The sequence below is a fragment of the Eriocheir sinensis genome, chromosome 14 (assembly GCF_024679095.1).
Source record: "Eriocheir sinensis breed Jianghai 21 chromosome 14, ASM2467909v1, whole genome shotgun sequence".
NCBI lineage: Eukaryota > Metazoa > Arthropoda > Malacostraca > Decapoda > Varunidae > Eriocheir > Eriocheir sinensis.
In genome coordinates, this window is record NC_066522.1 from 9,406,955 (window position 1) to 9,551,133 (window position 144,179).

Consider the following 144,179-nt stretch of genomic DNA (forward strand, 5'->3'; position numbering starts at 1 on the left):
GGTCATCCTCTCTAAACTACCTCCTACGGTTTCTATCCTGTTCTATTTCTAAATCTATTAACAGTGGTGTCCCACAAGTTTCTGTATCTCCCACTCTTTTCTGTTGTTCATTGATGATCTTCTTTCCAAAACGAACTGTCCTATCCATTCCTACGCCGATGATTCCACTCTGCATTATTCAACTTAACGACTCAAGGCTGGAGGCTGCAGAACGCTTAGCCTCAGACCTTACTATTATTTCCGATTGGGGCAAGAAGAACCTGGTGTCCTTCAACGCCTCAAAACACAGTTTCTCCACCTATCCACTCGACACAATCTTCCAAACAACTATCCCCTATTCTTTGACAACACCCAGCAATCACCTTCCTCAACACTAAACATCCTCGGTCTATCCTTAACTCAAAATCTCAACTGGAAACTTCATATCTCATCTCGTACTCAATCAGCTTCCTCGAGGCTGGAGTTCTTCTCCCCTGCACAGTTGCTGTCCATACCTTGTCCGCCCTCGTATGGAGTATGCATCCACACAGCTCTTCTGGACAGAGTGGGTCTCATCAGCACCTCTTAAATTCCGCCGCAATGTTGCCTCTCTTTCTATCTTCTATCGATATTTCCACTGACTGCTCTTCTGAACTTGCTAACTGCATGCCTCCCCTGCCTCCGCGGCCCCGCTGCACTCGACTTTCTACTCATGCTCATCCAGCATCTTCACTCTTTCATCCCTGACGCAGGTAGACTATCGAACAATCTTCCTCCATCTGTAATTCCTCCTGCCTACGACTTGAACTCTTTCAAGAGAGGGTATCAGGACACCTCTCCTCACCTCTTTGGATTCTTTTAGGTTAGGAGCAGGCTTTTTTTTATTAATGTTCTTCCATTAACTCGTGTAATAAATCTTTCACTAAAGACAGGTACTTTTCCAGATCACTTAAAAAAGGCTAAAATAATTAATATATTTAAATCCGGTGCTAGAAATAATATAAATAATTATCGTCCAATATCTATCTTGTCAGCATTTAGTAAAATCAATGAAAAAGTTATTGTAACCCGTTTAGTACATTATCTTGAGAACAATAATCTCTTAACCACATTTCAGCATGGCTTTCATTCTAACCGTTCAACAGAAACTGCTATATTACACTTTATAAATAATGTTTACAAATTTCTTGAGGAGAAACTTCTTGTTGTGGGGATTTTTATTGACCTCTCTAAAGCTTTTGATACGCTCAATCATAATATGTTGTTTGATAAACTAACCCACATTGGTATTAGAGATGTGCCGTTTCAATTATTTCGTAGCTACCTTAGTAACAGATCCCAATCCGTATTCTGCAATAATCAATCATCTGATTTTATGAAAATATCTAAAGGTGTACCACAGGGATCTGTATTAGGACCAATTTTATTTCTTATATACATTAATGACATTATAAATGCTTGCAAAAATTTTCATTTCAATATTTATGCTGATGACACAAACCTCCTGTTAGCTGATAAAGATATGAATTCTCTACACTCCACTTTAACAACTGAATTAAACCACATTAATCTATGGGTTAAATCTAATAAACTTTAAATCAATGCCTCAAAAACAAATTATATGTTCTTTCAGAATCGTTCCCAGAACTATCACTTGCCTCCTGTCATATTAGCAGATACACCATTAAATCAAGTCGAACACACTAAGTTTCTTGGAATTCACATAGATAAAAAATCTTAATTGGAAATACCACATTGATGACGTATGCTTAAAAATTTCAAAAAATTGTGGGGTCTTGTATAAAATTAGACACAACCTTACTTCTGACGCCTTAACTAGCATATACTACACCCTATGTTACCCTCACCTCACCTACTGTGTATCTGTATGGGGAGGTACATGGCCATCTTTTTTAAACAAGGTAATATCAACTCAAAAGAAAGTTTTCAGATGTATTCTCTATTTGAATAAATATGAATCCGTCACTCCCATCTTTTCTTCAACGAGTTTTTTTAAACTTTGAATCAATCAATAATCTTTTTTCATTATTATTAATATATAAAATGGTAAATTATAAAGGAAATTAAATTTTTAAATATGTCAATAATCCCTGCAGAACTCTAAGTAATAATATAAGTAATAATGTTGATTTGGTATGCCCATCTTTTAGAACAACTCTATTAAAAAACAATGTGTTATGTTTCGCTCCTAGACTATTTAACAGTCTTCCAATTAATTATAAAGTGCTCATTAAATCTACCAATATTAACTCATTCAAGAAGGGAATAAAGAATCATCTCTCTCTTCAGCGTTCTGAAGTACAGCATAATAATGGACACCACTAACAATGATAGCCTTGTTACTTACTGTTACTACTGTTGACATGATCATTATTATTAGAATTAGTATTGTTACAATTATTTTTGATATTATTACTATCATTACCTCCGCCAACGTAGTTGGAAGGAGGTTGTATTTTTGGTCAGGTCAGTATGTTTATCTATTTATTCCTTTATTCCTTTATTTTTACTTCTTACTATTATTATTATTATTATTATTATTATTATTATTATTATTATTATTATTATTATTATTATTATTATTATTATTATTATTATTATTATTATAATTATCATTAAGATTATCTTTCATGCTGTTATTGTCATTATTGTTATGTTGAATTCATTGTTATTGTTGTTGTTTCTAATTGTTAGTATTGAGTAGCTCATTTTGTATCTTTTTTTGTCTCCTTTACGTAAACAATTATAACATTTCATTATTCTTTGTTCATATAAACTTTGCCAAACTAAAAATATTGTACTTGCAAACAATTATGAATCTGAAAAACATGCACGCTGATTGCACTCCTGTATATCGATATCTGTCTGTCAGGGAGCCTCGGCTTGACAGACAATTGCTGCACTACTGACTAGCTTGTATTTTGTAAATGTGTATATATTAATAGCAATAAATATATATTTACTTACTTACTTACTTACTTACTTACACACACACACACACACACACACACCGTGCTAAAGAAATTCAAAAGGCAAAAAAAAGAGAGATTTACATAGATTTACACAGAAAATCAGACCACACAGACCCCATGGTCCAGACTTGGTGGTCTATCCTTAAACCTAAGTGATTTTACATTAATCAGAAGACTCCAAAACGTTGCATTTCTACTCTAGTTGATATTAAGTTGAAGGAAGTGACGGTCGAGCTTATTTTTGAAGGAGTCAATCGTGTTACACTGGACCACTGACGGTGGAAGCTTATTCCATTCTCGCACTACAACGTTGGTGAAGAAAATTTGGTGCAGCCTGAATTTACTTGTCTACATCTGAGTTTTACGCCATTGTTCCTCGTGCGCAAAGTGTCATCGATCATAAACAATGTTGATCTGTCTACATTCGTGAAACCATTAAGTATTTTAAAACATTCGATCAGTTTTCCTCGGAGAGAGAGAGAGAGAGAGAGAGGGGAAGCAGGGTTCGGCAAGTAACTTGAACTTTTGTATTGAGCTAACTTTTTTTCTTTATGTTGTTTACGTCTTTTGTTTTTACCTCAACTCAACACTCTCAAATCAGCTTACAAAGAAAAACAGCCGACCACAATCCGATATAGGGGCGAAGCAAGTTAATCTTATCCACCTAGTGCAATGGATTCATGCAAGACCACCACCACAGTTCATGCCATTACAACCAAACAAGCAGCCTAAGTAACATCGTGTCATCGGACGATTTGACAAAAAGGTGACGTTCATGCTAGTCATCCCACTTCTAATCCACCTCTAATCACGCCACTATTTCCCTCTTCCCTCGCTCTCCCTCCCTCCCAGAGGCTAGCATCACCTCTTAATTACATTTCTCTTTCCCCTCGCACACCTATGCCTGAGGATTCAAACGCCAAGGTCACGGACGCCAGACAGAAAAATCCAATGCACGAGCACGCGAGGGGACTCACCTCTTCACTTGATTCCGAATTGCTCTTGTTAGCATGGCCGTCTTTTGCCTTGACAGGGAGACGATGAAAGACTCCCAAACCCAAGTGGTGACACTGAAAACGAGATGATGTATAATGGGAAGATGGAATAGGAAGGAAAACATGTCGAGGTGAAGGAACTGTGTGAGACAGACCTTATGTAAGTCTTCCTTTTGGATCTGTAGGACTTTGAAGGGAGACTCATGGCGTAGTCCCGGGCGGCTAACATGAGGAGGATGCCTGGCAGAGCTTGGAGGAGCAGGAAGGGGAAGGAAGACGTATTGGACAGCTCTAGATATGGACGAGAACTCTTGGAAGTGTATGCAAGGGGTTGGGAACTCGGCTGGTGTTGGGCGTGGATCTGCAAGGCGAATTAAGGGCTAAGGCTGAGGGAAGGGCTGAAAGATAGTTTAATTTACCATTTTCAATTACTTTCACTCTCCATAATCTCCCAGCGGCAATCAGCGAAGCGGCATTATGAAGTGTGCCCTCGATTTTACCTCCCTTTATTTTTCTTCCTTACCTCAGCAATTGAGAGTGCATTAATTATTTACGCCACCATTCCTCTCCTCGACTCTCTCCACTGCCTTTCCCGCCCACAGCAAGTCGAAAGAAAGTATGTATATTTTATCCGAGTTTCAAATCCTTAATTCCCTCTCTCATTTCTTATTCCACCTTTTATAAACAGAGTACACATATAATCATTTACTTTATTTACCTTTGTTTCATCTTCTCAACTGCGTCTTTCCCTCTGAATTTGGGTAAAAACATGCATAATATATTTGCTTTACTGTTTCTCAACCTATATACTTTCATCCTTAATGTGTGTGAAATTATGTATATTTGATTTGCTTTACGGTGCCTAAATCTTTGTTCATCCCCCTCCCTTCCTTTAAGGCTTATGAGTATCTCCTCTCATCCGTCTCAACCATCCCTCTCCTCTCCCAGGCGTTGGAGTCAAGCGGATGGGTGTGGCAACTCTTTAAACTCGCTGCTATAACAGAGGGCGTCACGAGGGACCTACACGCCGTCCAGACTTTTGACAACGAGGACACCGTGCAGCAACATGTAAGGGGAAAGGGGAAGGGAAAGGGGGGGAGAGAGAGAGAGAGAGAGAGAGAGAGAGAGAGAGAGCAATATCCATGGCTTTCAATTGTTTAGATGGTGAAAGTTAAAGAACAAGGCACTCCCCTGACTGACTGACTAACTAACTGACTGACTGACTGACTGACCGGGTAAAATAGGAAGAACGAAAGTTAGGCTTTTATGTCGCATCCGGGTGACTGACTGGAGGGGAAGGACAACTGAAAGCGTGACAGGAGGTGAAGAGGCTGACGGACGACTGACGGAACAGACAACAAGACGTGTGTGACAAAGGAAATGAAAACGTTTACTAATGCCTAACAAGTGACTTAAGCAGCAAAGGAAATGGAAGGGTCAGGACAAATAATGGGTGACTGATAGTGACGCATAAGAAAGGATGACGAATGGATTTGCACACGGCTGGACTGAGGGTGAATGTCAGGACCCAAAAAGGTTACAAATGGGGAAGAAAAACTGGAGATGATTGAGGGTACGGGCGGAAAGGTGGAAAAGGCGGAAAGTGGGTGCCAGAGTGATACGCGTTTTCCACCATCACAAACACTTCTTTTTTTCTTGGTTTCAATGCGGAAGTCCGGAAGTGTATAGTGGCACACACACACACACACACACACACACACACACACACACACAAGCGCAGTCTCCTTTGTCGTATATTTTTATCCCTTTTCTTGTTTTCTTATAGGTGAGAGTTTTCCGAAAATAATTTCTAACTTATGTTGCGTGAAGCTACCATCTGACTAACTTAGCATTGCTCGTCCGCAGATAACTTTGATAATCCCTACACCACAGACGCGCATATATCATAGTATTTCCCCTTATCACAAGTTTCTTCCTCCATTCCGCAAGTTATACACTTTTCTCCCCCCCCCCCCACACACACACACACACATAATAGCGTATACGCCAGTCCTCCTTACGTTACACCCTCATCTCAATGCGCCACTCCCTCCTATCGCTCCCCAGGGTCGCGGGGGATGACGACCCGTGGCACCTCTACTTAACTTGGATATCGGTGCGGATGCGGGACCTGAACTACAACCAGCCGCTCTTCCACCACTCCCACGCCCACGTGGCGGTGCGGGAAGACTCTCCGCCGGGCGCCCTCCGCGCCGCCCTGCCCGCCAGAGCCCAAGACATGGTGAGTGGAGGGACAGGAAAGGGTGCGGAGGGAGGGAAGGCTTTGCAGGGGAAGAGAATACATGGAAGGAAGGTGTGGAAGAAAAAAAGATTGCAGAATAAGAGTATAAAAAGAAGTTTAAAGTCAGGGAAGGTGTCGGGGAAGCCAGAGAATGCAATTTAATTAAAAGGAAGCCAAAAATAAAACGATGGCATGGCGGAAGTGAACACTGTACCGAGAAAGAGTAAGCAAAGAGTACAGGAAAAGAAAGGCAAGGAGGGAGAGAATGCCTAGGGATGAATCAACACTAAATAAATACCGAGAATAAAACCGACACAGGGAGCCCACCTTATAAACAAATGATAAAGTGTTGAGGAAATGAAAAAAAAGAATTAATAGAGGATTCAAAAGACGAGGTATGTAAGAATAAACTAAAAATATGAAGGTACATGTTAAGAAAATGCATCGTAGACAAAGAATACATGTACTACACATAAAAGTGTTGAAGGAGTGCATAAAAACAAGACAGGGAAGGTGCATGAAAAAAATAAGTATGTAAGAATAAAATGTACATATGAGGAGGATTTGAAAGACATGCAGCGTAGAACAGATATAACTAAGAAAAGGTTGGAAGGAAATGGTAGTGTATAGTTAATAGGGAAATCAAATGAACAAAAGTAAAGAAGCGGAAACAAGGACAGTGATGATTCAAAAGAGGTAAAAAATATACGAATGGAAAAAAGGAAGAAAGAGTAGGTAGGAAAGATAATAACACAATAGCAAAGATGAACGGTCAGGCACAGGATTACAAAAAGGAAGATAATGTAGAATGAAAGGAAACTACACAAGAAAAGAGTGCAAAAAAAGCATGTTTAGCAATTCTACCTGCTGAGAGAGAGAGAGAGAGAGAGAGAGAGAGAGAGAGAGTAATAATGGAGGTAGAACGAAAGGGAGGGAAAGAACAGAGAGAGAGAGAGAGATAGAGATAGCGCACGAGGATAATAGACGCGACAAGGGAAGCACACAAAGGGTGGCGACGACAAACAGATGATAATCAAGCAGAGGATTAGCGTGGGGGAGCGAGAGACAGCACGATGGAAGGACCAAAGAGAGGATGCTACCAAGGAAAGCAGGCGGGTACGAGGCGCCTTTGGGACGAGTGTTTGTGGAGGCGTCGGACCTTTGAAGGCTTGTAAAAAAATGTTGCTTGTGTGTTTGTGTGTGTGTGTGTGTGTGTTATTTCTTACGTCAAGTTTTGGAGGGAGAAAAATCACCGTTTGTGGACTCGCTTGCTTGTTGGTGAACACAGCCTTGTCTGAGCATTGCTTCAGTTAATTGTTTATTTTTGTTCTGGTTGACCTTTATGCTTTATTAAAGACTGTATACCGACAATGATTGCTTTCCTGATAATATCACACATGAAGCTTGTTTTTATTCCGTAACGTTAATGTTTGACTGGGCTGAGAGTTTGGAGTGGATTTGTTTTCCTTCGAGAGTTTGACTTCTCGCGTCTCGACCGATGGTTCCTTCATCGCCTGGCCGCCGTCTGGGACCATTACTTTTATTCTACTTTAATATCATTCTGGGTCTCCTTTCCACTGTATTGTAACATTAAATTATTTCCTCCTTGTCAAGTTATGTATAGAACAACAATTATTGTTATCATAAATTTTTCTGTCTCGGAATATTCAGTGAAAAAACAAAGAATGACAAAAAATCTTTTCAAGATACATTATCCTTTCCCTCATACTTTCCTCTCGTGTCGTCTCCTCGTTCTCTCCTCCAAGAGAAAAAGACACCTTCACTCACCTTATATCCTCCCTTTTCGAGGCTCCCGTCATATCTTCTTTCTTTTCTTCCGTTCTGGACTCACTCTCTTTCTAGGTCATAAGCTGCGTTCTTACTGACTCCCCCCAACCCGCTCTTGGCCAGTAGGTAACCATCTGTTTTTCCTTTTTGAACTTTTTTTCATAGGCTATGCTAGGCTGACCGGACCAGGCCAGAAAATGCAAAGCAATGCTTGACTAGGCTATCCTTTACTTGTTCAGCCGTCATAGGTAACCGTTTCACTTCCATTTTGTCCCGTTGGCGGCAATAACAGACTACGACTTCCTTGTCTGAGCCAGATTCTCTTCCCGGAAACCCCAAAGGCCTTTCTTTTCCGTAATTGTTTCCGCTTCTGTATTCTCTTCTTAGTTGAGGAGCCTCGTGCGAGGAGGCCGTCGGCACGCACACAACAGCCGGGTGTCGTAGTAAGTTGCTGAAATATGGGGTCAGTTAAGGGAATGGAGAGGCTCTTCAGGGACACACAGCTTCCGGCGGCTCTTGTCTGACCCAACGTACGTTTCGCGTGGTGGTGATGGTCGCGGTTGCCGGTGATGAGGGGAGGAAACGAAGTTATAGAAGGCAGCCTGTTGTTGACGGAGAATGTAAAAGCTATCAGCAGGGAAGGAGGGAAGCGTAGTGGGAAATTATATGTTTTTCCGCCAAAAAATAACAACGAAGGAAAAAGATTTTCAAGGGTATTCTGTCTCGGCAGAGGGTACAAAGGATGAATGATGGGAATGAAAAAAAAAGAAAGGAGGTAGGGAAAATAAGATGAAAACAGAGGTGGGTTAGGGGACCTTCTGTTGTACCTAAGTGTTGTATAGAAATGGTAAGATATGGATAAGGAAAGAAAAGAAAATAGAAAAGTGTAGATGGAGAGTATGCAACTTTGTAGGAAGGGTGTTAAGGGGTCGAGATGCGTCCTAGTGAGGAGGAAATGGGAAGAGAACAATTATTAATGGTAAACGAAACTATGTAAAAAGAGGAATACAGTTGCGAAGAGAGAAGGAAAGGAGTCATTCCTTAGTTAGGCAGAATGGGGTGTGTAGAAAAAGGCAGGTGAATCAGTGTACATAGAGGGAAAGAGGGAAAATAAAAGAGTTTGTGTTTGTTTGTAGGTGAACCAGAAAGGGGAAGGGGTCAAAGGCAGGAGAGTAATGAAAAGGGGACACTGGAAAGGGAGGCAAGAGAGAGGGGTGGGGATGGAGGGAGCAGCAGAGGTTATGGGGAATATTAAAGGGAAAAAGGGGAAAGCACTTGTATGCGTGTGAGGGTTGGTGGGCAGCCCTTGTTGGTTTGTGGAGGAGAGGGTGGAGTGGAGTGTCGGGGGCGGGAGAGCGAGCTGGGAAGAGAACGAGAGGACGGGGAGAAAGAAAAATTTGAAAATAGGTAGGAACGGGAGGGAAAGAGTGCGTTGGGGGGGGGGGGGAGAGAGAGAGAGAGAGAGAGAGAGAGAGAGAGAGAGAGAGAGAGAGAGAGAGAGAGAGAGAGAGAGAGAGAGAGAGAGAGAAAATGGGGACGGGGGTCGGTGCGTGGAAACAGGAAACACCCTCCTATATTCAGCACAATAATCCGTTTCCGATGAAGCTGAACCACAAACTGTTCTTAATAATTACGCGGAGCAATCATTTACTATTAGCGCCGATGACCTCCACTCGCCGCCGCCGCCACCGCCGCTTAATTAACTCGCGTGGATACATTCCAGTGCGGTCTTACCCAAACCACAGATGAGAGGATAAGTGGGTTATTTAGAGTTAACTTTATCCTCCATGGTGCAGCGGTTAGCGTGCCTAACTACGAATTCCCGGGTCAGGGTTTGAATCCCGACCTGGGCAGTCGGCGTGAAGTTCACCCAGCTGTTCATTCTCTCTTTCGGGCTGGTTAATAAATGGGTAATTGAGGAAACCTGGGAAGGTAAACTGTGGTAACCCAGATATCACACTAACCCTCTTTTTCGGGGGAATGGGATCGTACCCACCACGAGCTCCAGGGGCAATGAGCACCGCGGCCACGCGCAGCTATAGCGTATGCCCCCACCTTTACCTTTACCTTTAGGTTAAGTGGCTTCATTGAGGCTACACACAATGCAGCTTTGTCTTAATCCATGGCACCAAAACACACTTAAAATCGCCACTGCCTTTCAAAGCTGCTGCCTGCCACAGGAGTGAGGGTAAAGGTAAAGGTAAAGTTGGGTGCATACGCTATAGCTGCACGTGGCCGCGGTGCTCATCTCTTCGAGTTTACCTTGAGCCTGTGGGGGAAGAATCCATTATTCCGGGACACAGGGCCAGTGTAACATCCGGGTTACCACACTTTATCGTCCCCAGGTTTCCCCAGGTACCTATTTATCGAGCAGGCCAAAAATGAGGATGTACAGAAGGGTGAGTTAAACGCCGACTGCTCGGGTTAGGATTCGAATCCAGGCCCACGGATTCGTAGTTAGAAATGCTAACCAGGGGACCGTGGAGGCGTATAGATGTGATATTTAAATAATAGCTTAATCCTGCCGAGATAGCAAGTCTCTGGAGATTGAAATTGACTTTGCAGAGTGAAAGTCTTTTTCTGAAAAAGAACCCCTATCTCAATATGCCGCAAATTATATTTTATGATTCAATCTGGCAGTTAGATAAACTGAATTACAGAATGAATAGGTAAATTGAAAATTTTTAAAATGAATGGGCCGCAAAGGGGTACATGTTGTGCAAATGGAAGAATCGTAAGGGATGGAGTTGCAATTGCAGCAACGCTGAAACTCATGACAAAGGTAGTTTTCTCCTGTGGGGTTCTTAGAGGCGCCGCGCTTTGTCATGTATATATCCATATTTTTTTTCAAATTTTAATTCGTGAGATAGAAGCGGTGACCAACCTCACGGTGCCAACGAAGGCGCTGGTGGAGGTGGAAGGCAGATGCAGAGGAAGAGATGAGCATTGAAAAGGTAACAAACAGACATCATATCATCAAGACCAGGAGGCCATTCCGTGCCGCTACCCACCAGCCACCCACGCTTTTTTTTTTTTCGTGTGTGTGTGTGTGTGTGTGTGTGTGCTGCCTGTAGAGCCGGTAGGCTTTCTTGATGGGCATTATGAACGGCCCCAGCCCGCTAGTGGCGCAGGCTAATTTTATTTATAGTGGTTGTTGTGATGTATGATTCTTGCTTGACCCATGCTGCCCACCGGTGCTTTTCTTAACCGAAGTCGATGAAGTTAGGGTTGATTGAAGATCCGGACAGTATGTGGGTAATCTTCCGCCACTCGGCGATGACAAGAAAAATCAGCGTGTTTCGGTGGGGACTCGCTTTTAGTCCATGCTAGGTCACTGGGCTCACCCCGCCCGCACGCTAACCACTCGGCCACCGCCTCCCCAAACGCCTCCACCTCGGTGCTACTCCACGTAATTCTCAGCCACCGCCATTCATTGCCTCAGAGCCACGTACAACAAAACAACGTCCGAGTTTAAGTTTTTATTTTTGTTTTGTTTTGTTTGTTTCCAGTAGTATTCTTTTTTTTCTTGTCGCGATGTCCAGGTAATATTTTTCCTTTTATATTTAAGTTACTGTACTTCGCGTGTCTGCCTCTGTCATGAAAAAAAAATCGATAGGGGTCCTTTGGTCAGTGTTTCCCTTCCGATGACGAGGCAGCGTCACGTAAATACAACGAGCCCCTCGTCGTGGTCCTCGTCTCCCGGGAAGTGGTGAACTCCAATGTCACGTCCCTCGCCACGCCACACCACGCCTTACCCGCCGCGCCTTCGAGTACCACGCCCGCGAGCCGCAGATCTACACGCCTTCTTCCTGATTCAACACACATACGAAAAAACAAAACATTAAAGCCTGTCACTGACACTCGCAAAACAATTCTTTAAAAAAAGGGTCGACAAAAAAGAGAGAGAGAGAGAGAGAGAGAGAGAGAGAGAGAGAGAGAGAGAGAGAGAGAGAGAGAGAGAGAGAGAGCGAGAGATAGAGAGAGAGAGAGAGAGAGAGAGAGGGGGGGCATATACATGTTAACTGATTTTTCTCACTGCCGATATAAAAAAATATATACGTAAACCTGTCATCTCTCTCTCTCTCTCTCTCTCTCTCTCTCTCTCTCCTGACTCCGTATAAACGTTCTTATAATGTAATGCTCCATAAATTACCAAAGGTTTTATAATCAGGTACTCTCCTCCTCCTCCTCCTCCTCCTCCTCCTCCTCCTCCTCCTTCTTTTCGTCCTCCTATTTAACCCCTCGTCGCCCACCCCTTCCACATTTTTATCATTTTTTTCTCGCTCCTCGTTGAAAGTGATCCTTCCCTTCTAATTAACCTTTGTAAGTACACCTGTAAAAAAACTCCACCCCCTTTACCTTTTCCTCTCCTCTTTCCCATTTTGTTGACTCACTAATCCTTTACTTTCCTCTTCTTTCCTCTTCTCACCAATCATCTCTTCGTGGCTCCTTTATTTTCTTTTTCACTCTTCCCTTTTCTTATTTTTCTGATATTTGTTATTTCCTTCTATCTCCCTTCCACTTCTTCAAACTTCTACATTTTCCTTCATTTTCCTATATTTTTGTTTCCCTTCCTTTCCTTCTTCCTGTTGTGTTAAATCCCTCCCCTCTCCTCTCCTCTTCTCTTCTCTTCTCTTCTCTTCTCTTTTCTTCTCTTTTCTGCTCTATTTTGCTCTCCACTTCTTGTCTTTTTTTATTTTTTATTTTTTTTATTTTATTATCTCTTTTCCCTCCCTTCGCTCCATTCCTTACCCTAAAACTTCCTCCTACCTCCAGGCATCGTAGAACGGCGAAAGGGGGGAGGAGGAGGAGGAGGAGGAGGAGGAGATTAGAGATGAAAGAGGTCAAGGAGGTGAGAGGGAAAAATAAATCGGGTAGGAGGAGGTGAAAAATGAATATTGGCAGATGAGGATGCTGAGAGGAGGAGGAGGAGGAGGAGGAGGAGAGGCCAGGGATGTGATTGTAAGGACATGAATAGGACGGAAGGGAGAGGGAAGGGAAGAAAGGCTGTAGAAGAGTATGAAAGAAGAGGAATAGAGAAGGGAAGGAAGGGTGTATTGAACGATAGTGGAAAGGAAATATGAGAGGAAGCGTTTATAAGATAGACCTAGGTGACAGTGGAAAACATCAGTAAAAAAAGAAAGACTGGGATGCGAAAAAAAGTATGAAGAAATAGGAAAATAGGGCGGTTATGCTGGGAAAGGTAGGAAAGGAAAAGTAGAGAAAGTCAAAGGAATAGTATAAGTGAGGAAGAGAGGAGAAGCAGTCGAATAAGAAAACGTAATAGAGGAAGGAGACAAATGAGATATAACGCTTGAATTGTGACAAGTGAGGAAATAATATGAAGGAACTACCGCTACAAACAAACTGCAGGAAGGGACGTTACAGGACTATAAAAAAAATCTCCATGTCTGAGGTATTTTGCCTTACACTCAAAGGACATATTTATCGGCTTTATGAAGAGCTTCCGCGAGACGAGACGTTGAGGAGATGAAGGAGTATGTTGAAGGAGACCGTTGTAGAAGAGAAGGTTGTGGGAAGAGGAGAGAGGAAACTAGCAAGATTACGATGATAAGATGAGGAGGGGGATGAATCTGTAACATGTGAAGGCAAACATGAAAAGACGAAAGAAGAAATAAGTAGGAAGGAATTAATCAAAAAACATGAAAGATGGAGACACGAAAAATGAGAGGAACTGAATAACAAAGAGAATGATGTTTTAGGGAAATAAGAGAAACAGAGAATACAGAAATAGGATTAATGAGGAGGTAGGAATAGGAGAAAAAATAATACAGAGGCTAAGGGAGAAAGGTGAAGGAAAAAAAATGAACTGAGGAATGACGAAGGGTTTGCTTGTGAAGTAGAAGGGCAAACGGGACAGTGAAGGAGGGACTGAATGATGAAGACTGAGGAACGAAATTATGTAAGGAAATAGGAAGCACCGGAGGAAGAGGAGAAGAAAACCTGGAAGAGCAGGCAACAGAAAGTTTCTTAGTTTGTACATATTTCCATTGCCTTCCCATTGTCATTTCTTGATCTCGTTCACCTTTATCATGTCATCCACTTTTGCTTGTTCTCTTATCGACTCAGTTTTCTAAATACTTACTCCAATTCTTTTGTTTCCTTATTCCTTTTTCTCTATTCCTTTTCTTTATTCCTTTTTCCACTATTCCTTTGACGGTATTCATTTACTCAGTGCCTTTCGTATCTCTAATCTTTTTTGGACACCTCATTGTTTCCTCTACTCCGTTTTCCTCTATTCCTTTTTTTGTATTAGTTTTTCTCTATCTTTTTCTCTATTCCTTTTTGGACACCTCAAATTTCTTTCTGGAGCCTGGAACTGCGTCCATGCCTCAGATAAGTATAACATGATGGGAAGAGTGCACTGATTCAAGATCTTTCGTTCAAAGCATATCAGGAGAGAGCTTCCAAATATTTTTACAGCAAGGGAGGCAGCTCAAGGGCAAAAAACAAAAACAGCCACAAAAAAAGCCATCTAGATGCTGCTCCGACAAAAGAAAAAGAACGAGAGGCCAGAAGAGAGGTCAATTTCGGGTTGTGAGGTGTCTTGATACTCTTCTCATGTTTTCAGAAAATAAACCTGTTCAGCATTACACGTCTTTTATTTTTAGATCGAGTGAGTGACTGGTTTGTATCAGTTATCTAAAGTATCCATTCTCATCAGGGTTGTTTATTTTTTTTATTAATGAAAATAATTAAATGAATGTAAAGTTCTATATTCTCTACATTAGTTTCAAACACTTTTGGGAGTATTTTTGTATCATACTCCGTCATCATAAGTAACCAAGAAGATAAAAATTTAAATCAATGGTATTAAAAAAATCAAATAATATAAATCTTGATTTAAATCAATTATTTTTTTTTAAATCATTTGATTTAGATTTTCATTTAATCAGTGATTTAAATCAACTTGATTTAAATCAAACAACCCTGATTCTCATTGAGTGTTTCCATGCAGAGCTTCCTCCTGAATGAAAATATATTCTATGGGAAGGTAAATGATGACAAATATTCACTCATAGTCTTATTCGACTTCAGCCCTTCGTGTAGACTTCTTATTGAACGATCTTATTCCTCTGGTTATGGATTTTTAAATTTCCTTTAAGGCCGCCGTAACTCCATTTTTCCTCTGAGCATCAGCAATTTCATTATGAAGCTATGAAGTCTGACGGTTGTTTTTCTGTATATGTTTTCAAGAATTGAACAACAGATTTTCTATTCTCCAATGTCTCAAACGACTTCTTGTACACGGTGAATAATAAACAGTAAGGATTTATGAACTTTATAATTACTCTATTATCTAATTTCCTGTTGGAATGTGATTTATGGTTAAGAATACACTAAAAAATATTTATTCTTAAAATGGATATAAAACAGACAGTAGACAAAAAAAATGCACTTAAAATCAAGAAATGGTAATGGTCAGGAAACATGTAGGAAAGCTGACAACAGATAGATATCAAGCGCGATATTCTGGAAAGTAACACATAAAAAGACCTACGAAAAGGCCATTCAGCAGATGGTGTGATGAAATTCAGAAATATACATAACGTTAACATCGTGGCTGGAAACACGAGGCAAAAGACTGAAACTAATGGGCAGGCACGTGGCGTGCAGTGTGTAATTCACCTCTTGGTCTGCTGCGAGTCTCTCTCGAGACAGCCAGCCGTTCCCCTACGGAAGAGCACAGAGCTCAAAGTACCGATCTTTGGGTAGGACTGAGACCACTCACACACAACACACCGCGACAACGAGGTCACAACTCCTTGCCTGACGTCGCGTACCTACTCACTGCTAGGTGAACAGGGGCTACACGTGAAAGAAGATAAACCAACTTATCTTCACCCGGCCGGGGAATCGAACCCCGGTCCTTCTGGTTGTGAGCCAGACGCTCTACCCCTGAGCTACCGGGCCAGTGTGTGTGTGTGTGTGTGTGTGTGTGTGTGTGTGTGTGTGTGTGTGTGTGTGTGTGTATGTGTGTGTGTGTGTGTGTGTGTGTGTGTGTGTGTGTGTGTGTGTGTGTGTGTGAGAGAGAGAGAGAGAGAGAGAGAGAGAGAGAATAAAAAAAAAAAACAGGTGTCACCCAAAGAAGAGAGGGATTATATTTTTGACAGACAAGTAATATTATTTCATTTTTCAGGTTTTGCGACTTGTTCATTTTCAAGTATTACATCATTGGGCAGCGCAGGCCCGGCTTTGATTTTTACATTACTACCATTCAACATTTAGTCTGCCGGGAATCAAGTTGATGAATAAAACATGAAAGTGTTCCCTCGAGCAACGTGTTCTCACTAACATATTCTACACACACACACACACACACACACACACACACACACACACAAACACACATATATATATATATATATATATATATATATATATATATATATATATATATATATATATATATATATATATATATATATATATATATATATATATATATATATATATATATATATATATATATATATATATATATATATATATATATATATATATATATATATATATATATATATATATATATATATATATATATATATATATATATATATATATATATATATATATATATATATATTATAGTATGATGATGCAGTATATATTATACTAGAAGTACTGTATTGGCTTGACACGCGACATCGATTGATGATGTGTTTCTGAATCGGATTTTCAGTCACCGCCGAGTGTTTTACTACACCATGCCATGCTGTCCACACCTGTATCAATCACGACTCAGAGGGAAGCCGTCCAATGAATCAAGAACGAGTTCGGGGGGGGCATGAGCCAATGCAAGATGGCGCCACTATAAACACTGCCTGCGCCAGAACGGCCATCAGGCCCCACCTGGAAGAAGGGCCGACCATCAGAAGATGCCTAGCATATATATATATATATATATATATATATATATATATATATATATATATATATATATATGGGGGGGGGGGGTATTCACCGCCACCATGGCCTGATCACGTGTTGGACTCGTAATCGCCAGCAGGTACCCTCTCGACATGAGCAAGTGTTCTTTATCGTCGATCTCTGAGTGCTGCCAGGACCTCACACACCACACACCCCACCCCCCTTATTCAAGGGGGGATAGTAACCACTCCTAGTCAACGGAAAGAATCCGGCCTAAGTGGGCTCGAACAGCCGCCTTGAGTGCGCGCGCGCGCGCGTGTGTGTGTGTGTGTGTGTGTGTGTGTGTGTGTGTGTATACACATCATGTGACGCACGCGGGGCCTCATTCATCTATTATAATGATTCTCTTTTGTAGCCCGAGCCACGGGAATCATGAGTACATGGTTCTATGCAACAGTCATTAAATACTCATTCATCGTAGACGAATATATTGAAATCTATCATTTGCAAATTATTTCCTCGTGTTAGGCATGAAAGAGGAAAATTTATAATATATTATTATCAAGATTTCTTTAGTTCAATTTAAGACTCCAAGTTACAATATATCCTAAAACTTGAGAGTAAATATAAAACACGATTCTGTGTCAATCCATTACTACAAAATTTAAAATAATTTTAGCGAAAAGCAAAGAAGAGATCGCTGTGTTCAGTCATTTTTAATCGATGTAGCACCACTTGCATAGAATGTCCCATGTAAGGGATTATATTTCTACATGTTTTTTTTCTTTTATCTTTTTTTGTGTGTGTTTTACTTCAAGGGCGAACAGGAATGTGGGTCAAGGTCTGCACATCCTTGCCCATGCTCCTGCCTCTCTCCCTGCGATCCCTTTCCTTTGCCGACGTGTTGAGTGATAATGAAGTGTTGTATTGGTGTTATATGGTACGTGATGTGTTTGTTGAACGGCAATCTCTTTGATGACGGAATGGGTTTTGTGTTGCACTGCAGTTTGTTTCATTGCGTCGTGCTGTAGTGTTGGTGTTGTGATGTCGTGCGGTGGGGTGGTGTGCTGAAATGTGTTTCAAATTTGTGTATTGTGGTGCACTGCAATGTTGTTGTTGTATGTTGAGGTGTTGTTGAATTTCAAGCTCTGGTGGGTGTTGCAATGCTGTGTTTCATAATGCACTGTAATGTTGTTGAATGTTGGGGTGTGGTAAGGTGCTATGGTTCAGGTCACTATAGTGTGGTGTATTGTACTGCATGGAAGTGTTTTCTGACATGGAAGAGCGTGTCCTGCTGTGCTGCATGGAACTAGTGTGTGATGTGTCGCCAAGGATTTCAAGAGACATTTAAACTAACTAGAGAAATTTCATTTCAACTTTGTTCCTTAATGGAGGAGAATTTTCAAAGAGCACTTTTCATATCCTCTTTGCCCATGGTTGCGCTTTCATTACTTTCCACGCTGCCTCTTTCTCTCCTTAACATTCGCGAGAAAGGAAAGAATTCATTCATTTGACTTTGGAATGAAGAGGCCATTGCGATGTTCTGAAGGGTCTTACTGAAGCTAAACATTGCTTAAAGTCTAACACAACATTTTATTTGAAAAGGAAAAAAAAGTAAAGACTCGTTGAGCGAGAAGAATTAGAAATACGAGGCAAAAAAAAAACATGACAATGAACACTAATTGGTGGGCGAGAGGTGGAGGCCGAGTGATCAGTGTACGGACGTGATGATCCCGAGGACATCCATTCGAGACCCTCCTCAAAATGCTGACACGAAAAGGAATGTGGAAATCAATATGCTTAGGTAAGGGAGAGAAAAGGAAGGAAGGGATGAAGGAAAATGAAAGGAGTATGAAAAACAATATATCTAGATAAAGAACAGAAAGGGAAGGAAAGAATAGGAGGGAAATAAAAGAGAAGGGAATTCAAAGGACTATGAAAAAACAGTATGCCTAGGAAAGAGAAATACAAGGAAAAGATGAAAAGAAAACACGAGGGAAGGGAAAGGTAAAGAATATGAACAGCAATACGAACAAGTAAGGTGGGAAAGGAAAGCTTAGGGATGGGAAGGAAATAGAAGAGAAGAAAAAGGAATATGAACTGCATGAAGCCTAAATCTCTTATAATATATGAAAATGTGGAGAGGCTAAAAAAATAAAACGAAAATATCAAATGATGTAGAAAGAAAGGTTAATATTTAAAAGAAATATTTGGAAGACAGAAAGCGAGGAAGCAGGAAGAGACAAGAGACGAGGGAAGGTTGGGAACGGACTGATTGCAAAGGAGGGAGAGGAGGGCAGCGACAGAAGGGAGAGTAGAAGAGAAAATATGCGAATGACAGGATGGAAGGCGGAAATATTGGAGATAGAATATAGGAAAAAAATAAGGACGATAATGAAGGAAGGGAGCGTGAGGCTGAAAAGAAGAGAAGGGGATGGAGATGAGAAGAGGCCGGGAAAATTACTATAAGAAAATGAGAGGGTAAGATTAGAGCGAGGGTTACAAATGGATTAAAAAGATGAAATAAACCGCTTCCCTTTTTCTTAACTCTAAAAGAAATATATATGTGAAAATAACGTTACGGAACACCAACCCGAATTTCTGACTTTCAACTGTACTGAAAGAAGAGGAAAAGCAATAGATGTGTGTGTGTGTGTGTGTGTGTGTGTGTGTGTGTGTGTGTGTGTGTGTGTGTGTGTGTGTGTGTGTGTGTGTGTGTGTGTGTGTGCGTGTGCGTGTGTGTGATTTGCGTTTTAAATTATATATGTAAACAATACTGACTAACGATACAATAATTAAAAGCGATAGTTGAGAGTGACCAAGATGGAGGTGGGAGAAAAGTAGACGAAAGGAACCAGAAGGAAGAAGAGGGAGGGAAGGGAAACAAAGAAGAGGTGGAAATGAGAAAGAGGAGGAGGCAGGAGAGAAGAAAAAAGAAGTGGAGAAGGTGGAAGCCGAAGAGGATAGGAAGAGAAAAAGAGGAGGTGGAGGAGGAGAAAGTCAAGTAGGAGGGTGAGGAAAAGAGGGAAAAGAAAGGAGAGGTGCAGGAGGAGTAGGAAGGCGAGGAAGAGGTGGGAGACGGGAAGAATAAAGAAGAGCTGGAGGAGGTGGAAGACAAGGAGAAGGAGGAGGAGGCGGAGGTGGGGAGGGGGGTAAGGCTGGTGGTAGTTATGGACGGTAAACACGAGATTGCTGGGCGAGAGGGCGATGATGGCAAGGAAGGACGTGAGGAATGTGGCTTATGAGGAAATGAGGAGGAGGAGGAGGAGGAGGAGGAGGAGGTTGGGGAGGAGGAGGTAGATTAAGGCAAAGGCGAAAGAGAAGGAAGCTGAAGAGGTAATGAAACAAGTGATATTAAAGAAAAGTTGAGATGACAGCATAAAAAAAGAGAAACAAAAGTAATGAAGAATGCATAAAAGAAAATGAGATGTCGAAGAAGAGACGATGAAGGAGGAGAAGAAAAGGAAGAGGAGGAGGAGGAGGAAGAGAGAGGAGGAGGAGGAGAGGGGAGGAGGAGGAGAGAGGATGAAGGAGGTGGAGGAGGGAGGAGGAGCAGGAGGAGGAGAAGGAAGAAAAAGAGCAGATAAGAAGAAGTAGGAAGATGATTATTCGATATTACTGAATCAAAGGATCAGTTTTGCCTTTATGAAGAGAATACTTCCATAAATACTCCTGTTTTTATTTTTCTTGCAGCACAGAGAGTAACTCAAGAAAAGAAACAAAATGAAGATGTAAAAAAAAAAAAAGCCCCCTAACTGTGGCTCTTATATAGTTTAATATTCATATATATTTAATACGACTTATACACAAAAAAAAATACTTTCAAGTCAAACACAAACCACGTGCACCAGGAACAACAGAGTAACGTGTAGAATACCTGTGGCCAGACATTTGAAAATTCCACGATGATGAAACAATAATTGTCAAAATAACCTCCACCGGAGCACAAAGAAACGCGAGTTATTTAACAATGGCGTGTACAGAACGTCATTAAAATGGAAGGGAACGCGTGAGACTGTTCACAACAACAATCATAAAATAAGATGCTGAAGTGCAAAGATTCTCTCTCTCTCTCTCTCTCTCTCTCTCTCTCTCTCTCTCTCTCTCTCTCTCTCTCTCTCTCTCTCTCTCTCTCTCTCTCTCTCTCTCTCTCTCTCTCTCTCTCTCCCGTAATAGTCTGTCAACAACGCCCCGGGGCAAGCATTTATCAGTAACAGGTCACTCCTGTCCACTAAAATCGCAATGCTAAATGACGCCAACACACCCGAGTCGGGAATAACTCACCCTCACGCAACACCGCCGCGGCCACGCCATGCAACACCGGCCGATAAAACCACCACGCGTCACGTACCTGAGGAGAGGAAATATATTTTTACTGAATTGCCAACACCACAATCTAGTGGACAAGGTAATGGATTAAAACGAAAACTGTAATAACTTTTTTTGATGCGTTAAAACTCGCGTCCGCCTAAGAGTAAAGTGTTCTAGAGAAAATTATAGAGAGCGCCGCAATCAAGTGGACATGGCTCAGAGAGTTTCGCTTACACTGTTTGACTTTACTCTCGGAGACTTGGACTCTCCCACTTTGCTGAAACTCTCGACAGCAAATCTCAGGTGCACGATCCAGCTTCAAAGTCTGAAAACTAATTACAGGGGTTACAGCATGTATCTGGATGCGGAACACAACACTACAGTAACTGTTGATAGACATCTATAAATGAATCACATTGTTCGGGGTTACTGTAGAAAGCTTCTTACCTAGACTTTGTTCTTATTTTCTTACCATACTATAATTAAATTATCTCATCTTCCTCCCCCGGAACGTTTTTTTTTTCACTTCAACCCTTTCATTTTCTTCCTCTATCTTTGTCATTTTCAGAAAATTTTCGACAAGCATTTTTTTATAAACCGTATACATTTAATCTCAATCACTTTAAATATATGAAAGACATAATATAGCTATCCTAGACTGAAAATATACATTTTATCAAATCATACACCAGTTATCTTCATCATCCTATACGCTACAGCTTATATAATATGTCATAATTGATTTCCCTACTTGTATTATAGTTTCATTATTATTTTTCATACAGGGATTTAAACAAAGCTACTTTTATGGTAATTCAGTTTCCACCAGAATATAAAAATAAAATTAGAAAGAGTATTTCCTTCACTCATTTCTCACAGCCACTAGACACCAAACAAACCACCCAGCAAATAGTGACGGCAAGAGACTGCCCGGCGCAACGAGAAGACAGCCAGCCGCCATAGTAACGATGGGAAGACAACACCTAGGGCAAAGGGAAGACACGCCCAGCTATTAATAGACACATATCTGTCCACCGTAAGGGAGGGAACACGGTCGACGTTACAAAAGCCAGTTGATATCCCTGATTTACGAGGAGCCTTGTCACGCGCTGGTTAATGGCTGGCTGGGCGGCAGTAACCCAATAACATCAATTTGTGTCATGCGGTTGTCCAGGCCAGCCAGCAGCGGCCTAAAACAACAGACGCAGGGCCCGGCCGCCATCCATCAGGAGGCTGTGGTGCGGCGAGGCGGCGAGGCTGTCAAGGCGCGAAGCTAGGCATGGATTTGTGCACTATGAATACAAACTATAATATTGTATTTAATACTATTATTGTTATTGTTATTAATATTATTACCATAAATATTTTATTATCATTATTATTATTATTATTATTATTATTATTATTATTATTATTATTATTATTATTATTATTATTATTATTATTATTATTATTATTATTATTACCAGTACGATTATTATTGTTACTTTTACTATCATGTTGTTGGTAGTGGTATTTTCTTTGTTGTGACCACAAGCTTGGTGGTATGATGTGAATTCTTCATCTTCGATAATTCTCGAAGTATAAACGAAAATGTATGAGACACTTTTCTTATACAGAAAGTGAGGCAGCTCAAGGGGAAAAACGAGCGAACAAAAAGTCAGATTTCTAACAAATATTAAACCGTAAAAAGAGCTTGTAGTATCCTATGGATGCTGACAAGACGCGAAGCCAACCATGGATTTGTGAACTATGAATACTAACTCTAATATTGTATTTACTACTATTAGTTTTTAATATTACTATTATTATTATATTATTATTAAATGCAAATGCAAATCATTCGAGCCAGCCAAGGTCTTGCCATGGCTGGAGGAGTGAGAGGCAGGTGCGAGGCGGCAGGTGCCCTGGGCCTGACGCGGCTAGAATACACAGAAAATAAAGGAAGGTTTGCGACGCCTACCGGAACCAGATCACAGCCTTGGCACGAATACCAAGCAGCATCCCTTTTCTAGAGTAAACCTTACTATAACAATCAGTGCTTCTTCCTTGTAGTACTACTATTTTAATTATCAATAATACTAAGCACTGCTTCTACTAATAATACTAATATTAATACTACTAATACTAATACTACCAACATATTCTATTTTTGCAACTTCTACTACTACAACTACTAAAACTACTACTCATACTACTTCTACTACTATCAATATTGTAAATACCAAACTTGGTAATAATAATAATAATAATAATAATAATAATAATAATAATAATAATAATAATAATAATAATAATAATAATAATAATAATAATAATAATAATAATAATAATTATAATGAATATTATTATTATAACTATAATTATTAATAATGAATTTATACAACCATAAACAAATAGATAACAAGACCTCTACTTGTGCCTCATAAGGTACAATTTTTAAAAAAATATGCATAGAGCAGAATTATTCTCACTCTCCTATTTTTTAATCCTCTTCTATATTTTTCACAGAATATTCCTCTACTTTTCTCCATCCTTACCATTTCTCGGAATATCTTCCAAATTTCAGATATCATTCTCCCCCTCCCTCTCACTCCGCCCACTTCCTTAATATTATTGCCTCTCAACTGCTACTTGTAGAGCGATTCAGGTGGATACGAGAGAGAGAGAGAGAGAGAGAGAGAGAGAGAGAGAGAGAGAGAGAGAGAGAGAGAGAGAGAGAGAGAGAGAGAGAGAGAGAGAGAGAGAGAGAGAGAGAATAAAGCTATTGACCATTTACGTGCCAAATAGACCATTAGTACGTGAACCTTAAACGCAGACTTTATTCCCGACATCCGTAAAACCAACGTCGGCTATATGGACATGTAACACGCTGCCCAAAGTCGGCCCGGATCGACGGGTTGTTTCAGAAAGACAACCCTGACGGGGGGAGGTCTGTGCGGCATCCACAAAGATCAAGTTTGGGAAAGTCGGTGGATGGTGTTAATGAGCACTTGGCGTGGGAAAGGAGCCGCTGTGAGGAGAGACAGAACGCTTCAGTGCGTGTCCGCATTGCTGGTGATGGTGGTAGTAGTAGTGGTGGTGGTGGTGTTGGTGTTAGTGGTGGTGCTGTTGGTGGTGGAGGTAGTTGTAGGGGTTATTGTAGTAGTGGTGGTGGTGGTGGTGGTGATGATGGTTGGGGTGGTGGTATCAGAGGCGGTGGCGGTTGTAGTGGTTGTTGTAGTGGGGGTGGTGTGGTGGTTGGGGTGTTAGTAGCAGAGGCGGTGACGGTAGTAGTGGTTGTTGTAGTGGTGGTGGTGGTGGTGGTGGTAGTGCGGTACAAACAGGTAAAGTAATGGTATATAATCTTGAACGTCATTATTTTATATCTTACATATAAAATAAGACGGGGTTCAATAATTAAGTCATAATATCTCTCTCTCTCTCTCTCTCTCTCTCTCTCTCTCTCTCTCTCTCTAAGTGTGTGTGTGTGTGTGTGTGTGTGTGTGTGTGTGTGTGTGTGTGTTGTGTTGTGTGTGTCGGTTCATTTGCGCTCGTGTGTGTGTGTACAGATTTGGGGGAGTAAGTACCTGAGAAGAAAATCCTTCTTATAATTAATTACATAAGAAACACTAAAAACGGAGTTTCGGACGCTGTTAATAATTATCCGATTAACGGGGACACATACACTCATCATTAAATGTCCGTCCGTTAAAAATGGCACTAAGAACAACGGAAAAAGAACAACGACAGAGGAAATGCTCCATCGAGAGACCCCATTAAAAAAAAATCATAACACACACTGGATTCTAAAGTCACCGTTGTTATTATATACCTCCTGTCACCTTTATCGGAATGGTAGTAGTAGTAGTAGTAGTAGTAGTAATAGTAGTAGTAGTAGTAGTAGCAGTAGTAGTAGTAGTAGTAGTAGTAGTAGTAGTAGTGCCAGTAGTAGTAATATTAGATGTAGTAGTAGTGTTAGTAGTAGTAGTAGTAGTAGTAGTAGTAGTAGTAGAATAAAGTTGGTGGGTGAAAGCGAGCGTGGTCCTCCACACGCATCCGAATGCTGCACTATGTATACTATTTTTGCTTGATATGACAGATAACCGCTGTTCATAATATAAAAGTCAACATTTTATTACGTACTATTTTTATCAACCTTCACTTCCCAAGCTGCATTAACCGTAATTACTAAACACAAATACGATGCTTGAAGAGGAAACTTGGTGACTGCTTTTAGTGTTTTTCTTGTCATTAACCAAACTTCCTGGTGGTGACGGTGATGGTGTTGGTAGTGGTGGTGATGGTGGTTGTAGTAGTGGTGGTGATTGTGGTGGAGACGGTGATGGTGGTGCTAGTGGTGGTGGTGGTAGTAGTAGTAGTGGTGGTGGTGGCGGTGGTGATGGTGGATGTAGTAGTAGGGGTTGTTGTAGTAGTGGTAGTGGTGGTGGTTGGGGTAGTGGCATCAGAGGTGGTGGCGGTGGTAGTGGTTGTTGTAGTGGTGGTGGTTGGGGTAGTGGTATCAGAGGTGGTGGCGGTGGTAGTGGTTGTTGTAGTGGTGGTGGTGTGGTGGTTGGGGTGGTGGTATCAGAGGCGGTGGCGGTGGTAGTGGTTGTTGTAGTGGTGGTGGTGTGGTGGTTGGGGTGGTGGTATCAGAGGCGGTGGCGGTGGTAGTGGTTGTTGTAGTGGTGGCGGTGGTAGTGGTTGTTGTAGTGGTTGGGGTGGTAGTGGTTGTTGTAGTGGTGGCGGTGGTAGTGGTTGTTGTAGTGGTGGTGGTGTGATGGTTGGGGTGGTGGTATCAGAGGCGGTGGCGGTGGTAGTGGTTGTTGTAGTGGTGGCGGTGGTAGTGGTTGTTGTAGTGGTTGGGGTGGTAGTAGCAGAGGCGATGGCGGTAGTAGTGGTTGTTGTAGTGGTGGTGGTGGTGGTGGAGGCGGTGGTAGTGCGGCACAAATAGGCGGCGGAGCGTGCAGGGGCCGGCCAGTTAGTGGATTATCTGTGTCGCTTTGTGCTAATTACCGCGTCTGACAAATTTGCTGGACCGCGCGGCATATGTTCTATTTAGGGCTCAGCATTATGGTGGGAAGTGGGTGGGACGTCGGCGGGTGGGAGAGCTGGAAAAAGAGGATAACAGGAAAAAGGTAGGAAAGAGGGTTAGAGAGTGGGTAAGTGGTGGCTTAATTGACTGGAGGGGGGTGCTGTGGAGGAAGAGAGCAGCAGCCCAAGAGCGGGTAGGAGGGTAGGAGGAGGCAGGAGTCCTAGGTTTTTGGGTTTGTTTCTTGGCGGATGAGATGGTGGGTAGGAGTATGAAATAGTGGGTGAAAAGGACGGAGAACGGATAGTTAATTGGACAGAATTGGTGTAGTCGTAGGTGTGCGAGTTTTACTAGGGAGACTGAAATAGCGCAGTGAAAAAGTGGTGAGCGCTAAACTGCTCTAACTTCTACCCAGAAGGCCCGGGATTGATCCCAGGCATTCAGTGGTGTTCATTATGAGGTTTGTATGGGTGTGTGGCTGACAGAGGTTTGCGCGGGCTTCAGGGCAAGTGTGAAAGTACAGTGCAATAATACTGTAGGTAGGGGGGTTGGGGGTGGGTGAATGTTCGACTCTGAAAATAGTAAAGGTACGAGACGTGTGTGAGTGTGCTTGCAGTGGGTGCGGGGCGGAAGCGGGTCAACACATGAGACCAAGCAGGTCAAATATGGCAACCGCTTTCATAAGTTTAAGGAAGGCGGGGATGGAATGTCGTTTGGTTAAAAGTCCATATGGTCATCCAAGACTGAACCGCACCCGAGGTTGCAGTTTCTTGGTGAAGTGTGAAGCAGAGGCGTAGATCGGGATAGTTTGGTCATTCGACACCAAGGCCCGTACCAAGAGTCGTGAAGGTCGACCCGCGTACCTTCCCTTCGACAATGTGGGCACGGTCTCAGACCGTGCCTTCAATCCTTACCACAAGTCGCTCGGGAAGGTAAATGCACATACACACACTGCAACCTTCTTTTCACCTACCAGATCTAATGCACGCACACACATACAAACACACAGTGCTATTCATGGATGTATAATACCTCCATGGTGCTATTACAGCCATAATATTGTCCGTTTCATTCCGTCTGTCCACTCATGAACGAAGATGTGGCACCTGCGCATTGTGAGTTTGTGATTGCGTGAAGATCATTTGAATGTCTGTGTATACAAAAAATCCTCAAACCATCGTATACGAACCGCAAACAGAAGATTTGCATCAATAATATACCATACAAGAACACTAAGAAACAGCTTGTATATCAAACAATATAGTTTGATCATACTCGAACGATCTATAGCCTTTCAGATATTCATATTTCATCTCATTAAGGGATATAAAGTGACATAAGACTCTGCAAGTGTCTATACATAAGGAATTTTGATGTTGCATGTACAAATAACATGGATAGCCTAATATTCGAAATAGCCTAGCATCGCATTCAACAGCTGTTATTTATTATTTCATGTTTTTTTTTTCCATTATTAATTGTTATTTACATGCAGTAAATTATTAAGATACCCTTTGTTTGCACTTTCAGAGCCAGATGTCTTAACTGAAATGAGAAAGAATTTGAAAAACCATAGATCGTTGGAGAATGTGAGCCACGAAGGTTCCCGCCTGCTGGCTGGTTTCTCTGTGCTTTGAAGGCGCGTGCTGTTTTGTAAACAAGACAAACATATTCGCTGCAACTATCCTATACGACTTTCCAATTACGGAAAATATTTTCTCAGGTTGTTTTAACTGAACCGCAACTATTTGCCACGCCAAATTTGGAAAATAAAAACATATTTTTCCTCGAAGGTATGAGGGAAGACACAGGGTAGACTTTGCCTTCCCTTCGTCTCTCCCGCAGACCTTCGTTCCAAAAATGCTAGTGACTATAGGTACGCACCGTCCTTCCCTTTGATCTTCATCGCTAAACCTTTGTGACTCCTGGTACGGGCCCAAGAGAAAGTCCTGCCCAAATGTTGCTTTTTCTAACCACATATAGATACAAATCTGGGCACTTAAAATATTACCTTCATCATCTATTGGTGCTTTTTCTGTGTTTCTGTGTAAAGGCAGATGCCTAGGGTAGATGACATTGAAAGCAGGATGATCTGTCTTCCGCGAAGACAGAAAAAGGGCGGGGAACTGGCGATCAACGTTTAATAATTAAAAATATGGGGTCCGCTCACAACACCACTGCATCAGACTTAGTTAAATCTGAAATATAGTAATGATAGCTCATTACTGATGTCAATTACCATGCATCTGACGTGATTCGGATGGTAATCAGCAGTTAGTTGTATGAAGTGCAGGCGGGTGAGCTCAGGCGATTGTTGCATTTTTGTGTTGTATTATATGCATTTGTATTAACGAATAGATTGTTTCAGGGAAATCAACTCCCTTCCACTTGGATGTGTCAGTAACGCACGCACGCGCGCTCGCACGCGCGCGAGCGAGCAAGTGCGCAAGCGAGAGAGAGAGAGAGAGAGAGAGAGAGAGAGAGAGAGAGAGAATGTGTTTGCCTTCGTATTAATTAAGATTAGTGTTCTCCTTGGCGCGTATACAGAGAGGCAGCGAGGGAGGAATGGAGATGAGGAGCACGACGGGAGGAGAGCAAGACAGGGCAGGAGGATGGGATGAGAGGGAGGAGGGGAGGAAAAGGATAAAGGGATGGTAAATAAGAAGTTCAGAAAAGAGAGAAAGGCAGAGAAAGGGATGAAGAGAGGAAATGAAGGAAAAGGAAAGGGAAGGATTATGAGATACAGACGCACAAAAAGACATACACAGACACAGACAGACAGACAGACAGAAAGAAAGAACAGACATACAGATAGTCACACAGACACAGACAGACAGACAATAGACAGCTACACACAGAACAGACAGAACAGATACAAACATATAGACAGAGAAAAAGAGAAAGACGGACAGATACACAAACGGAGAGAGAGCGAGCGAGCCAGCGAGCAAGCAAGCGACAGAGAGAGAGAGAGAGAGAGAGAGAGAGAGAGAGAGAGAGAGAGAGAGAGAGAGAGAGAGAGAGAGAGATGGAGGGGGTATATCGATCGTAGTTTAACACTCAAAAGAAAACTTTAAAAAATCATTCCGCGTGAAGGAATAAACCCCGTGAGGAAAATGTTATTTAATCAGAGCTTTTTTAATAAAAACAATTCTACCATTCTCATTTTCCACCCAATATAATTGTTGCCTAGCATTTTTTCCCTGCACGTACACTGTATTCCCCTCCTCTTCACCTTGTACACGTCGGAAACCAGAGGCATTCCTGTCCAATACACGGACGCGCGTAGCTTCGTACCCAAACGGGACGAATCTAGTGCTCATATTGCAGTGGAAAAACTGGACATGATGGCCATTACTGAAACCTGCGCCAACTCTGAACATTTAATGTCTGAATTCTCACTCACAATGCATGAAAACTTTTACAAAAAAGAACGAAAAATGAGCGGGCGTGATAAGTTACGCCAAAGTACTCTTTGCCGTTAAAAGAGGCAAACAAGAGACAAATATTTTTTCCTTAGTGTGGAAATATCCAACAATCAGCAATGGGGAAGCCGTGGCTGAGTGGTTAGCGTGCCAGTGCCGCGTCCAGGAGGACGTGGGTTCGAGTCCTGCCCGTCGCCACATTTGGGATTTTTCAGTCACCGCTGAGTGGTCTAAGACTACCCAAATGCTATCCTGAAGACCTCCTGTCAACCCGGACTCTTAGATTCTCTCTCTAAAAAAGAGGCTCAAAGATGAGTTCCGGGAGAAGATTGAGCCAGTCAAGACGGCGCCACTATAAACACTAGCCTGCGCCAAAACGAGATAGGCTCGACCATTAGGCTTCCCAAGAAATCCGGTCGGCACCATAGGACGAAACGAAAAAAAATGGGGAAAAAATGACGAGCAATAAAAAATGTGAATAAGCCTAAACACAACAGGCAGCCGACCACGTTGTCCTATAGGAAGAGATTCACTCGTTGTGCAGAACAAATATGGAACAATAATTGGAAACTTAATCTAATCTTGGCCGGGCCCACTGAAAGGGCGAAAGACTCGGGAAAATAACAAACTTTGCTGGAGGACAGAACACGGCGTGAATGACGTCATTTCTCTAAACGTTAAGCAAAGTGCTGGGATATTTCATTAAAATATTTCAATGATTTCTTCCTCCTCCTCCTCCTTTTTTATCACGTCACCTAATGTAAACCTAATCCTTACCTACTTTTCTCTTGCAATCTACCTCCTACTTCCTAACCAAAAATTCCTAATCCTCCTTCTCTCTCACCAATTTTTTTTAACGTTAAGTTTATTGCGCCGGTGGGATTTCTTAGCGGGGCCTCATGGTCGGCTCCAGACAGTTATGGCGCAGGCAAGTAAGTGTTTATAGTGGCGCCATCTCGCTTGGCTCATGCTCCCCCCGCCCCCACCTCCCGAACTCATACTTGATCCTCTCTTTACAGAGAGAATCTAGAGTCCAGGTTGGCAGATGGTCTTTAGAACAGTATGTGGGTAATCTTAGGCCACTCGGCGGTGACAGAAAAATCCCAGCTTGTGGCGGCGGGCGGGACGCGAACCATTGAGCCACCGCCTTCTAATTCTCCACCTCGTCCCTCACCTTCAATTTACCACCTAATCCTCCTCCTCCTCCTCCCCATCCCTCACCTACAGTTTACCTCCTAAGCCCCCCTCTCGGTGTTCCTTACTCCATCTCTTTCAAAGATAATATATCATGCTATTATTTATTAGAACGAGGAGGAGTAGGAGGAAAGAAGAGGGATGAAAAGAGGAGACTGAGGAGATAAAAAATGGAGGGAAGTAAGGAGGTACATACATTACGGAAGACTTAAGAATGTCTCTCCCTCTTTGCTTCCCTTTTCCATCTTTCTAAAACTATTTTCTTTCATTCATTACATTCTTCTTTCCTTCTTTAATTTCTTTGGTTCATTCTTCAATTTTCCCAATTTCCCTTCCTCCTCCACTCCCTTTTTCTTTCCCTTGTTCCTCACTTCTCATTTTGTTTTCTCCATTCATTCCTTATATTCCTTCTACTACTCCTTTAATAATAGAAAAAAAAACAGTTACGTCGAAAAAAACGTTAACATTTTCACAACTTATTTCTTCCTTTACGATTTTGTTGACGTATCTTTCAATTTTTCTTCGGCTGGTTCCCCCTCCTCCTCCCCCTCCTCCTCCCCCTCCTCCTCCTCCTCCTCCTCCTCTTTTCCCTCCTCCTCCTCTTCCTTTCCCCCCTCCTCCTCCTCATCACCTTCTTTCTCCCACCGAAATGGAAAGAATAGTTATTACCAGTGATTTAGAGCTGAGACCCGCCCCATTATTATTTCAGTGTGTGTGTGTGTGTGTGTGTGTGTGTGTGTGTGTGTGTGTGTGTGTGTATTTATGGTGCTCCATTTTCAATTTTCTTTCCGTTTGCATTTTTTTCTCAAATCAGCCATAATTCTCAACAGATTCTCTCTCTCTCTCTCTCTCTCTCTCTCTCTCTCTCTCTCTCTCTCTCTCTCTCTCTCTCCGGTATATCACAACACACCTGGGAGCAGACGTTAATATTATAGTGGCTGTCTCGTCAAACTAATGAAGAACAGCGCCTCATGAATCGCATATTACCAATGGGGCTTCCGGCTCCCCCTGCGAGGCACCGCGGTTCCTTTACTCTCCCTAATAAATGATGGGTTCGGGAAGGGGTGAAGAATGTGACACGAGGGAGGAGAGCGCAATAGGAAGGATTGGATAGTGATATATTGGATAGGGAGCTATAGTGCAGGGATTACACTGAAAAAGGAAGATATGTGAGACGATTTAGTATGATGAGGGTAACATAGTAAAGGAGAATGGGACAGTATAAGAGATAAAGTAGGAAAAATTGCGAATATGCAGTACATGAAGTAATGAGTCGACAAGAACATTTTATAAGAGCTGGTAAGATTGAATAGCAGGATGAAGTAGATGAGACAGGGATGGAAAAAGAGAGAAGAAGAAAGGAAAATAAAGGTTTGGATAAAAGTGTAGGGGCAAGGGGGGGAAATTGACAGGATTAGTTAGATTGGACATCATGTAATGTGACTGAATGACGTGGACATTGAATTTTTGTATAAAACATTTAATTAAATTTCTTTTCGTTTCTTATTATTTATCTTTTCCCCCTCTCTTTTTTTTGTCTGGTGAGTGTCAAAGTTTAGGATATCTAACTAACATACGCTCCAAATAAAGTCTCTCGGCAAGAGGGTCAAAGTTTACGAGATCTATCGAGACGAAGCGAAATGGAAAGGAGATGAAAAATGTGACATCCAGTGCGTCGTAACTCCGGACAGACGGCGGGATGAATTCCATAGTTTCATTATGAGGATATTTTGGGGGGTTTAGGATTTGCAGTCTTCACAATATCTCCTTCTCTGAATATATTTTCTCCTTAACAGTCCTTGTCACACATTCTTTCCCCATTCGATGCAGCTCCCCTTACAATATCCTTTATCGGAAAAACGACCCCTCGACATGATCGGTGTTTCTGTGACATTTAACAAAGATACAGAGAGGGACAGAGAAAATAGCACAGAAATAGCACAAAAAAAGCTATGACAGATATTTATAGCAATCAACGATTCTGAAGAAAAAACTTTGGTCATCCATTAGTAGTAGTATAGTAGTAGTAGTAGTAGTAGTAGTAGTAGTAGTAGTAGTAGTAGTAGTAGTAGTAGTAGTAGTAGTAGTAGTAGTAGCAGCAGTAGCAGTAGCAGTAGCAGTAGTATCATCATCATCATCAATATAATTATAAAGACTTAAATAATGCATATCAATATCCATTAATTAAAAAAGTAATCAAGTAGGAATACTAAAATAATATAAGACAAATAAAGCAGTAGTGTGTAAATAAATATTTTCTCAAAACATTCACGATTGAAAACGCAGATCACTGATTTTTTTTTAAAGAGAAGAAACAACTTAATGTAAGAGGAGAGATCACACGATTCAATAAGAGAAACAGAATAGGAGGGCGGGACGAAGGGAAAAAAAGGGAAACTAGAACTAAAAAAGATGAAGGCGAAGAGCAATGAAAAAAAAAATGATGACGAGGAGGAGGAGGAGGAGGAGGAGGAGGAAACATGGAAACATGGAAATGCAGGCAACAGAAAGCCTTTTGGCTCATTACGAGGTTGCCCGCTCTGGTGATTTAATCTGCTCGACAGTCACTTGGTGCCCGCGGAGCAGATGAAAGCACTTCGGTATTTAATATACTCCTGTCGCAATGAAATAACGGTCGATTCGATTTTTAAAGGAGTTGATGGTATTCGCATTTACTACTTCTGAGGGAAGATTATTCCAATGGCGGATGACTCGGTCTGAGAAGAAACTCCTGCCAATATCTGTATTACACCGCCTCGCTTGAATATGTAGACCGTTGTTTCTAGTTCTTAAGTTAGACTGTATCTCAAAAAACTTGGAGTGGTTGACATTGCTGAAGTTCTTCAGGTACTTGAACACCTGTATCATATCTCCTCGTAAGCGTCTCTTTTCCAGCGTAAGGAGATTGAGTCGCTTGAGTCGTTCTTCATATGGCTGAGCCCTCAGTGGTGGAATCATTTTCGTAGCATGTCGCTGAACTCGCTCTAATAATTCTATGTACTTCCTGTTGCTAGGTGACCAAAACTGTACCGCATACTCAAGGTGAGGTCTTACCATCGAGTTATCCAAGGACGACATTACTTCCGGCGTCTTATACTTGAAGTTCCTCGATATGAACCCGAGCATGGTGTTGGCTTTATTATATGCTTTTTTACAGTGCTTTGCATGTTTCAGGTCACTGCTGATGGTGACTCCAAGATCCGATTCCTCCTGCACGACCTGCAGTGGTTTCCCATGCAAGCTGTACGTATGGTTATTGTTTCTGGATCCGAAGTGCATTACTTTATATTTGTCCACGTTGAATGACATTTGCCTCTTTTCTGACCATAGAATGATCTGATCAAGGTCCCTTTGGATGGTTTCGCAATCTGCGGTCGTGAAGGCCCTTCCATCCACTTTGGTGTCGCCAGCAAACTTTGACAGGGAGGATTTTAATCCTGTTTCTAAATCGTTGATGTATAAAATAAATAGAATTGGTCCCAGCACTGATCCTTGCGGTACTCCACTAGTGACTGGAAGCCACTCAGAAGCCTGCCCGTTGAGTAACACTCGTTGTTTTCTATTGGTAAGCCAGTCTCTTATCCATGCAGTCAGGTTGTTTCCTATACCCGCTGACTGTAGTTTCTTTGGGAGTCGCTCATGTGGTACCTTGTCAAAGGCTTTTCGGAAGTCCAGATATATGACATCGCTTGGAATCCGATAATTCCGATATCATATTATTGTCCTCTAGAAAACTGACAAGTTTGTCTTTAACGATCCTTTCGAGAATTTTGCCTGCTACTGATGTTAAACTAATGGGCCTGTAGAAGGAGGTGGAGGTGGAGGAGGAGGAGGAGGAGCCATTGATATAAAACAAAAATAGCTTCCTTCCCATCTTTACTAATCTCTCTCTCTCTCTCTCTCTCTCTCTCTCTCTCTCTCTCTCTCTCTCTCTCTCTCTCTCTCTCTCCCAAAGGTAGATTACACGTATCAACAAACTCGCGTCGTGTGTACGGAGGTCTCGCAGCCTTGGTTCTCGATTCCTCCCTTGCTTGTCTTCCCTGTTAACGGATTACTCCCCTTTGCCACACACTCCACACGTCTCGTCTTAACACACACACACACACACACACACACACACATACACACACATATACACGCCATACTATTTTCCACAAGTTCCTTTGTGTCGTTGGTGCAGATATTTTCTTGTTAAAGAAAGGAAAATAAACAACGGGACAAAATAAATAATAGGAGGAAGAGGAAGAGGAAGACGTTGATGATGATGATGATGATGATGAGGTCGAGGGAAGGGAGAGTCAGAGCAGGCGAACGAAACGAACGGACAAGAAGGCGGACGAGAGTGAGAACAGGGATGAAAGAGTAAGCACTATAGAACGACCTTCTGAATAGATAGAAGGCCGTGACTATAGCGGCATGAATAAAGAGACAGTGAGGCTGATGGTAATGTGACAAAATCAGAGAGAAACAACGAGGGTGAGGAACGAAGGAATAATACGACAACATAAAAATGATAAAGACAAAATACAGTTGGAAATGACAAGGAGATGACAAGATGAAAATAGTGAATTAGAGGGATCTTGAAAAATAAATATGGAAGGCAGGAAGAAGATGAACGAGGAGATAAAATAAGAAAAGCAGAACGAACTGAGTAACTGGGTGAAGGTTTGTCAAGTAATGAATCTTCACAGTATAAAGAGAGGGAACGACGAGAAAAATTACTTAGGTATAAACATCGAAGAGGCGGAGGAAGAGAAGTAGGGGAAGAGAAAAAAAAAAAGAATACGGAAGAGGAGGAGAAGAAAGAGGAGAAGCAGAAAGAAGAAGAGGAGGAAAAATCATAGAATATGGGCCAAAAGAAATTTCATTTTTCTCTTTTGCTCCTCCTCCACCTCCACCTCCTCCTCCTCCTCATTATCATCCTCATTTACAGGCGCGCACACACACACACACACACACACACACACACACACACACACACACACACACACACACACACACACACACACACACACACACACACACACACACACACACACTCCTCGCTTCCATAGTCTGATTGACGGCCAACACAATGACAGAAGCTGTAAATTGACGTGGCGACCAAATGGAGTGAGATTTCCTCTTGAAATGAACTCCATCGACAAAGATGGACTGAATTAAACGAATAAAAATAAACACAAAGACACTGCATATGCAAAACATAACATAACAGTGTTTGTAATTTGAAAAACGGATAGATAGAGAATTTAAAAAAAAAAAGAAACAGAAAAAAATGTTTCAAACAATATAATAAAATATATATCAGACATATTGCCTAAGAAACGATTGTATACCGTTGAATTCACCAGTTACGAATATTATACTTTGTTATAATATATTTATATTCATTAATGATAATACATAAATATAAGACTGTATTTATTGTGGAAAAGTCAGCGTTGAAAATATCGTTTTAAAAGATGCAACGGAGACCCTTAGGAATTTTTTATTCTGTTCTGACACACACACACACACACACACACACACACACACACACACACACACACACACACACATACAGCATGCGGGCTCGCGGAGAGCAACAAAGGAATATGTAAAAAGCAGCTTTCAAAGTGTGCTGAGAGCAACCAATTAGAGAAAGAGCAAAGCCATTCGCCGAGCCCCAGGAGGCACGCTCAGATCTGCTCGTGGCCAGCCGACCAACACAAGGATGGACTGCCGCGGACAACCAACAATGGAAAAAGAAACATTGAATATTTCAGAGAGCACGGGACCTGCTGGAGTAATGAATCGACTGACCTGAGCGCACCAACACTAGTACAAGTTTATACCTGAGTTTAAGTCGTAACACCAACCGTAAAACCAGTACCGCCTGTAAGATAAATAGAGTAGCATTGTCAAAGAAGAGCATGAGAGTTAGCCAACAACAACAAAAAACGAGCATCAGAGAGAGAGAGAGAGAGAGAGAGAGAGAGAGAGAGAGAGAGAGAGAGAGAGAGAGAGAGAGAGAGAGAGAGAGAGAGAGAGAGAGAGAGAGAGAGAGAGAGAGAGAGAGAGAGAGAGAGAGAGAGAGAGAGAGAGAGAGTAAAGTCACATTAATGCTTCACCCTTCTGATCGTAATGAAAACGGATGATCTTTTTTTCAGACATAATTCAATTTAACCCTAATCGCATTTCAGTGACACACACACACACACACACACACACACACACCACAACTACATTTTAACTATATACCTCGCCTAACCCAAGTACAATAAACCAACACATACTACAACTTAGCACCGTCACAAGCTATCACTTATAACGCTACTGAGGAAAGAAACCACGTGTATTATTTTTCTTTTCTTCTTCACTTTTGACTTTTTGCTGACGTGACGTGACGTGACGTTCCTGGCGCCCCGCCAGGAAACGAGGCTGGCTAGAAATATATACGGGAACTCAGCACAAAAGTTATAAGATTTTAGATTTTTGTATTATTGTAATGGTAGAGGAGGGAAGAAGAAAGAAAAATACAGAAGGGAAAAAAATACTGTTCTTAAAACCAAATAGACGGAAGGGAAGAAAAATACTCAGTTCACTTTTTTTTTTCTTGGCTTCCTTCTCGCTTTCTCATACGGCAAAGGCGGAAAAAAATATATAAACCGTTAAAAAATGTCTAGTGTATTCTTGATAAGTAATTTCTAGTGACAAAGCATCTTGTTTAAGTTAATTATTGTTGGTATTTGTAAGTATCATTCCAATTCCATTTTGCACTTCACCAGGGTGGCTTTAGCCTTTATATCTAACAAGTAATACCTTCCATTGGGTTTCTTTTTATTTTTGGTGGTGAAAAACCAAGAGCCAGATTAAACCGTAGAGAAGTAATCTTTCTCCACTTTAGGGAAGATGAGATGAAACGAAAATGATGATGGTGATGATGATGATGATGATGAGGAGGAGGAGGAGGAGGAGGAGGAGGAGGAAGAGAAGAAGGAGAGGAGGGGAAAGGAGGAGGAGGTATTAGAAGCAGTGGAAAGCCAAGAAAATATGAATGAAAAAACATGATGTAGGGAAAGGAACAAGGAAAGAAAAGGAGGAACGAAAAAAGAGATAGAGTGGGATGTAGTTAGAGGTAGGGAGATTGATTGAGCAATACACACACACACACACACACACACACACACACACACACACGCGCGCGCATGGAGACAGACAGACAGAAACAGACAGACAGAGACAGACAGAAACAGACAGACAGAGACATACAGAGACAGACAGACAGAGAGAGAGAGAGAGAGAGAGAGAGAGAGAGAGAGAGAGAGAGAGAGAGAGAGAGAGAGAGAGAGAGAGAGAGAGACCTTCTCTCTCACATACACACACACACTGGACACTATGACCTATTCAACGCTGGTTCGGTTCGGCTCGGTTTCCGATTCCAGATATCGAGTTATATTTTTAACGTTTTCAATTTCGTCAACATTTAATTTCCTGACGTTGCTTTCGGCCGCCGGCTTCTCATTGGTGTGCCAGGAAAGCCTCCTCACCGCTGATTGGCTGTCATTCGACACTCTGTATTGTTTTCAAAATCGGCAAATAAAGCGTTGGGAAAAGTTCCAAGGATTGAAACAGTTTTATTTCCGGAATTAAATTTACGTTATTATTTTTTTTTGCAATATTTGATATATATATATATATATATATATATATATATATATATATATATATATATATATATATATATATATATATATATATATATATATTTATATATATATATATATATATATATATATATATATATATATATATATATATATATATATATATATGTGTGTGTGTGTGTGTGTGTGTGTAACTCACCACGGCCTGGTCACGAGTTGGACTCGTAATCGCCAGCAGGTACCCTCCCAACTTGAGCAAGTGCTCTTTATAGTCGTTCTATGGGTACTGCCAGGACATCAAACACCACTCAACCCATCCCCCTTGCTCAGGGTAACAGGGGACTACTCAACGGACAGAATCTGGCCGAATCCGGGTTGCAGGTTCAGCCCGGTCCGCCCAGTCAGGGGCAGCGCAGCAACTCCCAAACAATTGTGCCACAGGTGTGTGTGTGTGTGTGTGTGTGTGTGTGTGTGTGTGTGTGTGTAATTCACCACGGCCTGATCACGAGTTGGACTCGTAATCGCCAGCAGGTACCCTCCCGACGTGAGTCGACCTCTGGGTACTGCCAGCACCTCACACACCACACACCCCACCCCACTTGCTCAAGGGGGGACAGTAACCACTCCTAGTCAACGGAAAGAATCCGACCTAAGCGGGGCTCGAACCGCCGCCTGTTTGGCCGTGAAGCCTTGCAGCGCGGCGCTCTAACTTATTGAGCTACCGGAGCGGTGTGTGTGTGTGTGTGTGTGTGTGTGTGTCTCTCTCTCTCTCTCGCAAGCTAATACTCTATCTTTCATTAATAAAAGTTTGTCAGCCATAACTTCATCGCCGCCTTAATCTTATTACTTTTGAAGGCCGCAGAATAAAAACTCGGCAAAAACCGATGATTTTCTTAAAAGGTTTAATTAGTTTGCGTTATTTTTTTATGTTAATGTCCATCATGAATTTCTCTTCTTGGCTTCAGAAGAGGAGATGGGGAAAGAGGAGAAGGAGAACGAGGAGGAAGAGGAGAACTAAACTAGCAATTAAAAAAACATCAGTCACTTTGAACCAAGTTACTCAAGCCTTCAAGTCTTCTTCGGTGCTGTAGAAAGTAGATGTGTGATGAAGATACAAGAAAGCACATTTGCCTGCTCTTTCTTTTCCTTCATCATTCTTCAGCTGCTGCTCATCTCTACCACCAGCTGCTGACTCTCTAACTCCACCTCCTCCAACTCCTCCTCAACTCCCTCTTCTCCTCCTTTAACTCCCCCTTCTACTGCCGGCTGCAAGTCACTGCTGAATATGTATCCTGCAAAGTGTTAATTAAAACCGCCACAACAGTCCTCTTTCCGCCCTGGTTCTCTCTCTTCTCCCTGATTCTCGTCCTCCCCTTTAACCCTTTCCTTGACTTGTCTCTCCTTTATCATACGTCCTGCCCTTCCATCACCTCTTCCCTTCTGCTCTCCCTTCCTCCCTTTGTACTCTTATATGTTGCCTTCCCCTTTCCTCATCCCTCTCACTCTCCATTTTCTCCCTTCATTTACCACCAACTTGTATACTCCCCATATTTTTTTCTTGTAAATACTTTATAATCAGTATTTAGTTTCAGGATCTGCGTCAATTTTTCAACTATTTCTCAACTCTTCAATAATTTTTCATACTTTTAGCAATGATTTTATCTACTTAAATCAACAAATCAATCTTCTTATCCTCCTACTTCTATCCTGTTTGAAATACCTACTTCATATTTTCGATATCTTCATTCCTCTCCCACCATCTTCGTCTCACCATTTGCATACTTTTTCTTACCTCGTTACTCTTTATTCTCTTCCGCTCTTTTTCCCCTTTTAGTGTTCACACGGCTTCTCTCTCTCTCTCTCTCTCTCTCTCTCTCTCGTCCATAATGATACGCCTGCCATTAATTACACATCGACGCTTTTTTCTTTTCGTTGAGTGGCAATTACGAGTTTTACTGTTTTTCTCATCCGTTGTAAAGTTTTGTGGCCGTGGCTCATGACAAATAAAAAAACTAAATTGCACATGAAAAGCTACTCTGGGCCATAGCCAAATTTTTCCCTTCGATAAGTATATCTTTGAATTTATTTATATCTATACGTCTCTCGATCTGTATGTATTTATTACCTGTATATCCATTTTTACTACCCATCAATTAGTATAGGTATTTAGTGACGTAATCATTAAGTTATACCTACCAACATACTTATCTATGTATCTATACCTTATCTATTTAATAATCTAATACATCTACATATACAAATACTACAGTTTAAAGGGATTCGATATGTATTCTTGTAGTCATAAATAAATTCCTCCCGCCTCTCTCTCTCTCTCTCTCTCTCTCTCTCTCTCTCTCTCTCTCTCTCTCTCTCTCTCTCTCTCTCTCTCTCTCTCTCTCTCTCTCTCTCTCTCTCTCTCTCGTACCTAACACACTCCTTATATGAGGAAATAACAACGACTGTATCTGCAAGACCAACGAGGTTGTTATTCTTTGCATTACCTCCTGCCGCCTACCTCACGCCCGAAACAAAGGAACAGGAGGAGGAGGAGGAGGAGGAGGAGGAGGAGGAGGAGGAGGAGGGGGGAAAGAAGTAGTAGAAGCTGGATAAAAAAAAAAATAGAAGATGAGGAATATAGTCATTGCTAAAATTAACACAAAAAGAGATGAAGAATGAAATTGTGTAGGAGAAAGGAAGACTAAAAGACAAGGAGGAGAAGGGGGAGGAGGAGGAGGAGGAGCAGGAGAAAGAGAAGCAGAAGGGGGAACAGGAGGAAAAGGAGGAAGAGGAAGCGGCTAAAGAGGAAGTGGCGAAGGAGGAAGAGGAGGAGGAGTAAGACACAGTACAAACTCCTAATATCACGGACATACGACTTCGTGCGCGCTATAAACGTTCTCCGTAAACAAAAGATTCTGGAAAACGTTATGCGATGTCAGTGACCCGCCAGCCTTTGAGAGGGGAAGGTACGTGTTCCCTGCTGCGCTTCCACGAGTTATAATATTTGTATTTTCAACTGAGACTGAGAGAAAGAAGGAAAGGGGTATCTTTTTGCGCCATCTATAAATATTTAATTCACGTAAAAGCTTAACATATTCTGAACACACACACACACACACACACACACACACACACACACACACACTGAACCACCACCACCTTTACGATAACTACTTCTTGCTCCCCTTCGTCCTCGTCCTCTTCGCGCACCTAATTTATCCCCTTCTTTAATTAGTTGAAGACGATTTAACGAGTAACACAAATGGTGGCAAAAAACATAGCATCAGTAGTAGTAGCAGCAGGAGTAGGACGAGGAGGAGGAGGAGGAGGAGGAGGAGTTGCATATACTTGGCAGCGGAAGCAGAGTAACGGCGTTGTCATTATCATACAAGAGGAGGGAAGTTCCGCAGTAAACGTTCGTAAACTGTTTATAATGGTCGAAACGTTTCCTGCAGATGGGGAGCAGAGGACACCCAGATGCTTATGGTTTCATCATTAACATCTTGCTGGAAATATTTACGTCTGTACCATTTACCTTTTTTTTTTTTTTGCCATTAGCTCACTTCCAAAACCTTCTGTTCTTTACTGGTCTATATTTTTTTTCAGATTTTCACTTTTGATTATATTCAGATACTTCAAATTTTGCTTCTCATTTGGTCTGAAGGTACAAACAAACAAACAAACAAACAAACAAACAAACAAATAAATAAATAAATAAATAAATAAATAAATAAATAAATAAATAAATAAATAAATAAATAAATAAATAAATAAATAAATAAATAAATAAACAAACAAACAAACAAACAAACAAACAAACAAACAAACAAACAAACAAACAAATAAATAAATAAATAAATAAATAAATAAATAAATAAATAAATAAATAAATAAATAAATAAATAAATAAATAAATAAACAAACAAACAAACAAACAAACAAACAAACAAACACACACACACACACACACACACACACACACACACACACACACACACACACACACACACACCATTACGAGTCCAACACGTGATTAGGCCGTGGTGGTGAATTACACACACACACACACACACACACACTTGCTAGATAACAGGCGCCTCACATTTCTTTTTTTTTTCTTCCGAAGGCGATGCAGTCTGGCAACTCTACTACCGAGGCCGAGGCCAGTCACTTGCCTTCAGTTTTCTTTGGTTATTTCTTCAAGTACTTCGATGGCTTGCCAGTCAGTTTCCCTTTCCTTAGAGAATGGCTCTCTAGTTTACTTTTCTTTTTTTAATTATATTTAGTTTTTCTCTTTAATTCATAGACTTAACTCATTATAAAAGGATCTTGAAAGGATGACGAAGAAGGGAGGGGAGAAAAGAGGAGAGGAGAGGAGAGGAGAGGAGAGGAGAGGAGAGGAGAGGAGAGGAGAGGATAGTTGAGAAGAGGAAAGCTGAAGAGAGTTGAGAAGAGGCGAGAGGGAAGGATAGGAGAGGACAGCATAGGAAAGGAGAGAGAGAAGAGAAAAGGGAAAAGAAAAAATGAGGAAAGAAAAGAGAAGAGAAGAGACGAGGAGAGGAGAACTGAGGAGAGGAGAAGATATGAAAGGAAAGGAGAAGAGAAGAGAGGAGACGAGGCGTAGAAAAGCAGGAGCGAGAATGGAAATATAGTAGAAGCAAGAAGAGGAGGAAGAAGAGGAAAAAAGAGGAGGAGGAAGAAATAGGAGAAGAAAAAAGGAGTAGGAGAAGGAGGCGGAATTTCACCCTGACAATACCAGGCACTTTATTTCCCGGCCAATAAGAGAAAGAAAATAAAGAAGAAAAACGAGGAAATGAACTTACGGCCTTCGTCTATGAGAAGGAAAACAGGTCACGAATAAGCTTTCTTTCTTTCCTCTCTCTTTTCCTTATTTTCCCTCTTCTTGTTTTTCGTCCTCCTCACCTGCTCTTCCACACCAACTTTACTCACCTCCTTTTTTCTCCTCCTCCTCCTCTTTCTCTCCTACTCTTCCACCCCTTCTCTTTAACTCAGCTCATCTCTCCTTGCTTTCTCTTCCTTCTCCTGTTCCTCCTCCTCCTTCTCTCCTACTCTTCCACTTCTTGCCCTCAACTCAACTCATCTCTCCTTGCTTTCTCTTCCTTCTCCTGTTCCTGTTCCTCCTCCTCCTTCTCTCCTACTCTTCCACCTCTTCCCCTCAACTCTACTCATCTGTTCTTTCTTTCTCTTCCTTCTCCTTCTCCTCCTCCTCTCCTCCCCTCAACTCTCCTCAACTCTCCTCCTCACTTCTGTTTATCTTCTCTTCCTCCTCCTCCTCCTCCTCCTCCTCCTTGTCATCATCCTGGTCGACGGATAACTAACGGTAGCGAGTACAATCTCCTATTAAACTGATTCGCAAACAACATTCCAGAGAAAGGGTGAGGAAGGAAGCATGCGAGAGGGAGATTTGGTCAAGGATTCGGGACGGAGACTGAGAAAAGGAGGAATAAGACAGAATGGAAAGGGAAATAGGGAGGATGCGGGATGGAGTCAAATGAAGAAAGGAAAAGAAAAGGAGGAGGTTGATGCAAAAATGGGAAGGATGTAAGAGGGAGGTTTGGTGGAGGATTCAGGGCGGAGACTAAGGACAGGAGGAAGAGGACAGGACGGAAGGTTTAGAAACGGAGGAGGCTGTTGAGGAAAAAGGAAAATAGAAGATGAAACCGGACGAAAAAGAATGAGAGGGGCAGGTGAAGGAAGGAAGGGAGGTGGCAGAATAAGGGAGAATGGAAGAATGAGTGAGGAAGTGGTAGGCAGGAAGGATTTTGAATAAGGCAGAGAGACAAGAAGCAGGTTAGGGAGGACATGACACAACAAATGAAAATGAAGAAACTAACGCATGTTAAAGCCGAAAAAACGCTAGAGAAAGAATGAGGTGATGAAAATTGCTAAAAAGAAAGTACGTAGGAAGGTAGGCAGCGAAAAAGGCAGGAATTTACGAAGGCAAGCAGGCAGGTATACAGGCAGACAAGCAGGCAGGCAGACAGGCAGGCAGGTAAGGATAGACAAGCGGTAGGCAGCCAGACACACACAGCTAACAAGAGAGATTGCGTTCCTCGTTAATTGCCGGCGATCTCCCTCAAGCCTTGGCAATTACCGAAGCCCGCGAGTCGGTGAACAAGTGCGTGGGTCTGTTTGTGGCTCTCTGCCCTTTAAGGAAGTCAAGAAGCGTAAAGAAAGAGTAACCGCGGCCACACAAGGAGCGAGAAAGCGAGCGAGAGCGAAAGCGAGAAACTTTAATACACTTTAAGCAATGGAGGTGGCCACAGTGGCAGCGAGCAGGTAATGGCGAGAAAGCGAGCTGGTGGGCGAGAAAGCGAGCTGGTGGGCGAGAAAGCGAGAAGAGTTGACGGTTAACTTTTCTGGCTTTTCTCGCGCGAGATCGCTTGGTCAGAAGGAGTGACATCACAGACATGCTTCTATATTATTTGGCCGTAACTCAACTCATACACTAGATAGGACATTTTGGCTAACACCGTTAAACGCAGCAGTGATTGCAGAACTCGAATAAGTTTGGGAAAACTCAATAAAACAGAAACTAAATAAATAGTGACGAGTTGAAGTTAAATAATCACTCCGTAATGTTTATAATACATTTTACATAGAGCTACCATTTGCAGCGGCTATGAAATGAGTGCTAAAATAAACAGTTCCATCGTAGAAATAAAAGCCTCCTGAACACGATGGTGTATACAGATTTTACATAAAACGCCAAATAAGTGAAGCACGGAACTATTTAAAAAAAAACCATTTCACCTCATCCCTCGTGTGGGCCGACGCCCAGACGGGGGTGGGTGCCAGGCTATACTGCTCGGGGGGGGGGGCGCCTCGTTGCCATGACAACCCTCGTCTCGCCTCGCTTTTCATGTGGCCACAGAAACTCGCCTTGCCGGTCTCGCTCTTACTCTCGCTCGCTTTCTCGCTCCCTGTGTAGTCGCGAGGTGTTTTCGTTCTTTATCTCGTGCGGGATGGTCGGCTCACAGCAACGCAACTCTGCCGACGTCGAACACTGCTACGATATCAAGAATGTAAAATATTGGACACCTAACACTTTTTTTCTCCTCACAAGCAAGTCGACACGCGGGAGCTGCTCCATACATGACGTGGTGTGTGCGTGCGTGAGTGTGTTTGGGGGGAGAATGAAGGGTGCTTGTACCTGCCAAAAACTGAATTTCCGATAACCTTGAATATTATTGGTCTCTTTTGTGTCACTCCATATTTAGCGAGGAAACAAATTCACCGTTTTCATATTTATATTACTCTTTAGTTTGCCTTTATTTCGTCGTTAAGCTGAGTTACCTACCGTCGTAAGTTTCCGTATTCTAGCATATATTCTTTCATGAGTGTAAAGTATATACAGACACGGGTAAGTTGTACTCTTCACGATAACTTCGAAAGCAAGATACTTAACTTTTTTCGTGGAATATATCATTGGTTAATCCTTGATGAAAAGATTACTCTTAATTTCAGGCTGAAGGTGATTTGCCCTTACCAAGAAATAAAAAAAAATACCTGCTGGGTTAGGCTGGCGCGGTTGTTTCTTGTTTTGGAAATTGATATCAAGAACAAAAGATGTAGGACAGACGATTCCACTGTATCGGCCTCGCACTTAAGGTAAGAATATCTGTCAGAACAAGATGATGCTTTCTTGTGAGGTACATAGGAGATGGGTGTTTTTTCTTGGGAATATTTTACTTCCAAAGGGCAAAGCATGACTATAACGAGCTATATTTTTCACTTATTTTGCAAGGCGTTTCCAATTTGGTGGGTGGATAACTTTTCATAATCCTTCCTGCTGGCAATCTCCTTGGAATGTCATTCTTTTTAATATTGATCTACTTTTTTTTATAACAAAGGATACAGCTCATGGGCAACAAAAAGTGTAGCAAAAAGCCCGCTAGTCGCTGTTTCCCACAAGACAAAAGTAAAGAGTGGCCAAAAGAGAGGTCAATTTTGGGTGGAGAGGTGTCTCGTTACTATAGAAAAGCGGCATTGTCCATTTCTTACCGTTTTTCGATTTTATCTTTCCTCTCCCTTTTGACGTTTCTCAGGCCCTTTACCTTTAACTCTCTCTCTCTCTCTCTCTCTCTCTCTCTCTCTCTCTCTCTCTCTCCTGACAACTTTCTCATAAACTTTATACATTTATACTCCAATCAGCTTCTTACTTTTCTCTACAACACATTAATCAAGAGGTGCAGATATATTACGTGCAGATGTGTGTACGTAAACTCACACACAGACAAACGCAAGCGCGAGCGCGAGATAAAAAAATGCAATTTCTTGGGAAATGAGGATGAAAGATTGGCATTACGTCAATCAGCGTGTTCATAAAGCACAAATTTCCTCCATAAGTCAGAGAAACAGCAAAAGTGGCTCATAAGCTTTGTTCCAGGCGGCTCATCACACACACACACACACACACACACACACACACACACACACACACACACCTCAATAATCCATATACTCGCACACCACCACCGCCATCCAATCAACCAATTTACTCAGCTGCCTCTCGCTCGTTCGATACATTCCTACACTTTGTTCTTTGGTCAGTCACTCCAGGAATCTTTTTCTTTTTTCTCTTTTTTTTAGTCTTCCTTTTCTATTTTATTTCCTCGATCTTCTACAAACGCATAATGGAAATTATTTCGTAGACGCTCTTCGTACAGACGGAGCTAATGGAAGAATAAGGTGAAAAGTGGAATTTTGGGAAAGGAAAAGAAAAAATAATGGAATGAATGAATTGGAAAGAGTAGAATACATAAAAATGGAAATACCATATGTTCGTGAATGTGTATGTGTGTGTGTGGGTGTGTAATTCAACACGGCCTGATCACGAGTCGGACTCGCTTTCGCCAGCACCCTCCCGACGAGAGCAAGTGCTCATTATCGTCGATCTCTGGGTACTGCCAGGACCTCACACACCATATACCCCATCCCTCTTGCTCAAGGGGGGACAGTAACCACTCCTAGTCAACCAAAAAAATCCGGCCTGAGCGGGGCTCGAAACGCCGCCTGTTTGGCCGTTAAGCCTCGCACCGCGGCGCTCTACCGACTGAGCCACCGGAGCGGTGTGTGTGTGTGTGTGTGTGTGTGTGTGTGTGTGTGTGTGTGTGTGCGCGTGTGTGTGTGTGTGTGTGTGTGTGTCTAACTCACCTCTTGGTCTGCTGCGCGTCTCTCGAGACAGCCAGCCGTTCCCCTACGGAAGGAGCTACAGAGCTCGTAGTACCGACCTTTGGGTACGACTGAGACAATTCACACACAACACACCGCAACAACAAGGTCACAGCTCCTCGCCTTACGTCGCGTACCTACTCACTGCTAGGTGAACAGGGGCTACACGTGAAAGAAGACAAACCCAACTTATCTTCACCCGGTCGAGGAATTTAACCCCGGTCCTTCTGGCTCTAACCACTGAGCTACACTGTGTGTGTGTGTGTGTGTGTGTGTGTGTGTGTGTGTGTGTGTGTGAGCAAGCACTCCAGCAGAGAAATGACACGAAAAGGTAAACACACCAAGACGTAGTCTCAGTTTTCACTCCCTTCATTTCCCCACATACTTAAAAAAATAAACATACACACACACACACACACACACACACACACACACACACACACACACACACACACACACACACACGAGGCTTCCCAAACATGTGTTGACAATCCGCTTAAGTATTTACACATTCGAGGACGAGGAAAAAGATGAAGAGGAAGAGGAAGAAGAGGAGGAGAAAGGGAAAATGGAGGAAAATGAAGAGGAAAAAGATGAGAAGGAAAAGGAAGATAGAAGTTTAAGGAGCTAAGTCGAGTAGTACGATCCTACATTCTCTCTCTCTCTCTCTCTCTCTCTCTCTCTCTCTCTCTCTCTCTCTCTCTCTCTCTCTCTCTCTCTCTCTCTCTCTCTCTCTCTCTCTCTCTCTCTCTCTCTCTCTCTCTCTCCACAACACGCAATCAATCTCCCTAATCCCACACAAATACAAACACAAAAGTCAAGGAAAAACACAACACAGCAGAATTACACAACACTCACAAAGCCATTACAAAACAAAAAACAAAACTGACAACGGCACACAAACATTTTTATTTTATTTTGTGGCAAACCATCACTCATTTTTTTTTTTACTTTGACTTGCAATTTGCCTGAGCCTGGATATCGGTTCAAATTTTTGTTTTTATTTTTTTCATTGTTTCCTCAATTATTTTGCTCCGACTGTTCATTTCTCTGTCGTCTCGTCACCACTTTGCATGTCTGGCTGAGGGAGGCAAAGGGAGAGTAGGCGTTTCTCTAACACCCACGTCATACCTGTGGCCGCCCTCCTCCCACCCCATTCCCTCCCCGTTAGATAAAATGAGTGCATGAAAGAGAACAATATCGAGGTAGGACAGAAGTTGTACGCTCTCCGGCTCCGATGCTGGATAAAGGTAAATTAACACACACGCATACTACTACAACAACACACACACACACACACACACACACACACACACACACACACACACACACACACACACACACACACACACACACACACACACAGGACACTTCTCTTTTAGTTTTCCTTAAGCTTCTTTCACTCCTCAAAATAAAACAAAAACGAAGATACAAATGGGAGTAAAAATCTTCTTCCTTCTTCTTCTTCCTTCTTAAACCTTCTGAACATATATAGAACTGCATACACACAAGGTCTTTCTACGTTTCCCTTTACAGATTCACCCTCAGTACAGCTCCATAATTAAACACAAGAGATAGGACTGCTATTGTAATCTTTATCTACTACTTCCTCTTGCATTTACCTCTGAGGAAAGCAAATTAATACACACGCACGAGAATTCTTGTCTAATTTGCTCTTCCTGGTCCGTTTCACACACTATTTTCAAGCAGACCCAAACAAAATAATTCAAGAAAGAAAATAAAACGCTTTCTTCTCTTGCACCCCCCCCCCCCTATACACACACACACACACACACACACACACACACACACACACACACACACACACACACACACACACGACATATCACTCCTCATTTTCTTCCCTTCTTCCCTTCTTTCCTTCTCCTTATTCGTTTGAGAGAGAGAATGATCCGATTTCCCCCTTCCTTGACGGTGCGCTCACGCTCTCAGGGTCTCAAAGAATCTCGAACACCTGTGACCTATCGCTTTCCTTTCCTTCGCTTTCTTTCCCCTCGCTTTCGTCAATTATTCCTCTTCCTTGTTTCCTTGATAGTTTCCTCATTCCCTCTTCCTTTGGCTACATCTTCCCTTTCTTCGCACACTTCTCTTTCCGTATTTCCATCTTTCGTTTAATCTCCGCTCTTTTCGTGCATTCCTTATTTCCCTGTTTTTTTTTTCACCCTTTCCCTTTCTTGTCCATTTCTCATTCTAATTTCCCTTTTTTCGCTACATCTTCTTTGGCCCAATCCTTATTTGCCTTCTCCCCTTCTTTCGCTTCCTCTTCCCTTTCTTTGTCAATTCAATATTTTCCTATTCTCTCCCTTCGTTTTATATTTACTTTCTTCGGCCATTCCTGATTTTCCTCTGCATTCATTAACGCCTTTCTATTATCATTATCATTATTATTTCCTGACATTTGCACGAGGGACAGCATTAAGGAACAATTTTACTATTTTTTTGTTTTGTTTTCATTTCTGCGTAACTTCCACTTTCTCCCAATTACTCGACTTCCATTAAATTCCTTTCCATTACATTATTTTTCAACCATTTATTTACGCTTTTCCTTAATCTTCTTCCAAGCTCTTCTCTTGATTCACCTTTTTTTCTTCTTTTTGACCCCAATCCTTTCTTTTCTCCATCCCTCTCCCTTTATCTTCCTACCTAGCTGTTCTCTTTATTCCTCTTTTCTTTTTCTTTCTTCTTGATCTTAATCCTTTCCTTTCTCCCTCCCTCTCCCTTTATCTTCCTTCCTGGCTCTTCCCTTGATCCCCCTTTCTTTTTTTTCTTTCTGACCTCAATCCTTTCCTTTCTCCTTCCCTCTTCCTTTACTTCCTTCCTATCTCTTCCCTTGATCCCCTCTCCTTTTTTTCTTTCTGACCTCAATCCTTTCCTTTCTCCTTCCCTCTCCCTTCACCTTCCTTCCTAGCTCCTCTCTTGCTTTCCCTTCTGTTCTTTCTTTCTGACCTCAATCCTTTCCTTTCTCTCACCCTCTCCCTATACCTTCTTCCTCTACTCCTCTTGTCCCTTTTCTTCCTTCGCTTCACGTCCCCTCGCCTAATCCACTTCCTAAGACACAAACAATAGATACACAGAAGCATTCCAACACTTTCTCTGCTCCCCTCTTGCGCTCTCACCCGTTTGAGGGAAAGGAAAAATTACTCACTTGTGAACATTCCTCGCTTCCTCCTTCCTACCTTTCTCACCTCTATTCTTTTTCCTTCCGTCTACTGCTTCGATTCTTTTGACTATTGGTTTGTTTGTTTTTCATCAATTATCTATCTATTTCTCCTCTCCCTTTTGTTCTTGTGTCCATCTTTTTTTCCCACTATCATACGTTTCCTTCTTTTCGTCACATCTATATCTCTTCCTCTTCTCTTTTTTTTTATTCCTCTCATTTTTCACTGTCATACCTTTCCTTAATTTCGTCATATCTTTCTCTCCTCTCTAAACATCCTTTTTCGATATGTCCTTTTTTTCCCTGTTCTTACTTCCCTTTGTGTTCGAGCCATACCAAGGTTTCTTTTCTCCATTCACTCCTTTTATCCCACTCCCATACATTTACTTCCCTTTCATTCTACTTCTTACTCTTCCTTCTCTGTCTTCCTCTCTTCCTCTCCCTTACTCTCTTCTCTTTCGATCCTTTTCTCTCCATTCATTTGTTGTTTCCTCTTATTCTTTCTTTCTTCCCCTTCTCTTTCCTTATTCTACCCTTTAAAATCTCTTCTATCCACTTTACGTTATCCCTCCACTCCTCTACCTCCTCATTTCAATCCACTCTACCCTCTACTCACTTCCACTGTCCTACTTTCCTCTGCATTTTTTTCTTTCTTCATCTCTTTCACTTCATCTTTTCTTTTATCTTTTCATATCTCGATCTCTATCATCTTTTTATTTGATTTTTTTTTCTTATTTATCTTTTTCATCTTTTTTATCTCTCCTTTTTTTTTGTTTTCCTCTTAACTCTTTTTACATTTCTTATAATTTTTGTCTTTTTTTACCTTTCCTTTTGTGTCTTTTTTTATTGCATTTCCCTCTTACATTCCACACCTTCGTCCTTCCTCTGAAATTCTCTCCTCCTCTTCCACTGGTTGTTATCCACTTTCCTCTTACTCCTTGAAAACAGACACTTTCTTCATTTCTCTTCTACACTCCTTCACATCCCTCATCTTATCTTCAACTCCTTTTTCTACTTTTCCTTACTTTTTCCTTCACCATGATCATCGTTTTCCTTTTCTTCTTCTTTTTCTAAATCTTATTCTCATTCTTCTTATTATAGTTTTTTCTTTTCATTCCTTATCATTATCTCTGTATCATTCAACGCCACCAATTGTTTGTCTTTTTCTTTCAGCTCACTCTTGCAAAATCCTCCTCTCTTCTTCCTCCTCTTCCTCTTCCTCTCCTCTTCCTCTTCCTCTTCCTCCTCCTCCTCACTTTCCTTTTCCTCTTCCTCCAACTCCGTCTCTTCCTACTAACTAGCTCATCCTCGATAATGGTTTCTTCTGCTTGGCCTCAGAACAATTGCCATGTCGAGATTAGCGCCGGTGACAGCCTGCGTGTGGAGAAGGGAGGGAGGGAGGGACGGAGAGGAGGGACGAAGAGCAGGTCAGGAAGAAAAGAGACAAATAAAAAAGCTAAAAATAAACACAGAGGAGAGGAGAGATTGATGTCGAGGAAAGAAATGAAGGAAGATTGAGAGGAAAAGGCATTAGAAAGTTATATTAGAAAAGGAGGAATTGAGGGAGAGGAGGGACAGAAAAGGGAGGACAGAAAATGCATATTGTTGAGAAGGGAGAAGCATAAAAAGTTAAAAATAGAAACAAAAGAGAAGAGGTGGAGGTGTTGATGTCAAGAAAAGAAGTGAAGGAAGATTGAGAGGGAAAGGCAGTAAAATGTGAAATAAAAAAGGGAGCGAGGGAGGAAGGGAGGAGAGCTTGATGGCAGCCATGGAAAAACTGAAGGAAGATGGAAAGGAAAGGAAAGTACGAGGTTAAAAAAAATTAAAAGAATGAAGAGGACATACAATAAAAAAAATATGAATGGATGGATACATATATGGAGGAAAGGAGAGAGGAGAAGGGATGAAAGGAAGGAACAGGGAATGACTTTTTTGTTCCTGGAGATGGAGGTATTGAAGGAGAGGTGGGAAGGAAGGACAGGAAAAGATAGAGAATAATAACGGTCATCATATAAAAATAAACAGAATATGAAAGGATAAAAGGATAAATGAAGAGAAAAATGTGGTATATGTGTGGACTAAGCATTTTACTATCCGTTATTTCTACTACATCCTTGTGTTTATATTTACCTGCCTCTCCTTTCTCTTTCCTATTGACATTTCCACGCTTTTTACCTACCTCTCTCATTCTTCCTTAATCTTAATCTCAATCAACTACTCTCATATTTCCCTCTTTCATTTCATTACTCTCCTATCCGCTTATTCCACTCCCCAATTTCATTATTTATCTCGTATGATTGCCCCCCTCTTCCACTTTGCTCAATTTCTTTCCTCTGCCATCCCTAACTTCCTCCTTGCTTTCATCCTCCATGCACTTCTTTCCCCCTCCCCTCACAGATGATCCAATAATCTAATCACCTCTTCACTATCTCAGCCGATTTCCTCCCTCCTTTTCCTCCCGTCCTCGTCTCCTTCCACTTCCCTTTCCTTTTTTCTTCATCATCTCTACCCTCTTTCTATTATTTCCGTTTCTTTTTTTTTTCTAATTCTGCCGCCTCCTTCAATAGTGATCCACTTCTGCCTGAATATTTTCTTTTGTTTATATTTGTTTGCCTTTCTAATGCCCATCCCTTTTATCCCATTTTCTTTTATATTTGCGTTATTTTTTTTCTGTTCCTTCACCTGCATATTTTATTATCTTCAAATTTGTTAGTTTTGTCTTTTTTCCAAGTCTCTCCTCCGATTTACTTTATTTTCCCTTTTTCTTTTTATGTGCAACTTTCTCCTTATCTTTAAATTGTTCTCCTTTTTTTATTTCGCCCAAAAATTCTCTTTATTGATTAGCTTAATGCTTTCTTCTTGGGTGACGTTTAATCTTTTATTTCTTTTTTTCTCCTCCTCCTCCTCCTCCTACTCAACTGCTTAATATTTTCCTTCATCTCCTCAATTAGTCACCGCTTCATATCCCCTTTCATATCCACACTTTATTTCGTCGTTTAATTAACTTCATTCCCTCACTTACACTTCCCTTCGTTTTATTTCAAATTCCAATTTTCCTCCAATTTCAAATTTACTACTTTTAATTGTTCTTTTTTTTCTCCCTCGTCTTCTAAAACCAGTTACGATTTTCTTTTTTTTATTTCCTTATCATTTTTTCCCTCCTACTGAGTCAATCATTTAGTTTATTCCATATACATTTTCGTGGTTGCCTTCTTTATACCATATCATTTTCGTTCGTCCTCTTTCTAAGCCTTCAGCTGATCCTCCTCCTCCTCTTCCTCCTCCACCTCTGCCTCTGCCTCTGCCTCTGTCTCCACCTCTGCCTCCACTTTTGCCTCCACCTCTGCCTCCACTTTTGCCTCCACCTCTACCTCCTCCTCCTCCTCCTCCTCTCCTCCTCTTATTTCAATCCACCTGTCTGTCTCTCTCCTTCCACTTCTCCCAATTCCTCTTCCTTTGAGCCTACCTTCTCTCTCTCTCTCTCTCTCTCTCTCTCTCTCTCTCTCTCTCTCTCTCTCTCTCTCTCTCTCTCTCTCTCTCTCTCTCTCTCTCTCTCTCTCTCTCTCTCTCTCTCTCCCTTCTCCTCCACTTTGGACATGCCCCGTTAGGACTAAGTAAACACATAGCACCTTCCCAGCTGCCTTTTTCCTGGTGCTGCGTGAGGCGGCATCGGCGGTAGCTGGGTTGTTCTCTGTACTTAGCAATATTACCAGCTTAGGTACTTAACAATATTAACTGAGTGTGCTTAACGATATTAGCTGCTTACTTTATTTTACAATATTAACTGTTTTCTTTTTCATATAAGGAGATCCAGTTACTGTGAAAATGTGGTAAAAATAAAAGGCAGGTGGAGCGAGGTCGGAAGGATTGACAAGGCATCAAAGTAAAAGACGGAGAAAGAAGGAGCGCGGAAGAAGAAATTATTGAGAAGAGAGTAAGACTGGCAGGAGGAAGAGGTAAGGAAAATGGAGGAAAGGGGCGTGTCAGAAAATGAGTAAGATTGAAACAGGAAGAAATGGAGGAAGCGAGGAAAGATGAGAGGCAGCGATAGAATGAATAAAGACACAAAAGCTGTAATCATGTTCCTTACTACTTTCTTCAGACTGGCAGCTCGTGCGGCGTTCTGTTTCTGCGAGTATTTAAAGGAAACGAGTGGAGTACCTAGCTTCGTCTGATGATTCCAAAGATGTAACTTTTTTTTTCATATTGATTTTTTTTTTTTTTTTTTTTTTTTTACAGCACTATAAGGTTGATAAGACGTGTACATTTTGTCGCGTCTCATACAAACTCTATTCCTCTACCCTGGTTAGTATCCACTTTCCTCTGACTACTTTTGCAGACACATTCCTTCTTCTTTTCCCTTCTACACCCCTGATGTCTCTGTCTATGTAGCACTTATATTTACTGAAAAAAATACGATGAATTACAGCGATTTCATATATCCCCTTCACTGTACTATACTATTCATAATATGTTGAAGCCGGTCTGGTGGGGCGCCGAAAGGGAATTTCCCTGATGCGGTTTGCCAGATGTACTAGCAACAATTAAAGGCTTAGCAAGGAAGTGCGATTTATTTCCTCTCTCCCTCTTTCCCTCTCTCTCTCTCAATGTGTGTGTGTGTTTGTGTGTGTGTGTGTGTCGGGTTATCATGAAAATCGACCTCTCGTACCTGAGGATTAGCGTGGTCAATGTACCCTTGACCCAGCCTTAAAAATGACACATTGGAGAACAGACCTGCCACATTTTGTGGTATCTATACAAAGTCATTGTTATCATTCCACTACAACAATATCCAAGGCTCTCTATACATCCTTATTAGAAATTTATATAAATGCAATATTATGAAGTTTCATTTAGAAGTAATCTAACAATAAGACAATAATTGTTGCTAGTACATCTGGCAACGCCGCATCAGGGAAATTCCCTTTCGGCGCCCCACCAGACAGGCTTCAACATATTGGGAATAGTATAGTTAAGAGGAAACACGTTGGTCCTACGATGCGTCTTCTGGTCCCCTTCACTTCATTGGTTAAGAAACAACATGTTGGTCAGGACGTGGATCACAACGACTGTCAAGTCCAACACTAGCGGACAACATTAATGCCTCTCACACATCCTTAACGCAATTACACTTATCAGGAATTAAACTACAGTTCTCTCTCTCTCTCTCTCTCTCTCTCTCTCTCTCTCTCTCTCTCTCTCTCTCTCTCTCTCTCTCTCTCTCTCTCTCTCTCACACACACCAAAAAAAAAAACTTTCCTTACTCGGCCGTATTTGGAATATTACTTAAAGGCAACCCCGACCACTAATGCAAGGAAGGAAGTAAGGAGGGAGTGAAGAAAGATTTAAGGTAAAAAAGAAAACGATCCCTTCCCCTCCTTGGGGTTAGTAAAGGCAGGTGGGACGAGGTCGGAAGGACGGACAAGGCGTCAAAGCAAAAGAGGGAAAAAGAAGGAATAAGGAAGAAAGGAATGATTGATAAGAGAGGAAGATTGGTAGGAGGAACCGATAAGGAAAAAGTAGGATAAGGTCATGTCTGTAAATGGACAAGATTGAAAAAGGAAAAAATGGAAAAAGTGAGGAAGATGAGAGGCAGAGATTGACAAAATGAAGCCACCTGGGTATGGAAGGGAGCGGTAAGGGAACAAGAGGAACGAAGAATTGGAAAAAGAAAGAAGAGAGAGAAACGAAGCAATGAAATAGAAAAGAATGTGATGAATGGAAGAGATACATGAGACACAGAATGGAAAGTAGACGTAGGTGAGAAGAGGAGGCGGAAAGAATAAATAGACGCAGGAGGAAAGGAAGATAAGAGAAACCGAAACAAGAATGAGAAAGGGTAAAAGAAAGAAGCTGTATTGGATGCAAAACAAACTGGGGGACAGGAACATCGTGGGCTCAGGAACGGACCTCGATTGGATATGGCGAAAGGTTGGAGGTTGCAGGTGGAGGAGAAGAGAAGTTGATGAGGGTTATGAGAGTATGGAGGGAACGGTGGGGCCAGTGGCGGTGGTGGTGATGAAAAGGAAAGAGAGGATGAAAGAAGGGAGAACGATGAATAAGTTCGATGTAGATTAGAAAAGGGAAAAGAGGACAGGTGAAATGGAATAAACTGAGGAGTGAAGGGAAGGGAAAGAGATAAGGTAATTGAAGGAAAGGGGAAAAGTAAGGAGGGTAAATAGGGTGAGAGAGAGAGAGAGAGAGAGAGAGAGAGAGAGAGAGTCTGCTATAATACACCCCCGAGTCGATTTTACAGCTGCAAAATGATGGTGATGGTGATGGTGTGTGTGTGTGTGTGTGTGTGTGTGTGAGAGAGAGAGAGAGAGAGAGAGAGAGAGAGATAAGGAGCTCCCTATTCCCTTCCCCCAAAAAAAATAAGGCGCACGCTCTTCTTTGACATTCATGTGTTTTGTCCACATGAAAGTTGCAAAACAATCAAATGCTAACTTAATATGAACGTGTCGGGGCGGGTAAGAGAAGAAGAGAAGAGGAGGAGAAGGAGGAGGAGGAGGAGGCATAGAGGAGGAGGAGGCATAGAGGAGGAGGAGGCATAGGAGGAGGCGGAGGTATAGGTGAAGGCGGAGGGGGACGGGGGGAAGGAGGAGTAGAAGGAAGCCTGGCAGAGCAATGACAGGCAGCATGTTAACTAATTCGTATCGAGGCCCTCTCCATAGACACCTTTCCCTCGGGCGAGCAGGTAGTCGGATGAAAATCAAAACACGATATCTATCTTTAGCTCTGATGTCCTGCGCCCCCCGGGAAGTCACCTCGAGAAGTTGACACGGTAGGACAGTCCCAATTCTCCGAGCTTTGTTTTCGAACTTGTACGCTTCATAATCTAATATAAGGTCTGTAAGGTCTGAATATCTGCGTAAATCTCTCTCTCTCTCTCTCTCTCTCTCTCTCTCTCTCTCTCTCTCTCTCCTTCCCTTCCCTCCACACCCCATGTAGCTTGCTGATATTATGACACCGCCAGTTCCCTTGTTCTTTCTCTTTGAGGGGGGGGGAGGGAGTTGAGGCTTTTATTACATAGCTTCTCCCTGCCAAGAGTTTCTAGAGCTGTTTTCCTATCCCCCTTTCGTACGTAATTGACGATTTTTTTTCTTTCTTTATAACATTGACTTACATGCATCTTTTATTCTAATTTGTCATTATTACTAGCATAAAAAATGTATATATGGCAATGACGCAAAAACAACGTTGGTAAAGTATATAGATTTTCAAGTTCTTTTCCGTATTTCATTTCTTAACCTATGCTGTTCCGAATCAGTACATCTATTACTAAAGTATGAAGGGAAGGCAATGAAGTTATGTTGGCATGGATGTGCTCTCTCTCTCTCTCTCTCTCTCTCTCTCTCTCTCTCTCTCTCTCTCTCCAAATGCTTCTATAATGTAGCCTTTCCAACATTAGATTTGCTTTTATTGTCGTTTTATCCCTTCTTCTTCCTCATTTCCTCCTCTCTATTGCCCATTCATCGTTCACTTCCTCATTTTTTCTTGTCGTTTTCCCTTCCTCTTTCATGATGGCAACACCACCCTTTTAACTATATAACTCTCCCCTTTATCTTTCTCTCTTATTTCCTTTTTCTTCGTATTTACTTATCCATTTTTGCCTCTTTCTAGTCTCTTGTCTTTTCTTCTTCGCCGTTATTCCTTTTTTTTTTTTTTTGCATCGTTCTCGTTTTCTTTTCTTTCTTCATTTTTTATCTTCCCTTCCCTCTCACCATCCCTCATACCAACCCTTCCCTACTCTCCTCCCCTGCCCTGCCCCCTGATCCCCTCCACTACCCTCCTATCCCCTCCCCTTCCTTCCCCTCCTCTCCCCTCCTCTCCCCTCCCTTCCCTTGTACTCTCCTCCCCTCTCCCTGCTCCACTCTCCACAGGTGTTCCGAGCAAGGAAACACGACGAGAGGAGAATCTTGAGTGGGATCAGAAAGGGTTAGAGTGTCGCCATGCGCAGGTATGTGATCCTACTAATGGAGGAGGAGGAGGAGGAGGAGGAGATGGAGGAGGAGGATGTTAGGGATGAAAGAGAGAAAGAGAGAGATGATGGAGTAAAGGAAGAAGACAAAGGATGATGATATTAGGAGGAGGAGGAGGAGAAAGATATGACAACGAGGAGGAGGAGGTAGATAGGGAGAAAGGGAAGTAGTTGGATGAAAATAGGGATGAAAGAGGAGGAAGAATAATGAGGCTGGGAAGAGAAAGAAGAGAATGAGGAGCCTGTGGTGAGGGGAGAAGGAACGGGTAGGTGCCAAGAAAAGAAGAGTGAAATAATGGTGGAAAGGAGATTAAGGATGAATTGGGGTGAAGAAGAAAGAGGGATAAAGTAGAAGGGAGCGCTGCTTGTAAGTTAAAAATTGGTGAAAAAGAAAGATCATAATAAGGAATATGGAAGTGAGAGAGAGGAGGATAAAATAGAGTAAAGAAAGGAATGTGGAGGAATGGAAAGAAAAAGCAACTACAGGAAGAATTAGGAAGCAAAAATGACGGGCAAGAGAGAAGCGGATGAGGAAGTAGAATGGAAGTAAAGGGGCAAAGCAAAAATGATTAAATTGTAAAATGCACACGTAAAAAAAAAACATGATGTATAAAAAAGGTTAAGGGAAAGAAGAATTAAAATCGAGGGCACAAAAACAAAACAAAAAAGTTCTTGTGTGTCAAATGAAGAACAAACGTGACAAAGGGTTTTATTAACGAAAGATTAATTTAGAGATGAACGACGAACAGAAAAAAAAATATTTGAGAGGAAAAAGGGAAGGGAAGGAGAATAATATGGTAAACAGGGAAAGGAAAAAGGAAGTAACAAAAAAAGGTGATGAGGAACGGCGATGGAAAAAAAAATATGAAGGAATAAAACAAATAAAGAAAACAATCCACAAAAAATATTGCAAAAGGAGAAGAGACAGGAGAACGAACATATAGGTTACTGGAGAGGGATAAAAAAAGAAATAAAGGGAGGAGTAATAACAAAGGAGGAGGAGGGAAAGGGAAGGAGAATGCGCAAGCTATAATAGTGAATGATGTAATAAAGAAGGGATGATGGAACTGAAGGAAAAAGAAAAAGAGGAGTAAAGAAGATTGGATTGTGAAGGAGAGGAGAAAAGGAAGCAGACAACAAAGAAGGAAGAACTGAATGATGGCCACTGAAACAAGATTAGGGAAGAAATGAAGCATGAGGAGGAGGAGGAGGAGGAGGAGGAGGAAACATATAAACATGGAAATGCAGGCAACAGAAAGCCCTTTGGCTCATTACGCGCTTCCCCGCTCTGGTGATTTAATCTGCTCGACAGTCACTTGGTGCCCGCAGAGCAGATGAAAGCACTTCGGTATTCAATTTACTCCTGTCGCAATGAAATGACGGTCGATTCGATTTTTAAAGGAGTTGATGGTATTCCCATTTACTACTTCTGAGGGAAGATTATTCCAATGGCGGATGACTCGGTCTGAGAAGAAACTCCAGCCAATATCTGTATTACACCGCCTCGCTTGAATATGTAGACCGTTGTTTCTAGTTCTTCAGTTAGACTGTAAGAGGAGGAGGAGGAGGAGGAGGAGGAGGAGGAGGAGGAGGAGGAGGAGGAGGAGGAGGATTAACTGTAAAAGGAGATGGAGGACCAGCTGCCATCATTACCCTCTTTAGTAATTTTACTTCTCCTTTTATTTCTATACATATTCTCTCTCTCTCTCTCTCTCTCTCTCTCTCTCTCTCTCTCTTCCCTTCATCTTCCTTTCTAATCTTTTCTCCTTGAGATGATGGATGTACAGGAAACCAAGGAAAGAAGGACTGAGAAAAGAAGTAATTAGGGGACAAATTGAATGATTAACGGACAGCCTGTGTACGTATATATGAATGATAATGCTCAATGTATTTGATATATATATATATGTGTGTGTGTGTGTGTGTGTGTGTGTGTGTGTGTGTGTGTGTGTGTGTGTGTGTGTGTGTGTGTGTGTGTGTGTGTGTGTGTGTGTGTGTGTGTGTGTGTGTGTGTGTGTGTATATATATATATATATATATATATATATATATATATATATATATATATATATATATATATATATATATATATATATATATATATATATATATATATATATATATATATATATATATATATATATATATATATATATATATATACACACACATATATATGTATATGTATATATACACACTTCATCCTCCTCTTGTAGTCTAGAATCTAAATGAATATATTATTGAGTATAATTTGTCATGAGAGAAGGAGCCGAAGAAACGGGGGAGGAAGAGGAAGAGAGCAAAAAGCTTCAAGTAATAAAAATATTCGAATTTAATGACAAAAGTGTAAGAATCAAATCCATGGAAGAGTTTTTGTCTGTCTGTCTGTCTGTCTGTCCGTCTGTCCGTCCGTCTGTCCGTCCGTCTGTCTCGGAGAATGTTTCCTCTAATTTATCAGTATGCACCTGAGCCGCTGTTACTTACACCTGCCGGGCGATTAATCGACCCCCCCCCCCCCCTTCCTGCCATTCGTTGACCCCAACCTGATTATATATCGCTTGCCTACTCTCTCTCTCTCTCTCTCTCTCTCTCTCTCTCTCTCTCTCTCTCTCTCTCTCTCTCTCTCTCTCTCTCTCTCTCTCTCTCTCTCTCTCTCTCTCTGTATTTACTTTTTTCCCTTCACTTCCTTTCCTTTTCCTCTCTCAGTTCGCCATCTATCTCCCTCACCTCATCGTCTCTCCTCTCTCCACTATGACGCAACGATTTACTCCTTCTTCCCCTTTTTCCTTCTCCTTTGTATTTATCTCCTTCTTTTCCACTTTACTCTCCTTCCTCTCTTCCGTCGTCATTATGGGTGCAGTGAGAGGCTAAAAATGATCAGAAAAATTCGATAAAAGCAGGAGGGAAAAAATGGAGGAATTAAGGGAAGAGAGAAAGAAAAAGAGGAGAGCAAGATGAAAAGAAAACCATAGAAAAGACAACGGGGGAAGGGAAGGAGACATGGGGTGGAGATAAGGAAAAATGCGAAGGAAAAGAAAGAGAGGATGTAAACTTTAAGAGAACGATGGAGATGAGAAAAGCGAAGGGACAGCCAGGAGTGACGAAGAGAGGAAGGGAGAGAGAGAGAGAGGAAGGGAGAGAAAGATAGATGAAAGGGGTCTGCAGAAGTGACGAAGAGAGGGAAGGAGGGAAGGAGGTAGGAAGGGAAAGGGAAGGGAATGTAGGAGTAACGATGTGAAGAAGGGAGTGAAAAAGGGAGAAGGTAGAAGGGAGGAGTGTGCAAGAGTAACAAAGAGCGGGAAGGAGGGAAATACGAAGAAAGAGAGGAAGAGAAGGATAAATGGAGAGGGATAGTGAAGGTAAGCTTGTGCCTGGCCTTGACGTCGGTTCATTTTGACACACGAGGGTTAATTAACTTTGTCTCACCTGCCAACACCTGCCGTGGCAGCGAGCGTGGGGGTGGGGGGGTAGGAAGGAGGGGTTTAGGTTACCAGGTTATGGCCGAGTGTTGGCTGGTGTGACGCAGCGTTATGGTGATTGGAGGGATGAGGAGGGATTGTGTTGAAGTTCTGTGTTTGTTTGTTTATCGGTCTGTGCGTCTCTCTCTCTCTCTCTCTCTCTCTCTCTCTCTCTCTCTCTCTCTCTCCTCTCCTCTCCTCTCTTCTCCTCTCCTCTCCTCTCCCTCTCTCTCTCTGACTTTACCTTATCAATACAATCATATACTTTGATCTTAAATTCTCCCAAACATAATACGAATATGATGAAAAATTGAAGGCTAGATTAAGGCAGCAGAAATATGAGCGCGTTTGGCACCAAAACAACCTGGGATTTAGCATTAGCGGACATTTGTTATTCTTCTGTAATCTATTAGTCATTACGGTTTTGCTGTGAGATTCTATTATCGTTTAATATTTTGTGGCGCAGCACGTGGCCGCCTTGCCTTTGATACGTTACCGTTCCGTATTTTTGTCTGCCGGAATAAAACCTTAATGTCATCCCTTGAGACCCCTGCCATGATAAAACACAGTAGTATTAGGGGAGGAGGAAGAGGAGGAGGAGGAGGAGGAGGAGGAGGAGGAGGAGGAGGGGTGGGGGGTGGTGAGGGGGGAGGGGGGGGAGATGGGGGAGGAGGAGGGGATAAAATATGCAGGTCACGGCAAAATAACAGGAAGGAGGAGGAAAATATATAGCTGTATAAACAGCTGTATCCTCTACTTTATATTCTTTTGTACCCTAGATCATATGGATTAAGAATTCATGTTTCAATTTAGTCCACATGATCCTAAGACAAAATTAAAACGAAAATATTGAACGAGGGGCTTTCGATCTTTCTCTTGCAAGATTTAAAATAGCTCTGGCTAGTATGGAAGAGCATATCTTTTTTAATCATTTATATATTTGTGTTTTCTCTCTCTCTTCACATTTAAAAAAATGCTAGATAATCTATGACACAGTAAGAAAATAATGTTCGTTAGCGTAATTTACATAGTGCAGAATATACTATCCATAAATGGTTCAATGTACTTGGGTTGTTTTCCTTTGCTACTTATATTTTTATAACCATTATTCTATACGTGAAGTTATCAAGGTTTTCCAAATTAAATATTTTGTATTGTATCTATTTCTTACCATAAAAAAGCTGGACAGCGAAAAATAAAATAATATTCCTATTTCTGGGAATGTTTGCTTGCAATTTTTTCTTGAGGGGTGGGCGAGAAAAGGGGGCACTCGTTTTATACTTTGGCTAATGGCTGTGTCTCTGGATTATCTTTTATTTGTACGTGTGTAAGTGGGTAATTTGTACGTGTTAGTGGGTAATTTTTGTTGTTTTAATGTTGTGCTTGAGTGTATTGTCTAAGTGTTTCGTGGTCTGCCGTATGTTTTGTGTTGTGTTTGTGCGTTTTTTATTGTATCATGCGAGGATTTTATTTTGAAATTATTAGACTAAACTTGTATATTGTGGCAAATATGTTGCTTGCGTGTGGTGTGTATATGTACTGAAATATGTTGTAGGGTTCCCGTAGTGTTGTTTTGTGGCGTGGTGTGATGTGTTGAGTTGTGATGCGTTGTGCTATGTTGTGGTGTGGTGTGGTGTGGCAGTGTTTTGTGTTTTTGTATGACGTGGTGTGGTGTGGTGTGGTTCTGTACTGTGGTGGTGTAGTGTACAGGTGTGTTGTATTATTGTATTGTGGTGAGAGTTGAGTGTTGAGTTTGGCGTTTGGCAGTGGTTGGCAGTAGTGTGATCCCCTAGAGCTTGCTCCGTTGTGGTATAGTGTGCTTTGTTGTGATTCATAGTATTCGTTTGTGTAGTGTTGTAAATAATTCAGACAAACATTAAAGCTTGTGGTATTTGGCTGAACAATAAATTTTCTGCTTTTCCTTAACGAAAAGCAACTTTAATATAACCACCTTATATTTTATATCTTAATATATCTTAATATATTAACATATATCTTAATTTTTTATATCTTAATATATTAACAAAAACTTCCGCGCTGCCCCTCTTCCACTATCATAACTGTGAATGAATTTAATATACCGTCTTGACTTTACTACGAAGGGGGCTTTTATGACTCTTTCATAGCTCCCCCCGAAACACTTTCCTAAAGAGAGGAACGCGCGCCAAAAAAAGTTTTAATTGAAAAGAGTAAAATATACGCTGCTTATCGCTAGAGAAATTAAAAGAAACAACTTCACACACGAGAAAGTATAAACGGCACATACATTCTTACGAGCGAGCTAATCACAAGCGAAAGTAGCAGAGGAGAAAGGGTCGGAAATAAACACGAGCTTGAATAATGTCACAAAAACTCAAGAAATTATCATAAAAGAAGAAGGACGCTCTCATCCCCTCCTTCGTAACACACACACACACACACACACACACACACACACACACACACACACACACACACACACATAAGGTATATATAGATAGATATTACACAAGAGGGGCGCTTTTATCTACTCACTTGATGATCTTCCATAGATAAATAAACAATATAAGCTTGTATTCTTGCGAGCATACTCTTCCTGGATTTATCTCTTCACCATAATGTTTGTTTTTCATACGCCATATTTACATAATTGATAGACCAAGTGACTCATCATATATTTTGGTGGTTGAGATATTTTTGGTTTATTTGATATTCCGTGTCAGGTCATACCGCTTACTCAGCTGGTAGCTACATCAGGTTGTCAGTCGCTGTAACTCAGCCGCACAGTGAACACAACACAAAGTAATTAGGCCGCGCCCACACAGGGAGCGAGAAAGCGAGCGAGAGCGAGAAACTTTAATACATTACAAGCAATGGAGGTGGCCACACTGGCAGCAAGCAGGTAATGTCGAGAAAGAGAGCTGGTAGGCGAGAAAGCGAGAAGAGTTGACGGTTAACTTTTCTCGCGCGAGATCGCTCGGTCAGAAGGAGTGACATCACAGACATGCTTCAATTCATTAAGCATTATGGTGATATCTAGTATCTTAGTGTCTCCCTCTCTATCCCTCCCTTACTGGGGTCCTGTCCTGCTCCCCCCCGTAGAGCTGAGGTGGTGGGGGTGATTGCACTTTTACCAATCATGCCGAGATTACCGGGTTCCTCAGTGTGAAACTCATCGGACCCCACTGTAACGATACTTTGAGTGTGTGTACGTGTACCTAAATATCATATAATATAAATATAAATATAATATATAATTAAGTTTTATCAGCCATGGGGGTACGTAACAGTAGAAGATAATAAAGGGTAAAATAGGCGAAAAAGTTTGGACAGCACTGCTCTAGGACACAGGTTACGCAGGACTAAAGATGGTAATATATAAGTACGAGGGAGCGAATGGGGGAAAATAAAAATAGTGAAATATGATGTGAGAGGAGGAGTAAGAAAGATAGTAAGTACTGAAAGAAATGAGAATGGAGGAAGATGACACTGACATAAAAATAATAAAGATATACAAGACAACGGCGACGCGGAGGAGGTGTAGGTCAATAAACTATACCGAGGACAAAGCGGCCATTCACAGAACAAAGAGTTGGCTAATATTGGTCTGCCTCCAGAGTGTTCAGAGTTGTTCAGAATGAGGAGAGACGAGGCTGTTCTGAGAGCTGCATGGAAATATTCAAGAGGCGGCGGCAAGCGGCGAGGCAACATGCAGGCTGGTGGCTTATAAATGATGCTGACAAACACACCACACAAGAGGAGTATTAATGACTGATATTCACAATGGAGAACAAGCTACATTTTGGCAGGAAATGAAGCCGGAAAACAACGCCAAGATTTGAAATGCAAAAAAAATATATATGTAAATAAATAAAAAAACAAAGAAACTAAATAAATAAAAACAATAACAACCATAAAGTTAAGATTAAACTAAAAATAAAAGCATAAAATATCAAAATCGAGCATAAAACAACCATAAAACCACAGTACTCTTCCAACACGTTCTAAAATTAAAACATGAAAAACAATGATGCAATCTGTTCCCTATATGTTATCCCCGGGCCTTCTGCTTATTTTCCTCTCTCTCTAATTCATTTTCATTTTATCATTATTTTACTTCTTTTTTTCGTTTTCCCTCCTCCTTCTCTCCTCCTCCTCCTCCTCCTCCTCCTCCTCCTCCTCCTCGTTCTCGTCCTCCTTCTCCTCCTCGTCTACTCTTTCTTCCACCTCCTTCTCCTCTTCCCGGAGTCATTTGGTAGTGGCGATAAAATCTTCGGGTTCAATAGGAATGTCCTCGAGAGTAAATGACTGTGAAATAGACTGTCAGAAGAGGTGCGAGGAATAGGCAGTGAGGAGGAGGAGGAAGGGAAAGAAGAGTGAGGAGGGAAGAGAAGAGGAGAGGGGGAAAGTGAGGAGGAGAGGAGGAGGGAAAAATGAGGAGGGGAGAGTGAGGAGCTAGGAGAAAGTGAGGGAAAAGTGAGGAAGGAGAGTGATGAGGGGAGAGTGATGAGGGGAGAGTGAGGAGGGGAGAGTGAGGAGGAAAGAGGGAGGAGGAGAGAGTGAGGAGGGGAACGTGAGGAGGGGAGAGAGAGGAGGGGAGAGAGAGGAGGGGAGAGGGAGGAGGGGAGAGGAAGGAGGGGAAAGTGAGGAGAAGAGAGGGAGGAGGGAAGAGGGAAGACGGTGGAGGAGAGAGTGAGGAGGGGAAAGTGAGGAGGGGAGAGAGAGGAGGGGAGAGTGAGGAGGGGAGAGTGAGGAGGGGAGAGGAAGGAGGGAAAAGTGAGGAGGAGAGAGGGAGAAGGGGAAAGTGAGAAGGAAAGAGAGAGGAGGGGAGAGGGAGGAGGAGAAAGGGAGGAGGGGAAATTGAAGAGGGAAGAGAGAAGGGGAGAGGAAGGAGGGGAAAGTGAGGAGGAGAGAGGGAGGAGAAAGAGCCGGTGTGGGAGGGTAACCAACAAGAACGATGGAAGAAAGGTCAAGAAATAGAAGAGAAAGGTAAAGAAAGATATGCATGTGTGAAGAAAAGAAAATGGAGTGAATGAGAATAGGAAGGAAAAATATAAAATAGATATATGAGGGTTAGGGGAAAGTGTGATGGAATGAAATCTGGAAACGACAGTGGATAAAGGGAAGAGTAACTAGGAGAATGAAGGTGACGCAATCGGGGAAAGGAAGTGGAGGAAGTGGAGGAAGTGGAAGAAGACAGGGGGAAGGAAATGGCAGAAGAGGAAAAGAAGGAGGAGAAGGATGGGGAGGAGGAGTAGCAGGAGGAAGCTGATGGTGGTTGGATACATTATACATGAGATTCCAGGGAAAGTGGGCGATAATGGCGAGGAAGGACAAGAGGATTGTGGCATATAAGGGAGGGAAGGGGAAGGAGAAGGAGGAAGAGGAAGAGGAGGAAGAGGGAAAGGTCATGGCTAAATTTCAGAGTACGAAAATAGGGGGAGGAGGGGGAGGAGGAGGAGGAGGAGGGAGAGGTCATGGCTAAATTTTTTTGAGTACGAAATTAGTAAAAAAAAAAAAAAAAAAAGGCATGGTGAAGAAGATGTAAACTGACACCCAAACGAAATATAGGCAATAACTCCACCCCATTCCACTCACACAGCTCTCTTGGATAGAGTGGAGTCTAAGGCTCATCGTCTCATCAGCTCTCCTCTTACTGATATTCTTCTACCTCTTAAATTCCGCCGCCATGTTGCCTCTCTTTCTACCTTCTATCGAAATTTTCAAGCTGACTGCTCTTTTGAACTTGCTAACTGAATGTCTCCCCTCCTCCCGCGGCCTCGGCAACAGACAACAGAAAAACTGGAAACAGGAAGTGACGATACAAACAAACTACAAACAGGACAGGACACACACTAACTAACAAGGTATAATATAACAGTGTAAGTAACTCAAATACCAAAAAGGGGAACCAGATAACAAAGAGAAAAACAGATACAGAGATAAAGATGAACAGAAGTGCAAAGAGGAAGAGAAAAGAAGAAGAAAAAAGAGGTAAACAGGAAAGGCAGGTATAGAGAGGAAGTAAACTGAGGTATAGAACTGTAGACATCTGACAGGACAAACACCAACAAAAAAAACAACACAAGTACCAAAGTACCAAAAACGAAAAGAAACAGAAAAAAGATACCCAGACCCAGATACAGAAAACAGATGCACAGAAAAACAGGGCGTGGTCAGAAAGTGTGAAAAAGAAAAACAACCATTGAAAAGACGCCAAATGGCGACATGTTATGAACTGATAATTTAAATTTAAAAGAAAAATCAAAATCACTGAGAAGTACTGACTCACTGACTCACGAATAGCAAAACAAGTAAAACATAACAACATAATGAGCTAGTGTGAGGGTGTGATTAACATGCGTTATAGAAAAATTAAGGGCGTTAATAAGAAAAAGAGTTATGTAAAAGCAAAGAAAATCAAAAAGAAGAAATCCTCAAAGTAGTCAGTATGTCAGCTTGGTTCGCCTCTTCTCAGACCGAGCATACTACTCACTCAGACTCCGAGGATGGCTGTGAGGATCTTAATCGAAAAGAAATTGAGAATCTCTGGAAACCGACGCCAATAGGAGATTAGAGATGTGAGATGTGTGAGGGGGAGAAGTAGTGGACAGATTTGTGATTGATTGTTTGCGATGTAAAACCACTAAAAACCACTGGGTGTGGTAAAATGGTGAAATTGTAGTAGATTATACTTAGGAATGAATTATACTATAGGAATGAAGAGAGAGAGTACATAATAATGATTGTGAAAAGAGAGATGTCACATGCTTGTGGGGAACGACGAGTATTTAGATTATTATGACACACAACTGATACACACATATTATTAGTATTATGTTTAAGTCGTTTGTTTTGTCATATGTCATTGCTGAATATGCCAGTGTTATGATCGTTCTGAGTGAATATTGCAAAAGGCAATTACTTATTTAATTTAATTTTAAATAAATGTATTTACTTTTTCCCTGTTTATCTGAACACACCAGTCTCCAATAACAACTTAAGCCGGATCACGCTACCAGGGATACGAGACGGTGAGATCATTTATGGAGTAATTAATGAGTGATAAAAGAGTTTATTTAATACAAGAAAAGAAGGGTCTAAAAGCGCACACGACTTTCTACTCAAGCCCATTCCTTTATTGTCCAAATCCCTTACGCACGAGTTAACCAGAATTTTCACTCTTTCATCCCTAACGCTGGTAAACTCTGGAACAATCTTCCTTCATCTGCATTTCCTCCTGCCTACGACTTGAACTCTTTCAAGAGGAGGGTATCAGGACACCTCTCCTCCCGAAATTGACCTATCTTTTGGCCACTCCTCTTGACTCTTTTGTAGGAGCAGTGAGTAGCGGGCCTTTGTTTCATTATTGTTTTATTTTTATTTTTGCCCTGAACTGTTTCCTCTACTGTAATTTTTTTTTTTTTCGACCAATGGTGGTAAGCTTTCTTGGCGGGGTATTATGGTCGGCCCCATCCCGTCATGGCGCAGGCAAGTGTTTATAGTGGCGCCATCTTTTGGCTCATGCAGCCTTGGACAGCAAGGAATAGGAGCTCATATTTGAGCCTCTCTTTAAAAAGATAATCTACTAGAGTCCGGGTTGATAGGTGGTCTTTAGAGCGGCAGGTAGATAGTCTTAGGCCACTCGGCGATGACTAGAAAATCCCAGCTGTGGCGGCGGGCAGGACTCGAACCCGCACCCTCCTAGATGCGGCACCACTCAGCCACCGACCCCCAGAAGAGAAAAAAGGAGAAAGAGGAGGAGGAGGAGGTTCACAAGAAGAAAGGCCCAGAGGGATAAGTGAAAATATCTTTGAAAATGGCTATTGTTGTGAGATTTAAAAGGAATAGCTTACAGAGGATGACGTTTCAATATTACATTATCGGAGAACCAGTTTTAGCATTAGCGTTGCATGTCAGGATGATGGTGGTGGTGACGGTAGTCGTGGTGGTGGTGGTGGTGGTGGTGTGATCGTGACGCCGGACAAGACCACTTTCTAATATGAACAAAAAACAGCATAACTTCAAGACTTTGGCAATTTCCGCGCAACCAGGACCCAAGAACACTACACATGCCCTCCTCCTCTAAGTCACTAATCCAGTTGTTCGAAAAATAGCTATTTGGAGACATATCAATGCTTACCCTTTTTGTCAGTCATCTTAATTAACCTTTTTCGCCTTTCATATTTTCGTGTCCATTATATTTTTTTTTCAATTGATATTTTTAAAACAGTACTTAAGACAAATGTGTGAAGATCATTTCATCAAATTTAAAACCAAGTACGTATATTATTTTCCTTTGTTTTCTCTTTCCCCTTGCGTTCATTATCTATTTTTCTTTCATTCTTCCTTTTCATTTGATACTAATTACATTCCTCTTTTCTGCCTCCTCCGTCAACACCACTTCTTCAATCGATTCACGTGCCCTTCCTGAAAGGTTTTCCGAAATTTTCGTCCTGATTTCTCGTATTTTTCCTTTCACGTCTTTTCAGTTATTTTACGATTTTTTCACCAGTACTATATTATATATCAAGATTTTTCACACAGTTTACTTTCATCTATTTACCCTTCAGAAAATAAGAACCAGACACACAAAAATTAATCTATGATGCTGAAGGAACGATGTATAGGCACTAAAGCAGCGGTTTATAACTTGGGGGACGCGCTCCCCTGGGTGGGCGTGAACTGGATGCAGGAGGGGGTCTGCCAAAAAGTTCAATTTTCAGGAAAATACACACACACACACACACACACACACACACACACACACACACACACACACACACACACACACACACACACATACAAAATAAAAAAATAAAAAATCCGATTGCTTCTCTCAAACAGGTGACCTTCCAAAATTACAACAAACACATGCCAGGTAGTGACCCCAGGTGAGGTGGTGGTGGTGAGTGATGGTAAAGGTAACGAGGGGAATATGATGGTACACTATCTATTTATCTATCTATCTATCTATCTATCTATAGGGAGAGAGGGGAGGGGGATATAACGGCTGACATTCATTTATCACTGGTCCTAACGTAAGAAAACATTACCTAACTAACTTTATAAAAAAGTTTAATGGAAGACATAGGGAAGGTTTTAGCAGATATATAAAGACAAAGGAGACAGCTCTCTCTCTCTCTCTCTCTCTCTCTCTCTCTCTCTCTCTTCCCAAAACTTCACACTCACAGCTGAGAGAGAGAGAGAGAGAGAGAGAGAGAGAGAGAGAGAGAGAGAGAGAGAGAGAGAGAGAGAGAGAGAGAGAGAGAGAGAGAGAGAGAGAGAGAGAGAGAGAGAGAGAGAGAGAGAGGGAGGGAGGAGGAGGAGAAGGAGGAATAGGAGGAAGAGGAGGAGGAGAAGGAGGAGGAGGAGGAGGAGGAGGAGGAGGAGGAGGAAGGAGAAAAGGAATGACATCTCTAGACAATGAAAGAAAAATCAAAGCCTTTCAGTATCACCTAACAAGGGACTGGAAATGAATAAAGATAAAAGGAGAGGGATGGAAGATAAATAAACCATGAAACAAAAAAGAGAGGGAGTGGAATGAAATTAAAATATTGGAAAGGAAACAAAAATAGACTAAAAAGAAATGAGAAAAAGATGTAAATGGAGGCAACTTGATATCAAAATATATCTGTGAAAATATTTCCTGTGTGGTATTGCCTAAAGGTATTCTTGTTACGTGCCTCTGTGTGTGTGTGTGGGGGGGGGGGGGGGGACGTATGTGTGTGCATGTTTGGGTGTGTGGGGGGGGCGTGTGTGTGTGGTGTGTGTGAGTGTGTGTGTGGAAAATATATATAAAAGTCAGCAGCCTTTCGTTTCTCCATTCCAAGTTACAAATATAATTATAACAGAAAATATATTCCCTTAATAAAAAAAAATCATAAACTCTTTTCTTCCTTTTTTTTTCCGAGAGTGTGACTGCGTGTGTGTAGGAGACTTGTACTTCCAATTTACTCGAGAACACTTTCCTTGCACTTCATCATCTCGGAAACATCCATAATTAACCCGTATGAGTCGTCGCCATCCGGGAGGGTTTTCAAGATACAGATTTAATGGAGAATATTTTACATTCATGGAAAGTTTTCTTTATTTTTACCTTAATCGTATCGAGTACCTAGAAGGAAATGGAAGTAGAGTAGGAGTAGGGGGAGGAGGACAATAAGGAGGACGAGGACAAGGCGTAGGAGGAAGAGGAGGGGGACGAGGTTGAGGAGTAGAAAGAGGAAGAGAAATGTACAGCAACGGCGACAGACTTTAGACAAAAAAAATGTGCGCATACATTCACACGCTTCACCTCCTCCTCCTCCTCCTCCTCCTCCTCCTCCTCCTCCTCCTCCTCCTCCTCCTCCTCCTCTTCTTCCGTCTCGTCATCCTCCTATGTCTCGTCCTCCTCCTCCGTCTCGTCCATATAATTGATGTTGCTCAATGGATGAGAGCCCGTGTATATTGTAAAAGAGAAAAAAAAAATAGTGTTAGTGTAAGATAAGAGGCCAATAAACTATCAATACCAATATCTGATCCGCCTTCTTCTCCGTATCCTCCTCCTCCGCCTCTTTTTCCTCCTCTTCCTCCTTCTGTTTTTCCTCCTCCTCCAACTTCTATTCCTTTGTTGTATAAATATTATGAAGCGCCCAGGAATACACTCCAACAACCATGAAACGTGGAGGGAAAAGCAAAACAAACAAACACAAGAAAATATATATCCATATTTGAAAACGTATTGTTTTGAAAGTTTGCTTCATGAAAAAAGTCGTTTCGAAACAAACAAAGAAGAAAAGGAAAACGGACGAGCCCAAAAAATAGTTCGAGCATTTTTTATACTAGGAATAAAATTAAAGTCGTGTTGCAGCTTAAATCAAAACATTCACTTCTATGTCAAACGCATGCATCACCTCACCCACACTCCCACAGGATACGACTTTAGACACACCAAAATTAACAACCGCCCACACACAGTGAACAACCCGCTGAGCAGCTTCTGCCAACTGACGTGCTGCGTCACCTCCGCCAGGTGTTGGCAATCAAGGCACACCTCTGTAGGCCAGGCGCACACGGCACAATCAACACACCTGGAAATACTTCCCGACCTCACGTGCTTCACGTAAATATGCTTCCCGCCCCACGGGAAGCGCCTAACAGTTTCATTTTATCGCCGCGCCGTGCTTTGCGCTGCCTCGGGGCCTCCAAGGGCGGTTTTTAAAATATGTCCTGTTATTTATTGTTTGGGGGAGATTTTGTGTGGAAAACAGGTGGGATTAAAAGGTGATAAAAACCATAACATATGACTCGGATTGAAGGAACCAATACATAAATATAACCCACAAAAAAATTAAAGCCAAAAATATTGATACCTAGTCTAATATGTCAGTATTATTAATGCAATGTTATTAATGAGAATAATAACCAAAAATAATTATATTAATAAAATTATCATAAATAATAATAATAATTATAGTAATAATGATAATATTAATAACAATAATAATGAAAAAATAGCATTAATGATAATAGTAATAATAACACTACTACTACTACTACTACTACTACTACTAATAATAATAATAATAATAATAATAATAATAATAATAATAATAATAATAATAATAATAATAATAATAATAATAATAATAATAATAATAATAATAATAATAATAATAATAATAATAATAATAAAAATCAAGAAAAAGAAAAAAAAGAAAAAGAAGAAGAAGAAGAAGAAGAAGAAGAAGAAGAAGAAGAAAATGAACGAAAAGAAGAAGAAAAAGAAAAAGAAGAAGAAGAAGAAGAAGAAGAAGAAAAAGAAGAAAATGAACGAGAAGAAGAAAATGAACGAGAAGAAGAAGAAGAAGAACAAGAACAAGAAGAACAAGAACAAGAACAAGAACAAGAACAAGAAGAACAAGAAAAAGAAAAGAAGGTTAACAATTTTTTTTCACTTCATTCACACATTCATCAAAATGATCAAATATTATTATTATTATTATTATTATTATTATTATTATTATTATTACCTCCGCCAACGAAGTTGGGAGGTTATATTTTCGGTCCGGTTAGTATATTTATTTATTTGTTTGTTTGTTTGTTCGTGAACAGTCTTCTGTGCACAATTTTACGAATATCTCAACCATTTTTTTAGGGAAGCTTCGTGTCCCTACGGAATAGAACCCGTTAATCTTTTTATGTCAAAGGTCAAAGGTCAAGGTCAAGGTCGCACAAAACGTCATTTTGACCATAACTTCGGTTCTCGTCATCGTAGAGACTTCAGATTTGGTTCATATTTTAGCTCATGGAAAGACGCACCTTGCCTGGCCTTGGCCTTGACCTTGACCTTTGACCTTGACCTCGAAAAGTTCGCCCAAGGTCAGTTTCCAAAAAATAGAATTTCATCAATTTTCGAGACAAATAATAATAATAATAATAATAATAATAATAATAATAATAATAATAATAATAATAATAATAATAATAATAATTGATATAGAAAAAATAATATAATAACGATAATAATAATATTAATAATCATAATAATACTAATCATCATAATGATATTATTAATATTATTATTATTATTATTATTATTTTCATTATCATTATTAACATTCAAATATAAATAATATTATTTACAATAATAAATATTAAAAGTCAACGCCATTATAATAACAGTAATTGCAATAGTAATAATAAAAAATAAAATTATAATGATAAAAATAAATAATAATAATAATAATAAATAAACACACACACACACAAACACACACACACACACACACACACACACACACACATTTAACCACATTATTTATTACATTTATATTATTATTATTATCATTATCACCATTATTTTTTTATTATTATTATCATCATTATCCAAATTTTTTTATTACTAATATTTCCCTTAAAATTATCATCATTATTATCGTAATTCTGATTATTATGAGGTAAAATTTCAATATCAGCTATTTATTACTGATATAGATGATATATATATTTTCTGTATCAAAAAACATTGGTGCATCAAGATAAATAACAAATTAGAAAATCTCCGTGATTGAAAACAAAGCTTGAACGACTCAGTGAGAGGCGGAGCAGCTTAATAAAAGAGAAAGTCATCCTAACCCTGAGACTGGAGGAGGAGGAGGAGGAGGAGGAGGAGGAGGAAAAAGGACTGGGAATAAAATACTTCAGAAAATTGTGGGAAGAATCAATATGGACCAAGATGAAGAGTAATACGGAAAAGAAATGAGGCTGAGGAAGATGAGGACGAAGACGAGGGAGAGGAGGAGGAGGAGGAAAAGGAGGAGGAGGAGGAGGAGAAGGAAAAGGAGGAGATGGAGGAGGAGGAAGAGGAGGAGGAGGTAGAGGAGAAGGAGGAGGAGGAGGAGGTGGAACAGGAGAAGGAGGAGGAGGAGGAGGAGAAAGAAGAGGAGAAAAGTGTTTAAAAGCTAAAATGTTCTTCACTACCGGATTTTTAAACCATCCACGTCTCTCTCTCTCTCTCTCTCTCTCTCACACACACACACACACACACATACACATTAGCATCGTTGTACCAAAAGTGTTACCACGTCAAGAACCTTCTAAATGGGAAAATGGAGAGAGAGAGAGAGAGAGAGAGAGAGAGAGAGAGAGAGAGAGAGAGAGAGAGAGAGAGAGAGAGAGAGAGAGAGAGAGAGAGAGTGAGAGAGAGAGAGAGAGAGAGAGAGAGAGAGAGAGAGAGAGAGAGAGAGAGAGAGAGAGAGAGAGAGAGAGAGAGAGAGAGAGAGAGAGAGAGAGAGAGAGAGAGAGAGAGAGAGAGAGAGAGAGAGAGAGAGAGTACCTGATGAGGTATTGGAAAGAAGAGAGAACAGAAGTTGCCGTGATGACGAGAAAAGTTGGAAAGAGTAAAAGCAACGAAAGTTTAAAGAAAAGTAAGGTGAGGCAAGTAAGGGACACAGAGCTAGACAATATGAGGAGAAATATATAATGAAGGTACGACAATAACGTGAAATATGTAAGGAAAGAAAGGGAGAAAATGGGTTATGACAGAGATAGCATAAAATAATGGAATGAGGAGGAGAAGAGAGAAGAAAATGGGATGAAAAGGAGAGCGTGTTAATAATGATAATCGTAGAAAATGAGAAAATAGGAAAAGCAGAGAGAAGAGTGTGAGGAAATAATGTGCGATAACAGTTTGACGAAAAAAAATAACAGGATAGATATTGGAAAAAGAGGAAGAGCAAGGAAGGACAAATAAAGAGAAGGGGAGAGAAAAAAAATAGGTAAATCAGAAAGGAAAGGGTGAGAAGAGATGCGTGATAATAGGTTAAGAGAAAACAACAACTGGGAATAACAGGCATAAAAGATGAAGGGAAGAAGAGGAAGAGCAAAGAAGGACAAAGGAAGAGAGCAGAAGAAAAAAAATAGGTAAAACAAAGAGAAAAGTGATAAAGTACGTTATGTTGGATAAAAGGTTGAGGAAACGAACAGGGAAAAAACAGAATGAGAGGTGGAGAAGGAGGAGGGAGAACAAAAAAACAGGATGAGAAGTGGAGAAGGAGGAGGGAGAACAAAAAAACAGGATGAGAGGTGGAGAAGGAGGAGGGAGAACAAAAAAACAGGATGAGAGGTGGAGAAGGAGGAGGGAGAACAAAAAAACAGGATGAGAGGTGGAGAAGGAGGAGGGAGAACAAAAAAACAGGATGAGAGGTGGAGAAGGAGGAGGGAGAACAAAAAAACAGGATGAGAGGAGGAGAAGGAGGAGGTACAACAAAAAAACAGGATGAGAGGTGGAGAAGGAGGAGGAAGAACAAAAAAACAGGATGAGAGGTGGAGAAGGAGGAGGGAGAACAAAAAAACAGGATGAGAGGAGGAGAAGGAGGAGGGAGAACAAAAAAACAGGATGAGAAGAGGAGAAGGAGGGAGAACAAAAAACAGGATGAGAGGAGGAGAAGGAGGAGGGAGAACAAAAAACAGGATGAGAAATGGAGAAGGAGGAGGGAGAACAAAAAAACAGGATGAGAGGTGGAGAAGGAGGAGGAAGAACAAAAAAAAAGTATGAGAGGTGGAGAAGTAGGAGGAGAACAAAAAACAGGATGAGAGGTGGAGAAGGAGGAGGAGAACAAAAACAGGATGAGAGGTGGAGAAGGAGGAGGAGAACAAAAAACAGGATGAGAGGTGGAGAAGGAGGAGGAGAACAAAAACAGGATGAGAGGTGGAGAAGGAGGAGAACAAAAAACAGGATGAGAGGTGGAGAAGGAGGAGGAGAACAAAAAACAGGATGAGAGGTGGAGAAGGAGGAGGAGAACAAAAAACAGGATGAGAGGTGGAGAAGGAGGAGGAGAACAAAAAAGAGGCTGAGAGGTGGAGGAGGGAGAACAAAAAAACAGGATGAGAGGTGGAGAAGGAGGAGGGAGAACAAAAAAACAGGATGAGAGGTGGAGAAGGAGGAGGGAGAACAAAAAAACAGGATGAGAGGTGGAGAAGGAGGAGGGAGAACAAAAAAACAGGATGAGAGGTGGAGAAGGAGGAGGGAGAACAAAAAACAGGATGAGAGGTGGAGGAGGGAGAACAAAAAAACAGGATGAGAGGTGGAGAAGGAGGAGGGAGAACAAAAAAACAGGATGAGAGGTGGAGAAGGAGGAGGGAGAACAAAAAAACAGGATGAGAGGTGGAGAAGGAGGAGGGAGAACAAAAAAACAGGATGAGAAGTGGAGAAGGAGGAGGGAGAACAAAAAACAGGATGAGACGTGGAGAAGGACGAGGGAAAACAAAAACACAGGATGAGAGGTGGAGAAGGAGGAGGGAGAACAAAAAAACAGGATGAGAAGTGGAGGAGGAGGGAAAACAAAAACACAGGATGAGAGGTGGAGAAGGAAGAGGGAGAACAAAAAAACAGGATGAGAAGTGGAGAAGGAGGAGGGAGAACAAAAAAACAGGATGAGAGGTGGAGAAGGAGGAGGGAGAACAAAAAAACAGGATGAGAGGTGGAGAAGGAGGAGGGAGAACAAAAAAACAGGATGAGAGGTGGAGAAGGGGAAAGGGAGAACAAAAAAACAGGATGAGAGGTGGAGAAGGAGGAGGAAGAACAAAAAAACAGGATGAGAGGTGGAGAAGGAGGGGGAAGAACAAAAAAACAGGATGAGAGGTGGACAAGGGGGAGGGAGAACAAAAAAACAGGATGAGAGGTGGAGAAGGAGGAGGGAGAACAAAAAAACAGGATGAGAGGAGGAGAAGGAGGAGGGAGAACAAAAAAACAGGATGAGAGGTGGAGAAGGAGGAGGGAGAACAAAAAAACAGGATGAGAGGTGGAGAAGGAGGAGGGAGAACAAAAAAACAGGATGAGAGGTGGAGAAGGAGGAGGGAGAACAAAAAAACAGGATGAGAGGTGGAGAAGGAGGAGGGAGAACAAAAAAACAGGATGAGAAATGGAGAAGGAGGAGGGAGAACAAAAAAACAGGATGAGAGGTGGAGAAGGAGGAGGGAGAACAAAAAAACAGGATGAGAGGAGGAGAAGGAGGAGGGAGAACAAGGAAGGACAAGAACAGGGAAGGAAAAAAATGTAAAAGAAAAGAGTGAGGGGAAGGAAGCGAGGTAAGGAGATAAGGTGTTAAGGTGTGTGAAAGACGAACTCAGGATAATATATTCTCTCAGACACCATCCATTTTACGTTCCACGGCATTATTAAACAACATTTTTCTCTTTTCTAAATATTTTTCGAGTGTCTTTTTAATAAAGTGTGGTCTCTCTCTCTCTCTCTCTCTCTCTCTCAGAATACATTAAGCAACAGACGCGTCGTGTGCTTGGAGGACTCACAGACTTGATTCTCGATCCCGTCCTTGCTTGTCTACCTTATTAACTCCTCAAGCCACTCCGCCAAGCACTCCACACGCCCTGGCAGCGGCACACACGTACACCCACTCGCCCCTCCCCCCCCACCCACCCCACACACGGTCCACACAGTATTACACAGGATCTCTCTCATTTACCTAATCTACTTATTTATCTGGACAGGTTATGCATAGGAAATTGACAGAGGAATGTCGCAAGGTTAGTTATGAAAATGTGAAACTGAAGTCAGACATAAAGCAACGACATGATATACCCGTCGCTCCTTTCCCCTGACTTCAGGGTTTGAACGGGAAATTGTTCCAGGATGATCATGGCTCGGAACATATTACACAGAGAAAGGTACTAAAATCAGCTGATTGTTTTATGGTGATGGTCAGCGGCTACACAACACACTAGCCAATGAACCTGACGCATTCATCTGCTGCAGCAAAACAGTGCCAGGATATTCATGATTACGTGCGTAATAACATAGAGACCGATGAACCTGATGCATTAAATTACAGCAACAAAACAAAGCCAGGATAATCATGATTAGGTGCGTAATAATATACAGATAAATTTTTCAATGTTAGCAAATGTTTTATGGTGAACTGATCGGCCACACATGTCAGCCACTGAATCAGGAGCATTCAATCAGTGCAGCAAAACAGAAAGGAAACACCTTGCCACAACTGACAGTTAACCAGACGCTTCCCTCCAACTAGTCGGCAGGAACCTGGTTTTAATAGAAAGGCGAGGCCAGCAGCATGACATGATAGGTGCGATAACATTAATCCTGTACACGATCTGTTCAGAGGCTTAAACATGACGAAAATGATAACATCGTTGAGGGTATATGAAGGACTCAAGCGACCTAACCTCTTCACGTTGGAAAATATATCACTAATAGGGGATCATATACAGGTCTTCAAATAGCTAAACAAATTCAGTATATTCAATCATTCCATGTATTTTTGAGCTCCAAACTAACCCCAAAACTATAAATACGTCAATCAGTTCAAGTGAGGGGATGCAGTATGGACATCAATAGGAGTGGTTTCTTGAATAGTTATCCGAAACTGGAACAACTTTCCCGCATAAGTGGTTAATAAAACAACGATCAACTTACAAAAGTCGCACTGACCGTTACTTTGTTTTGTCAGGAGTGAATTCAATGGCCACGCGCGTTCATACACCTAGTGCGCTCCGTAAGTCACTGACGTGAACGAGAAACTGTTTAAATTAACAGCCAGCTTCGTACAACTCGACAGGCTTTCTGTTACCTGTACCCCCATGTGTCTGCGTTTCCTCCTCCTCCTCCGCCTCCTCTATACCCACTAGGGTCAGGCTGAGGGAGGAACGAAGAAGAGGACGTGTCAACACAACCACCAGTGTCCCACTGCCCTTTTCCTCCTCACCTCTTTTACTACACACTCCTCACTCTCTGTATCCTCGTCCTCCTATTTCTCTTCCTTTTCTATCATGCTATTACATTTTATTATTATGTGCTATTACGTATTAGTGTGTGTGTGTGTGTGTGTGTGTGTGTGTGTTTAGTAGTAAAGATGTCTATTATCAGTGTCCTCGAATTAATATTCTCTCTCTCTCTCTCTCTCTCTCTCGTGAAGGTTATGAGGGTATACATAATGTTGATTTACATATCGTGAACACACACACACACACACACTGCATCATATAAACAACCCTAATATTTTGTTACATGTCAACAGCAATACTAATTTATCCCACAGCGAGTGACCTGAGGCATGAGGCAACTTCACCTTCCTTCTGTCTCTTTCCTTTCACTACTTTCTATCCCTTTTGTTCTCTTTCCCTTTTTCTTGTTCCCTTCCCTTCCCTTCCTTGCGATTCGTTGCTATGTTTTCTTCTCATTTCCTTAGCCTCAATTTTTATTACTTTTTCTTCCTTTCTCTTCCTTGCCATCGTTAACTTTTTTTTTCCCCTACAGTCACGTTTCTTTTTTGTGTTTCCTTTCCTTCCCTTCGATTCGTTGATATATTTTTCTTTCCTTTCACTTTGGTTCTCTTTCTTTCCTTTCCTTTCCGTATTTTCCTTTCACTCCTTTTCCTTCATTTCCCTTTCCTTTCTTTCCTTTCGCTTCTTTTCATTCCACTTTCTTACAAGTAATTCCCTTATCACTCTTTCCTTTCCTTTCCCATACCTTCTCATTTTATTTTATTTCACGCCATTCTCCGCATTTCTCTTCACCTAGCAACGTCTCACTACTCTGCTGTCATAACTTCCTCCAGCCGAGTCTGTTTATAGGGTTGTGAAGTTTACCTTCCCCAGCTTCACTCCCTCCCTCTTAGTCCTGCACCTCATCAACTACTGGGAGGAATGGGGAGCTCAAGGCGGAGGTCGCTTATCTTAATGATTTGGTATGAGTTTCACGACTTACAGAAATGGCATATATCAGAAACATAGTCTTTATTATAGAGAAATGTTATGCATGTTACCATCGCACGGAATAAGTGGAAACAGTACCTATACAGTGTAAAAAAAAGCTTGGTGAAGCATGAATAAAGGAAGGATAGGGGAAAAGCAGAAACAGCAAAGGTGATGTGGAAGAGGAAAGTAAAGGTGGATACGAGGGAGAGAAGCTTGGTGGTGGAGAAAGGGGTGGAATGGGTCGCCGTATTGAGGTCACTGTATTTCACTCACGTTCTCCCTGTAAATTAAATGGTCTCGTTACGTTCGTCCCTGACATAACGAATGTGTGTGTGTGTGTGTGTGTGTGTGTGTGTGTGTGTGTGTGTGTGTGTGCTAGCCAGTAGTACCATCCGCGGAAGAGCTTGGGACTGCAGTGTAACGAACACTTGGGTACAGCTGGAACCTTGCATCGAGCCCACACACACCCAGCAGGCAATACATAACCCCCGAGTGATGGCAGGCACCCATATACTCTGTTGGGTGGACCGGGAAACGGATGACAGGAGGCTGCCTATCCGTCTCAAGTCCGCCAGGGAGTCAAATTCATGATCTTGTGGTTGTGCCTCATGCGTGCAACCACTGCCCAATGCCCTACTGGGCAGTGGTTGCACTGTGAGAGGGGTGGCGAGTGACGTATCCTTTACCTCCGCCTGACTACCTGATAACCTACCGCCGCCACCACCATCATAAACATAACCTGCTGTGTCAACATCACCAGCACCAACCGACAACTAACATGCCACCACCACAACCAAAACATTCAATAAACCACCACCAACCCCGCTACCACTACCAGCACTAACTGAAAACCTAACAACGCATCGCCATAAGAGCAAGTCTCATTTTCACAATCCCAACCATTACAAGTGGGGACCTGCCGTTTCCGCCACCACCACCACCACCACTGCCAGAAGCAATATGTTCACTATCAACACCACCACAAACACGACCACCTCTGTGCGAAGTGAGGTCCGTAATCCCAACAAATAAAAACAATACTCTTTTTATAAAGTTTAGGTACAAACATGACCACAGGAATCATGGGGTAACTATTCCGACTGAGCTGCTTTGATATCCTAAACCTTTGTAAACTTTCTTGTGAAAAAGTATCACTGAGCATGGAAATAATTACTAAAGAATTATGGAATCCGATATCCATGCTGCTAATTATGTCCGCAGCGCGGGCGCGAGTGTGTGTGTGTGTGTGTGTGTGTGTGTGTGTAAATGTAGGTGCTGGGGTAAGCTGCTGTAATTAACCGCCATTAAACAATTTATTGACGATATAGGGACAGATAATACCCCAGCATCTAATGAAGTGACAACAGGCTATGGGAATGGGTATGAGCGCTATTCTAGACTTAAAATAGAAGGTTTCAGCGAAAAAAATGTTTGGGTATAAACATGTTTCACTATCACTTTGTGCCAAACATGTGGCTATTCATTATCAGTGAGTGTTCATGCTGTGCACTATACCTTGATCTTCTCTGTGGAGCAGACTGGGCAACGGATGCTTCCTGATAGTGAAGATAAACCGTGATTATTACACTCCATCACCGCCGCAAAGCACACACACCAACCATCAACACTCTTCTCCCACGCCTCCCACGCTTCCTACGCCCTCCTCTCACAGCCAAACCAACCCCACGCCGACCCTGAGGCTACTCATTCTCTCAACGGTCAGACGTGGCCTAGCCGTCACGCCATTGATTAGCGTGTCGCCGCTCCATGACGTCACAAGACAAGGGCTCAGTGGTTCGTGTTTCTCGAGCCGAACAGTGAAGCGTCGTTACTTTCATGACAAATATTAACACCAAGTAAGCGTAAATCCTTAACGAAGCTTCGTCAATCAATGAAGACAGCAGCATTGACGTTAATTGGTGTCAAGTAAGCAGTGAGTCAATCTTAAGCTCTGCAGCCCAGCCTGGCGTTAGTGCTCAGGCTTCACGCTGCTCCGAATCTTCGCCCGAGTCCGACATGGGATGAGGCAATGCTTTCTCTCTCTCTCTCTCTCTCTCTCTCTCTTCGTTGTATCACACACGTCTCAGTGCACACCTTTCTCTTCCTCTCCCCTTCTCACTGGATTTCCTTTTTCCTTAATCTTGGTCTTCCCTCCTCCTTCCTTTATTCCTCGCCGATCATTCTACCGCGCATATAAAGCCAGCAGGACAAGACTCACCAATAAATGACAACACATAAAACATAATAATGAGATAGCTTAATCAAGTGTATTGTATTCGCTAATCTTTTTTTTTTTATTATCAAGCGAGAAAGGTTGATTGGATTATTCTCTCTCTCTCTCTCTCTCTCTCTCGATTTTTTTTTAACCCACGATTTCCAAAAAAAAAATTTCCATTTTCTTGAGACTTTTGGCGGAGTTTTTGTGCGGCCTCTTTCAAACTCTCCTTCTGGTGCTCAGTCACGCTCCTCATTTCCTCCTTTTCGCCTCTTCCCTCCCTTCCTCCGTCCCCAGTCCCCCTGTCAACTATCCCCCCCTCCCTCTTTCATCTTCCTTCCAAGTTCCTCCTTTCTCTCTTCCTTTCTCGAACCGTCTGCGACAACCCTGCATTCCTCTTGATTTTTCAATCTTGATTTCTGCTTGTTCTTTCCTCCTCCTCCTTCTCCTCTCTTCTCTGTATCTCAGTCAATTGGATCTCCCCCTCTCTCTCTCTCTCTCTCTCTCTCTCTCTCTCTCTCTCTCTCTCTCTCTCTCTTAGCTGCTGCAGCAGCAGAAGCAGCAGCAGCAGCAGTAGTAGTAGTAGTAGTAAAAGTAGTAGTAATAGTAGAAGTAGTAGTAATAGTAGTAGTAGTAGTAGTAGTAGTAGTAGTAGTAGTAGTAGTAGTAGTGGTAGGAAGAGGAGGAGGAGGGGGAGGAGCTGCTCTTTGTACGACAATCTGGCAACGGTGGCTGTACGTATTTTCATATTATCGTTCTGTTGTCTATTCAATGTTGTGTTCAAGAAAAAAAATACTGATAATTTTAGTTAGTTTTTGGTTATAAGGATTATTTACGAAATACGTTATAACATTACCTCCTACTAGTTAGGAGACGTACTGAATCCTGGATCGGCTACGGTGATGTTAGGTACGCCTATTGCAATAACGAGGAGGAAAATATTTGAGCCCTCCATTCTTTGCTGGGGAATATTCGCTGTCATAATAATTTACTATGAATTTCGCTAATCTTTACCAAAAAATGCAACGTAAACAAAAAACGAATTATATTATGGATGTATGTCAAGTAGAGCGATAAAAAATGCGAAGGTCAAAAATAATGTCTAGTTCAGCTTCCAGGATCATCCATTATCACAGGGGTGCATCGGACTGTGGGCTTTATTTCATTCTTTAATTTTAACTGAACATGCAACACATCGCTAAAACAAACGTAAAAAAAAAAATAGCAACGCATTCTTGTCATTTAAAAAAGGAATAATAATAAAAATAGCTATATACCAGCATTCTTTACCAGCAGAGTTACCACGAAAATTCACAACTGAATTTTATTTTGATTACATAACCTGCAAACATAAAAAAAAATGAGAGCACAGCACACGCCTCGTTAGGTAATGTTATAGTGTAAAGGTGAGAGAGAGAGAGAGAGAGAGAGAGAGAGAGAGAGAGAGAGAGAGAGAGAGAGAGAGAGAGAGAGAGAGAGAGAGAGAGAGAGAGAGAGAGAGAGAGAGAGAGAGAGAGAGAGAGAGAATGTCAAAGGACAAATTTTCACCAATATAAAAAAAAAATTCAGCAAAATACATCCGCCACACTACTGTAGAACACCCATCCCCCCACCACCACACACACACACACAACATACATCATCATCACTAGGCACCACTAGTTACTACCACTGACCAATGCACGCTTAATTAATAAAAACTATTATCTCTCTCTCTCTCTCTCTCTCTCTCTCTCTCTCTCTCTCTCTCTCTCTCTCTCACCATATCACGCTTAATGGCGGAGTCTCTTCTCATTACACGGCTGCAGCCTTCACTCTGCACACAGGAATCTTCCATACCATTAGCGTGTTTTTAAAGGTTTGTTTACGTTTTTGTAATCTTTTTCCCGGTATTTGCTTTATTGTTAAGTTACGCCTCTTCTATGCAGCTTTCTGTTGTAACTTACCGTTTTCTTTTAAGAGTACCCACAATCAAGCTGTACTCATTTTAAATGTGTAGTGTCTTGTATGTTCATGCACATTGCTTGTATTGCTTTTATCGATATTTTATGTCCATTTCTAGTCCTGATGATGACTCAAGAAAGAGTCGAGACGTCGACAAATAAAGGATGTTCGTGACAACGCTGGTCCTATTGTTAATCATACGTGTCCGCTTTCCTGCAAGTTCTTCTGTAGCTAATATATATATATATATATATATATATATATATATATATATATATATATTGAGCAGGACGGGTGGTAAAGGCTATGAGAAGAGTGTGGGTATTGGTAAAAATGTTATGATTGTTTGCTCACTGTGCCCACCATCAATGAAACACCACCACTTCTGCTACCCATTCTACCTACCATTTACCACCCACTCACAGCACATCACCCAAGCACCCACTACCTGCCTACCTCCCACCCCTTGCTGCCGCCATTCATTACTCGGCTCCCCATAATGGTCCTACATGCGCCTCAGACAATAGGCAAACGCGTCGCTCCGTCTCCCTGACACACTAATTGTCCTTGCCGCCGCTACCGCCGCCCCGCTGGTTGCTCCTGCCAATCAGCTTGAGCGAGCGCAGCGCCGGCCCTTGCTCAGGGTCACGTCGCACGCAGCCCTGCTATTCCTTCTCGACACTTAAAGATCAACGCGTCCATTCGCTAACTACGGACGATGAATTGCGTGGCGCAGCGATAAGGGCCGTTAGTGATTACTACTCCAGGGTTGGTAAAGGGAAGCGGTAGTTAAGAGAGGTGTTACTTAAGGGAAGGAATAAAGATGTGCGGCTGTGAGTCCTGATCCAGTGGAGTGATAAAGGGAAGATGTTTAACTCAAAAGTAACACTAGACTAGAGGGAGGAAGAATGTTGCAGGAAGGTCATGGATGACTCTTGAGCAAGCGGAGTGGTAAAGAGAAGATGTATTGTTCCAAGGCAACGTTAGAGGTAGGACTAACGTTGCAGGAAGGCCGTCAGTGACTCCTGAGCCAGGGGGGTGATAAGGGGCAAAACGTCAAAGTGGTGTATTTCTTCTATCAGGATAGAATGTCCTCTTCTGGCTAAGTCAAGACGAATAAACTTTTTTTTTTCAAAGGCTACGTCTTGCCTGACAAATCAGCTCAGTATATATTGCATATTAATTTGAGTAACTTGAGTATTGCTCAATAGCATCGGGAACAGTGGAGATTAGTATAAGTAATGGACACCTAAGTTTTGAGACGCTATAATTAGGCAATTATTTGCTTAAACGCTCAAAGATATTTTAGAACTGGTCACCCGTTCGATCACGCTGCTTTACATTGTTCTGACCCTCTGTACAAATGTGCACCAGTGCTTGTATCATTAGATATGTTCTGCTTCAGTGAGTCTTCCTTCCACTTAAGTTGCCTTATCAGCCACCATTCACTATTGGGTACCACGCGCGGGCGCGTGTGATGCTTGCATGAGAGAGAGAGAGAGAGAGAGAGAGAGAGAGAGAGAGAGAGAGAGAGAGAGAGAGAGACTGTTCCCGACTGAACAGAATCACCCCGCCCTTCAATGTGTCCTTTGTGGCGCATACAAGTATACTTCAAAGCCCATAACACAACGTCCAGGTTAGTATAGATTGCTTATAATTTTTTGTATCCATAAATATATTTTAAGCGTCCATGAAAATATATTAGCTTCTAGAACACCATTCATTCTTTTGATCTGATGCCTACGTTAACATATGAACATGCTACATGAATTCGTCTACGGTGTAACATATCCTCAATTCACGTGCTACATACCTACGTCACTACCATATTGAAGAGAGACTACAATATCCAAGACAAGCAATGGGCTCCTCATGGGCAAATTTGAAAGAATCCTGAGTGTGTAAGACAGACTGGACCAAAGTGCGTTGCAAAGGTTGGCCTTTTGAAATGCTTGAGACTGGCGCGAACCAACCAACATTTTTCGTTGTTATTTCTGCATGATTTGGCCAACGGGAACCAACTGATGTACCGACCACAGATTACGTAAATGGTAAACCCAGAGGAAGGGAAGAAAAACTGCCTTCTGATTATAGTTCCTGAATTCCTTTTTCTGAACCTTGCATTCAAATTCTGAAGAAGTACCTGGACAAGTTTTCAGTAAGACATTCAAACGTGACGAACAATTGTCATGAAGAGATGAAAAGAAGTTGTGGTCACAAATTCAGTTCACAATCCTTTCCCGTTTCTTCAGTCTTGAACCTTTCCCCGTCTTCCGTCCCCTTCCCCTTCCCCAAACTTTCATGAAAAGCAGTGAAAGGATTTCTCAGAGAAAAAAAAGCCGCAATTCAAGATTATCAAGATTGTCAGCATACAGAATCTCAGAAAGCGTAACCGTTTCCTTTCGACCTTTCCTCGACATTTTAAGACTTGCCGCGACCAGACAGGGCTTCAAGACAGAAGTGTACGCATATAGTCCTGAATGGAAGAACTTTTTAGACAGTTTAAACGCGAAGTTTCTTTGTAGACTTTTTACATACAGTTCAAAGTTTTGTTTTAAAGGGTGTTCATTTTTACGTGCATTGCGGGTCGGTCACACCAGTATGAGAATGGTCAGACTATGATTGAATGAGATGGGGCACAGGACTATAAAAGTATGTCGAGCTTAATTTGGATACTTTACAGTTGGACAACAGAAGGTTTCTGAGTTTGACAACAGAAAGGTTTCACCAAGTTTCCATGTTTTCTCTGTACAGGGACAGCCGAGCACAGAGACACTGGCCCCAGAAAGACGGGCCTGGCCGAAGCACATGAAGCACCTGATATCATACAAACATACAAGTAAAAAGACCCAAGATCAGATAAGATAATCTTTCATCCCTCTTCTTCACAATAAATTTTGATGAACAATTTGTGGAAACCGAAGGTGAATGGGTGACACATCATCAACATCATCATCAAGGTTATCCTGGGTTTTTATTTGAGAAGAACAAAGCAGGCGTGTTGGCCACACCCACGATTCGAACCCGTGATGATCGGTGATATTTTTTGCTACCGCTTTAGAAAGGGCAGCAAGAAGGGCAGCATTGTTATCCTCGTTTTGGAACTCGCAGAACTTGGAACAAGGCGGAGAAAGGGAGAGAACTTGTGAACAGAATGCAGAGAATGCTCCTCGTTTTCGATGATCTCGGTGCAACATGAGCATCAAGCTTCATTTTTTTGAACAACCACCTTGATCAGTTCTGACACTGTGGGGCTGTGTGTAAACAAAGGAGAACGATTCCACAAGACCTAAAAGATCATGCAGAACAAGGAAGTTCGCGCTGGGATGAAAGTATGATGGCTGATACTGCTGCTGGCATAAAACAGGAAATTGCCCAGATGAGCCCGCAAAGACGCAAAAGTTACAAATTCCTTCCTGCCTGCTGGAAATAAAAAAAAAATAAAGAAGCTTCCAGCGCTGTATGATGTTTCTTGAAGAATGCTAATCTAACTTTGGATATTGTTCTGTTAATGTTCTGTTTCTTCTGCCTTTGTAATAAAACATAAATAATATCATAATGTTCTGTTTTTTCAAGTGAAAACAAAAATTAAAAATTATATTGCAAATATTCCAATTCTAAAAAAAAATTTTTAAATAAAAAAATGTCAAATTGCAAAAAACGCCTGTAGCTAGACAAAAACCGATTTCAATTTGAAATCAACAATCCAGCATCAGAATGAACTAAAAGTCTTTTTTTAAATGCAACAAAATGAGTGTTCCCCATTGACCCACGGGGACAAAGGAAAGATGGAAAGTTATAATGAAAAATGGATTGGATTATTCTTTCTCACTTAATATATTTCTAGGGATATGTTGGTGGTAACTGAACGTGGCTAAGGCGGCGGCAGGGTGGTGGTGGCCGTGGTGGTGATGGTGGTGGTAGTGATGGTGGTGATGGCGGTGGTGATGGTGGTGGTGGCCGTGGTGGTGATGGCCGTGGTAGTGATGGTGGTGGTAGTGATGGTGGTGGTGGTGGTGGTGGTTAAAAACATGTTGTAACTAGAGCAACATTATGAATACCACTGACTCAAATATCTATATGCGTAAGAAGAAAAACGAGCAGTGTAAGCATCACCGCCAACACATTTAGAGAATCATAAACACTCCAATAAGAGAGGAGCAGAAACAGCCGAGGCAAGCATAAGCAGCAGGGTAAGTGGGAACAGCAAATGGCGGACGTGTTGGTAGGTGTGGTGTGGTTGTGGTTGTGGTGGCGGTGGTGGGTCGGGGTAAGTCGTGGAAAGCTAGATGTCATGGTAATTGGATGCCCAGGAGAGTTGGATGATTACCGCCTCTAACTTACTCCTCGTGAGACCGGGAAGAAGACGATGGGAGAAGGAAAAGGAGGAGAAGGATAGGGGAAGGGAAATGGCGGATACTGAACTGTGAAAAGGAAGATGGCAATGAAAAGGAAAGTGATTAGTATAGTTCATCTAGTCTCTTACTAACTAAAGAATGGAAAAGTCGGGGGAAAAAGAATACATGGAAAATGGAAAGAGAAAAAGGAGGGTTTCATGTTGGGAAGAGAAAAAAAGAAAAAGAGAGATACATGTAGCGCCGTGTATTCCTTAATTAACTTAGTGCAGGTGTCTTGGGAAAAAATGTGGAAGAAGAGAAACATGAAAATAATGGAAAAGGGAAAGTAAAGAAAACATAGTAAAGAAAAATAATGAATGCAGGAGTTTGACTAGTGCCGTTTATCAAATTTACATGTAGGTGGCTCAAAAAGACAGAGCAGAAAAGGGATAAATGGGAGAAAAAGCGGAAAATTGAGAGGCAAGAGTTAGCAAGGAGGGGAAAAGTTAAAAACAGGAAAGGAATAAATGTAGATAGAAAAAAGAAAAGACAAAGTTGAAGTGAAAGGAATAAAAGGATATGTAAAAAAAACGAGTCATGAATTATGAAGAACGGGAAATAAAAAGATGGGAATGAAGAAAGTAGAAGGAAATTTTTGAAGGAGAAATATATATAATCAAATAGGAGAATTGCTACTTGTGTTCTCTAATATATCTTAAGATGAAAGGGAAAGGAAAAACAGGCTAGGGAAAAAGGATATAGAAGGAGGCTGCGAAAAGGGAAGGGAATATATGATAATTTACACAGTTCAGGGAAAAGGGGCCTAGAAAAGTACTAACTAGAAAGATGGAGAGAAAAGAAGGGAAAGCGGGGAGTAGGAGTAGGAGGAGGAAGCAAAGGGTATTAAGTTGCAGGATCATTAACAAAATTTATTCAAGGCGATCAAGAAGGGATGAGGAAAGAACGAAGATGGGTCGGAGGAACAGAAGGTGGATGGAGAGGAAAAGAATGAGAGAGAGAGAGAGAGAGAGAGAGAGAGAGAGAGAGAGAGAGAGAGAGAGAGAGAGAGAGAGAGAGAGAGAGAGAGAGAGAGAAATATATAAAAGATATACGATGGATACTTCCTGAAGATTAACAAAACATAAAACTATCTTCGAAAAAACACTTTTGCTGCTGGCACTACGCCATGGAGAATATAGCACATGTATACTGGAAAGGTTAATTCCCAGCACTGAACGAAAGAAAGCTACGTAACTATGAGAGTTAGAGACAGAAATATTTATGTTTTATGTTTTCCAATGAGAATATTTCGTTCCAAGGTTCTGTGCACGGGTTGGGCAATCAAAGTAATAAGGAAAAGTCGGTAAACTAAGAAAAAAAATCGAGATTGCGCTTAGTGCTTACTTCTCATACAAAGAGCGAGTTCCTTGACGTTATACATGGAACCAGAAGTATCAGATGTAAGAGAAAAGGTAGGAGGAAGAAAATAGCCTTTGGAAAAATTAACTTTTGTGACACAATTTTCCTTACATAAGAACACGTAGCCTAATCCTTTATGTATTAGCCAACATATCGGAAAAAAACACCAAAAATGTGCAGGTAAAACACAGGTAAATATGAAAATTATGCTGAACTGCTTGCCAAAAAAAAAAGTGAAAACAAATCACATTACATGTTAAAAAAGGTCCCTAAGCATTTTTTTTCTTTTTTGGAAAATAAAAAATATTTTGCATTGCTATTTAAACCAAATCCTAAGAGCAGCACTAAACTGGGTTTTCTTTCACTTCTAGAAGCTCTTCCCTCAACAAAAATCAAAGGTTTCATTTAATACTTTGCAGCGACTTATTATGAAGAAAAATATTGCTTCGTGCAGGATTAATAAGTAAAATTAATTATTACAGTACACAATTTTTTCAAGAGCAAAACAAAAACACTAAACACAGATTTTTCACCGAAGGCCATGAGGAACACCACCAGTACTCCGTGGCTGCCTGTCTCTCACATTCACCTGTATGCTTCCTCGCCTTCTTGGTTCTCCTATCACCTTATCGGAATTTTTATGTCAGTTTTGCGGTCTGTCAATCTTTCTATTAATCTATCTATCTATCTGTCTACCTATTAATGTCTCTTTCAGTATCCATGTGTCCATTACGGTATTCTTACAGTATTCGTCCGTCCATTCCGGTGCTCATGTGTCTACGACTTTTACGTTTTCCCAATCTTGTTTTTCCCTTTCCCCTTTTCGTGTGTCCGCTTTGACCCTGCCTTTTGCTGTCTTTTTCTTCCCTAGTCTCCTATTCACGGTGTCCTCTTTTCTCATTAGTTCCCTACGTGTGTCTGTGCTCAACTCCTTGCAATGTCTTTGACTTCTGTATTGATCGTTCTCGCGTTCCTATCGGAGTCGAACTTCCTTATATCATCTTATTCCTGTGATCCATAAACCTTTCCCTTTCTACAGACTGCCCTCGTCTCTTTACTGGTCTTTCTGCATCCTTCTGTGCCTTTACCTATACTCGTTTGTTCGCTTGTCACTGTCCCTTTCGACTTCTCTTTGTTCTCCTGGTTGTGTCCCTTACGTGTCTCTGTCCTGGCTATTTCCTTGTCGCTCTTTTTTTTTTTTTTTCTCTCTCTCTCTCTTGTGACCATTAGCCTGCGACCACGCGTGTTGGAAACGTGAGCTGGTAACACAGCGGCGACAAGCTCAACATGTAACCAACAGAAAGCCTCGAATATGTTCGTTCTGGTGTTGATGATTTGTTGTTGACTGTGTGCGGGGGAGGCTTCGGCACGGGTGTATGAGCAGGGACACACACACACACACACACACACACACACACACACACACAACGGCTGCCTCTCTCTTGTCCGTGTCATGTTTAATTAATAATATTCTTATTCAAAGTCCGACTCGAACATCTGGAAGAAGTTATGAAACACTCCACTGTTCCTTGCTTGTGTTATCAAAAGACCGTCATTGTCACGTAAGACACCGGGCTTTCCCGTAATGTTTCTCTGAAGTAATGGACGCACTCAGGATCAGTGCACAAAGACTCGGGGACATCGTCGACTCTGTCGATCACATATTACTACAAATGCAGCAGCGTCCTGACTCTTGCTCTCCGATATGTCGTCGCGTCTAAAGACACGCGTCAACGGGCTTTTAGCTTCACATCTGCAACCGACACATTACCGACGTATATCCAACTGGTTTACTAGCAGTGTTACCTACACTGCTACATAAATGTATCCGACATGTCGACAGCGGTGATGTCTGGAGTGTTTCCCATATGGTCGAAAACACATTAGGCCGCACCTTACCTATGTAAGAGTACATAAGTCTCAGTCTTTCGTCGTGTTTTGCCAGGGTATTGCCTTATCGTTTTCTACCTTTGTCTCGCCTCTTCCTCCTAACAGTAACATGGATCCTAAGTCGTTCACTGTGTTCCTGATAACGCCGGGTCTCTCGTCGTTTTTTTTTCTAACAGCCTCAGAGTTCCATGTCTGCCGTCGTGTTCCCAACCCCAAAGCTACTGTTGACCTTCATGTTCTTAACAGCTCCAGAGTTCATGCTCTCTGGTGTTCCATATTCTGTCAGGATTAGCTGAGTCCCATTGTCCCTTGATCCAGTTTGTAACAGTGCCAGGATCCCTTTGTCGTTCACCGTGTTATAACAATGCCAGGACCCCTTCGCCTCTAAGTCCTGTCCCCTTTGTCTTTCTTCATGTTCAGGGTCCTTAAGCCTATGAGTGACCGGTCGGCTCCCTCCCTTGGGCTGAGGCAAGGCCGTCGAGACTGAGACGGACGGAATGAACTAAGTTCCAATTAAGAATCTAGACTAGCTGACCAGTGCACTCTCCTGCTCCTTCTTCTGCTGCTGCTGGCACTCCTAATGTTGCCGCTGGTACTTGAACTGCTGGTGACATCGTTGCTGCCTTCCTCAATTTCCGTTACAACATCTTTTGCTCCCTCTGGCATTAGGACTTCTACCACAGCTCGCTTCTGGTATTCATACAGTTGCCGTTACAATTACTGAGGATGATGTCGCTGCTAAATATTTTAATTGTTTGATTATATCTACTTTATAATACTTTATTTATTAGTAAGTATATAATGTTATGTTACGTTATGTTTTCTCTCCCACAATTCATTACTCATCCAGAGAGCAAATGTGAAATGCATGAACATAATTAAAAAAGTGAACAGTTTCTGAGGGCACGAATTAAATTGTTCTTAAAAAAACATTTTATATAAAGTGGTGAATGGAAGAAACAAACTGCACTCGTTGCAACAAAAGAAATTGTAAAAAAATATGAGGTGTTGTACATGCGGTGGGAAAAATATCCTTGCTAAGACTGACCGAAGAACAATAGCAGGAACGAGCCGTGTTCTGGTGGCGCTTGTCACTGATGTGTTATGAGTTCAGTGGAAATATCTGTGGTTGGGAGGGATGCACGGCTGGGCTGCCAACCTGTACGAGCATTAGAGAAGCAACACACACACACACACACACACATACACACACACACACATACACACACGCACACATTAAAAAGAAAAGGTGATCTGCTTGTACGAATAAAAAACAGAAGCGTTAACCAATAATGCTTAACTTTGAATAAAAATAAGTCATGTTAAAACTCCCACATACAATCAGAGACATGTATACACGAGCCAGTAAAAGGAAATGTCAGTTTATAACGGGGGTGGAGAGAGAGAGAGAGAGAGAGAGCGCGAGAGAGAGAGAGAGAGAGAGAGAGAGAGAGAGAGAGAGAGAGAGAGAGAGAGAGAGAGAGAGAGAGCACGGACGAAATTCAAACCATTACGAACCTTCCCACGGTCAACAAGTCGCCCTTACCTGGAAAAAAGAGAAAATCATTTTAGTCAATACATTTTCGATGCCTCGTAATCTCAAGACTTAAGCTTTCTAACAGAACAACCCTACGCAGGCTCCTCCAAGCCCAATGAGCTGCTCCACTTCCGTCCTTGGATTTGTTCTCTGAGGATACTTAAGGTTTGTGGGTGGCTTTCTGCTACGAGTGTGTGTGTGTGTGTGTGTGTGTGTGTGTGTGTGTGTGTGTGTGTGTGTGTACGAAAGAATGGATGATTGCGGATAAGGAACTTTTTTTCTGTATGTTGTTAAAGGAAATGACTGTCACTAAGAAGAAAGAAAGAAGGAAGGAAAGAAAAAAAGAAAGAAAGAAAGAAAGAAAGAAAGAATGAAAGAAAAAGAAAAGAAAGAAAGACAAAACAAAATAGAAAGAAAGAAAAAGTAAAAAAGAAAGAAAAGAAAGGAAGAAAGAAGAACAGAAAACAAAAAGAAGAAAAAGCATCAGAGCACGATAAGTGTACTTCCTGATTATTTGCATATATAAAACAGAACATTCAACAGCACACCTTTGCTGCTGTTGCTACAACACAAAGAAAATTATACAGTAATTCTCCTAAGGTTAATCCTTAAAACGTGAAACATTGCTGCGCACGGGACAGGAAATAACAGTTATACCAATATTAAGGAAAAGCTTGGCAAAGTACGCAAAAAGTTGAAAACATGAGTCCAATTAACTTTTATTTTCCTTCAGAATCGGTAGTCCCATGATGCTAACCCGGCAACCAGAAATATCCGATATAGAGGCCGATAAATTCCGATGAAAAGAAAGACCGTATAGCTAGTGGAATGAGATGTTTGTGTGTGTGTGTATGTGTGTGTGTGTGTGTGTGTGTGTGTGTGTGTGTGTGTGTGTGTGACTTTGTTTGATGGAAAATTCTTGAATAGTTGCTCTCTCTCTCTCTCTCTCTCTCTCTCTCTCTCTCTCTCTCTCTCTCTCTCTCTCTCTCTCTCTCTCTCTCTCTCTCTCTCTCTCTCTCTCTCTCTCTCCTCTCTCTGTCTCTTTTTCCTTTTTTTTCTCTCTTCTCTTCCTCTCCACCCCCAACTTAGTTTATCTATTTTCCTTTCTATACTTTGTTTTTTACTTTCCCTTTCTCTCTCAATGTTATGTCTTCCTTCTCTTCCCTTACAATTTCCTTCCTGTGTTTTATAATTTATCATCCATTCATTCATTTTTTTTAACTCCCTTCCTTTCTCTCTTCAATCCCCTTGCTTGCTTGCTTGTCAAAAATATTCAAACTTTGTTCAAAGTCCAACTTGAACATCTAGAAAAAATTATGAAACATTCCACTTTTCGGACTTGTGTTGTCAAAACACCGTCATCATCACTTTCAGCGTCATGTAAGACATTGGGCTTTCCCGTAAAGCTTCTCTCAAGTAATGGACGCTCTCAAGATCAGTGCAAAAAAACTCGGCGACTCTGTCGATCACATATTACTACGAATGTAGCATCTGCCGACGAGGCGTTCTGACTCCTACTCTCCGACATGTCGTTGCGTCTACAGACACGTCAACAGGCTTTTAGCTTCACGTCTGCTACCAACACGTTACCGACATAAAACCGACAGGTTTACCAGCAGTGTTACCTACACTGTCGCATACATGTATCCGACATGTCGACAGCGGTGATGCCGGGAGTGTTTCCCATGTGGCAGAAAACACGTTAAGCTGCACCTTGCCTATGCAAGGGTCCATTAAGTCGACAGCGGTAATGCCGGGAGTGTTTCCCATGCGGCCGAAAACACGTTCAGCTGCACCTTACCTATGCAAGGGTCCATTAAATCAGTTTTTCGTCGTGTTTTGCCAGAGTATTGCCTTATCGTTCTTTACCTTTGTCTCGCGTCTTCCTCCTAACGGTAACAGGGTTCCTAGACTTCTCAGTGTGTTCCTGATAATTCCGCGTCTCTTTGTCTCTCGTCGAATTCTACAGCAGCCTCAGAGTTGCATGTCTGCCGTCGTGTTCCTAACAACCCCAAGTTACCATGTCTCCTCGTGTTCCTAACTGCTCCCAAGTTCATCTTTTTTCGTGTTCCTTATAGTATCAGCGGAGTCACATTGTCCCTGGATCCAGTTCCTAACAGTGACAGGACTCCTTTGTTGTTCACCGTGTTTTAACAATGCCAGGATCCCCCTGTTGTTCACTGTGTTGTAACAGTGCCTGGATCCCTCTGTCGTTCACCGTCTTGTAACAGTACCAGCATCTCTTTGTCTCACGGTCCTGTCCCCTTTGTCATTAAACCTCAAAGTGCTCACCCTAATCCTCCACCTCTTCCTTTTTCTGTTGCTGCTGCTAGTACTCCTACTGTTGCTGCTGCTACTCGAACTGCTGGTGATAACATTGCTGTCTGCCTTTAAATCCACTGAGACATAACTGCTCCCTCTTGGTAGGTTTTCTACCATTGCTCGCTTCTGATATTCATATAGTTGCCATTGCTACTACTGATGATGATAATGCTGCAAAATATTTCAATTCTTTGATCATATCTACATTATAATACTTTACTTATTAGTAAGTATATATTATTATGTTACGTTCTGTTTTCTCTCCCAATATCCATTATTCATGCTGAGAGGAATTGTGAAATTCATGAACATATAAAAAAGAGTCAACAGTGTCTTAGGGCACGATATAAATTGTTTAAAAATCATTTTATAAAATGTGGTGAATGGAAGAAACTGCACACTTTGCAACAAAAGCAATGAAAAAGATAAATAAAGTGTCGTACATGGGGCTGGAAAAATATCCTTGCTGACTGACCGCATGAAGCGTGTTCTAAAGGCGCTCGCCCCTTATGTGTACTGATATTAATGGAAAGACCTGTGGCTAGGAGGTATGCGGGGCTGCCCTGAGTGAGTGTACGGCAAAACACACACACACACACACACACACACACACACACACACACACACACACACATACACACACACATACACTATAAAGAAAAGTACATCTACTTCTAAAAATAAATAACAGGAGCGTTAGCCAATATCGTTTAAATTACAATTAAAACAAATCATGTTAAAACCCACACACACGATCAGACATGCATACACGATCCAGGGAAAGCAAACAACAATATATAACAGAGAGAGAGAGAGAGAGAGAGAGAGAGAGAGAGAGAGAGAGAGAGAGAGATATATGCACGGATTCAAACCCATACGAAACTTTTCACGATCAACAAGTCGCCCTTACTTGAAAGATAAAGAAAGAATCATTTTAGTCAATACAATTTCGCTGCCTCTCAATCTCAATGACTTCAAATAATCAACAGCACAACCCTGCGCAGGCTCCTCCAGTCTCAACGAGCTGCTCCACTTCAGCGCTTGAATTTGTCCTCTATCGATACTAAGGTTTGTGTGTGGCTTTCTGTTATGAGAGTGTGTGTGTGTGTGTGTGTGTGTGTGTGTGTGTGTGTGTGTGTGTGTGTGTGTGTGTGTGTGTGTGTGTGTGTGTGTGTGTGTGTGTGTGTGTGTGTGTGTGTGTTTGTGAAAGAATGAGTGACTGTGGATAAGGAAATGTTTCTATATCCCATTAAAGGAGACAGTTGACGTTGAGAGAGAAAGTAAAAGAGAAAAGAAAGGAAAGAAAGAAAGAAAAAAAGAAGGACGGAGGGAAGAAAAAAGAAAAATCAGCAGAACACTATATCAATACTTTGTGGTGAGTTACAAAATATATAACAGGACCTTCGACGGTACACCTTTGCTGCTGCTGCTGCTACGCCAATGAAAGGAATAAACAGTAATTCTGAAAACGATTATCTTCAAGAACTGAAACTCAGCTGTGCAAGGGACGGGAAATGCCAGTTATAACAGCAATAAGGAACAGCTTGGGAAAATCACCAAAAAGTTGAAAATTGGAGTCCAACTAATCTTAATTCATTTCAGAATAGGTAGTCCCTTGCGGCTACCCCGGCAAACAGAAATATCCGATATAAAGAAAAGTTTACTAGGAATAAAATAAAATACTTAAGAAATATTTATCTTATAGAAATCATTTTGTTTTTCTTATACATCAAAACTGATCATCATATACGAAAATTGCATCTTACATTTAGCCTCTCCGATAATGGATAAAATCATAATTCAACATCTCATATTTTTTTTTTTATATAATCCTCTAACGATGAGGAAAGTCGAGATATTTCCAGCATTCTGCATAAAACCGTTAATTATGTGTCTTGTCCGGCATGATACACACCGCTATGAGAGCACAGCTTGGCGGTGTCATAAAAACAAACCCAACTTAAATCGTTCTGAGCCCAGGTACAATAGACCAGCATCATTATATGCCAATTTCAGGATGTAAAAGGTCTCGTACCTTCCTCAGTTAGTACAGAACTTTCTTCCTGATTTTCCGACACTAAAATACTACCTCCGTTATCTCTGGTCTAAACTCTAAAGGCATGATGAAAGGACTCGTAACTTCCTTAATAACACGGCGACCTCTCACCCGATATTCTTTCTTCTTTTTTTACGTGCTAGCCTATAGCCCCGGTAGGCTTTCTTGAGGGGCCTGGATGGTAGTCGGCCCCAGCCCGTCATGGCGCAGGCAAGTGTTTTATAGTTGCGCCATCTTTTCTTGGCTCATGCTGCCCCAAGGAGCTCGTTCTTGATTCACTTGGACAGTTTCCTCTAAAGTCCGGGTTGATGGGTGGTCTTAATGACAGCATGGGAGTAGTCTTAAGCCACTCGGCGATGACTGAAGAATCCCAGGTGGTAGCGGCGGATTCGAACCAGCGTCGTTCATCACGCAGTGAATGCGGTGCCCGCACACTAACCACTCGGCTACCGCAACACCGCAGGTTTGAACTACTTTGGATATCTGAGGTGTGAGGCGGAAGTAGAGCGATACTGTTTCGGTCAATCTACATGTTGGCTATGTGGCTTTTTCATATCATGTAAAGGACGCGGTTCGGGTACAGCTTAACTCTTTTCATGAACACTAAATATAACTTGAACAAAAAAGGAGAAACTGATAATAAAGAATAAGATTAGCAAGAAGAAAATCAAATCGGAGAAAGCAATGCGAAAATTAATAACAAAATTCATAACAGAGAGAGAGAGAGAGAGAGAGAGAGAGAGAGAGAGAGAGAGAGAGAGAGAGAGAGAGAGAGAGAGAGAGAGAGAGAGAGAGAGAGAGAGAGAGAGAGAGAGAGAGAGAGAGAGAGAGAGAGAGAGAGAGACTAAAATAATTACCTACTAACTTATTTATAATTGAATGAAAACGAACCGGAAAAAAGAATTGAAAGAAACACACTGAGAGGAAGAAGGAAACTTAGAAGAGGAAGAGATGAAGGGTGACAGTGATGAAGAAGAGGTGGTGAGAAAGACCAAGGAAGGGGATTACGAGGAAAGGAGAGGAGGGTGTGATGGAATGGGAGGAAAAAGGAGATCCTCAGAGTGCAGGCGATATATTCTGATGGAAAGAAAGGCTGTACAATGGAATGAGATGTGTGTGTGTGTGTGTGTGTGTGTGTGTGTGTGTGTGTGTGTGTGTGTGTAAAGGCCCCTTCTTGCTCTGTTATTTTATGCTCTCTCTCTCTCTCTCTCTCTCTCTCTCTCTCTCTCTCTCTCTCTCTCTCTCTCTCTAACATCACAGACAATCCCACAATCCCACGTATTTTCTATTGTCTTTCCCAAACAATCCATTCCTCCTCCTCCCCCTCTTCCTCTTCCCTTTCCGTCTCCCCTTCCTCTTCCTCCTTTTCTTTTTTCACTCTCTTTTCCTCTCCTTCCATCCCCAGTTTAATTTAGTTTTCTTGCTATTCCCTATTTTCGAGTTTCCCTTTCTCTCCTTCTGCTATGTCTTTCTTCTTTTCCCTTCCCCTATTCTCCCTCTCTGTTATACACTTTCCCACCTATTCATTCATTCTTTTTATTAAATTCTTTTTCTTCGATATACTTGTCTCCAAACTCTTTCTTCTTCTTTTTCTACTTCTTTTTGTTTTTCTTCTTCTTCCTCTTTTTCTTCGAGGGGAAAAAAGAAGGAACAATCAAAGAGAAACTAACCCCAGTAAGAGAAGGGGGAATAAAACCAACGGATAAATAAACAACTAAAAACAAGAGAATGAGGTACGAATAAAATTGGTCAAGTAATAGAAGGGAGAGGAGAATGGAAGAGCAAAGCAAGAGAGATAAAAGATGAAACAAAGGAAATTATAACAGGAAATGGTGGAGGCAAGAATACAACAGAGAAGGACTGAAAAGAGAGAACGTTAAATGGGGAAGGGAAAAAAAATATATAGGCAAAGGAAGGAGACAATGAAGAAGAGACAAGAGGCAAAGAAAGAGATAAAAGATAAAACGGAGGAAACTATAACAGGAACTGGGGTATGCAAGAATAAAAGAGAAATGGAAGGATTGAAAAGAGAGAACATTGAAAGGGGAGGGAAAAAAATATCAAGGCTAAGGAAGGAAAAGATGAAGAGGAAAGAGGCAAAGGGTAAAGAAAGTGATAAAAGATAAAACAGAGGAAAAGATAACAGGAACTGGTGAATGCAAGAATAATAGAGAAAGAAAGAACGATGAAGGGGCAAGGAAAAAATATATCAAGGCAAAGGAAGGAGGCGATGAAGAAGAAAGAGGCGGTTGAGAAAATAACAACAACATATAGAGAAAGATTATGTAGATGGAGCAAGTGAAGTAGGGTGGTGGTTAGGGAAGCAGTGGAAAGACGAAAGAATATGAAACTTAGACATCATACTTTCATAATATTAGGCACAAGTAAACGCTGGCATACAAACCGCCCAACGTGCGAAAGTATTAAAATATGCGGGCCTTACAGCTGCACTGTTTAACATACTTATTAACGGCTCTTTGACCTCAGTTGTCTCATTTGCATCGCATCACACAATTATGAGCCACGTTACATAATACTTTAAAATCCACGCACGGTCACCGCCACAAAAACAATTATACAGATGAGAGGAGCGTAATTCTACGGGACAATTTCATTTCAATTTTCACATTATATTTTCAGCAACGAAATTCTGTTTGTATAGAGCTTCCTGGCTGGGTGTCGGTCACAAAGGAGTAAATTATATTTGCAGGGGAATTACATTTAACATTTTTGCATTATATTTACATTATGATTACAAAGGAATATTTACAAGGGCATTACATTTTATTTACGAAAGTATTTCCATTATATTCACATTGTAGTTACATTACATTTACATAGTAGTTACATTATAGTCATATTATATTTACAAAGGAGTCATATTTACAAAAGAATTACACTACATGTTTACAAAGAAATTACATTGTATTGTCAGCAACGTTATTCTGTGCGCATTCATCTTGTTGGTCGAGTGTTGGCCACAAAGGAAAGCATCAATGAATTGCCAACACTTTTGCCATCTCTTTTACCAAATTATCTTCCATCATCTATATCTACTTCTTCCTTATACAAGAAATTTTCGTAGCATTTTGTATTTGGTTGTGGAGCTTACGAACTTGCTATATTGGATTGTAAAACTGGCCTATAGCCCCCCCCCCCCCCCCCACACACACACACAAATACCAAACACGCCACCTTCCTGCTTTCTACAGAACGCTATACTGTCCTCTCAACCTTCCCTACTACTCGACTATTCAATCCACTTGGCTCTGTTCTCCCTGTCGATATAACCCAACGCAACAATTGTTCCCGTCACCCTTTACTGTCTTCTCAGCGCCAGTCTTCCTTCAGTTACCTTTCCGCCTGTTTGTCAAGCCACCCACCATGCCTCAGTGTTCACCCCATTCTTCCTCTCACCTTTTCCTTAACCCTTCAGTGCAATCTTCCCTTCCTCATCCTCCCCACCTTTCTCTTCAGTATTTCCTCTTTCTCTTCTTCCCTTTCCCTTGTTCCAGTGAAAAGATCAGGATACAATTATTGCATCTCCTCTTCTCTGATTGTTTTTCCCCTTCCTCTTGCTTCTCTTCTTCTTCTTCTTCTTCTTCTTCTTCTTCTTCTTCTTCTTCTTCTTTTTCTTCATCTCATCTCCTTTACTATTATTTCAGCGTTCCTTCGGCATACCTTCCCTTCCCTTCCTTATTCCCACCTTCCTCTTACCATCACTTCCCCCTCTCCCTCCTTTTTATTAATATTGCTCTTTTTCTCATTCGTTCCCCCTTCTAGTGCTTGATTTTCTTCCCTTCTCTTTACTTTACTCCAGCAAATAAAAACATTCCTCCTTTTTCACCTGTTTCCCCTTCCAGTGCTTGATTTCCTTCCCTTCCCTTTCCTCCGGCGAATATAAAAAAATACAAAACGTCTATTCTTCCTTCTTTCTCCAATTATTCTCCCCCTTCCTCCTCCCGAACACTACATTTTTTTTCTCTCTCTTATTTGCATTCACCCTCCCTTCCTTTTTCTTGTGTTTCGTTCTCTGCCCCCCGGTCGTCTTCTCTTCCCTTTAATATAACACCCGATAAAATATTAGTACATTTAATTTCCTCCCCTGACCCTCACACTTCACCCTTCCCCTTTTCTTCTTACATTACTCCCCTTCCTTTCTCTCACGTGCCTTTCCTTTCCTCTCCCTTCCATCACCATTCTCTTCTACCTCTATGCTCTCTATGGTCTTCCTCCTTTTCTCTTCCATCTTCCTTCATCAAATTAGCGAGGTGCGAAAATAAACAAGCAGAACTACTCTTTTCCGGCCACTGCTCCTCTCTCAACCCCCCCCCCCCATTTCTTGCGTTTATTTTTTGTTGTTGTTGTTGTTTCTTCACTGTTGCCTCCCTTCTCATCTGTGCTCCCTTCCTCCTAGTTCTCGGGTAGCGCACAATCAATCACCGCTCCTTTCTGCCCTTTCTTTTCCTACTCTTCCCTCCCTCACCGTTCGCTTCTCCCCGTGCAAGGCACATAAATAATCAGCACTTCTCTGTCCTCCGCTGCCTCCTTCATGAAGTCAACGTCGTTTTAAAGAAAGTGTCCAAATGACTTTTTTTTTTTTTTTTTTTTACTTAACAATTTTCTACATTTTTCCACAAATACAAACCATCTAATTTCTTTTGTCGTCTATTCCGAGAGGAGCTGCCTCGTACAGGCCTACCGGCCTCTTGCAGACTCCTATGTTCTTATGTTCCGCATCTCTCTCTCTCTCTCTCTCTCTCTCTCTCTCTCTCTCTCTCTCTCTCTCTCTCTCTCTCTCTCTCTCTCTCAACAATAAAAAATATCAAAATTTTGTTAATTCAAATTTTGGCAGAGATAAGTTTACTTAATCATCCTTGTCAGGACTGGGAAGCCTCGATTACTTTAAGATGCCTTTCAGTCTTTTAAAGCATAAGAACAAAAGTAACTAAATCATGGCTTTTTAGCATGAGGCGTAGAGAAAGTGTGAGTAATGTATATCTCCTTCCCCAAGACAATCATCGTCCTGCGCTGGGCACACAGAGAGCACGAAGTCTGAAGACCAGTCAACCTACTCAGGGCAGTGACGATAGAGCTATCATCATCTATATGGGTACAACATTAAAAAGAGGACGAATGAAAGTCCGTATGTGTTGGGAAACTAAGAGGAAAATAAATGAGCACGAGAAACAAAGAGAAGAGAGAAGAAAGGAACAAAGAATGGAGGATGGATGGAGGAGTTGACGGAAAGGGAGAGGAAAGAAAGGGTAGGGGAAGAGGAGATATGATACGGGGAGACAACAGGCACATGAATGAATAATGAATAATAGGAAAGACATTAAAAGGAAGCAACTAAAAATATGCAAAGGGATACATAGAAAAAAAAAAGTTGGCAAAAATAAGTAAAGAAAAGTATCTACTCTCCACGGAAAACACGATTTGAAAGAAAAACAGGAGGAGTAGGAGGAGGAAGCGGAAACAGAAGAGGAGGAGGAGGAAGAAAGAAGAGGAGGAGGAGGAGGAGAAGGAGGAGAAAGAGTAAGGAGAGCAACGTCAACAAAACAACAAAAAGAGCAAAATGTAAAAGCGAAAAAAGGGAAAAGGAGGAAGAAAATTCGCAAGAGAAGAGAGGAAGGGCAAGATAAAAATTGGGTTAATGAAGATAAAGGCGATTGTGATGCCATTAGTGAAAAAATATGTTCGGCAAGGAAAACTAGCAAAAGTGGAGGACAAGGTAAGGAGGAGGAGGAGGAGGAGGAGGAGGAGGAGGAGGAAGTGAAAGAGGAGGAAGAGGAGGAGGAGGAAGTGAAAGAGGAGGAGGAGGAGGAGGAGGAGGAGGAGGAGGAGGAATGGAAAGAAGAAGAAGAAGAATAAGAAGAAGAAGAAGAAGAAGAAGAAGAAGAAGAAGAAGAAGAAGAAGAAGAAGAAGAAGAAGAAGAAGAAGAAGAAGAAGAAGAAGAAGAAGAAGAAGAAGAAGAAGAAGAAGAAGAAGAAGAAGAAGAAGAAGAAGAAGAAGAAGAAGAAGAAGGTGGTCACAGGATATACAAAACAAAGCACTTCTTTACGCATCTCTTTCCACAGAGCTAAAGAAAAATATTTGGAAAGACATGAATGAATGATTGAGTGAATGAATGAACGAATGGAAATAATAAGAAAAATAAAATCATCAAACATTTTTTTTTAATTAAATATAATCTCAACAACAAGAGCTTAATTATCACAAAAAAAAAGATGGCTAACTATTCCTTTGCCGCAAATATTGAAAGGACTTTATGAATTAGTAGCAATGACTAAGATCTGAGCAGCCGACATGTCACGGTAGGAGGTTTGGCGCTGACAGGGGCGATTGCTGCCTCACTTCGAGCAAGAGGGACGGGATGTGTTGAAAGTGAGGTCACTCATGCCCAATCTTTTTTTCCGTAGGGTCTTAGTGACAGTCCAGTCCAGCACTTAACCAGACCGTTGGTGAACTACATACCTATCATTTCATGTTTTGTAAGTGTTTCCATTTTCTTCTCAATTAGTCAATAAGTAATAAGTCAATAAGTCAATAAGAACCAGTCCCCCACACAGTAAAGAAAAGGCAACATCGTCTTCTTTAATCCCTAACCAGAGGAAGTAGGAGCATATTCTTCCTTGTAATAGTTCAGTAAGAAGGACCGCTCGAATATCATTGTCCTTTGCCTCATTCTCTTCCGTTTACAGACTGGTTAAAATTACTATAGACCATTTGTGTCGCTTCTGTCATTCTTGAATTTGGAGCATGGCGTCCTGAGGCTGTATACTCTTACGTGTATTGCTTCCTGTTCACATGCATTTCATCACAACTTCCTTTACCATCACTTTCTTCGTTTTATTGTATTCCGGTAACTGGAATGACTGATTTAGTGTTCAGCTTTTCTTCCCCTTTGTCTTCCGTAACATTCTCTGCTTAGGCAATTTTTCATCCAGCTATACCAGTAGTGATTAAGATATAAAAAATACTACGTTTTTTATTCTTAAGCCTTCTCTCTTCATTTTTTTTTTTCGTAATCTACTTTCACACTTTTCTTTATCGAGGCAGTTTTCTTTTATTCCTTCCTCTTTCTTCCATTGTCTTTCTACGTCGTTTCCTTCCCGTAACCTATTCACGTAGTCACCGCTGATTCGCAGGAATTACAGGTAAGCCAGGTAGCTAAAGGTAACAAACGTTTCCATCCCTCAGGAGGCTCAGGTAGCAGGCAGCTGGCAGCGGGCGAAGCGGCAGAGACACATCTGGTCCTGCCCACGAGTTTACCCTCCCATGGCTCACCGAGGCATTAGGAGGAGAGAGGCGGGAGAGCGGAGCGAGGTCAGGCAGGAGAGAGACCAGCGCGAGGCTTAGGAAACGAGATCAGAGAATTGGGAGATTAGTAAGACACCAGAGAACAGAACTGAACGACAACAGAGAAGAGCGACGAAATCAATGGGTGAGACCGGTGAGACAAAGGACAGAAAACACTTAAGCAGTAATTCAAACGAAGTATATAAAGAAAAGAAATCAAGCAAAAAACGAACATTTAAAGATACGCAGATTAATGAAAAATAGGCTACAAATACAAATGGCGCAAGTAAAAGTATAATAAAATCTTAAAACTGTAATGAAAAGGAAGGAAGACATATATAGCAACGAAAAGAAGGTGAGAGAAAAACACCTGACTGTTGCATAAGTAAACAGAGATGAATAGAGGAAGGAAATTGCTTCTAAAACAGTCACTTTAATAACGGGAAAACTGAAATCGCACACTAGGAAAACGAGGAGGAGGAGGAGGACGAGGAGGAGGAAAAGGAGAAAAAGAAGGTGGAAGAGGAGGAGGAGGAGGAGGAGGAGGAGAAAAGAAGGTGGAGGGAAAAGCGGAGGAGGAGGAGGACGACATTATGAAGAATTGGACAAATCATACTGAAGTAGATATTAAGAGAGATTAAACTAAAAATAATGAGAATGACAAATTATGCAACATATTAGAAGCTTCCCTATGTATTAAAATCAAAGCTTATTAAATGGCAAAATCATCAAAATCAATATTACTCTCTCTCTCTCTCTCTCTCTCTCTCTCTCTCTCTCTCTCTCTCTCTCTCTCTCTCTCTCTCTCTCTCTCTCTCTCTCTCTCACACACACACACACTCACACACACACACAGAGACGCACACACACGCACACACACGTTTGTTTATCTTGGACAAGCGGGTCTGGGGAGAATAATGACGATGTGTTTCTGTTTACTTGATGGTGAGTGAAAAAAAAATATATGATTCGTTAGTGGAAATGTGTGAAAGTTGTGAGTGTGAAACAGATCATAATGAAGGAGACGAAACACACACACACACACACACACACACACACACACACACACACACACACACACACACACACACACACATACTGACCCCCCTATTATTTTCTTTTTTTTTCATAATACTCTCACTTTTCTTTTTTCCTCTATTCTTTTTCGCTCTACTCGTATGTCCTGTATCTATTCCCACACTATCCACCATTCCCTTTCCCTACCCTTTTTCTCTTACTCTCACAAACTCTAACTTTTATACCTTCTTCTATTCTAAAACTCCTCCTCCCCTTTATTCCATCTGCCCAACCTCTCTCTATATTTCCTTTTATTCCAAATCCCAGCTATAAAATGTATCCCTTCTTGTCTTCATTATATTTTCCTACTTTCCATTTCCTTTCCTTCCTGCCAAACCGTCCTTTCCTCTTTGATCTCTTTCATTCATTCTTTCACGGTACTCTTTACTTCGGACCACATCAAAACATACTGCATCTTCTCTAAACTTTTCCCTTCCCCTTATTCCTTTCCTTTTTTCTTTAATCATTATTTTCATCTGTACCACTTGTCTTATCTTTTTTTTTCTTTATAATCCATTTCACCCTTCTGTACTATCATCTTCTTTCATTCACCTTTCTTTCACTCATCCCTTCTTTCCTCCTTCGTATATTTTCTCGGTAATCCATTTCTCTTTTCTTCCCTCCTTCCTCCCTCCCCAACACCTCTCTGCAATACATCCCTCTTTCCTTCCCTTCTCTCTCCCTCCCCATCATTTCTACACACACACACACACACACACACACACACACACACACACACACACACAGGATGCAATAATCTAATCGCTTCGTCACTGCTTGAGCCGATTCCTCTCTTCCTATTCGTCCTATTCCTGTTCTTCATTTTTTTTATCTCCTTCCACCTCCTCCTCTCCTCCTCCTCTTCCGTCCATGGTACACTCTCTCGCTTTCTCTTTATTTTACTTTTTTCTTCAATCTCCTTGTATATTATTCATCCCCCTCATTTCTCTCTTTCTTCCGATATGGTGATTTCCTATTCCTTTACTGTCAAATTCCATCTCGTGTGTATTTTTTTTTTTTTTTAGTTTTCCTCCTGTTAACTATTTCCTTCCTTTGCCATTCTCTTTACAGCAACATTCTCATTCTTATCTTCAAAATATCTTCCCTTTTTTTCTCCTCCGGTAATGTTTTTTTTTTTATTCCTTTAAATTCAAATTCCATCTTTTTGTTTTTATTTTTTGTTTTTATTTTTCCCTCTTGTTAACTATTTCCTTCCTTCACCGTCTTTTTTTCGGCAACATTTTCATTCTTATCTTCAGAATCCTCTAGTCTTTTTCCCTCGCCAGTTCTCCATTCTTTTCTTAACTCTTTCCTCTTGTTGCTTAATCTCCTAAGTCCTCTCTTGTTCCTCCTCATCTACTTTATCTTCTCCTCCACTCCACTTCTTCCTCTTCCCTTTATCTCTGTCCACTTTACTTTCAGAGTCTACTAATCAGCTTCACTCACTTTGCTTCTCTTTCTTCCATTTTTCATTCCAAATTTTCTTCTCTCCTCTTTTCTCTCTCTCGTGTTTCATCCACGTCACATCTTCTAAAACCAACTCCACCTCTTCACCATCATCACTGTCATCATCACCATCCATTTCTTCTTCTTTTCCTTGTTTTATTTTTTTTATCAATATTCTAGCCATTATTACCATTATATTGTTATAGTAGTAGTAGTAGTAGTAGTAGTGTTATTGTTGTTGTTGTTATTACTTTGTCTTTTTTGTTCCATGAGCACCTTGTACACTATGTATTTACTTCATTCAATTTGCTCCCTTGTCTCATGTTTCTTCCCCCTCCTTTCCCTCCTTCTCCTCCTCCTCCGTCTCCTCCGCCCCTACTCTTACTGCTGCTACTACTGCTACTACCACCACCACTAATAATAATAATAATAATAATAATAATAATAATAATAATAATAATAATAATAATAATAATAATACCTTAATAATAATACGACTACTACTATTACTACTACTATTAGGCTGCTTGTCTCCCTCCCTTTACATCCTCGCCCTTCTTTACCTCCTCCCAGGCTGTTCGCCTCCTTCCCTCCTCCACCTTCTCCTCCTCCTCTTCCTCCTCTATTCACCCAGCCAGCTTCCCAGCCGCATGAATTCCAGTACTGCGCAAAAGCAATTCCCAGAGCAGGCGAACCGAGGCGTGCACAAGTTTGGGAAATAGAATTGAGCTGAGAAATAAAAAAGAAAATAAGAAGAGGATATTCCTCCCTCTTCGTTTTGTGCAGAGTAATGTTTTCGCGTACGCCATTTTTTCCTTTAAATCATATTAATGATTTAATAAGCAATGTTATTGTTCTTGTGGCTTGTGTTTGTTTGTTTATTGGTGCCATTGGCAATGAAAATATAATTATCAAAATAATTATTGTTTTATTTATGATTATCTTTATATTACAAAATTCATCATTATTAATGCTAACTACCTTAGCATTGCCATTATTATTATCACTATTATTAATGTTATTATTAACATTATTTTTTACCTTCAACATTACTTTAACCAATACCGTGCTTGTTATTAGTAGTATAACTGAGGGTAGGCGGTGGCTGAACAGATAGCAAGACGGCCCCGCGTTCAGGAGGACGCGAGTTCAATCCCCGACCGGTGCCACCAAGCTGGGATTTTTCAGCCCCCGCCGAGTGTCTTAAAACTACCCACATGCTGTCCAGAAGACCACCTATCAACCCGGACTCTAGATTCTAGGATTAAAGATGAGCTCCGGGAGGCCAGCATGAGCCAATGCAAGATGGCGCCACTATAAACACTCGCCTGCGCCAGAACGGGCTGGGCCGACCATCAGGACCCACCGGGAAGAAGCCTTGGACCGACCATCAGGATCCACCGGGAAGAAGCCTACCGGCGCAATAGGCCAAGACGTAAAAAATAAAAAAAAATAAATAAATAAAAAAAAGCAGCTTTTACAACGGTATAGGAAATAATAAAATAGCTTAACAAAAAAAAATCGTGGAGCATATTGGCTTTCTACTGTTGCGCCTGAGGCGAAGGGTTTCCAATCATTACGTTCTCCCCGTCATGACGCAAGGATCAGACATGGGGATTGATCAAGGCTCTAGCGAGGTTAAAAAGGTGGCCAAAGAGTAATCATCACATCAGTGCTAGAAAATTACTGTAATGAATACGCCGCAAATAGATTGGAAAACTGACGAAAATAGATGACTTCATCATGATATAATTAAAATCAAGAAACAGCAATGGTCAGGACGCACGAGGCAGAAAAGAGGACAAGATGAATGAAAAATGACAAACTGAAAAAGGGAGGCGATGGCTGAGTGATCAGCGGGCGGGCGCGGTGTCTTGCAGGGCTCGGGTTCAAATCCCGCCCGCCACTATACGAGCTGACAATTTTCAGTCATCACCGGTAGCTTAACCCCATGACTTCGAATTTTCTACAAGAAGACCTCACCAAGCAAAAGGAATGGAACAAAAAGTGTCTGCTACAATTCAATGAAGAAAAATGTAGTCCTGCACCTTGGGAGGGGATATCCAGCATACCAGTACCACATGGGAAACACTCCACTATCCACCACAGAGGTAGAGAAAGACCTGGGACTATATGCTACCAGGCTACCAGTTAAGGCCAAATCCGTGCCAATCGCAGCGGACGGGTTAAGATTACCCACATGCTTTCTTGATAACCACTTATCAACCCGAACTCTAGATAAACTCTCTAAAAAGGATCAAGGATGAGCTCGAGGGCGGGGAGTAACATAAGCCAAGCAAGATGGCCCCACTATAAATCACTTTGCGTGCGCCAATATGGGCCGGGCCCGGCAGGCCTCGTCAAGAAAGCCTGCCAGCGCTAGAGATCGAACGTATAAAGAACTAATATAAAACGACGCAAAGGAAGAAAGCTCACCAAATCGTTTAGTGAAATTAAAAAACTTTTGTGAGACCTGTGTCCTTCAGTGGAATAATACAGGCTGACGAGGATGATGATGATGATGAGCCAACACGGACATTTTGGGAGGGAAGAAGTGAAATATATTTCAACCGACAACCCATGAAAAAAAAAATAGATGACACCAACAGAAAAGTTGAAAATCCAGACGGGAAGTTTGTCGGGGGCTGAGTGAGAGGCTTTGAGTGTGCTGGAGATGAGAGAGAGGCGAAGTACGAGGAAAAGGGACCAAGAGGAGAAAAGGAAAGGGAAAGGAAGACTGAAGAGAGGAACAAGGAAGGGACGCAAGAGGGGGAATTTATAGGAGATGAAAGAAAGAAGGGACTGGAAGAGATAACTGGAAAGAAGGACATGAAAGGGACTAGCAGTGAATGAAAGTCGGAAAGGGATGAGAGGAGAGGCAGGAGGACAGAGCAAAAAAGAGAGCAAGTGGCGGTGGGAAGAGTGGTTAAGATGGTGTGGAGAGAGAGATAGTTGAAGAAGTTTAGAGGAGAGTGTGAGGAAGAAACTGAGGGTTCAAAAGGCGGGTATGAGAGAGATTGGATAGGACGAGAGATAGATTGGAAAATAGATAGACAGATAGACAGAGAGAGAGTGGGAGAGCAAGCAAGGGGAGAAAATAAATGGTGAACGTGGAGAGAGAAGAAAGAGTAAATGAAGGTACGACGATGGACGGGACGAGAGTGAGACAGGAAGGGCCAGCAACGAGATATAAACAAGACGAGGTGAGGAAGGAAAGGCGAGGGAAACAGAAGCCAAGATGAAATGAAAAAAAATAAGAAAAGGAGAAAAAAGAAGTGGAGCAGGAACGGGAAGAGGAAGAGGAAACATGGAAGAACAATTGACAAAAATATGTTTATCTTCTTGGCTTCCTGTCGGCGTATCTCTCCCTCAGACACACAGGTGGAGGGAAAGATAAACGACAGAAGATAAAAATACAGCATACCACAACCGGTGCAACGAAACAAACGACAGCAAGAAATTTAAAAATATCTGATGGCAAAATAGTGTTCTAGAGTCAAAACAAAACAAAGTGACACTCGTAAAAGACAATACAACTCCTCATTAAGCTTTGGAGTGCATTCTATTTATATATTTGCTTTTATGCATAACTATGCAAACACTATACATTTACTTTTAGATGTTTATATGCACAGATGAATAATGCATGCATCTAAATATTCATAAAATGATTGTCCATGTTTAGGTGTATGCATGCTATTTTGTACGTAGCGCGTGGATCAAATTTTAGGTTATTTAGTTTTGTACGTTTTTTGTCCCGCATCCCTTATTATTACTTACTAATTCACTAATAAATGCACTTGAATGGTTGCATGACAGACACACAGAAGCCCCTCGTCTGATAGAAGCCGTGAGCAACGTGTAGCGTCCCCGGGAATACAAGAACATATATCTTTTTTTCTGAATTCTCGATTTTCATTGGTGTGGTACCTTGGCGCATAATTTTTTTCTCAGTTAGAAGAATAACAAAGTTTATAACCTGCCGAGTACCGATATCCATATTCATGCCACTTGCAAAAGTGTTTTTTTTTCTTCGTCTTTTATGTCATTGTGTTGGCTGCCTGCCCACCCACCCTCAAGCATGCACACAGTTTCTGCGATGGTTTTCAAAATTACATGCATGAATTACATACACAAAGGGATGAAGCCGTTACGCAAATATCATCTCGGTGAACGCTTCGGCATTCACAAAACCAACAAACGTTTCATCATGCTCGAGCCAACGATGTGAAGAAGCAATACTACCTTTATCTGTACACACACACACACACACACACACACACACACACACACACACCTTCCAACATTTACGGTAACACTACACAAGAGAAATCAAAAGACAATATCAATAACAATTCCAGGAGATATTTTTTTTCCCAAAGAGACCAACGGCATCTCGACTGCCAGTGAATGAAAGGAGAGGTGGACGCTTTCGTATTCGCGGGGACCTCATATTAAACCAGAAGAGAACCCTTGGAACGTTCTTCGCAATATCGTTAAGTTTTCAATGAATGGAAAGAGGAGTTTATAGAATAGTGAAGTCAAGACTACGGTGGTGGTGCTTTTGTTGTTGTTGTTGGTGGTGGTGGTGGTGATGGTGGTGATGGTGGTGGTAGTGATGGTGGTGATAGCTACAAAGTCGTGAATCGATGTTCATTGCAATAAATCCACCTGCCTATCACATGAGAGAGAGAGAGAGAGAGAGAGAGAGAGAGAGAGAGACTCCAATACTTCGATCAAGATTAATGCTTTAGAATTTCGCTCCGCTTCGCTGTTTTGTTGCGTCGCTGGTTCAGTGATTCGCTGCTTTAATCTCGCACTGGATCATCTTTTAACCAATAGGATGGGCGGAAATCAATGGCATGGCAACGCTCGGGGATGGATAATAATGAAATATTCAGACAACAATGGATTCCAATATGGAGAGAGAGAGGCAACCAGACAGATAGAAAAGAAAGGGCTGAAATAATAATATCGGTGTTTCTAGTCATGCTGCGGCTGGCTTTGATATTAATGATGATAGTGACGAAACAATTTAATATCATTACCATGGTGTTTTATGCTGAATTCCATTAAATCTAATTAACACACAAACTCTCTCTCTCTCTCTCTCTCTCTCTCTCTCTCTCTCTCTCTCTCTCTCTCTCTCTCTCTCTCTCTCTCTCTCTCTCTCTCTCTCTCTCTCTCTCTCTCTCTCTCTCTCTCTCTCTCTCATTCCTTTTCATACTAATATTTCTATCGACCTTCCTCCTTCCTCTCCCTCTCTCCTAAGTTCACCCATTCCTTCCCATATATTCCTGTTTGAACCTTTCCTGCTTCCCTCTCCTCTGCCGGTCCTGACACCTTATCTAACCACTAATTCAATTCCTCCAAACTGCACCCTTTCCCCTTCCTCACCACTCCCTTTGCCACTTCCACCTTCCTCCTACGCAACACCCACTAATATCCCCACCCCCACTCCTTCCCCAGTTTCCTTCCTCAGTCTCACTAAATCTTCGAAGGTTAAACAATACCGAGATACAAGAGAGGAAAAGGAAAATAATGCATGGGTCACTGTCACTCTCAATGTACTTTTCCCTCATCCTGTAGCGACCGGCAAGACTTGAGCTTTAGGGCTCTTGGGCTGAGGGACTAGCTAATAAACTGTCGGAGAATCGGGAAAGAAGGAACGGGGATATAAAGGAGGATGAGTCAAGAGATGGAAGAAACCCTCTTTGGAGTACGAAGGGTTAGAGAAGCCGTGGAGAGGAGGTCATGAGAGACGGAAGAAGTAAAAAAGAGGCGCTAATAACATGAAAAGAAAAATAAGCAGGGAAAATGAGAGAAAAAGAAGAACGAGAACAACAACCAACACAAGAACAACAAAGCAATATCAGCAACAACAAAGACAACAAGAGATTGAAAGGATCACAAAAGAAAGACGAAAACGCAGACAAGACGCAAGACGAAGAAAGAAAGGAAGAAGTATCGTAAAACTGAATGTGTGGAGTTCGGGGAAAAATCTCGTCCGTAGTTGAGTGAGCGTTGGGTTAAGAGTTGAGGGAGAGGTGAAAGCTACGAGCCGATTCGATGCCTTCGATGTATGGTGCAAGTTACGGCAGTTTCTTAAATGTTGAAAGACTAAAGTCGTTCGCTATTTTTTTTTTCATATTCGGTAGTGTGAATCTCTCTCTCTCTCTCTCTCTCTCTCTCTCTCTCTCTCTCTCTCTCTCTCTCTCTCTCTCTCTCTCTCTCTCTCTCTCTCTCTCTCTCTCTCTCTCTCTCTCTCTCTCTCTCTCTCTCTCTCTCTCTCTCTCTCTCTCTCTCTCTCTCTCTCTCAAGTTAAAATTATCATATTATTCAATAATGCCGTGGATCCCATAAAACCTTTGCAATCCTTGCAAAGCAACTTGGTGAACGCAAATTTAAATACTCTTAATATTTCTTTTATCCTTAACTAAAAGAAAAAGTTTGATAATGTTTGTCATCAATGAGACCAAAATGGAAATCAGATTAATGAATAATACTTTGCTTGAACTGTTTGCTTCCTATCAATATAAAGTCCTCTACATTTTCGACGCGGATGAAACATTATTTATTATCATTGTTCTTTCCCGCTCCCTAATATCTTTTAACTTAATATTAAAAACGAATTAAATTTGGCGTCAAATGATAGTTCTGCTTCTCAGTATTGTTTTATTTTTTCCTCAGTATAATCTTTTTCCTTAACTTCCTACTCTGTCTATGTATCCTACTCTCATTAACAAACTAAAAGGGGTTTATTTTCAAGAATTTAATTTGCAATCTCGCACACATACACACACACACACACACACACACACACACACACACACACACACACACACACACACTTTTCAAAGCATACATACTTCGTGATTCAGGCAGAGAAGAGTATGTTAAAGTTAGCTTTCATTGTAACGTGTAGCATACCAGTGGTCAAACATGAAAAAAATATCACATGACGCGGCAATCGTCAAAATACTCCCAGCGAGGAAGAACGGAACGAGAGGAATACAACATCGGCGAGTGCAGACCGATATTAAAAAGTAAGGAATGTGCCAGGCGGTCCACGGCAACAATCGCAAACAAATTAAAATTCCTGCCGGGAAACGATGCGGCAATGGGAGGAAGGAATGCGTGGCCATATTAAGAACATATTTTCTTGGTGAACGAAAGCGTAACAGTGGCAGCCTGTGTGGTTTGTTTCATCTTTTATATGTGTAAACAAAACAAAGAAACTGATACCTACATAATTGCACCTGGTCACAATGTACTTTAAATTGAGGTCCATTTTTCAGAAACAGCACATAGCAAATATTCACTTTTTGAAATAGCGATAATAATAATAATAATAATAATAATAATAATAATAATAATAATAATAATAATAATAATAATAATAATAATAATAATAATAATAATAATAATATAAAAATAATAGGCACGGAATAGCAATGAGCATTCAAGCACGTATTATCCATATACATTTTCCCCGACTTATTTCCAGCGTGATGGACGGTCATGGCTGAAAATCCAACCGTTTAACAAACAGTTATAGCAATTTCTGTGCACAAAATTCGGTAACTAAAAAGACTTCATATTGAAGAACAGTTTAGAGAACGCAGAGGTACACGACATATGCCTATTCATGTTATCGAAGCGAAACGAGCGATACGTACAAGACCACAGGACAACAAGACCTCTCTCTCTCTCTCTCTCTCTCTCTCTCTCTCTCTCTCTCTCTCTCTCTCTCTCTCTCTCTCTCTCTCTCTCTCTCTCTCTCTCTCTCTCCCCACTAATATTTTGTCAAGAACACCCCAAGGCAAGCAATTCTAAGAAACACGTCACCTTTGTCCACTAAGGGCACAACCTTCCGCCAGCACACCTGAGTCGTGCATAATTCACCCTCAGGAAACACCGCCGCGGCCACGACCTGCAACACCTCCAACACAACCACCACGGAACACGTACCTGAGGAAGGGAAAGGGATCCATTTATATACAAACTTCACCATAAGTTCGTCAACGGGATATAAAAAAATAGGATTAAAAATGTGTTGTTGGGTGTGTACATATGAAAAATATCGTTCTTGAATCCCGTACTTTTCGAAGATGGTATTTATATATAGCTTCATTAAAATTTTCTCAACTACAAATAAAGATGGGGAAAAAAATAACTAGGATGGAAACATATTAAGAATAAAAGTTAGTGATGAGAAGAGCTACTGAAGAAATTTAAAAAAAGCGCAGAGAAAGAGAAAATATATTCGAGTTGAGGACGAATATAGCTCAAGCATAAAAATATAATGTCGAAACACGTGAAAGAGAGGGCGTGCCATGATTTTCTCTCTCTCTCTCTCTCTCTCTCTCTCTCTCTCTCTCTCTCTCTCTCTCTCTCTCTCTCTCTCTCTCTCTCTCTCTCTCTCTCTCTCTCTCTCTCTCTCTCTCTCTCTCTCTCTCTCTCTCATAGTAGGAGAAGGAGGAGGAGGAGGACGACGAAGAAGAGTACGAGGAGGACGAGGACGAAGAGGACGAGGGCGAATAGGGCGAGAAGGAGGAGGAAAAACTAATATTTGTTTTCTTAACTGAAATAGAAAACCATTACCAGTAATAGCAGCAGTAGCATCAGTCTTCATGACCGTCCGCCATCTTACTGACCAACCAACCAAGTAAGGGGAAGAACACACGCTTGAGATAAGCAAAAAAGGGAACACCCACTCAGCCAGCCACCCAGCCAGCCAGGGTAAGGGTGAGAACACAGTGCACCGAGGAAAAACCTAATGATATCCCTGATATATTAGAAGCCCTGTCAGACGCAGCGGCTGCTTAATAGCTGGCTGGACGGCAATAACCCAATAACATCAATCTGGGTCACACGGTTGTCGAAGGCAGCCGCCAAGGCCTCAAAAACAACAGACACACGGGTTGTTCACCATCCATCAAGCGGGAGGAGGCGGTGTTTGTTGGCAGGGTGTTCAGGCAGGGGACGATAATGATGATGATGATAATAATAATAATGATTATAATAAAAATAATAGCAATAATAATAATATTAACAACAGTAATATAATAATAATAATAATAATAATAATAATAATAATAATAATAATGATAATAATAATAATAATAATAATAATAATAATATAAAATAATAGGCACGGAAAAGCAATGAGCATTCAAGCACGTATTATTTTTTTCTCTCTTGTCGAACAAAAAAGGAAAATTGTGTTGACACTGAAATTTTGTCTTCCGAAAAATATTCTTTTTCCTTCATAATTAAAAAGAAAAATAGGTGCGTAATCTTCGTTTTAGTAAAACGAAAAATTAATACTGCATGTAGGAAAAGTATTGGACACGAGAATCCGTTCAGCAAAATAACAAAAAAAAATCGTCATTGTCAACCGACAGGCCTAAAAAATCAAACCGGCCGAGCCTCCAATAGTCGTGACACGGGTTGGAAGTTTAGGTTAAAAGGCAGACAAGAGGCGGCAGGCGTCGAGTCCTAACGCCACCCTCGGTTGGGAATGGATTGATGGGACGCGAGGTGGCGGTGACAGAGGAAACACATCGAAGTCGTATTCAAAAAAAGAAACAGATATTCACTTTCAGCCTAAGAAAAACTACAAGATTTTTTTAGTAATACTACTTTTGCAACAACAACTATTACTTCTATTGCTTCTACTACTACTACAACAACTATTACTATTACTACTACAACTACTACTACTACTACTACTACTACTACTAATAATAATAATAATAATAATAATAATAATAATAATAATAATAATAATAATAATAATAATAATAATAATAATAATAATAATAATAATAATAATAATAATAATAACAATAATAATAATAATAATAATAATAATAATAATAATAATAATAATAATAATAATAATAATAATAACAATAATTATATTACCATAAAAATTATACTTTTCCTACCAGTAAACCTTATAATTGTGTAATTTTGTCATTCAACACGTCCTGCATTATCTTTTACGTTTTAATTTCTTCGTACTCTACATACTTACTCGATCTACATTTATCTAACATATATATATATATATATATATATATATATATATATATATATATATATATATATATATATATATATATATATATATATATATATATATATATATATACACACACACACGAATAGACGATTAATGATATTCCTAACTTTTGCTTCCACCTACTTAATTAATCGTATCCAGTTTCCTCTGTTGCAGTATTCTTTTACCTAATTATCTGCTGCCTTACTTATCAGTCTTGCAACTAGCTATTTCTTGAATATAATGCACACATCAATACCCGAGGCAACTTTCTTTTCTTCTAAGTAAATATCAGGATATCAGTACCTTAACTACCTAACTACCCGCCTCCCTCCCGCAATTTACGGATAACATTAGTTCTATACCGTATGCCCTTAACTTTACCTTTCCATCCGCATATCTTAAGTCTCTCTCTCTCTCTCTCTCTCTCTCTCTCTCTCTCTCTCTCTCTCTCTCTCTCTCTCTCTCTCTCTCTCTCTCTCTCTCTCTCTCTCTCTCTCTCTCTCTCTCTCTCTCTCTCTCTCTCTCTCTCTCTCTCTGATATACTTCAACACACCTGGAAGCAGACGTCAATTATGCCAACTTTTGGAGAGCTAAGAAGAAATTTACCTCATGAATTACAAATTACCGAAGGGGCTCACGAATCCCCTTCCGAAACGTCTCGCCTCCTCTCCTCGCCTTAACGAATGATGCGTGGAGGAGGCAATGAAGAAAATTATAAGAAAAGGGAGGATACTGAGATGAAAGCCTTAACATTTGTAAATATAATGGGCATTGATATGATAAAAAAAAAAGGAGATAGGAATAGAAGAGGAGGAGACAGGATAAAGCTGGGAAAAGAAATTACAGGAATAGGATAGAAAATTAAGGAAAATATAAGGTACACCAAAGATTGGAAAAGATAGCATTGTTTCAGGACAGTACGGGATACAAGTGACATTTAACAAGAAAATTTTAGATATTAAAACATAAAAATAAATATACGAAATGATAAAGCAGTTCATAGGATGAGTTAGTTTAGTACATGAAAATTAACACGGACAAAAAATAAATTAGAAAATATAAATGACCAAATACGTAATAAAAAGAAGCCCAAGAATGACAGGCAGATTTGTACATTTAGATAATATATGAAGCTGTTACATTATTTAAAAACACAGGCAATGGAGAGAAAGGAAACAAGAAAATTCGGAATTACAAAAAACACTTCGATAAATTTTTATCTTCTACTTTGCTAATTATTTTACCTGCTTTAGAAAAAAAGTGCTTTAATGAAAAAATATACTGCTCCTCCATGTTATCTCTCTCTCTCTCTCTCTCTCTCTCTCTCTCTCTCTCTCTCTCTCTCTCTCTCTCTCTCTCTCTCTCTCTCTCTCTCTCTCTCTCTCTCTCTCTCTCTCTCTCTCTCTCTCTCTCTCTTTTAAGACGTAATCTATCTCGATCATATATTTTACACAAGAATAGAAATGGAAAAATAATAATTTATATAAGTCATATTTCATCTGGTATTGAGAAAGAGAAAGAGCGAGCGAGCGAAAGAGAGAGAGAGAGAGAGAGAGAGAGAGAGAGAGAGAGTAATCATCTAAATTAAGTTTTAATTTCAGATGGAAGCACTAATTGCTAAAGATTATGATAGCATCACGAGAATAAACAGTGCAATAGTATTAGAATTTGAATAATTTGCTGCATTAAGAGCATCAGACATCAGAGCGTGGTAGTAATTAATTGTGGTAATGACTAAAAGGTTTCCACTTTTTCCTTTCCCGTCATACGTAATTGTCTGCAATATTATGCCAATATACATCATAATATTTCAAAGATAATAAATTCATAACTCTGATCGACGCAATAACTGCCACAGGAATGTCTGCTCCACTGTATTTACGATGGTGCAACTTCATAGTGTGAAGTATTGCTCAAAAAAACATTCATGGCACTAAAAATATATGTATAGAGTGAGTGTCTATATGTATAAAATAAATGTCATACTATATATAATAACTTAAAGCAGTGCTGTGTATCCATTGAAAGAAAAACTACCAAGATTTTATCAGAAATGCAGTCCATGAAAAGCCAAGCGCAATAAAAATAAAAAAGACATTAAACAAAATAAAAAAATGTAGAGCTGAACAGAGAGGAGCTGACTCTGGCAAGAACGTACATTACATTTACATCATCCCGGCCTATCATGTTATGTAATGGGCGAAACAAGGCCAATGAGGGAGAAAATGAGACAACGAACAGTAAGATAAAAGAGGAACAATACTTATACGCCATATGTTTTTTTTTTATTTTCTGGAGTCAGTAAATATTCTTCCATCAGCCACACCATCAATTAGTTTTATTTTAGGACTCGTTTGCATTTTCTTACGCACTGTCTCTGTTCAGTATCACTACGTTTGATTCACTCGACAAGTCCCTGTTTTGCTTTTTTCTTTTATTTCATTTATATCGAGTTCCTATTGCGTGCCTGTCGTTTGCCTGTTAAATCGCTTAGCTTTGTTGACTTTGTTCCGCTGTTTACTGGTCCTGCGTGATTATGTTCCCCGTGTTTGTTCGTTGTTGACGTCGTTATTTCGTTCAGTGCCGAGAGAAAACTTCAGAGAAGCAAAAATTGTTAAGCGGCCAGCAGAGCCTTCTTGAATATTACACACGAATTTTCAGGCAGGAGAAAATCTGTGCTCAAGGCCAGAACATTATAGAGGAGGAGGAGGCGGTGGTGGTGGTGGTGAAAGAAGAAAAGAAGAAAATGAGAATATAGAAACTGAAGATGAGGGGAGGAGGAAGAGGAGGAGGAGAAGGAGGAGAGGAGGAGGAGAAGGAGGAGGCGGAAGAGGAGCAGAAGATGGAGGAGGTAGTGTAGAAGGAAATAGAAGAAACATGGAAACATGGACGAGCAGGCAGCAGAAAGCCTACTGGCTCATTGCGAGGCTTCCTGCTTTCAGTGATTTAATCAATCCGTCAGCCACAAGAGTGGCTTGCGGGAGGGATTGAAGCACTTGTGTATGTTCTCGTGGGTACGTTTAGTTCACTCCCGACACACACACACACACACACACACACACACACACACACACACACACACGCACGCACGCGCGAGCGCGCGCTAATTACATTGAGTCAAATTGCATAATTGAATCCATTTATATAATTGTAATCATGGAGATATGCATTCGTCGTTATACACTTGGATTCATAGGTATAATTGTGACTTGCTGTAACAAGTAATATCACAAGCAGGATTACACACTTCAAGTCTCTTTATTACAATTTAATGTTGGATGAGATTTACTTTGCTTTGCAGAGTTGTAAAATAAAATATATCCCTTTGACCAGTGTTAGTGATACTCTGCTTAGTCTTCGTCGAAAAATATCTATCAGCCCATTCAAAGGCAATTCAACAAGTCAGTCAGAAACAGCCGCAGCTACAACTGATATAAAAACTCGGCTTTCTCCCCTGTGGCTCTTCAGAGACGGCTTGATCTAGTGCAACGTCTACCACCATCTCCACCACTAACTCTACCACTACCTCTTCCTCCTCCTCCACCACTATCACCACCTCCTCCACCACCACCACCACTACAACCATCACCGCAGCCGCCGCCGCCGACACCACCCTCACGCAGGACACGAAGCTTTGTGAGTCACGAGCTGCAAGTTTTCCAATAATGTGGAACGCCAGGAAAGAGAGGGAAGGGAAGGGATGGAAGAGAAGGGAAGAGAAAGGAAAGAAGGGAGGGGAGGGGAGGGGAGGGGAAGAAAAGGAAAGGACGGAGAGGGAAAGGAAGGGAAGGGATGGGAAGAGAAGGAAACGGAACGGAACGGAAAGCGGAATAATGAAAGTGGAAACTGAGGGAGAGGAAGCCAAGCAAACATAACCCGAAAAAAAAAATGGAAGGAACAGTAAGGAATAGGAATGGAAGAATGTGTGTGTGCGTGTGTGTGTGTGTGTGTGTGTGTGTGTGTGTGTGTGTGTGTGTGTGTGTGTGTGTTCAAAATATATGGCCGGTTTTCCTTTTTTTTTTTTTTTCGCTACATAATAGAAACATGATAATAATATTTACACTGACTCATTAATTTCATGTTTTATTTTTATGCCAATGTGAATGTGTATGTAAGCGACGCGTCTTCTACATTATCCCGACAAAATTTCCTTAGCATCTTATTAAATATTAATTATACCTACTTCTTAACGGCATAATGAGGGTGTACTCGCTAGAAAAAAAATAACCCGAGACACTTTCAATTCATAAAAAGTTTACGCTAGAAAAAAAATAACCCGAGACACTTGCCATTCATAAAAAGCTTAAAGACCACAATTAAACCAACTGACTACTGATTAGGAAGAGGAGGAGGAAGAGAAAAGAACGACGATGGCGACAAAAAAAAATGCACGCATAAAACGCACACTCCTCCTCCTCCTCCTCCTCCTCCTCCTCCTCCTCCTCCTTCTCCTCCTTCCTGCTCCTCCTCCCTCTTAATCTTCTTTTTACTCTTCCTCGGATGACATGATATTTCTAATGCCGCTGCCTGTTTTCTTACTGTTGCGTACCCAGTTATCCCTACTGTTGTTGAGTAATCTGTACTGCTTCTGTACCTACGAATGGAGAGTCTTTATTCCTGGGATTCTTACAACCACTACCCCTGCTATTAGTGTTGCTGTTAAAGCTGTGATATCCTTACTGTCACCAAGTCATTTATCATTACCATTACCAAGTCAACCTTTGCTCCGATACGTCCTTTTCTTTTAAATATCAAGTCCTTTTTAATTTCCGCTTTCGGTTATCTGTTAAAATTCTGTTTCTGATTCACTTATTATCCATGATGTTTCCAAATTTCTCCTACTGTTGTTGCCTGCCCGCTATTCCTACTGTTACTAATTCTCCAGGTTCCCTGTTGTATGTGTTTACCTGATGCACCAATTAATGGAGGTAATTAATTAATAGTCACTAAATCAGTGACCAGATTGTGAAAGCCTAGCCATTCCGGCCGCCTGGTATCAAAACAGACTCGCTTCATCATTTCCGTTGCTCTGAGCGGCGCCGGCAACGCTACGGTGCTTTTGGATGCCGGACCACGGGGGGAAGAAAAGTTGATGTTTTATTTTGCAGGACAACAACGAAATTGCACGAGGAAAGTAATGACGGGTTTTCGGGGATTCATTTAATGAATACCAATAAAATATGACAAGGGATGCATTACTAAAGAATAAATACATGAATAATAAAATCTTTTAGAGGGAGCTCGGGAATACATTACTTGAATACAAAATATCATCTGTGATCAATGTTTCATTTAAGCAAAAACTAGAAAACAAATGTGTTTGGGAATACTTTTCCCAAACAAACAAAACTTGGTAATCAGGAATTTATTGGTGAAATACAGAAAAATCAATGAGTGGTCAGGGATTCATTGAATATAATATGATATAAGGTAACGTGTGAGTTGGGATTCAATACTAAAATGCAGGTAGTTAAAAATGAGTGATCAGAAACTTATGGCCACATTATACATAAATAATATGATTGCGTACTCATTTGTCATCTAAAAAAAAGGCAGAACTCTAGTGGCGCAGTGTTGAAATCCGAAATAAGCTAAAACTGAAACTAGTTTTGTTCTGCATCGTTCTTTTGTAATATGAAAAGACAAGGTAAATAATTATTGCGTTTGATTTTAAAGATATAAAGATCAGACTGTAAAAAAAATAATGCAGGAGTTATATGACTAATGACTAACACTTTTTTTTTCGGGGGGGGAGGGCTGGTAATCAGTTGCCTTATATAAAATATAATGAGATATTCAATTCACACAAATACTTATAAGTTCGAAGATTCTAAAAGAAAAGACAAGTTTTCATTAATCTATCCATTACCTTGCTGACATATATAAAATCATATACAAGATTATTAAAATCTATTATAAGTATATCAAAGTTTTAGAAATCCAAATAAACGTTTCTGATAAGATTTCACGCTAAAAGTCAAAGTTTACGATGTCTACCTAGAGTTCGAGACGAAACGTAATGGAAAAGAAGAGAAAAAATGTAACGTTTCCTGTCTCTTAACTCTGTACAGGCAGCGGCGGGAATATTTAAAGGCTCATTTTGGCGAAGCTTTATTTTTCCTCGACATTTATAGTCCATTTATATTTTCACATTTCCTCTTCCAATGAATGTAACTTTTCTCGAAAAAAATGTTGACATACATTTTTATTCTTATAGATTAAATGTTTCCCTTGATACTATGCCCGCTTATTCTTCTCGAAATATTGTTTGTTTACTTTAACATAATTCAATATAGTGTGGGTCATTGCAGTTGAAAGAAATATGAATCAATTATTTGAGGCAGAAATTTCTAGTAATCGAACTTTTCGACAGTTTAGAAACTTTAAGAAAGCCATATAAAAATACTTTACCTATTATATTAAGTCATATAATAAGACGTCCAGGAAAAAAAACGACTGAAATAGCAAAACAAACGAAAGCAGTTGGCTGGTTTTATATATACATTTGTTATTGTCATCCAATTACTGAAGACACACCAGTGTTTCCAGCCAATGCGAACAGATATATGAGAGGCAAACTAAATAAATGTCACTACGATATATACATTTTTTTTCAATTAATTTCAACAATAATTCATAAGAACTTTTTGTAGTACTTTGAGTTCATCAAATACTTATCTATTTATTTCCTGCCTAGATTACGTAAATACAACGTCTCTGTTTAGTTTTATTTTATTTGACACTATAAAAAAGTTGCCTTTTTAATCGTTGTTGAAGTAAATTGAGAAAATTATAACATCGCAATGAAAATCGTCGTCCTTTTATTCCTGTCTGCCTTGGTTGTTTATCGCTAGTTATTTCAGTTTATATTGTAATATTTAAAATTAATACTTTCTTAAAAAAAAAAACCTGTTAATGCTAAAATTACGAAAAAATGTTACCAATTTTTGGTCACAATATTTTTTTTCATAAACAGAGCATCAAAAGATTAGCAGCACCATAGAGTCAGAAAAAAAAAGGATTATCTATATATATATATATATATATATATATATATATATATATATATATATATATATATATATATATATATATATATATATATATATATATATATATATATATATATATATATATATATATATATATATATATATATATATATATATATATATATATATATATATATATATATATATATATATATATATATATATATATATATATATATATATATATATATATATATATATATATATATATATATATATATATATATATATATATATATATATATATATATATATATATACACACACACACGCATGTGAGGGATTTAACACAAGGTTTACCACTGTAGCAACTCGACACAGCTCATTGAAGTATGAATTTTCATTTCTTTTTTTTTACAAAAAAAAAGTTAAAAAACATTAAATGATCATAAATTAATTCAAAAATACATCAGAGGAAACATCCGATGTATTCTTGCACTACATTTTTGCATGAACATTTCTACATGAAACATTTTCATCCAATTCCATTTACGCTACAAGGACATCTACATAAACCCATTTTATGAACGTGAAATGATGATAAAACTTAAAATACATTAATCAAGCAAAGCATCGTTTAAATTTCTCTTTCTTTCCATCCCTCCCCAACACGAACACAGCATCATTTCCCTCCTTACCCTTTATCCTCCTCCTCCTCCTCCTCCCAAGCATCTAATGACAAGCTCCCGATTCTGACCACCGCCACCACCTCTTTCTCTCTCCAAACGACTCCATCCCACTAACGCCCCTCCGCAACCATTCCCTTTCTCCCTTCCCCTCTAATGACAGTCTCCCCATTACCTCCCAAATACCGCAGTCTCTCTCTCTCTCTCTCTCTCTCTCTCTCTCTCTCTCTCTCTCTCTCTCTCTCTCTCTCTCTCTCTCTCTCTCTCTCTCTCTCTCTCTCTCTCTCTCTCTCTCTGTAAAATGCTCTACACACTTGCTTTCATACACCACTTTCAGCAAGGTCGTTTTGTGAGGCTGTGCAAGGATTTGTTTTTATTCATAAGAGGCAGGAAGAGGAAGACAGTGGGAGGAGTTTAATGGAAAGAAAGAGAAAAAAGGAACAGGAGGGAGAAAAGGGAGGCAAAAAAATGAGAGAAGAAGAGGGAAAGGAGTATGATTTTTTTTCATGTTTCTTTGTTCTTGTTATCTATCAATTACCTATGTTTTTCTATTACTACGTATTTCTATTTCGTTCACCATCCTCCTATAAAGTCTTCAGCTTTTCCTCTTCCTCCCCACAGTGTTCTTCTTACTGTATACTTCTGTTCCTCCTCCTGTTCCTCTACCTCCTTATCCTCCCCTACCTCTCCTCTCTCCTCCAGCATATCCTCTTCCTCCTCTCTTACATTTACCCTTCAACTCATCCAGTCATCCATGCATCTAAACAGCCATCCTTCACACCTAACTCCATTCCATCCTGTTATTTTCTTCTCTGCCCTCAAGCATACACTCTTCCTCCCCCTTCATCCCTGCATCTAGTCATCTATCCTTCACGCCTTACCCTCCATCCCATCCTCTCTTCACCTTCTCCCATCGCAGCATCCGAAGAGGCGCCAACGTTCCTGCTGGAGACACGCTGCAATGGCCTCTCCGGGAAAGAAAAGGTGTGATAATACGAACAAGTGATGCTTTTAGGGTTTCTTATTCCATTACTTCTATTATCTTTATTCAAGGGAAGCAAAGGGGAAAGGAAGAAGAAACAATAATGCAGAAAAAGGAAGAAAGAAACAACAACGGGGCAACGAGCAGGAGGAAAAGAAGTAGGAGGAGAGAGGATGCAAGAGGAGAAAGGGAGGACCAAAGTGTACGAGCTAAGAAAGTAAAGGATTTGGAGAGGAAGAGAAGATGTTAACGAGTGTTGAAGTGTTTCGTATTATTTGCTCATTTTTGGTCACTTATGTACACGTCATCTTTCTGCTGTGTAACATCTCTCCAGTCACACACACACACACACACACACACACACATACTAACACACACCTATTATCTCTAGTCAATTAAGTGATTATCTAATACATCTCAACTCCCAGACATGCACAAAGACGTCCAAGCATAAACCATCTTCCTCCTGCAACGCTGCGCACAAGGAGACCCATATTACAGCCTCCCACAGCGTCTCAGGGTCAGCAGGCGGCACTAATGAGGTTTGTCTTGCTGGATATCAAAGCAAGGGTCTGTGTATCGAGCTACGACCCGCGTTTTCAGCCTAAGTGACAATAGCAGCTGTAATTAGATGTGTTTAATGACTCAAGAAGCACCGAAGACTGAATGAGAGGGAGGAAGAATATATGCACAGGAAAAGAAGGTAAAGGAGTGACAATAAAAATATCAAATGAAATGAGTTTACTGATTCAAAAAGCACCGAAGACTGAATAGAAGGATGAAGAAAAGAAAGACAAGAGAAGGTAAAGAGAGGATAAATACAATATATTCTCCGAACTTAAAAACCTGGCATGAAGAGCTATATGTAAATGGTGTATGAACATGATATAGGAGGTAAACTAGTTTCTTTAGTGTTGTTTTATGATTTTTCCTTTTGATAATCAAGATTATCATAAAAGGGCTTAATTTTGAGAAAGGACGGGTAAAATATTTTGGAAAATGAAAGAGGAAAACATCGTTAAGTGCATAAACAAACTTACATAATGAAACAAGAGTGACACTATAACCAAACGACATCCAACTCACAACTATGACATACCTCCCTCCCCTCCCTGTCTGACTGAGACCCCTGCATCTCTTCACCCTACCACCATAGCTTGTCCCATTACAAGGCCAGGAAAAGATAGAGCAAGTCCAGCGAATGTGAAAAGAAGCAACACGACAACGGGGCGGCTCAACACAATAGAGAGAGAGAGAGAGAGAGAGAGAGAGAGAGAGAGAGAGAGAGAGAGAGAGAGAGAGAGAGAGAGAGAGAGAGAGAGAGACTGGCCTAGTTGTCCTTTCTGATAAACATGCAAGAGATATGCCTACGCAGAACCATATAATACAATCATATAATGGGGTGAGGAGCAGCAATACACAAAGTGCTGTCTATGTATACTGCCAAGGGGGAAGAGGAGGAGGAGGAGGAGGAGGAGGATAGGCAGCAGGAGTGCGACGAAACACGGAAACAACAAAGAACATAAGCCCAGTTGTGTTCAAGAAACAATAATTCCTGCCGATATCTGTTTTGCATCGCCTTCCTTGAATTCCATGGCCATTTTTCTAGTTCTCTTTTGTGAGTTTGGAGTGCAACGATCTTGCTGGAATTGATAATGACAAAACAGGAAAGGCAGAAACGATTCAAGCACAAACACGTTAACAATTTTTCATCCGCCAAGTAAAAATGCAAGGGAAAGCAAGCTAAAAAATATATATATACAGAAGAGCAGCGAGGTAGAAGATAGGCAGAATTTCAACTGATGCGTAAAAGAATGTCAGTTGCTTCAAAATACAATACAAGGAGGGTAGCAGGAAGGCAAGCCACAACGACAGAGTGCGAGAAAAAAAAATTAACGAAAGTTTTATTAAGGAAAATATCGAGGCATCGTTCAGGCAAGCTGTTACAAGCTGCGCCGAAACTTGACACGCGCCAGGATTTCTCTCTCCACCTCTGACCAAGTTATCACGTGACAGATAGTGTTATACGAGAGAGAGAGAGAGAGAGAGAGAGAGAGAGAGAGAGACGGGGGTGGGGGATATCTGGACTGCTATCGTAATGAAAGGGGCGAGAGTCCCAGTGGAAAAAGGAAATAGAGGAGGGACAGACAGTCAGAGGAAGTAAGGAAACGGAGGGAGAGAGGAAGGAAAGTGATTTCTTATGGATGGAAGCTAATGGCATGAGAGAGAGAGAGAGAGAGAGAGAGAGAGAGAGAGAGAGAGTGTTCCATCAAAGAATGGTTCCAAGACATGATAAGCACACTAAAAGGCAGAAGTAGGGTGGAGTGATGCATTAACATCAACGCCTCATGCAGCAGTCCACGTGTGCTTGTTTCAGAGATAAATCTTTACAAAACAATTTCAAGTCATAATTTGCACATTATACGAAGAATACAACGGATGGACTGAAACGTTAACAGCAGTCCCTCAAGGAAGAATGCCGGGCGTAATGGATGATATAAAAGTGCGTTCCATTGTCAACTGTAGATAATACAAATCAAACTAGCTACACGTAATATCTTAAATATCTAATGAAAAGACAAAAGACGATGTGGATAGCAATCAGTACTGTCACGCACACTACTCACATGGGAAGCTTTATGATCACATTTATGTAGTTTACGAAAGCTTAGTGTAAGTAAAATCATTTCCACCTCCAATTTCTGCAGCAATGTGAGTGGTCGTTATCAATAGCTATTCATGTGATGCAACATACCATTGAACCATACCTTGGTCTCATCCGAGGAGCAGCCTGGACGATGGATGACGACTGATGGAGCAGATAAACCGCGATTATCACACTCAATCACCACCGCGACGCACACACACCAGCCATGATCACTCGGCTACCACGGCTTCCCCCTCCCGTCACCCCCCCCGCCCTCCACCTCACCCCCAAGCTGCCGAGGAGGTGCTGACGTTGCCATTTCTCAGAGCGTCATTTCACAGTTGCGTCACTAGTCAATTGTTCGATGGTTCGTGTTTCCTGCTTCGAGGGTATGAACAGTGAAGCGTTATGACTTTCAAGCGGAATGATAATTAAAGTCAAATGTGGGTGATGTTTACTGCAACGTCGCCAATCAATAAAGACATGAGCATTATCGTTGTGTCAAGCAAGCGGCGCGTCTTATCCTACATCCCTATGGTGGGCACAAGTTGACGAAAATAAGAAAAAATACATATATATGAAAAAAAAATAAGGACGTATGCTACAAATGAAAAAAACATGTAAACGGAGAGAAGTTGAAACGTGAGGGGAAGGAGAATGCAACGGATGGGGGGAAAGGGGAAAGAGGACTGCAGTGTAAAGAAAAAATATATAGAAGGAAATTAGGGTATAGGAATTCACGACGGAAGGAAACGAAGAAAAATAATTATAACGAACGCGACAATAATTTATATAAAAAAAAAAAATCAGACAACGTTCCGAGGGGCTCCGTCTCCCCCATCTTTACACTGACTAGAGATAATTTTACTTTGCGGTGTAGTAGTGGAGGGAGTGATGGTGATGGTGGTAGTAGTGGTGGTGGCGCTGGTAGTCATGGATTGTTCTCTTGTCTCCTTAGTGCATAATTATATTGAGATGCTAAAAATCATGGTTTTACTGATCTTGCTAAAAACAAACGGAGAAGTACCGAACAATATCGTTATGAAAAGAAGAATATATTAATGAGAACCATGATGAAAAAAATATATATACCGAAAAGAATGCAGATATGCTGAACATACATCTAAATTCGAAAACATGCAGATGATTATATACATGTGACGAAAAGAAAACGGAGAGGAAAAAATAAGTGAGCAATAGCCTAAAAGGGGAGAGGACGATAAAGAATACTATATACACGAGGAATTCACATGTGAGAAAATTGATTGATTAGAAGAATAAATTATAATTGGTCATTAAATATAAACAAAGGGAAAGAAAATGAGAAGGTACGAAAGAAGAAAAAGATTGGTTGAGGAAGGGGAAGAGGAGGAGGAGTAGGAGATGGAAGAAAATGAGGAGAGAGAAGAAAATAGTAGGTTGAGGAAAAGAAAGAGGAGGAAGTAGAAGAGGAGGAGGAGGAGGAGGAAACGGAAGTCGGCATATAATCAGAAGAGGTAGTTTCCTCCACTTTCTTCTTCTCTTTCTTTCCCTTTTTCCTACCCACCCATCCTCATCAGCCAAGTTTTCCTCCTCCTCCTCCTCCTCCTCCTCCTCCTCCTCCTCCTCCTCTTCCTCCCCCTACTCCATCTTCTCTTAATCTGCTGCTCCTCTCCTTTTAAGCGATACTTACACGTCTTTACCTTCTTTCCAATTACCTGAGATCCCAAGTTTCCCTAAGTACGGCTCAATCTCATCTCAAGGGTGAAACAGATCCTTCTCCTCCCACTTCATTTCTTTTACCTCTTCCTTCTGTTTCATCTCATTTACCTTCTCCTTCTCCTTCATCTGCACCTCCTCAAACTCCTTCATCATCATTTCATTCTCCTCTTCCTCCTTCTCCTCCTCCTCCTCCTTCTTCTCCTCCTTCTCCACTGCTTCTTCTTTCTCCTTCTCCTCCTCAGCAACACCTGTGCTAAATGATAGGAAAACGAGGAGACACACACACACACACACACACACACACACACACACACACACACACACACACACACACATATTCATTCTGTGAAATGTGGTTAGGATCGTTCAGTTTTATTTATTTATTTATTTATTTACTAGTTTTATTCCTTAATCCATATTTCTATTGTTATATACCAGTCCAATATACTTAATATATACCAACTGGTTTTGGTTAAGTTTTTATTCTCCTCTCTCTCTCTCTCTCTCTCTCTCTCTCTCTCTCTCTCTCTCTCTCTCTCTCTCTCTCTCTCTCTCTCTCTCTCTCTCTCTCTCTCTCTCTCTCTCTCTCTCTCTCTCTCTCTCTCTCTCAGGCGGCTCAGTCTTGCCTTGACTGGCGTAATTTTCTCGATTACTAAAACTTTTTTCTTGTCTGTTTTACTGGAGGTTAATGTGAGACTAAGAGCAGCTGGAAAGAAGTCGAGGAGGAGGAGGAAGAGTAGGAGCAGGAGGAGGAAGTGGAGGAAAAGTGGAAAAAAAAATGGATATGGAAATTGGGGTGTTGAAGATGTCTTTCAGCGGCATTTATCTTTGAGTTTTTTCAAATATAAAAAAAGAGGTCGCTTTCTTGCGTCAGTGGCGTCTAGTGATCCTGCAGCTATATTCTTATCCCGTTTATTGGCTGTCTGGATTTTGACCTTCTTATTTTGTCTTTTTCTTTAATTCTGTACCTTGGTTTTAGGATCGTGTTCGTCATTTGTGTCTGGTTATGTGATTCAGCACAACTCTGGATCGATCTTTGACTCTCAGCCTTAGTACACTCCTCTGTGGACTCTCAAATTTTTTTTCCCTGTATACACACAAAATTTAACGTTTACCTTTAATCATTGCCACAAAAGGACACTGGTATTATTGACCCCTCAGAATTCTTGTCTACAATTGTTTTGCTCTATTTTGATGATCCGGAGTTTTTTTCCTTTCAGTTAGTCTCTCTCTCTCTCTCTCTCTCTCTCTCTCTCTCTCTCTCTCTCTCTCTCTCTCTCTCTCTCTCTCTCTCTCTCTCTCTCTCTCTCTCACGCTGAATGAATATAATGGTCTCATTTTTCCCCGGAGTAGAGTACCTCTGTAGACACATGAGGTGGTTTGTCTTTGTGTGTGTGTGTGTGTGTGTGTGTGTGTGTGTGTGTGTCTCTCTCTCTCTCTCTCTCTCTCTCTCTCTCTCTCTCTCTCTCTCTCTCTCTCTCTCTCTCTCTCTCTCTCTCTCTCTCTCTCTCTCTCTCTCTCTCTCTCTCTCTCTCTCTCTCTCTCTCTCTCTCTCTCTCTCTCTCTCTCTCCTGCTGAGCGTAAAACTACCACCAGGGAAGGTGAGGGTTATTTTTTCTGCTGACATATGAGCTACTGTCCTCCCCTTGGGCGAGGCGGATGGGGTGCGGTGTGTGAGGACACCGATGCACTCACAGAGCCGTGAATATAGAGCTCTAAGATCAAAATTACGAGAGTAATGGCTGGTGATAGCTAATCCTGCATGTGATCGAACCACGAGTGAATTACATACCCCTCCCCTCCGGCACACACACACACACACACACACACACACACACACACACACACACACACACACACACACACACACACACACAGGGTTATAGGGGCATTAAATTTCAGCGGATTACCTTCCTCATTACTGCAGTGGCAATCACATCGCCTACGCCTCCAACTCATACTTTTATCTGTAAAAGCTTGGACGTCACATTCGTGCATACTTCATACATAAAAACATATGAAGCAAAACACCAGGAGCAGTCATTTCTATGAATCATAATACACTCTCAGTTTTACAGTAGTACATTCATATAAAGTGAAGCTGAATGGTGGTAGTATACTTACCTCAGTTTTGAAAATTCATAAGTTAATATATTCATACATTTGTTCAACTAGTCATCTAAAGATAAGTCTTGGAAAATATCAACGACGGTTTTGAACAAATTAATTTAAGTGTCTGAAAGCACTATATATATATATATATATATATATATATATATATATATATATATATATATATATATATATATATATATATATATATATATATATATATATATATATATATATATATATATATATATATATATATATATATATATATATATATATATATATATATATATATAATAAACAATTTTTTAGATGTACTGGGATATATGCATGTGTATGTATATTTATATATGGGGGGGGCACGTTTGTATGCCTAAAGATAATAAGACTTGAAATTAGTATAATCTTTCAAAAGTTCATTGAACCAGTAAATACCGCGGGTGGGCTCAGTCATCAATCTCTGGCCTGGACGGCGCAGATGTTAAATGAATCACGTTCTCGATGCGAATACTGAATATGTCAATTATATAAAATAAATAATAAATTCGCAGATTAATTACATCAAGGCAGAGTTATATCAGTGATTTCTTTTTTTATGTGTATGTGTGTGTGTGTGTGTGTGTGTGTGTGTGTGTGTGTGTGTGTGTGTGTGTGTGTGTGTGTGTGTGTGTGTGTGTGTGTGTGTGTGTGTGTGTGTGTGTGTGTGTGTGTGTGTGTGTGTGTGTGTGTGTGTGTGTGTGTGTGTGTGTGTGTGTGTGTGTGTATGTGTGTGTGTGTGTGTGTGTGTGTGTGTGTGTGTGTGTGTGCAGGACTGCGGCCCCTACTGCCCACCTTTGTTTTTTTGGGTGAGAAATTAGAGTGCGCTGGCTTATGTTTATGCAATGAAGGGCCACAGGCGGGAGGCGCGGCACCTGAGGGCAATTTAGGCGTGAAAGAAAGCGGTAGAGAAAGGAAACGAAGAATGAGAAGGAGGGAAAAAGCGAGGATGAGGAGGAGGAGGAGGAGGAGGAGGAGAGTGAGGAGGAAAGACGGGTGAAGGACAAATTGTGGGAAGGCGTGAATGGTTAAACTTTGGGGACAGAGCTGGGCGAGGAGAGAGAGAGAGAGAGAGAGAGAGAGAGAGAGAGAGAGAGAGTACATTATCTATTATGACAAAAATATACACTTAAAACATAAACATGAATACAAATGGCGGACCCCTTGCAGGTCGCGTCGAAAAAATCTGCGTTTCGTGTTTGCAGAGAGAAAAAGTACAATGCAAAACATACAATACACAAGCGTGGGTACAACAGATGATAGCTCTTAATGAGGCGATGTTAGTCAAGGATTTCTTTTATGATTTTATATCATACTGTCAAGATAAAAATAAAGTTATGAAAGGAAACAAAAGAGGTATTCGGGTGCGCATTTCGGAGGGAGAGCGTATCAGGCCACACACACACACACACACACACATACACACACACACATTGGCAGTCCGGAGGGTGATGTATGAGGAAATGAAAACTCAACATATGACCACGATAAACACAAAGCCTTTACACACGAGCGAAAGAAAACGGGGAATGGACGCGTGTATGACTGTAATAAACAAAGTACACAACAACATGCGCGTCCATTGTCCTGTTTTTTTTTTGTGTGTGTGTGTTCCAAATGGTAAACGTTTGTGTCTCATGGTATCATATTCCATTTTTTTATTATCCTTACGCGCCATTCGTCTCTAGTGTACTCATATTTTGGGGGCAAGATGGTGTAGAAGGCGGTGGAAGAAGATTTGGTAGTGGTAGTGATATATATTTTTAATAGTAGCAGGAGTAATATTTGTAGTGTGTATTTGTGTTTGCGCTCTAGACTCGCCATCGCTAGCATCCCCGAATTAACTTGGATCAACTGGGTGATGTATCCCTGTGTACGGCTTACATCACCCACACACACAAAAAAAAAAAAAAAAACTATATCTGCTGCGTGGATCTCTCTCTCTTATACACACACACACACACACACACACACACACACACACACACACACACACACACACACACACACATAAACAAACAAACAAACGAACAAACAAACAAACAAACAAAAAGCACACATATGTACACACACATAAAATATACCTCAAAAACAACAGCAACAATAACAAAACACACACACACACACACACACACACACACACACACACACACACACACACACACACACACACATACACACACAAACAAACAAACAACGCATGATTCAATTAAGTAGCATTTACCCAACATTCTGGTCCATCAGATATAAATAACAGCCGAAGTAAACTAATATTCTGTCTATTAATATCATTTAACAAGCATTTACAAGCAAAAGGCTTAATTTATCTATTTTCAAGAATTAACGGAATATATTTACTAATTCAAAAGTTGCTATCTTCTCCCTCTTTTTCCCCTCATATTTTTTAAGCACATTTTTTTTTTTTTTGCGTGTTTGTGTCAGATCGATTGATTGTCTTCTGATCTGTCTGTCTGGCTGTTTGTAAATCTTTCAGTACGGTACGTCTGTTTTTATGTCTATCTGTCAGTCTATTTGCGACTCGCTGTTTTTGTTTGGCTATTTATCTCGAGTGATCTATATATTTATGTCTATCTGAAAATCTATCTATCTATTACTATCTGTCTATCTATCTATCAATCTATTTATATCTTTTTATCAATCTCTCCATCTCAGCAACGAGGAATTTGCTCCAACTATTCGTCCTGTAAGTATGTTCAAAACAGTGATTTCCATTCCATCACAATACATATCTTATGGAACAGTAAACCAAATTTTCACAATGATGGACAGAGATGCAATAAAAATATTCAAATACATTCTAGGTGTTGTTGGATACTTGTCTGACCTGCCCTTTTTAACTTGATAGCAATTTACATATAAGCGGAAATACACGTATAAAATAAAAACACGGTAAAATAGCTTATCTTTCCTTCCTCACAGCTCAGTTGAGGAAATATGGAATTATGGAAAGAGCCTTGCAAATTGCGCTCTCTCTCTCTCTCTCTCTCTCTCTCTCTCTCTCTCTCTCTCTCTCTCTCTCTCTCTCTCTCTCTCTCTCTCTCTCTCTCTCTCTCTCTCTCTCTCTCTCTCTCTCGTTCTTTTTCCTTTTTTTACTCTTTTTCCTGTTGTTGTCTGAAGTTTAAAGTTTCCTTCTTTCTTCCGTTTTTTACATTTTCCTGCATTGCTAAATTTACTTTGTACTGTATCGTCTTCTATCTTCCTCCTGTTTTATTCACTTTTTTTTTTTTACTTCCTCCACATACATCTCCATGACGTTGATACTTGTCCTCTTTTTCTCCTTCCCCTTCCTCCTCCTCCTCATCATCATCAGTGGTTCGTAGAGGCGTATGAAAGGAAATACAAAGAAAAACAGACATTTCCTCTTCCGCCTCATAACCACAAGAAAGAAAGGATGGGAGTAGAATTCTTCCTTCCGTTTCTTTTCCCTCAACACTCTTTCTCCTTGCCTTTATTCACTTTTAATTCCTTTCCATCAACTCAGCTCTTTCTCCTCTTATTTCCTTCACCCCTCTTCTGAATATTTGTACTTCCTTTTTAATGTTTTTGCTTTATTTTATGGTTTTTATTCCTCACTTCTAGGTTCGTCTCAATCCCCCATGTTTTTTTTGTTGTTATATCAGCCATTCTTTCATTACCTTGGCAGCATTTCTTTCATAACATCCTCTATTCCTTTACCAGTTCTTCATATCTTCGATAGTGTTATCCATCCTCAACCCTTGCATACCTTTTCTTCCTTCTTGATGTGTATTTTTCTGATCTTCCACCATATTTATTACGTACTTTTTCCTTTTTTTGTTTTCTTTTTAATCAATTTTTCGGTCCCTTTCTCTTTCCCCTTCAGTCTTCCCGCTTTCACTGAACCTCGTCTCGTTTTTAATCAGTTTTTCGGTCCCTTTTTTTTTCCCCTACAGTCTTCCCGCTTTCACTGAACCTCTTCTCACAGTCCAACCCTCCTTTCCTTTCGTTTCATCTACCCGTCTCCTTCCTTTCCCTTATTCTTTCTTTAACACATTTCTCGCTCACCACGTCTCTCATTGTATATATTGTTTTCCCACAAACTTTTTCTTCCTCGCCCCAAAACCGACCAGAAAAGATAAACACCCTGGTGGCACGATCCTTTCACACACACAAAAATATATTCAAACAAATACTATACACAAACACGGACATACACACAAAAAAACTAGCACAATCTCTCTCTCTCTCTCTCTCTCTCTCTCTCTCTCTCTCTCTCTCTCTCTCTCTCTCTCTCTCTCTCTCTCTCTCTCTCTCTCTCTCTCTCTCTCTCTCTCTCTCTCTCTCTCTCTTTCTCTCTCTCTCTCTCTCTCAACATTACTAGTTTTATCAAGGATCAAATTTCCCTCCCTCCATTTTTTTCTCCTCTTCATTACAAAACAAGTCCTTTCTTTTCCCCCTTTTATTCTGAGTCTTTATCCTCCCTCTCGTACGACTTTGGAATTGCTTTTCTGATTATATACTCCCGTCCCACCGTCCTCCTCCTCCCCCTCCTCCTCCTCCCACTTCTCCTCTTCCTCCTCCTCTTAATTCATATCTCATTACATAAATCCTTCCTTACCAACTCCCTCAAGCCTCAGATCGCAACACTCATTATCTGCTCTCTCTCTCTCGGATGTTACCTTTTCTCTAATTTTTTTCCCGTAACCGTTCGAGCATTTGCCCTGTTGCTTTTATTTCACCTTCCTCATCTCCTTCACGATCCTCAACCATGTTCACACTTCTCTTCTTGTCCTTTATTTTGTCTGTATGGTGACTCGTGTATTTTTTTCTTCACTGTAACATGCTCTCCTTGTATGTATGTTCCTTTTCTATATGTTCTGCACTCACCAACACTCAACTAACCTCCCATGACATCATTTCTTCTACGGTCTCTTTTATACGTCTTTCCGTCTTCCTAATACGCCACCTCAATCTTTTTAAATATCTTGTTTCATCCCCTCTTCTTCCTTTTCACAAACTCCCTCTTTCACATTGTCTTTTATTCTGTCACTAATAGCTCCTCCTCTTCGACTCTTAGGGCCGCTTTCACAGTCGTTTTGTTTGTTTTCATTGTTACCAATATCGGCGATCGCCGCTATAGTATTTCCACGTAAAACTGGCCGCTGGGGTAGTGGCGGCTGCGGGGTTAGCCTGGCCCCGCACCTTGCCACACACTCTCAACACCTCTCGCTTCCTTTGCAGCCGATACTACCCCATAGGCTAGTTTCACGCGGAAAACTATAGCGTCGATCGTCGCCATTGGTAACGATCAAAACAAACAAAATGACTGTGAAAGCGGCCATTACTCCCTCCTTCCCTCTTTCTTCCTTCCTCCTTATCTTTCCCAATCCCTTCCATCCTCCTTCCGGTCTGGCATCCCTCTCATCCTCCCTAATTCCTACTTCCCTTCCCTTCTTCAGTGCTCTACATCCCCACTTTCCGGGCTTTCCTCCAGGCTTCATCTTTTCTTTTCACGTAGTTTTTTCTCTGGCCCCCAAATCCTCTCCCAGAAGAGCCTGAATACTGGAATCCTCTTTTATGGGTTTACTTGATACGTTCCCCTCCTTCCGAGTACCTTACAAGATCTGCTGGAGCACGCGAGATGCCTGAAGAGAACTGGCTGGGAGAGGTTGGAGTGTATATAATGTCAGGGTAACTGGCATGTTCAAAAGGAACGACAACATACCCTCTACACTTATTTTTTCTGTAAGGGAAATTTAGACCAAGCATACAAGTGTTTGGTGAGAGCTTTAGTGACCTTGACCGCGGGATGCCAGTTAATCACAGCCAGAGTTCATGAGATATTACTAGCTTAGGCAGACAGATCGATATGGACAGCAGCAGCTTTGAAGGAGTTTTCAAACGTTTATACATAAAAAAAAAACAAGCGTACACAACACAAATAAGCAAAAAACGGTCAAGGTATAACATTACAGAAATGGTGAATTCGAAAAAAACGGGCAACAAGAACTATTTAAGTGAATTAATAACTAAACTGATCAATTAATTGAAATGTGTACTAGACATAGTATAATATATGAAGAGAAAAATTACAAAGATATATCAAGCGTTAACATGAATTTATTTTTGTTTGCATACAGCCACAGACGTTTAGGACTTTACCGATAAAATTACACACACACACACACACACACACAGGTAATCAGAAAGTTATTAGAGACTCAAAGGTAACGTCACACTCAAAGCTATCACTCCACATCCCATGAAGGCCGAGCCGGGCATCAATGTGTTTTGGCGCCACAAAGGCCATGACGGACTTTGCGCTGCGCTGATCAGATGGAAAATTAATGTTGTGTTTTTCTGCTTGATGTGTGGCGAATTCGATAAATGTTCCTATTGTTGGTTGTTGATGTTGGTGTGATTAAGCATCTCCCTGCTTTAAATATTCATTGACTTATTGTTGTGCTACTTACTGTTAACTCATTTACTTATTTCACTTCCCTGTTAATGTATTTTTTCGCTCTTTTTAGCAGAGAAAAAGATGCATACACAGTTCATTACACACATCCCAGCCCTCTTTTATACACGTGTACATTTACTTGTACTTCAGAATTTTTATATTGTTCGATTTATAATTTCTTTTCTTGAAAGCAGAGTGAAAAAGAAGAGTGAAGAGGCGATTCCATTAGTTCGTTTTCCTTTCCCTCACACCGCAGTGAGGGGGGACGGGAGCATTTCGTTTAAGCCCTGAATACCGAATCTATTACGATTTTGGGAGATTTTCAGCGAAAGAAGGAAAAAAATAGTCCCCGAGATAAAAGAAAAGAATGGGACACGGAACGGTTCTGGAATACTTACAACGAGGAGGAGGAGGGGGTGGAGGAGGAGGGAATTCTGTGGTGAGTCAGTATGTGTGTGTGTGTGTGTGTGTGTGTGTGTGTGTGTGTGTGTGTGTGTAATTCACCACGGCCTGATCACGAGCTGGACTCGCCATCGCCAGCAAGTACCTTCCCGACAAGAGCAAGGATTATTATTGTCGATATCTGGGTGCTTCTGGGACCTCACACACCACACACTCCATCCCACTTGCTCAAGGGGGAACAGTAACCGCTCTTTGTCAACGGAAAAATCCCGGTCTGGGCATTGCTCGAAACTCCGCCTGCCAGGCCGCGAAGCCTGAAAGCGCAGAGCTAACCAACTGAGCTATCGAACCGGTCTGTGTGTGTGTTTCACCACGGCCTGATCACGAGTTGGACTCGCAATCGCCAGCAAGTACCCTTCCGATTAGAGCAGTATCATTAGTCAATCTCTGGATACTGCCAGGCCCTCACACACCACGCACCCCATCTCCCTTGCTCAAGGGGGGACATTAACCGCTCTTAGTCAGCGGAAAATACCCGGCCTGAGAGGGGCTCGAACCACGCCGCAAGGCCTGGCATCACAGCGCTTTAACCGACTGAGCTACCGGAGCGGTGTGTTTGAGTGTGTGTGTGTGTGTGTGTGTGTGTGTGTGTGTGTGTGTGTGTGTGCTCTTGCAAGTTTGCGTTGCTTCAATGCGGCGATTCGCTAAGCAACCTTCAATTTTTTTCTGCCCCTATATTTACTTTTTTACCATTCCTTCGAGTATACCCAATTCTCTGTTATAGTTCTTTTCTTCCCTTCTTTTCTCTTCTGTTTGACCCTTTTTTATGTTTCATTATGCCTCTCGCTCTTCCCATTTCTCTCTCTCTCTCTCTCTCTCTCTCTCTCTCTCTCTCTCTCTCTCTCTCTCTCTCTCTCTCTCTCTCTCTCTCTCTCTCTCATCTTTTCTTACTTCCTACCCTATCTTCTCCCTCCTTTCTCCCATCGCTGTCTCGTCATCTATCCGCTCTCTTTCATCTCCTCCCATCCTTCCTCTACTCGTGAGAAAGTGCCAAAACAAAATATCCAATCTAACCTGAGAGGATTAGGATGGTGTAGGAGGAGGAGGAGGAGGAAGAAAACATTGATGACAAAGGAAGAGAAAAACTGACCAGGAAGAAGAGGAGGACAAGAAGAAGGAGATGCAGATGAAAGAAGATGAGAACGTTTACGAAACTCTCCCTTTAAACGTATCTTCCCCTTAGTTTCTATTTTTTTCGTTCTTCGCCTTTCTTATTTTTGCTGTTGTTGTTATTATTATTATTATTATTATTATTATTATTATTATTATTATTATTATTATTATCATTATTATTATTTATATTATTATTAATATTCTTTATTTCTGCTTCTTACTCTTCTTCTGCTTCTTCTTTTCTCCCTTTACCTCTTTTTCCTCCATTTTCTCCTTCAACATCATCAGTTTTTTTTCTTCTACTTTACCTCCTTCAGGTTACTCCTCCTTCTCTTCCTCCTTCTATAAACTATTGGCGCACGGTATCTCGGGTAACATTCACAATTGGCTTGTGGACTGGCTCTCTGAGCGGAAACAGAGTAGTTCTAAACGGTGTTACATCTAACTGGCTCGACGTCAGAAGCGGCGTACCTCAAGGATCAGTGCTTGACCCCATGCTCTTCTTAATTTATGTTAATGATATCGATGATGGGCTCACTTGCAAAGTATCAAAATTTGCTGATGACACAAAAATTGCTAGTAAAGTAACTGCGACACTCGACGAAATAGCTTTACAATCAGATCTAGATCGACCTACACGTTGGGCCAATCAATGGCAAATGAAATTTAACGTTGACAAATGTAAAGTGTTGCACATCGGAAAAAATAACAATCGCGTTCGGTACGTAATGAATGGCAAACAACTTTCTGCAGTAAATAAAGAAAAGGATCTTGGAATCACTATATCAAGCGATTTAAAGCCCGGTCAGCATTGTTCAGAGGTAGTTAAAACTGCAAACAAATTGGTTGGCCTCATCGGACGAGTCTTTAATAATAAATCGGAAAAAAAGTAATATTAAAACTGTATAATTCGTTGGTTCGACGTCCAGAGAGTACCGTGTACAGTAACTGTACAGTTTTGGTCCCCCTATTACAGAAAAGACAGAAAAGTTGGAACGGGTTCAACGAAGAGTAACAAAGATGATTCCTAGGTTGAGAAATTATCATATGAACAAAGGCTTAAAGAAGTAAATTTATTCAGCCTGTCAAAACGAAGAATGCGAGGTGATCTAATAGAAGTGTTTAAAATGTTTAAAGGATTCAGTGATATTAATGCGGAAGATTACTTTACAATTGATCGATCAAATAGAATAAGAAGAAATCACAATTTGAAGATAAGTGGTAAAAGATTCTCGTCGCACGAAGCTAAACACTTCTGCTTCAATCGAGTTGTTAATGTTTGGAACTCTCTACCCTGTAATGTCATTGATAGTACAACAGTTACGGCCTTCAAGAATAGATTAGACAAGTATTTTGAATCCAACCAGCACCTAAGATATTCTCATTGTCGTAATAACGTTAAGTTCTTTCGAATACTGGTGTCTTTGTCCGTTTTTATCGTCCGGTTAGTGGTAGCAGTAATGATAGTTCTTTCCGCTTGCCTACATAAATTCCATGCAGTTTTTCCATGCTGCATGGTTCTTTTTCCTTTCCTGCCAGCTTTGGCTGGAGGGATGGGGGGGTGGTGAGGAGCCTTCGCCTTTGCTGTCCTTCATCTTCCACCTTTGATTAGATAGTTAGTGTAGCTTGTCACAAACAGCCTCGTAAGGACCAGCAGGTCTGCTGTTGTTTGTTCTTCATTTGTGTTTCTTTGTGTTCTCCTTCTCCTTCTCCTCCTCCTCCTCCTCCTCCTCCTCCTCCTCCTCATCCTCCTCCTCCTCTTCATTATCATCATCATTATCATCATCATCATCATGCTCCTGTTTCTCCTGTTCCTTATTCTCCAAAATCAATATGAAATCTCTCTCTCTCTCTCTCTCTCTCTCTCTCTCTCTCTCTCTCTCTCTCTCTCTCTCTCTCTCACACACAC

General features: G+C 41.0%; 1 long non-coding RNA gene across 3 annotated transcripts; it reads right to left on the reverse strand.

Annotated features, from left to right (window-relative positions):
• Positions 1–11,463: 11,463 nt before the first annotated feature.
• On the reverse strand, positions 11,464–83,141 carry LOC126998681 (uncharacterized). Of its 3 annotated transcripts, none has more exons than XR_007752963.1 (3): positions 82,998–83,135; positions 21,174–21,240; positions 11,464–11,806 (listed from the first exon to the last, which is right to left on the reverse strand). It is a non-coding gene; the product is annotated as an uncharacterized LOC126998681 (long non-coding RNA). The 3 variants fall into 3 exon arrangements; XR_007752964.1 differs by lacking the exon at positions 82,998–83,135 and adding an exon at positions 21,435–21,531; XR_007752965.1 differs by lacking the exon at positions 21,174–21,240 and having other exon boundaries at positions 82,998–83,141.
• Between the last annotated feature and the right edge of the window lie 61,038 nt (positions 83,142–144,179).